The sequence below is a fragment of the Lytechinus variegatus genome, chromosome 4 (assembly GCF_018143015.1).
Source record: "Lytechinus variegatus isolate NC3 chromosome 4, Lvar_3.0, whole genome shotgun sequence".
NCBI classification, from domain to species: Eukaryota; Metazoa; Echinodermata; class Echinoidea; order Temnopleuroida; family Toxopneustidae; genus Lytechinus; species Lytechinus variegatus.
Genome location: NC_054743.1, coordinates 60,806,729 through 60,950,907, shown reverse-complemented (window position 1 = coordinate 60,950,907; position 144,179 = coordinate 60,806,729). Strand labels below are relative to the sequence as shown.

At 36.6% G+C, this 144,179-nt stretch overlaps 2 protein-coding genes across 2 annotated transcripts; one reads left to right on the top strand and one right to left on the bottom strand.

Moving 5' to 3' along the window:
• Positions 1-39,125: 39,125 nt before the first annotated feature.
• LOC121414437 lies at positions 39,126-42,778 on the bottom strand. Its single transcript, XM_041607613.1, has 2 exons — positions 42,240-42,778; positions 39,126-41,479 (listed from the first exon to the last, which is right to left on the bottom strand). The coding sequence occupies exons 1-2, from the start codon at positions 42,556-42,558 to the stop codon at positions 40,914-40,916; spliced, it is 885 nt and encodes a 294-aa protein (XP_041463547.1). The 5' UTR covers positions 42,559-42,778; the 3' UTR covers positions 39,126-40,913.
• LOC121413135 (putative glutamate synthase [NADPH]) lies at positions 42,676-113,030 on the top strand. Its single transcript, XM_041605899.1, has 39 exons — positions 42,676-42,757; positions 51,923-52,068; positions 53,547-53,677; positions 56,228-56,354; positions 56,909-57,038; positions 60,143-60,237; positions 68,772-68,908; positions 71,751-71,837; positions 71,988-72,111; positions 72,737-72,848; positions 73,495-73,772; positions 75,079-75,239; positions 77,061-77,211; positions 77,525-77,659; positions 78,311-78,471; positions 79,102-79,408; positions 79,886-79,996; positions 92,591-92,788; positions 93,146-93,318; positions 93,925-94,141; positions 94,707-94,907; positions 95,594-95,774; positions 96,355-96,488; positions 97,062-97,178; positions 97,995-98,162; positions 98,998-99,122; positions 99,775-99,913; positions 100,542-100,727; positions 101,224-101,339; positions 101,864-102,041; positions 102,869-103,140; positions 103,634-103,756; positions 104,669-104,846; positions 105,384-105,659; positions 106,106-106,265; positions 106,895-107,058; positions 107,975-108,142; positions 109,211-109,481; positions 111,596-113,030. Exons 1-39 carry the CDS (start codon positions 42,676-42,678, stop codon positions 111,784-111,786), a joined length of 6,411 nt encoding a protein of 2,136 aa, XP_041461833.1. The 3' UTR covers positions 111,787-113,030.
• The last annotated feature ends 31,149 nt before the right edge of the window (positions 113,031-144,179 follow it).

Below are 144,179 nucleotides of genomic sequence, written 5' to 3'. Positions count from 1 at the left end.
ATATTTATTTGTTATTCAGACGAATAGGCGATTAGACTATTTGGCTAGTCGACCATTCGGCAATTATACCAACCAATTAGTTCGACCAAGTCATATACATAAGACCAAGCGGAAGTTAGACCAAACCGTTACTAGTGCAAAGTGGTTAGCTCATATGGTATCAGACGCCTTAACCCCGGTCTATCGTGCAGCTCGTGAATATTAATAATTTGCCACCCAGTGCGTGATTAACGCGCATTGCTGTGATCGGCTGATCCCGGGCGGCTGATGCTTCGCCCCACATTTCCTTTAAGGTGGTGTCACACCTTGGCGTTTTAGACAGCGTATGCCCGACGTATCAAAATTTTTCTAATACGTCGGCATACGCTGAACTTTGATTTTTTTCAACTCTGGGCGTATACTTAGCGTATTCATAACGAGTTGGACGTATACATAACGTATTCGTAACTTTTATCGAAGGCTTCGTTAACTTATAAGTAACGTATTCCAACGAATGCTTAGCGTATTGCTGGCGTACACAACTTATGCCCTACGATAGCCTAACTTACGCATAGCGCGCGGCAGCGTATTGCTGACGAACACGTGTCGTAGCCTATAAAAAGGCTGCCGCTCGACTATTCAAATCATAACCGCACGATACATCACCTATCAACACCACCGCCATGCCGAAGAAAACTCCTGTGAACCCCACCTTTATATACCAATTCCTATAAACATGATAAACGTTGTCAATACGCCATTATACGGTAGCTGTAAGTTATAAACACGTTCAGTAAGTTTTGTGGTCGTCCGGAGCACGTCTTCATACGTCAAAATACGTTGGAGTTAAGTTACACATACGTTCAAAGCACGTTACTCATAGGTTAGAAGTAAGTTTTAGGGTACGCTGGACATTATCTCGACGTACATCGACTTATGAGTAACTTACGAGTAACGTGTGTCAACGTGTATCAACGATCGCGTAACTTGCCTACAACTTATGGCCCGCGTATGCGGGACGTATGAGCCATACGCTGGCATACGGCGAAAAATTTTGTGCTTGCACAAAATTTTTCGACGGCCTCGCCGTATGACGACGTATACCAGCGTGTTTTAGCCCCCGGGGGGGGGGCACTTCCATTCACGAGTGGATACCATGCGCGACCAAGGGGTCTCGAAAAGTACCCTAAACACGTAATTTCCATATTCTGAAAATGAACCCCTTAACAAGTATTGGCGTGTGAAAACCCTACCCTTAACAAGTATTAGAAACAAAAACGATACTCTTGGCAAATATTCCCTGAAATGAACCCCTAAACAAGTACAGGAATGTTTTATTGTTACGGTTCCTTCGGTCGTCGGCTTTACCTTATTTAGTTTAGTACGACCCCACTTCTACACCTAGCGCAAATCGGACTCTAAACACGAAGTGTTGGGGAAAAATGACATCCTTTATAAAACATTTTAATTTTGTTTTATCATCCCCGCAAATTAGACCCTAAACACGTAATTTTCCTAGCGAAAAAGATACCCTTTTTTCATTATTTTTGTGTTTTTGGCACCCTTATCACGTTACGTACGTAACGTGCCCTATCGTGAAAAAGACATCCTTTTTACGTGTTTTTTTTGGTCGCGCATGGTATCCACTCGTCAATGTAAGTGGCCCCTCCGGGGTTTTAGCGTACTCTTAACGTATGCAGAACTTACCCGTTACGTATTCGACGTACGCCAGCGTATTCGCCAAATTCCTCATACGTCGGGCATACGCTGTCTAAAACGCCAAGGTGTGACAGCGCCTTTACTAGCCAACTTTGGTTTCACACTACCGCAGTAAGCCTGCTTACCCTGCTTTTTAGCAGGGACAGGCTTACCCTGCTTTTTAGCAGGGACAGATCGATAGTACCTTGCTATATATTTACCGTGCTAGCCCACTTTGATCAAACGTACTGTGAAACCGAAGTGGGCTAAGCTTAACCCCGGGAAATAGGTGGGCCGGGCTAAGGCCCCACCTAGCCCCATTTCCAGGGATTAAGGAAAATTAAATGGGTATCGGTACCAATGCCGTGGATCGAGCCCCGGAATTTTAAATATCTAGTATAGCCCCTCAGAGTACTCGGCCATGCAACTCCACTACGCACTCATATACATTTTCGTTGCTATATTTTCTCTCTTCCCGCATTACTCCCTTATCTTTCTGATAACATATATTTAAATCACCCTTGCCCATAATCAAATACAGTCATCACACCGACACTAGCAAACACACAAGCGAGCGCGCACCCACATTCACACCGCACCCTACCCACAAATAACACACACCCACAACGATTCCCTTAATGAATACCTTCGGATATAATTTTTTTTTTTTCAAATGAGAAATAACAACTGGTTTTATGTAAGTGCTTTATTTTATTCGGGTGTTAAAAATGGGTAATATTTATATGACTAGGTACATGTAGATCTTTGATTTGACTAATTCACCAAACACTTAAACCCACTTAAAGCTAGAGTAATGATGTTTAACTTACATTTACATTTTTATCACATCTCCTTACCTTTTCAACCAAAAATCATAAATGCATGGTTATTTTCACTTTTGCTGGTTTTAAATATTTCCTGAGGAACTTAACTACAAGTGTATAACAAACGATGTGAAAAAAGTTGCAATTAATTAAATATATTATGTCTATGAGTCCGTGATAGTTCTTTTTGAGGACATCAAGAACAAGGGAATGATATTTGTGTATAAAAAGTAACGATTCGGTCAGTTTTAATTCATTGGGGGCACTCTTGGATGACATGGAATATTTATCACACAAAAGATGGCCTCATTTCATGCACGTAGCAACCATTTATCAAATATATCAAATCATGTATGCCAAATTGGCCAATTGACTGTTTTAAGTCGTCACATTGTTGTAATCATTAATATCAAGCATATCTCTCTACATACATTTTCAACCCTGCTGTTGTGCGGGCTCATCCGATCCTGAGCCTCAAGCGCGGTTCTAATAATAATAATACATAAGATTTATATAGCGCACTTTCCATCTTAATTAGATGCTCAAGGCGCTTCAGAGCAGAATAACAAAAACTATTTACATATACATGTAATACATGTCTGAACAATAAGTCAATGTCTATCAAAAAACACTTTATACAGGTAAGTTTTCAGGTTGCCCTTGAAGGTGGTCGCTGAAGTCTGGGTTTTCAAACTGTGTGGGAGAGAATTCCACAGACTAGGTTCTTGAGGTTTGGTAATGATGCATCAAAGACCTATTGTAACTGGGGAAAGTTCCATTGACTGTATGAAAAATCAAAAGAAGGATTTTAAAGAGTATGCGTTCCTTCGATCAGGGGCAACCAGTGAAGAGTTTTCAATATTGGGGTGATGTGCCTGCGCTTGCTAGATAGAGTTACAATACGCGCAGCTGCATTTTGCAACCTTTGCAATTTTCCAAGTTGAGAATCTGGTAAGTTGTAAAGGAGGCTATTACCAAAATCGAATCGAGTGAATGTACCAGTTTCTCTGTTGCTGAGCGAGTGAGATATTTTCTTAAAGTAGAAATATATTGAAAATCGTAAAACTGGAGAATCATATATCACAATAAAGGAGAAAATAAGGAGAACACGATGGTGTACATCATTTATCATGGAGACGGATGAAACTCAGTTAATTGATAGTTTAAAGTTCTCTCTCTGAATGCTTCAAACACGCAGAATTACGTCCGCGAAATTGGGGATTTTTTATGACGTCACTGTCTGTACGAGAGGCGTGATTGGCTCTCCCACGTGAAGCTCCACTTGCATGCAAAACCTGTTGCAAGGCCAAGGGTACATTTTCTCCACATTGTCACTGAATACTTCGATCCCGAAATGATCGAAAGAAAACCCAGAATTTTATCTAGATTTGGATTTTCAAATTGATGATTTTGAGATGAAGAGAATGATGATGAAGTGAAACAACACAGTGACGTAGTAGGAGGTAAATTGGGGGAATTACGCCGATGATGATGATGAAAATTCAACTTGCAACACAATCACAAGTAAAGTCATGTACATACCGATTCGCTACCAATTCATGCTGCTGGAAGTGCTAGCTACACCGCGCGGGCCAAATTGAATTCACGCTGAACATGAATAACCACATCCAGACAGTCTATATCATAAGAAGGATAATGATATAACTGTACTTACAAACAAGTGAATAATCCGAACCTGAAGGCAAATCAACTCAACGAATAGTACCAGACGATATGGCATATGCACTGACGATAAACTTCATCCGGCTGGATAGATTGTCACTCGTTCTGTTAGATGTAACTTTTATCTCATTAATTTGACAAACTTACGAAACTCGGGGAATTATTATTCTATATAAAAATATAGTAACATCTCTTATCATTTTTTGAATTACGATAAAACCTGTTTTGAAGGAAAACGTTGAGGTAAATTAAAATTAGATGTAAAAGATCATCCCATCATGCGTAGCATTATGTGATCGTAAACAAACCATCACAACAACACATGCCGTATTGTTTGCTCGCCTTGGCTGAGACTGAGAGAATACAGTCCGACCTCTCTTATCCGGCCTCCCCTTATCCGGATCTCTATTATCCGGACGCACACTTGCCGAGATTTTTTTTTTTTTTATTTAGTACCGTACGTGAGGAAATAAGATTTCAATCTAAACTCAATCCTATACGTAAACTCACTTTGATTACATCTATTTCCCAACATAGTCACCCTACACCAAACATATATTTCATGAAAATATCTCACCCAAATCACCAAAAGAACTTTAGGAATGATAATTTCCAGTAAATCAGGGCGCAGCGCAAACATTTCATCACGTTTCTCTTTTTGCTTCGCGGGAAAAACAACACAAATGTCTTGCTAGCTAACTTTAGGCCTCAATACGGACAGCGCCATCTATCATGTTTGAGCCTACAGTCAGTGTAACAATGGCTGACATTGCGAAGCTGCGATACCCGCTGCGATGATCTAATTTTAAAACTTGGTTTCATTGAGTCATTCTCTTTCTTTCGAGGTATGCTCGATGTATACCTCAGTCATTTTAGCAGGTAAATTATCCAAGAGTTTTGGCCATCGATCGATTTCATTTCCACAAAAACACTGCCTATAATTTGCACTGACTCTGCAGTGAATATTGTCTTTACCGTACACCCACTACAATAGTGTAGCTACCGCCGTTGGCCTGGGGAGGCAGCCGGCAGCGCAGCTGCGTGTATTTAATATTGGGACTCCCAGATCCGGATAAATCCCTTATCCGGATTGGTGCTGGTCCCAACGTGTCCGGATAAGAGAGGTCGGACTGTAGATCTATGCACGTGTTGCACAGCTCTCAATCAGCAAGGAAGGAATACGTGCATGTTTGCGATGGTTTGTTTGCAATGACATACAAGCTACGCATGTTGGGGGGATTTAAAAGTAATTTTAGTTTATCTCAACGTTTTCCTTCAAAAGAGGTTTTATCGTAATACAAAAAATAATAAGAGATGTTACTATATTTTTATATATATAAATAATTCCCCGAGTTTCGTAATTTTGTCAAATTAATGAGTAATTACAAATTACATCTAACAGAACGAGTGACAATCTATCCCAGCCACATGAAGTTTATCGTCGGTGCATATCTGCTGCTATTCGTTGATTTGCTTTCAGTTTAATTCGGATTATTCACTTGTTTGTAAGTACAGTTATATCATTATTTTCCTTCTTATGATAGACTCTCTCTGGATGTGGTTATTCATTTTCATGGATTTAATTTGGCCCGCGCGGTGTACGTATAGCTACCACCAGGCTACCACTTGTAGCAGCAGCTGCATGAGTTGGTAGCGAATCGGCATGTACATGACTTTACTTGTGATCGTCAGGCAAGTTGAATTTTCATCATAATCATCGGCATTGTTCCCCCATTATTTACCTCCAACTACCTCACTGTGTTGTTCACTTCATCATCATTCTCATCTTTAAAATCATCAATTTGAAAATCCAAATCTAGATAAAATTCTGGGTTTTCTTTCATTTCGTGATAGAAGTATTCAGTGACAGTGTGGAGAAAACGTACCAACGCAACAGGTTTTGCATGCAAGTGGAGCTTCACGTGGGAGAGCCAATCACGCCTCTCGTACAGACAGTGACGTCATCAAATTCCAGTCAATTCAGAGACCGATGCGAGGCATATTTCGGAGGAGCATTTTAGCGTTTTTTAATCGGCGATTTTCACCTTTTTGTATTATTTTCGGTATTTTTGAATGACCCACTGATGATCCCCACATCATTACCTTTCCATTGATACATAATAAGACCACATTCATAATCAATATATTTCTCCTTTAAGAAGCCAATATTGCGCAATTGATAACGAACTGATCTGCAAATGTTTGTAATTTGGTTGGACATGGACATGTGACCATCAAAAATAACTCCAAGATTGCGACATGATTTTGACAAGGGGATGTCATTGCCAGAGATAGAAATGGAATCAATGTTGAATTTGTTAAATTTGTTAGACTAAGTTTTTTTTTGGTTGGGGGCGGGGGGTTCTGGGGGCTTGAGAATTTTTCGATGTTAGTTTATTCAATACAATGAAAATTGCCTCTTTGAGGAAGACTTGTACTGACTTGTATTTATCACGGGGCGGCGGTAGGGGGATCGCCATGAAAATATTGTCGATGCGGTAAACATCGATTTGCACTGCCCAATATTTTTTACAAAGTAAAAAAAAAATCATGAATCCATTTAAAAAATGTGTTTGAAGAACATCTAATACCGCTATAAAACAATCAAACTTGACATAAAAATACTATTAAACATATGAAATTATTTTTTTCGGTGTTCTTCATGTGCCAATTCTGCTTTATAATTTGGCCCGCAGAGCGCGCCTAAATTTGTGGACATTGCCTTTACCCCTTTTTGTCATCCGATACACGATTCGAATACTCGTTTAATGATTTTAGCCTCAATTCGAGAGTATACAGACAGAGTCATTAAAATATATATCCTAAAGAATGATAATCATTCGGAGCGCTTTTGACCAAGCACAGATATGTTTAGAGTAAAATTTCAATTTGATGGCATTAGTATTTTTATATTTGTGGTAGGTAAAGTATGTAGAAAGGCTAATTTAAGGGGGGATGTTGCAGGGCAGTCTAATGTATTGCAGGAGATCGTTGACTTCCTATACTCGCACTTAAAGAAAAAAATTTCTGCATTTAAAAGTTACTTTGCACGGGAGCGTTTAGCGATGGACCTTGAAAATTTTAGATTGTTAAAAAACGTAGAGCACTCGACGATATGAATGGAATACTGCATTAATCAATATATATAGGGGCCATATATATCTTTGTTTTTCTTTGTGGTCGAAAACTTTTTTTGGGGGGGTGGTTGAGCTAAAACCACTCCTGCTGAGCTCAAGGTCAACGGGCCCAAGCTAGCTAGAACAAGGTTATGCAAGGTCTATACAACAGATTCCAAGCACAAGGCCAATGGCACATTTGTTTCCATTTTCCTGACATTATTAATAGGAACTTTGGATCTCCGAGAGTATATTTAGAGAAGAAAACACAGAAAGCACAATCAAATATTACATTACCATACCGGACATGCCGGACTTACTGAATAGCAGTCTTTTTACTGGATGTGAGTTTTACCTTCTAAATTTTTACAATACAATACGTTGCTGCATTCGGCCACTCTCCGTCTTGCTGGTTTTCATGAAAATTGCGGTAAAATTGCCTGAGCTCTATGAACGAGATAGGGGCAGCTTTCCCATCCTCTCCATGAGCATGTAATGTTTCATTGGTGAACCAGCTTGGCTGAGGAGAGAATGATCCATTTTCACCAACCTATACTGCCATGAAAAGTCACGTGGTAGATCGCAAGCTCCTTATTGGTTATACGATGATGGGAAAGGAGGAATGGGAACCTTCATGCATTCCTTGACCCTAGCCTGTACTTTGGTGCTGGCGGCGGGCAACCCTTTACCACACGACTTTGTAGTGATGATAACAGATTCATTACCATAGACAACAGCTTTGATGGAATCAGCATACTCATGAACAAGGGATACCGCTCTAACGCTATCCCTTAAAGAACTGCTGGAGCTACAAAAAGATATCTCTGATGAGGTCCTACTTGACGAATTGTTTCCTGGTAAGGTCGCTGTTTCATAGGTATGGTCCTGGTTAGGGAGGGGAACGTCCGTGTTCAAAAACGCGGGAGGCGTATTTGGGATTTCATACGTTGGTTCATAGTCGGAATAGGCGCCGTAGTAGCCTGGGTGTTCTTCACTCTTCTCATTTGGCCCATCTGCAGCTTTGCTCGGCTCGTTGTTGGAAAGATTTCGGTTTGTCTTTTTGCGGAAGTATCTGAAAATGAACGAAATTGTTAGAGCTACAGTGAGCAAAGTTATCAGAAATCCCACTATCACGCCAAATACTATCATCAAGAGTTTCTTCGTGGACAGGGAAAGGCCAAACGACTTTGATGTGAAGTCATTATTCATGTTGGTTGTAGATGTCACTTCGTCTGCGTCGCTCTTTGAAGGAATGGCTAAGGTCTTGTTTAGAACATTGTTTGGTAGGCTATTTGCTCCTTTCCGTTCACATCTTTTTGCTTCATCGGTGATTTTGGAAACAGAAATTGGGATATTTGACAAAGTCTTAGTTTCTTCAATCATAAACCCGCTGAAATTGACCCGGCATGTCAATTGTGAATCTTCATTCAGTCCTTCCCAGTCAAATACTTCTATAGATGATTCGCCACGAGGCCCTTGTTTAACAAGAGAACTTCTATTGATTGCCACACTGTCTATTGACCACTGAAAATTAACATTGTCGTCTGTTTTATTCGGATGAAGCAAACAGGTCATCATCAAGCAATTTGCCTCAATATCTACTTTCATATACATCTCAACAGAATATTTCGTTTTCGCATTATCCGTAGTACCTTCGAATTTCTCGACTAACACAATGGCATCGCTTGTGTTGGTTCCTTCTTGGTTTGTTGCAGTGCATGTAACGGTGACATTTATGGGAGATGCAATCGTGTTTGCCAAAAGACTTAACGTTTCCAATGAGCCGTTACATCCCCGGAGAATGCCTTCCGGTGAACAAGACCAGGAGAAAAGAGTCACTACGGGAAAACTGTGTGTTAGACATCTAAGTTCAAAAGGCAAGAACTCGTTGACAACGGTGCGCTGCGGATGAACACTAACGATCGGAGGCTGGAAGACTCTCAATGGACCAATCTGGCATTCCAACTTCCTAGAAGGAAAGGAAACCTTGCTGGTCACGACGCAGAGGATAGTGCTCAGGTGATACTCTTTCTGGACAACCAGGTCATAGCTCAAAGTTCTTGTAAGACCAACGTCCCTCAACCTAGGTCTCGGTAGACGTCCCTTGCTGGTGTCATTGAATTTCCAGACGATGCTTACTGCTGGCTCACACCTTGAAACCCGACACTGAACAGGTACAACATCTCCTGCATGAAGCTCCAGCGGATGGGTTGGACTGCAGACTAGATCACCAGCATCAGGGAAATACTCGACAGTCAATGTGGCACTGGTAGAAATACGACATTGTCCTGAAGACTGATCTACTCCACTTTCGCCTGACCGTGAAAGATAGTCAACACGACATGAAAAGTAGAAGTTTGTTTGAGGTACGGCAAACGCTGTGATAGTTGATGAAAATTCATTGATACTAGAAGCATATATTTCGACTTCCTTTTTGTTAGATATGTAGGGTCCAACTAGCCAATGTAATACATCGGTGTCCCTATTGAAATTGGACACCACGCAAATAAAAGAAGCATTTTGTCCCGAATGCACCGAAGTATCCTCCAGTTGATATTTGAATGAAGGTGAATGTTGAACACCACAGACGGTTATGGCTACGTCTATAGATGTTGCAAGCAACATACAAATTAGAGTTAAATCAATCAAATAATGACCATTCATGTTTAACACTGTTCGAATACTTCATAAGCATTTGATTTCCAATGCAGCATGACAAATTAGCGAAATGATAATTCTCAACTATGCAGCCTTTCCTTTTCGTAAATTGTAGGCAGTTTTGAAAGCAACAAGACTATGACATATCAAATTATAAATGGTTCACTAAGGATAACTTTACAAAAAGTGTTTCTGTATTACAACGTACGCCAGGTTTCACTATAGATATGCATTGGATTGTTTTGATTTGATACGGCAATAACCACTTGTGATTACTGACAGGACTCAGTAGTCACTTTCTCTTGAAGTGAAAGCAAAATAATACATATTTGCCTTGATTGAATGAATGAATCAACAGTAAACCTAATTGGGTACCACAGTTATTGAAAGTGATACCTAATGTCCCCTTTACACCAGATACAATTTTCCCGCTACGTTGTTGAAATTCAGAAGAAAACATAGGACGCTGGTCCTTGAAAAAAATTGAAGACAAGTAGATTTCTTTTATATCCAATTTTATGTTCACATGATAGAGTAGTACATCATATGAAGATTTAATTTCTCGTGAGAGTATTGCAGTAAGTGAAAATAAAAAAGCAAGGTTTTTCTCGGAATGGTAAAAAGTGGACCTTACCCCTTTTGCAGCTAAACTCTTCATATATGAAAGGGGTGCGATTTTGAGTTTCTCGTGAGAGTATTGCAGTAAGTGAGAATAAAAAAGCATGGTTTTTCTCGGAATGGTAAAAAGTGGACCTTACCCCTTTTGCAGCTAAACTCTTCATATATGAAAGTGGTGCGATTTTGAGTTTCTCGTGAGAGTATTGCAGTGAGAATAAAAAAGCAAGGTTTTTCTCGGAATGGTAAAAAGTGGACCTTACCCCTTTTGCAGCTAAACTCTTCATATATGAAAGGGGTGCGATTTTGAAGGCTTACCCCGGGCGGCGTTTGTCCTCGATACGGCACTGAATATGTAATGGGGCTGACGACGAATGTATGACTTCTTGTACTTCAGCTTACATTGGGTCGAATCCTCTGGCTGTGTTTAGACTGCCTCCACTGTAAAAAAAAATTAAATGCTAATTAAGCACGTACGGTGCTTGAATAGTGACTGCACTACGAGTGCTAATTTAAACCAGACAATCAGCACTCATGGTGCAGTCACTATACAAGCACTGTAAGTGCTAAATTAGCACGTCATTTTTTACAGTGTTGGAGCTGGATATCTTGGGGTAGCTGATGACAGCATCGGTGAGCTGCGAGGCTCCGCTGGTGTTGCAACCCTTGAAATAGTTTCGTGTATAGATTTTAGTGAAATGTGAAAATGAGTTACCAGTCTGAACTTTCATTAAGCTGTCCCGGGTATCGGCATCAAAATTATGGTACGTATGCTACTGATTCGTTCCAACATTCAAGGAATTAGGGCTGGTTATTGATACAATGAAAGAAAGCTGGGGAGAAATATAAAACCTGAAGTAATGAAAGCCGAAGAAAATTTACTTTTGATTTGAAATTGATTTAACATTTAATAAATATCACATCTATAATTAGAAACCTCACAACACTGTCCACGCAAAATATACTTGAAGGTCAAGTCCACCCCTGAAAAGGGTTGACTTGAATAAATAGAGAAAATAAAACTAGCATAACCTTGGAAATTTTATCAAAATGTGATATGAAATAAGAAAGTTATGGCAGTTTAAAGTTTGCTAATTTCACAAAACCTTTATATGCACAACTCAGTGTCATGCAAATAAGTCAGTCGATGATGTCCATCACTCACTATTTCTTTTGTTTTTTATTGTTTGAATTATACAATATTTAATTTTTTACAGATTTGGCAATAAGGATCAACTTGACTCAACCATATACATGTAATATTAAAACAGCGCTAATTCCACATGTTCAGGGATGAATTAATCTTTGTTTCACTTGACAATGAGGAGAAAATTAAAATATTTCATATTTCATGTAATGAAATGCGAAAGAAATAATGAGCACATGACGTAATCAGTCTCCCCATTTGCATACCGACCAGCATGTGCATATAGCTGTTTTGTGAAATTAATCGAAACTTTAATATGTCATATTAAACTTTCTTATTTTACTTCCGACTTTGATGAAATTTTCAGTGTTATGCTAGTTGGATTTTTTCCTTTTTTATTCAAATCAATTTTTCGTTGGGGTGGACTTGTCTTTTGACGGCTTCAATTCAAAATGGAGGTATATAATCTCTTTCTCGTCTTAGGCGAATTATGAAACAAAGTTGGACATCACAATCAGAATTGGAAAATCTCAAAGAAAAATAGACAAATATGCAGGTTAAGGAAATATTTTCAAGGAAATTCGGTCTGACGTAAGCGCAGATGACTTGATCAAAAAATAAATATTCCGGTGGTGAAGGGGGGGGGGTAAGTAGGGATGTAATTAAGATATATCGTGACAACAGAAGTACGAAATATTGTTATGAGATAAATGCGTATGTAAAATAAACAAAAAAGTAATAAAATACGAAATCATTATGATAAATGACAGCTACACTATCATAGTAATAATCATTGAGATAATGAAAAAGACGAAAATGATAATAATACATTGATTCGTTAACACTTTTTTTTTGTTTTGAATAATGTTTTTATTCTGATTTCATGAACATAACATTTCAATTTAACATTTCAAATCATATATAATACTTTACACTTCATATTTTCACTCTTTTCCACTAACTTAACAAAATCAGGAGTCATATATATCTTTAAAAAAATCAACAATGAAATCAGTTATTATAAACACTTTTTTTTTAATAATATTTTTATTTTCTTCCTCTTTCAAAACAATAAGTTGACAATCACAATTCATATAAATAAAGATTCTTTGCAAGTATACAATCAATTAACAATCAAACAAATAAATATATCAATATCAATTAGATTACAAATATTTTTAAAATGATTACAAATGAAATCAAACCGCCAAATTTCTCTTCTATAACAATATGAAACTTTTAAGAGAAAAAAAATTACCTCAATATCATGTTAATATCAAAATTATGTCAAATCAAATAAGAAACTCTACAAGCCTTCAAGAGGAAGATTACATATATATGTTTCACTCACCCACGCACCCCACACTCCCTACCACACAATATACCACCCTCCCCCCCCAAAAAAAAAAAACACACACACACACGCACACCCACACACACACACACACACATATATATATATATATATATATATAAACCCCTCAAAAAAAGTTTGGAAATCTGTGTTTGGCCATTAATTTCTCCCAACTCCCAATTTTACACAATGCATATTTTACATTACTCAAGAGATAAATTCAATTCTCTTTAAAACGATACCATTCGTGTTATGATCATGCCATCATGAAAAGAGCATGAGTCAAAAGTTTTGGATAAGGTCCGAATTGAAAAGCTGCAAAGCGAGCCAAAAAAAGTTTGGAAATCTGAGTTTTGCCTTTAATTGTGCATGAAAAAAAATAAAATAAACTGCTGAGATACTCACTCATCACCACTGAAAAAAAGAACAGTGACATTCAATATTGTGTCATTTTGCAACCTTTAAATTTTGACCTTGCCCCACATTTCAAGGCACCGCACATCCATGTGAACCATAATCATATCATGTAGGGTGTCATTTTTAAGAAAATTAAAGGTCAAGTCCACCTCAGAAAAATGTTGATTTTAATCAATAAAGAAAAATCAGACCAGCACAATGCTGAAAATTTCATCAAAATCGGATGTAAAATAAGAAAGTTATGACATTTCAAAGTTTCGCTAATTTTTTAACAAAATAGTTATATGAACGAGCCAGTTTCATCCAAATGAGAGAGTTGATGACGTCACTCACTCACTATTTCTTTTGTTTTTTATTGTTTGAATTATACAATATTTCAATTTTTACGAATTTGACGATTAGGACCTCCTTGCCTGAAGCACAAAATGTTAAAATAATGGTATTCCGCTTGTTCAGGGAGGAATGAAACTTCATTTCACATGACAATGACGAGAAAATCAAAATATTTCATATTTAATTTAATAAAATACAAAATAAATAGTGAGTGAGTGATGTCATCAGTCCCTCATTTGCATACCGAAGGAGATGTGCATATATATCTGTTTTGTGAAATGAAGCGAAACTTTAAAATGCCTTAACTTTATTATTTTACATCCGATTTTGATGAAATTTTCAGTGTTATGCTCGTTGGATTTTTCTCTTTTTATTCAAATAAAGTTTTTGTTGGGGTGAACTTGTCCTTTAAGTAATCTATTCACTGATATTAATAACACATTGATATTCACCAAAACCGATGAGGGATTATCGATCAAAACCCACCGAAAAACTTACTCATCATCACGGAAAAAGGACAGTGACTTTCAGTTTTGTGTCATTTTGCAATTTTTTTATTTTGACCTTGCCCCACATTTCAAGGCACTGTACCTCCATGTGAACCATAATCGTATCATGTAGGGTATAATTGTAAAGAAAATTAAATGATCTATTCTGTTCAATTAATTACACATTCATATTTACTAAACCCGCGGAGGGATCATCGATCAAAGTCACATTTTCAAACTTTTTTGAGGAGTATATATATATATATATATATAATATATATATATATATATATATATATATATATATATATATATGTATATATATACATATATATATATATATATGTATATATATACATATATATATATATATATATATATATATATATATAATAGAAAGATAACGTTAGAAAGTTATCTAGATAGTTCTAGAAGCATTTGGTCTAAAAGTTGGAAGCCTGTCTATTCCATACAATCCGGATGAATCTGGTTCCCAAGACAATTTCTCATGTTTGGACCACCTAATTTGCATAACCAAATTGATTGCCAAATTGACCATTCAAAATCTCATTTTTACCATATTATTTTAAAATATTCGCTTCCACAGACATGCTATACCTCGAAATCACGCATACATAGCGTGCACCATTCGAGAAAAAAAAATTGTTTGCGGCTAATTAATTATGCAAATTTATGCATATTATGCAAATTTCTCCCCAAACATTTATCATTTTTATCATTATGAACAATTTTACGGCCCTTAAATATAATATCACAGTCAATGTTCACGTATTTAATTGTTCTTTGAATTGTTTATGTACTTCTTTGTATTTTCTGCTATTTGTTTTATACATGTTTTGCAATATCGTTCAAAAACTACTTATCCATTTATCTATTTATCTATTTATGCGATCCTTCACTTAGAATGCCGAGTCTGAGGAACCCTGTTCATTTGGCGTAATGCGTGTCTATATGTGTATGTATTCATTGTGTATACATGCGTGTGTTTGTGTGTGTATACCTGTATATATATTTCTTTATAGTTATTCCATAGAGCTATTACATGGTTATTCAATCTCTGCATTCGATTTTTATATAGTTGACCTAATGTTGTTTCATATTCAATGCATGTCTCACCGGTCTGTTTCGTCTTTTTCTTTGGCCTCTAAACTCTATACAGTTTCATTTTTTTATATACACATAGTTTACTGTCACACAGTCAACCTACTTTCATTCATGCTTTTCGGCACGCTTTAAGGGTACCGAAATTTTATAACCTGCATTTCTGCGAGCTTGTTCTGCCTTCAAATTTTTTTGTACTTTACTATGCTATAAATATGATCTAGAGGCCAAAGAAAAAGACAAAGAGAATGATAAGAAAATGAAGTTGTAATGATAGTTACTTAAAGCTACCACCACAGCTTTTTTATGTTTCATTTATAATTAGTCTCATTGAGTGTATTGCAATCACTATTTTAGGGCATCTCGCAAGGAACTTGTAAAGATGCTCCCCTTTTCTTTTGTTCGTTTGTTCGTTCGTTCGCTAAGCCTACGAAGACTTTAGATGAATGTTGTTGTTACCTGTGCGTTCATGTGATTTTTCGTTTCGTCTTGTGTCACTGTCATTTTTCTTTTGCATGTCAATGTTTTGTTCCTCCCTTTCATTTATTCATGTATATGTTTCTCTGTAAACCCATTATATATGTTTTAAGCAGGACTCGACATTTTCTTTTTTTTAGCACTAAGACGAAATTCAATTATGAGATTTTGCTCAATCTTTCACGTCTGATTTAGCAGATAAGCCATTCTTTTCTTTGAATGATGATGACCTTTTTGATTTACTCCAATCTTCGCCAACTAGTCATACAAATTCTAACACTGATGCTGCATATAACCATTTTGTTGCAAGCACCTTAAATTTAGAAACCGAAACTTTTGATTTGCACCCTGATGAAGACGAAATTCTAAGTCCTTCATCTGAATATATAACCCAGTCTCAATTTAAAGAAATTACTAAACAATTCTCCATAGATACGTTTTCTCTTTTACACCTTAACATTAGAAGCATAAGTAAGCATTTTGAGGAATTTCAATTGTTAATAGATAATCCTTCCAAATTTCCTTTTTCTATAATTGGACTTTCGGAAACTTGGTTATCCAGCGAGTCTAACCTTCCATTTGCCCTGGATGGCTATGACTTCATCGTTAATAACAGGCAAAATAGGTCTGGTGGAGGGGTTGCCCTCTACGTTTCTAAAAATTACGATTACATAACTCATAAAGAATTTATTAAATCAAACGAAATTGTAGAGTCTCTTTTTATAGAAATAAATATTCCCACTTCTAAAAATATAATCATAGGCATTATGTATAGACCTCCAAATTCTAATTCAAATGATTTTCTCCTCTACCTTTCAGATTTGTTAAAAGATCCACTCTTTGTAAACAAAGACGTCTTTATAATGGGAGACTTTAATATTGATATTTTGAAACATGAAAACAATAGCATATCCCATGAATTCCTCGATATTTTCTTGACTGCCTCATTCTTGCCTTTGATATCGAAACCCACTCGTATGGCGACTCATTCCGCCACACTCATAGATAACATTTTTTGTAATACCCTGCCTTCGCCGGATTCTTCTGTAGTCATATCCGACATAACTGATCATTTTCCAATCATGTCACATTTCACCCTTAGGCGCCCACTGAACAATCTACACCGGCCATCAAGGCGAAGACCAACTCATGAAAACATAGCCCGACTTGACGCTTCTTTAGAATCTTCAGACTGGTCGCGTGTCTACAACTCAGATGATGTTAATGCATCATTTGAAAACTTCCTTGATATTTTTTGTAATAAATTAGATACTTACATTCCAAAAGTAAAAGACAAAGAAACGGCGTACAAAAAAACACCAAGACTTCCATGGATCTCAAAATCAATTTTACGTTCTATTAACAGAAAAAACAATTTGTACTATAAATTTAAGACAAAAGGTACCGAGCAAGCTAAAATTAAGTATTCCAGATATAAAAATATTTTAACTAAAACAATACGACTAGCAAAGAAAAAATACTTCGCGAAACAATTACATTTATACAAAAACGACATGCAAGGTACATGGAAGATTTTAAAACAAGCCATGAATTTATCAAAGAACAAAACAAGCATAACTAAAATAAGGGATAATGATCAAATTGTTGAAGACTCAGAAATTATTGCCAATATTTTTAACAACTATTTTTCCTCTATAGGGGTAAACTTAGCTCATGAAGTCCCTCCTTCGAGCAAGCATTTTTCTGATTATCTCGGCATACCTAATACAAATTTTATATTCTTTACCACTGTTGTTGAACAAGAAATTATCAACATTGTGTCTAGTTTGAACAACAAAAAAGTCCTGGCTATGATGATATCAACAATTTTATTTTGAAGGGTGTAATTTCCTCTATTGTAAATCTTTGGTGTATATTTTAAACCTTTCATTACAAAATGGTCAAGTCCCCGACAACATGAAAATTGGTAAAGTAATACCTCTTTTCAAAAAAGGTGATAAGCTTAATCTCAATAATTACAGACCTATTTCCTTGTTGACCTCCATATCAAAAATTTTAGAAAAGGTTGTTTACAGTAGAACTATTAACTTTTTGAAAGCACACAATATTTTCTCCGATTACCAGTTTGGCTTTAGAAAAAAACATAATACTGAACATGCCTTATTAAATTTCATTGACAAAGTGGCACATGCTCTCGACAACTCTTCACACATGGTTGGTATCTTCCTGGACTTCTCCAAGGCCTTCGACACAATCAATCACAATATATTATTACATAAACTCGCTCACTACGGGGTGCGTGGGAAGGCCTTGGAGTGGTTCAGGAGCTACTTATCCAATAGACGTCAGTACGTAACATTAAACGACTATACATCCAATATGCGAAATATAAATTGCGGAGTCCCACAGGGTAGTCTGTTAGGTCCTTTATTATTTATACTTTACATTAATGATTTTTGTAAATCATCCGATATTCTTTCGTTCATATTTTTTGCCGACGATTCTAATCTTTTTTATTCTCATAAAAATCCAAACACACTACTAAATATAGTAAATTCTGAGCTAGAAAAGGTTACTCAGTGGATAAGAGCTAACAAACTATCCCTTAATCTAAAAAAAACCAAATACATGTTATTTAGTAACTCCATAGACACACTGCCCGCAAACATTGTGTTTGATGATACCCCTTTAGAAGTTGTTTCATTTATAAAGTTCCTAGGCATAACTGTCGATAACAAACTTTCGTGGAAATATCACATTGAAAATATTTGTAAAGCGATTTCATGCAACATCGGCATAATAAATAAACTGAAATTTCATTTTCCTCCACAAACTCTATTAATGCTTTATTGAACTAAGGCATTCTCGTTTGGGGCAATACCCACCAAGTTTTATTAAACAGACTTCTCTTATTACAAAAGAAGTCTCTCCGTATAATTAACCATTCTTCATTTCTTTCACACACAGACCCATTGTTTGCTAAAAACAAGCTGCTGAAAATAAATGATCTATATCTTTTTCACTTAGGCCAATTTATGTATAAATATAATAACAATTCACTTGACCTCTTACTTTGTTCTGTTGAAAATGAAATAAATAAAAACTGAATTGAATTGAAAATATCCATGGCAGAAAAATATTAAGCTTTGTTAGATTGATAAACTTTGTTTACAACTGTTAATCGTACTCTGGAACAAACACACACGCACCCACATCCACGTCTGTATAGAAAATAATACATGTATGCTTGCAAGGTATATTAGGCATGCCCGATGCTAATTGATGCTGATCCTATAATCACGAAAATGATCAGAATTCAGTGAACCGGTTTTATATAAATCCTTTATGATAAAACAGATAGTACCAATTATCATTTAAACGTATGTTTTGTTAACATCCTTAAATCAAAAAATAGAATATATTTGGTTCAACTCCATCAGAACTGCAATCATCGCAGATAACCAAAGATTAATTTGTGATAAGGGCGTGGGGCTTGTATTAGCGGATCACTAACTATTTTTTTTGGGGGGGGGGTCATTACAATTTTGTATTTATTCATTTGGCGACAATATATATTTCCCAGAGTCAACCATCAAAGTGATAGCTGAAGACTACGGTTTCTATCCATTCGTTGGAAGATACTTTGCCAAACGATAATATATTCAGAATACTAAATGATAAAAATATGGAGCTATAACATGTATCAGAACAGATTAGCTATATGATAAAAGCATAGGCAAGAACGAGTAAATTTCCAGCTGAGTCAATGCAGAGCGATCTTCACACTGCTTCCTATATGACCGAAGCGTGATAGGGATGCCAGATTCCTACAACATTCCTACAACAATGGACTTCATCATTTGCGAATGTGAGCAAAGCGTTTGATGGCATTAACATTCAGTCAATCACTGTTGAAGGTGCTTACTTCCCGCTGTTTCCCTGTCCCCCGTAAACTAGGTATCACAGGCCTAATTCTTTCCCCATAGACTGGTGTGTTAAATTGGCACTTTAAGAAATTCATAAAAAAATAAGGATGAAATTCGGGGGTCGAATGTTTACTACCAGTGGATAGGATATATATCTGGCAATCCATATCTGACCAGAAAAGGGTCCCTCGACCGGCTCATTTTAAAAATAAATTGGCGTGTTTGAAGACACCGTCGGGGGGAGCAGATTCATCACCTCAAACAGCAAAATAGCCCTAATCCTTCCGCCAGTCGAAATATAGTCCAAAATTGGTGATATTTCTTCCCAATTTGGGAAAAGGAAGTTCAGTAATTACCAGAATTAGAATCAGTGTGAGACGGATAATCATTGTCAATCAGTCATATCAAAATAAAAAAAATAGCAATGGGTTGGCTCGAATGAATATCTCTTGCTCTCCCGACGTTAATAGGCCCGTGAGACCTGTAATGACTCGCGTGTATTTTTTTTTCATTATTTCAGCCTCCTTGCTATTCCTTTACACCTCCATACTCACATTATAACAAAAAATTGCTCCAACAATTCCAATGTATTTGGTAATGACTCATTTAATGCAACCACTAAATGTGGTTTGTCTTTTCTTTTGCAGTTAATGAGCATTATATTAATATGGAGAGAGAATGAGGAAGAAATGTGTGAGAGAGAGAGAATATTAAATATTAATAAACATATTGAAGAGAAAGAGGGGATGGGGTAAGACAGAGGGGGGGGGGGGTGAAACTGGATGGATAAATGGATCAGTTACTTACCTGCTTACCGCCTGCTGAGCCCAATTCTCCCTCTTTGCTGCATCTCCTGATGATTAAAATGTGGATATTAGTGAAAATTAAGTATTTTTGGCAAGTTTTAGTACGTATTTCATCGATCTACTGAAAACTGAAATTTTCCCCTATTTTTGATTATAGGTATCACAGGCCTAATTCATTTCCCCATAGACTCGTGTGTTAAATTGGCACTTTAAGAAATTCATAAAAAATAAGGATGAAATTCGGGGGTCGAATGTTTACTACCAGTGGATAGGATATATATCTGGCAATCCATATCTGACCAGAAAAGGGTCCCTCGACCGGCTCATTTTAAAAATAAATTGGCGTGTTTGAAGACACCGTCGGGGGGAGCAGATTCATCACCTCACACAGCAAAATAGCCCTAAACCTTCCGCCAGTCAAAATATAGTCCAAAATTGGTGATATTTCTTCCCAATTTGGGAAAAGGAAGTTCAGTAATTACCAAAATTAGAATCAGTGTGAGATGGACAATCATATGCATACACTTTGTCAATCAGCCATATCAAAATTAAAAAAATAGCAATGGGTTTGGCTCGAATGAATATCTCTTGCTTTCCCAATGTTACTAGACCCGTGCAGCCACTATGCTCCCAACGAGCTTTGACAGTTCCTGCTTCTGGTGGTTTGTTTTTAGACGTGAGATGGTTAGTGACTGGTTTGAGGTAACAGAAGTGCGTCAATGTTGCATACTTAAAGGACAAGTCCACCCCAACAAAAACTTGATTTGAATAAAAAGAGAAAAATTCAACAAGCATAACACTGAAAATTTCATCAAAATCGGATGTAAAATAAGAAAGTTATGGCATTTTAAAGTTTTGCTCATTTTCAACAAAATAGTTATATGAACGAGCCAGTTACATCCAAATGAGAGAGTTGATGACATCACTCACTCACTATTTCTTTTGTATTTTATTATATGAAATATGATTTTTTTTCTCGTCATTGTCATGTGAAATGAAGTTTTATTCCTCCCTGAACACGTGGAACTCCATTATTTTAACATTTTGTGCTTCAGGCAATGAGGTCCTAATCATCAAATTCGTAAAAATTGAAATATTGTATAATTCAAACAATAAAAAACAAAAGAAATAGTGAGTGAGTGACGTCATTGACTCTCTCATTTGGATGTAACTGGCTCGTTCATATAACTATTTTGTTGAAAATAAGCGAAACTTTGAAATGTCATAACTTTCTTATTTTACATCCGATTTTGATGAAATTTTCAGCATTGGGCTTGTCTGATTTTTTTTCTCTATTGATTTAAATCAACATTTTTTCTGAGGTGGACTTGACCTTTAATACGTAGTCATAATAATTACTCATATGAGGATATTCAAGATTCAAGTATGTTTTATTCAATTTAGCAGCCATGAAGACTGAATTGCCGTTGAACTTACAATAAAAACATTTGTAATGCACATAGACATGAATACAATCTCAATTACAATAATAATCTTAATTCAATTTATACCATATAATAATTCAAATATACAGTGATAATTCGAGTTTACAATAACAATGATTCTAATTTGCAATACTAATTTCGATTAACCGTAATAATTTTAATGAACAATAATGATTCCAAAATAAGAGAAATTATAAGTGTGTGCAAGGAAGCGGATATATTGATGCAACATATAATTACAAGTAGGCCTACTGGCAGGAGTTACAGAAAAATATATATTGATGGAGCATTTTCAAGTAGAACGTAAAGGAGAAAAAAAATGTCCTGCTGAACAAAAAATCGAAAAGGTTCCACATAATGAAGATAAAGATACATGGAACGGGAAGGGGGGTTAAAAACATCTTTCAGCAAGTTATTATTTAAGTTTCAAAATAAAGATGGAGAATTAGGCTATGTAGGATGATCTAATACCACTTGGTCTACTTATCAGTTCGTCCAACTTCATATAGACTAAACCCATTTCGTCTACAACCACTTCGACTAATTCCCACTTGGTCTAATATTCAATTTGTCTAATTCCCACTTAGTTCAATATCCAATTCGTCTAATCAGCAGTTGGGCTACAACCATTTAGTCTAATTTCAAGTTGGTCTAACGCCACTTGGTCTAATTTCCACTTCGGCTAATTTTCACTTGGTCATATATTAATTTCGTCTAATTGCCATATAGCCTAATGACCATTTGGTCCAATTTAACTCGGTCTAATTTTCATTTAGACTAATTTCCACTTGGTCTAATATCCAATTGGTCTAATGACCGCTTGGTCTATATAATGACCACTTGGTCTTATCGCCAAACGTCGAAAATGCCCAGTTGTGCTAATCGTCACTTGGTATAATTTTCATTTGGTCTAATTCACACTTGGTCTAATGTCCATTTATTCCAATATAACAGCATTCATTATTACTCATTTAATGGAGAATATTGTAATGGATAAATAAATACACCATGCATCAGTTAATACGTGTCGCCAATATCATCCGGGGGGTAGAGCCGGGTACGGCTGTTGGGCGCAAAACCTCCCTGTGAAGGACAATCGATGACGAGATAGTCGCTCATCGAATAAATTATTCTAATCAAATACAATTCTCATAAATTAGGCCTATATATCGATTATATAGATGATGATGAAGTTATAATTTAAAATCTCCCACACAAAGTAGCTCTCATTCTCATGAATTCTCTCTCACACACTTTGAATACCAATTCAAACCTTGCAAGATGGGGAAGGTGACATCAGCGAAATGTAATAAATGTGATAACCGGGAAACGGTTCACCACGTTCTTATCTCATGTCCCGTTGCCCTTGACGAAGGTCGTTATACATGGCGGCATGACAATATTCTTTTGTACATATTGGAAACATTGCGGAAAGGTGCACCAAACCAGGATGTAGATATTACATCCGACCTCAAGTCAGAATCCAAAAAACAGGGGATATCTACCGTCCCATTGCAATGTACGCAGACGAATCTGATTCCTTATATATGTGCATTGTGGAAAAATGAAAAGAAACTAGTGATACTGGAACTTTCTGTCCCTTTTGAAACCAACACAGAAAAAGACATGAATATGACTAAAGAAAATACGCCCCACTCATTTCTGACATTGAATCCAATAGTCGATTTGACATTTTCCGAACCTAGAAATGTTCTTTCCGATGAAGTTTTTTTCTTGATTCGTGTTCCTATGGGGTCCTAGAACAAATTCAGCTTGGTTGCCAAAAGTTGCCGTTTGGGCAATTTTGCTAATTTGCATAAATCCAAAATGGCCGCCGGATGCCATCTTGAAAACCTAACTTTTTAACCCCTGTCCACAAAATGATGAGTAATGACTCGTTTTAGGGGTTCAGAGATGTGTAGAACTGATTTCTGTAATCATTTTTGCAATATAAGGTCATCTTTAGGTCAAATCCAAGATGGCCGCCATATGCAATCTTGAAAAATTGACTTGTGTTCCCCTTGCCCCAGAATGACGAGTAATACCTCTATTTAGGGGTTTTGGGGTGTGCAGAATCCATTTCTGCTTTCTATTCTGCAATATAATGTCATCTTCAGGTCAAATCCAAGATGGCCGCCATATGACGCCATCTTGAAATATCAATTGTTGAACCCTTTGCCCCAGAATCATGAATAATAACTCTATCCATGAGTCATTAGGTATGTTGATTCAATTCATGTAGTTATTTTGCACAAAAAAATAATCTTCAGATCAAATCCAAGATGGCCGCCAACCGCCATCTTGAAAAATTACTGTCTGAGGCTTATACGTGTTAGAACTAATGTAAAGGGATTTCAGTAAGAATACTCATTTCTTTTATTAATTCTCAAGTTCATTTCAACATTAATTGCTCAACTTAGAATGAATCCTCTTTAGGTTTGGGCTATCCATTTCGAGTGTATTTTTTAAGGTCCATTCATACCTTTGTACTGAAGAGGCTTTTAGGGTCTTATTTCAATTTGAAAGTGTTTTATCAATATTATTTTTCTAAATCAATGTGTCCAATGATTGGTAGGCATCAGTTCGCCTTAAAAGACGATGGTGTAGCGCTAGGCCTTACATTTTCGAGAGTGACTATAGAGCTCCACTCTAGAGTGGCAGTCTCTAGAGCAAATTTTTACAGATGAAGGAGGATGGCGCTGAGACACGTTTATATAGAGATGCTGCCCTAGCCTTCCTCCTAGGCCTTTGGTCTGCCAATTAAGCATTATTTTCTGACTTCTTGACCCCTGTACTTAGTAGCTCTCCATAGAATGGATGGCGACTATCATCTACACCTTCATAAGTGTTAGTGTCTATGCCGGCAAGTTTTATGTCATATTTGCATGTGTCTTTAAAACGGAGGTGTGATCTATCGATGGGGTGAGACCAATCACACAGCTTACCTTACCTTGGCGAATCCCTTCTTGGATTCGCCAAGGTTTCATGGGGCAAACATGCCCCAACCACCTGAGGTGCCTTTGACTAAGGAGCGAGAATAAGCTTTTGATGCCAGCACGTACGCTGAAGGGCCTCTGTATTTTTCACTTTGTCCTGCCATTTAACGTGCATGATACGTCCGAGGCAGCTGACATGGAAGGTGTTTAGCCACTTTTCTTGGTCGGCGTACGTTTTCCAGGACTTACTTCCGTGCAGGAGCTTGGCCATGACTGTGACAGATTTTACAATCCTGATGCTTATATGCTTGTCCTGTGAAAGGGGACAAGAGACATATAGTCGGTCCAAGGTAGGTGAGGAGTCCACCATAACCAGACGAGTGTGTGCTGTTGATATACATATCTGGAGGACAGTCGGTGTCTTGAGTCTATCAGGATTTCTGACTGTCTCAAAGTCTGATGGATGGTCCAAACCCCTTACATGCACAAGACAGGCAGCTGTTATGTATGACTAGGTCTTGTACTCCCACTTCTTGAGAGGCAGGGGCGACATCGTTTCCGTAAAACATTTCACGAATGAGAACAATCCTGACCGTGGAACAGTCTTGGGGAGCCTATCTTCTGCAGGAGGCTAAAGAGTGCACTCCTGCTGACCAAGTCAATGGCTCTTGTCAGGAGGAAAAGTCCAATAATAATTATAAAGGAAGTTAATAATTAAATCAATTTTTTTGAAAAAAAATACGGAGAAATCACTTTTTAATTCAAATAATACTTTAAAGTCATTTCACTGGAAAAGTATGGTTGCACAGAAATAAAAAAGGGATCAAAACTCCCGAAATCATAGCCCAAACCTTAAATGGTTTAATTCTAAAGTAAGCGGTTAATGACGAAATCTATCAACCATCTGATCATCTTAGACATGACTTGACCTCGAACTAAAAATGGAGTGATTAAAAGAAATGAATCATTCTCACTGAAATCCCCTTACATGAGCTCCAATACATAACAACAACCTTATTAGGGACAGCACTTCTTCAAGGTTCAATAGTCTCGGAAGTAGTTTTTTTTTCTTGATATGGCGTTTAGTGGTCATGTTGGATTATTTTGACCTGGAGATGATCCTACATTGCAAAATTATGAACAGAAATTGAATAAACATACCAAATAACTCACGAAAAGAGGGATATTATTCATGATTCTGGGACAAAAACTTGAGAATTAATAAAAGAAATGAGTATCTTACTGAAATCCCTTTACATTAGTTCTAACACGTATAAGCCTCAGACAGTAATTTTTCAAGATGGCGGTTGGCGGCCATCTTAGATTTTATCTGAAGATTATCCTTTGTGCAAAATAACTACATGAATTGAATCAATATACCTAATGACTCATGAATAGAGTTATTATGCATGATTCTGGGGCAAAGGGTTCAAAAATTGATATTTCAAGATGGTGTCATATGGCGGCCATCTTGGATTTGACCTGAAGATGACATTATATTGCAAAATAGAAAGCAGAAATGGATTCTGCACACCCCAAAACCCCTAAGTAGAGGTATTACTCGTCATTCTGGGGCAAGGGGAACAAAAGTCAATTTTTCAAGATTGCATATGGCGGCCATCTTGGATTTGACCTGAAGATGACCTTATATTGCAAAAATGATTACAGAAATCAGTTCTACACATCTCTAAACCCCTAAAACGAGTCATTACTCATCATTTTGTGAACAGGGGTTCAAAAGTTAGGTTTTCAAGATGGCATCTGGCGGCCATTTTGGATTTATGCAAATTAGCAAAATTGCCCAAACGGCAACTTTTGGCAACCAAGCTGAATTTGTTCTAGGACCCCTTAGGAACACGAATCAAGAAAAGAACTTCATCGGAAAGAACATTTCTAGGTTGGTGTATTGAGCCTATGAGACTGTCAAATCGACTACAACAGCTACTCAGTAAAATACTTTCCAATTGAGGTGGGATCAAGAGGCTACATTACCCCGGATAACACAAAACGACTTAAAATGCTTTTAAATGAATTTGGCAAACCAACCCCTAACAAAATTTTCAGAGACAACCTTTCTACTAAAAAAATAACGTCCAATGGGAAAATCAGATTCCTCTGCGTACATAGTGTAAGTTGTGCACATCAATTCAGAGTGTAATCATGCTAGATCATGAGTCCACATACGTCATGGTCTTATTTTTTTTCTCAATGTTTGGTTTTTATCTAAAATGATTTTATCTACACGCCTATAATTACTTTGATTACAAATTAACTTGATGATTAACAGTTTATTATACTTTCACCGAATGTTCCATCTTATTTGGTATAACTGGAACATTATGTTAATCTGCCCTGCTTGCGTCAGTAATGTGACCATGTCCTGGGCTCTCTTTTATTCTCTAAATGTATATGTATTGTTGTCATTCTTACACTGTTCCTTTATTGCTTTTCGCACAATAAAGTGATGTAAAACAATCATTACATCACAGCATGCACATTTACAGATACTGTGGATTGGGTAAACAATTAAGTTGTGGACCTTGTAGCTTATGATGGTCAAATGCCGGGGTTTCATCAGAATAACATTATTATGAAGAAAGAAACGTAACTGATAGTGTGGATACATATCCGGTTAACATGTTTATGCCTCTTTTATAATCATTATTATGCACCATTACGGACGATACTGGAACTTGACGGAAAATAGGCAAATAGTTATAACTATTTGCCTATTTTCCGTCAAGTAGTTTGGGGATTCCAAAAATTACAAAGCCATTGGGTCATGTAATTTTGTTTTGAATATTTTGTTTATTTCAATAGTTAGTTTGAAGGCAAATAATAGACCAGTTAGACATGTTAGACATAGTTTGATAACACTATGACAGGTGTGTTGGGTTAGCTGCGACAACATCACTGCGACCATCTTGGTAGCAGCAATGACTCATTTTTCTTCGTAGAAGTGGTCACGTGTAATAACATAGTATAGTCTATGCTTGCAGACCTTCATCATTTATCACCACAGTAGTCATTCATCTTATCTTCTCATTCCGTTTTTGTCTCACCTGCATAGTAGACTATATAGGCGCCGCTATTCCATCCGCGGCGGCGTCAAAATCAAATCTTAAGCTAAGGATACATTTTTGAAGTGACATCATAACTTCTAAAGTATATCGACCTAGTTCTTGAAACTTGGACATAAGGGTATTCAAGTATTACCAAATATCCGCTTTATTTTCAGGTGACATGACCAAAGTCAAAGGTCATTTAGATTCAATGAACTTAGACCATATTTGGGGAATCAATATCGAAATCTTAAAATAGGTTAAGTTTTTGAAATGTCATCATAACTTTGAAATAATATAGACCTTGGTCATGAAACTTACACATAAATGTAATGAAGTATTACTAAAGATCTTGCCAGAGTTTCAGGTCACCTGACGAAGATAAAAGGTTATTTAGGGACAATGAACTTTTGGCATGTTGGGGGTATTTGTTGAATTACCATCGTAACTTTAAAAGTCTGTAAATCTGGTTCATAAAACTTATGCATAAGAGTAATCGAGTGTCAATAAACATCCTGTGCGAGTTTTAGGTCATATGACCAAGGTCAAAGGTCATTTAGGGTCAATAATGAAATCAGAGTTATAGATATTCCAGGAAATTGTTTATGCTTACCACACAGAGAAATAAAAATAACACAGTTAACAGACGATACGAAGATATTTCTTAATTTGATTAAATCGCTTCATAATGTTATGAAAGAGATAAATAATTTCGGTAATATTGGAGGTCCAAAAGTAAATTCGAATAAGACAAAGATGTTAAAAATAGGGATATTTAACTTAGAAAGAAGCGAGTTCGATTTTACAGATGACCATGTTAAGTATAGGAATATTGGTGGGAAAAAATGAAGATCATATACGAAAGCTAAATTGGGAAGGGGAAATTGAAAAGGTCAATAACATATCAAAAACATGGAAAATGAGACGGCTTTCATGTTATGGTAAAATAATGATTATTATAAAATGCTTAATTGTGTCTCAAATCATTTTTTGCTGGTTCGGTTATTCCAATGCCAGACTACATATACAAGGGTTTACATAAGATAGTATTATAGTCAGGTCCAGATTTGAGAAAAATAGACTGCCTTAGGCAAATCGTGTTAATGCTGAAGTGAGAACTGCTTTAACATAATTTGAGGGCGCTGAGTCCAAATTTGCTCCAACCTTGATTTTGATGTTAAAATCCTCAAATTGGCAAAAACAAAATGGCCGCCGTTCTACACCCATTTTTACTCTATTCTGACCCCCAAGACTTGTAACAAAAATGTTTGTCAACGGTTTTAGGTACTATTTGATCTCAAAAATAACATACTAAAAATCCACCAAAATCCGTATCCGGAAAATGGTTATTTTTAAGATGGCGTCTAAGATGGTCGCCATTAACTTAAAATTAAAATAACCGGCACTTTATCTACCCTAGAACCCTAGACACCTTTTCCGGTGCATACATGTATTCAATGGTGGAAGGCGAAAAATGAAACAGTGAACATAAGCACTCCAGGTACCTGAAAATCCAAGATTGCGTAAACATGGCTGCCATGGCCTAAAAATTCATAATTCATCTTTTACGTATTTTAGTGTCTTTTATTTGGGTTGTATTCATTGGTGATTTAAGGAGTCAAGAAGTAAACCGGGACAAGTTACAAGGACAGTCAACAGTCCACTATGTCCAAAAATCCAAGATGGCTTTCAAAATTGGAGTCTAACATAGATGTTGTTATCTAAAAAAAACCAAACCAGACATAGTTTGTTTAAAACCTGCCTTGGGCATCTGATGTTGTTGTCTAACCCATGGTTTAATGGGTCAAGAAATACGTTGGGAAAAGTAAAAAGACAGTCTATGGTCCTCCATGTCCAAAAATCCAGGTTGGTTTGCAAAAATGGAGTATAAATATCTGTCGTTTATTACAAACCGACAGTTTGTTTAATAACCGCCTGGAGAATATGATTTTTTAGTTTAACGCATGGTTTAAAAGGTCAAGTATTAGATTGGAACAAGTTACAAGGACAGTTAGTGGTTTCATTATCTCCAAAAATCCATAATGGCTTCCAAAAATGGAGTCTATATAGGCCGTTCTCACCGAAAAACTGACATAGTTTGTTTAGTATCAGCCCGGGTATATGATTTTGGTGTTTAACCCATGGTTTAAAGGGTCAAGTAATAAATAAGGACAAGTTACAAGGACAGTCAGAGGTCCAGCATGTCCAAGAATCCAAAAAGGCGGCTTCCAAAATTGGGGGTCTAAAATGGCTATTGTTACCTAAAAACTGTCATAGTTTGTTTAATATCCGCCTGGGTTGGTTTAGATGGTCAAGTAATACATTAGGATAAGTTACAAGGGCAATCAATGGTCCTGTATGTCTAAAAATCCAAGATGGCTTCCAATTAAGGAGTCTAAAATGGCTGCTGATACTCAAAAATTGACATAATCTATTTAAAATCCATTTGGGAAATATGATGTTGGTGTCTACACTATGGTTTCAAGGGTTGAATAATACTTTTGGATTAGTTACAATGGTATAAAGCGGTCCATTTTGCCCATTATTTAAAGTTGGCTTTCAAAGTGAGTCTTAAAAGACTTCCATCAGCTAAACATAGTCATAATTAGGTGAACAAAATCTACACTACATGTATTGTGGTTTAAAGGCTGAAATAATAAATCGGAACAAATAAAAAAAGATGGTCAGTTTCCTTTTCGTCGTAAAAAGTCCAAAGCGACTTCTAAAATTGCGTGAAAATGACTGCTGTCCCCTCATCATGAAACCATAGGATAGTCCTGAGCACAAAAATGACGTGTCTTGAAATACTTATCAGTGAATTATGGACATTTTTAGGTGAAAGTGTACCTTATTTTTTAAAGTTTGTTTTTGGATGTTTACTTATTGGTGCACCACCACCTAATTATGTCACTAATTCTTGTAAAGCATATTTTCATGAGTCTTAGAAACAGAGACACCAAAATAGTGGCACTAGATGGGATATGAAGTATTGTCATTTTTGTAACAATGGTGGCCAATTTGAATGTAATTTTTGGAGCGTTCTTCAATTTTTTGACAAAATGGACAACAGTGGTTCCCTGTAATCTGTCTTCACCTATATCATATGACCCTTGAAATCATGAGAAAGGCACAAAAATGTTTTTACGTTGTAGGTAGATAGTACATGAACTTTGCAGCCAGATTTTTAAGAAATAGCAACTATTTTTAAGCCATCATTATTATTTTTATTTTTTTGGGGGGGGCAAAACTGCACCACTGATAAACCTTGAAATTTTTCCAATGTAATTTTTCCCTTTGGAATCGTGATTTTTATATGTTTTATTTTATTCTCGGTAGACCCCAAAGTTATTTCTACCAGGTGGATATTATATGAATTTGGACCATTTCAAAGTTACAACGTCCATTATAGACGCCATTTTGGAAGGTAATCTTGGATTCTCTGACACACATTATTTACCTTGAAAGCTTTTTGATGATTTTGATTATGTACTTTAATTTTGGAGTTGATGGTACAACGACTGTCGTTGTGGACGCTATAACTGTCCAGGTAACCTTGACAACGTTTTGTAACTATAACCTGTGTCAATAGACTTTGTTTAATCCTAACATGCCTAAGTTTCATGAAATAGACATCTAAACCCTAAAAGTTATGAAATTTCAAAAACTTAACCTCGGTTAAGATTTGATGTTGACTTCGCCGCCGCCGTCGGAAAAGCGACGTCCATGTCTTGCTTCTGCTATGCAGGCGAGGAAAAAATGGCGGACACGTTAAAGATATCCAATGTGAATATGCCAGCATCGCCCCCAAATTATCAAACATTTTGCCATATTATTTATCAAATCAGCAGCTGTGAATCATGGCAGCCATCTTGGAATTTAAGATGGCTGACGAATCAATCGGACACATTATGTTTGCAACCCTGGGTATCAAAAATAACGCATAGATCCCAATTTTTTAAATATAATCACCCATAAAAATCGTTAAATATGGGAAACTGCATTAAAAATGCCGCCATTTTGTTTTTTGCCGATTTGAGGATGAAAACGTCGGAATCAAGTTTGGCAAACAGCATTTTTGGGTTCAGCACCCCTGAATTACCTTAAAACAATTGATAAATCAGCATTAACACAAAATGCCTAAAGCACTTTTTCTGAGCACATTTTTTTTAAATCTGGATGTGACTATTACGTGCATGCCAGTATTTTGTATTAATTTTGTCTCTCCTTGATTATGTATATTTGTAATTTGTATGTTTGCATGTAAACAAAATGAATTTCCATTAAGTTGGACAATAAAACATTATAAAACATATTGCTTTTTATGGAATTCAAAGCGTGAGAAAGTTAAAGGGGAATCCAGCCTTGGCCACAAAATGTTGTGTTAGGAAGAAGAAAAATGAATTAAAAAGAATGGTGAAAGTTTGAAAGAAATCGGACAAGCAATAAGAAAGTTATAGCTGCTTTAAGACTGAAATCACTAATACTATGAAGATTTCAAATTGGCAACTGGGTAAGTAAATCATGACAAGTGGCAAGGACAACTTTCCCATAGGCCATGTACTTTATTATCAGGGATTTGTGGTTTTCTCCTAAGTACCCATTCCCCTGGGGCAGAAATCTAAATATAGCCCAGGTAGTATATTGTTTTATGTCCTCATGAAAGAAAAATATGATTTTAAATAAAACTTTTGGGGAAAATGACATTTTAGCCTTAATATGTATTGGAGTATATGGAAGAGTATAGTCCTTGCCTCACATCACTATGACATCCCATATGCTGCCAATTTGAAGTCTCCATGGGTATAGTGATTACCAATATTTACAACTTTTAAAAATTCATAACTTTCTTGTTGTTTGTCCAATATTGGTCGAACTTTCACCTAACAACTTGTCTGATTTTCCTTTTCCTTATAAAAACAAGTTTTTATTTGGGTTGGATTCCCCTTTAAACGGAATATTTGTGTCAGACCGATAGTTGAAGGTGGTCTTGGTATGATCGATCTATAATCGAAATCAAAATGACTTATATTGTCTTGGATAAATTCTTGTTTTAATAATTATGATGCAGTCTGGAAAATACTTTTCTCGTTTTGGTTAAGTTACATAGGAGAAATCCTCTTTTGTTTTCAAATGAACTGTCATACAAAACACATGTTAAAACTTTGTAAAAAAAAAGGGTTTACCAATGTTTTCTATTGAATTTCTATATACATGGGCTCAATTACGTTATTTAGATGAGCAGAATGTTGAAAATATATATCATGAAATATTATTGAATAATAGTAACATCACAATAAATGGACAACCTTTAAATTTTCAAGAATGGAAAGAAGCTGGTATTTTATATGTTAGACAAGTTGTATATAAAGGTAAATGGAAAGATATATCATTTTTTAGAAACCTTTTTGATGTTGATAATTTAGTATTTAGTTTTAGATTGTTAAAAAAAAAGCATTTCCTGCTCATTGGTTTGAGAAAATAAGTACGATGAAAGAAAAACAAAATGGGTCTCCAGAACAAGAAGAAATCGATATATCTGTTGGTGAACGTATTAATATAACTTGCACCAGAGCAAAAAAATATTATTTGTTGTTTTTACAACAAAATAATGTTGATTTTTATATTTTGGACATCTGGGGAAAACTGAAATTGCCAGAAAATTTAGTTTGGAATAATATACTTTAAATTAAAAAAGATAACAGAATTAAGCAATTCAATTTCAAACTGTTAAATATTACCTTCTAGAACCAATTTGTTCAAGTGGAAAATTGTAAATACAAATCAATGCGAAATCTGTAATGAAATCGAGACCATTAGCCATTTTCTGTTTTTTGCAAAAAGATTAAAGTTTATTGGAAAATCATATCAAGGATGATTTATTTTATTTTCAAAGAAAAATGTTGATAACTATGAAAACATTACTTGGGTATAAAATAGACAACCCAAAATTTAATTTTATCAATTTGACGATCAATGTTGCCCAGTTTGTAGTTTATAATCATTATGTCAAAGGCAACCTTCGAAATCTAAGCCATAGCAATAAGAGATTGATCACGGAATTCGTTTCATATTTGAAGTTTCATTTAAATCATTACGAATCTAAACAATTTTCTGTACTAGAGGTCAAGAAAAATATTGATATATTGTAATTCCTGTTATAAATATGATATCATTTGATTCTTGAAAAAAGTTATTCCTATGTAAATATGTATATATGTAAATATTTTGAAACAATAAATCCTCAAGGAAGAGGCAAAGAGAAAAAAAAATTGGGGTCAATGAACTTTGGCCATGTTGGGGTATTTGTTGAATTACCATCGTAAATTTGAAAGTCTGTGGATCTGGTTCATAAAACTTATACATAATCAAGTATCACTGAACATCCTGTGCGAGTTTCAGGTCACGTGACCAAAGTCAAAGGTAATTTAGGGTCAATTAACTTTTGTCATGTCGGGGTATTTGTTAAATTGGCATAACTTAGAAATTTTATGGATCTAGTTCATTAAACATAGACATAAGGGTAATCAAGTATAAATTATTGTTTTGCACACATCTAGGATAACTTGATCATGGTAAAAGGTCATTTTGGGTCAATGGACATAATATTTTATTATGAATGTTTTCCTTTGATTCAATATCTGTTTTCAAAGTTTTCACTGCTGCTATATCGAATCGCGTAATGCAGGCGAGACTGCTAGAGGCGTTCCACTCGTTTGTTTTACTTCTTCGCTCCCTCCTTGAAATCTGATGATTAGACCAAATAGTCCGGGTTATAATTGAGCAAGGTGCCACACGAAAAGGGAGAAATTTTCATATAGTGCTTCTAGCCCAGTTTTTTACGCTGAATATGAATATATGAGGTAACCAGGCTGTGTCCTGAAAATTAACCCGTGAGGGCGCTTTTTTCAAAATGGCCGCCAAATTTTCAGAACATTTGAATTTTTTTACATAGATTTTGACATAAACATTCCATTGCCACAAAATTAGTGTCATATGAAAGACAAATAAATTTCCTACAATTTGGTACCATTTATAGGGAATAAGTATGTCATTTGGCTGATATTTTAGGTAGAAAAATGCATTTTTTGTCATTTTTTCCCAAAAAAAATCATTAATCAATTAATTAATTAATTAATTAATTAATAGATAAATAAATAAGTGAATTAATTAATTAATTAATTAATTAATTAATTAATAAATAAATAAATAAATTAAATGAATAACATTCGACTGGGATCTATTTGTTGGAGAGTGCACGCAATCACTCGTCAGCAAGCTCTTTGAGCTTTGTGATACCTTGGATGTTGTCTCGTAGAACCTTTCGATGACGCTTGGCACCACCCTTTCCGAGACCCTTTGCTCTCTGTATTTATTTGTTCCTTTCTGTTTTCTTTTTTTATTCATTCATTGTAGTTTAATGTATTTAATGATGCAGGGAGAGACAAAAAATTTAAACAATGGTCGAAATAAGTATGTTCACATATAATTAACTGGATTGACGAAATAAGATTTCATGGACAACTCCCCCCCCCCCCCCCCCCCCTCCCACCCTACATAAGATTCGAGTGTTTATCAAGGAGTTTCTGCACAGAGGACTTGACAAGACAGGGCTGCAGCCTGGTACGGGATGAGATACAGAGGAGGAGGATGAACAGCGCCATCTTAAGTTATCGTAGTCTACTTGGCCGACTAAAATACTCTGACATAATTTCTTTATTTTTCTTTACACTATAAAGATATTGCAAAAGAAAGTTTGGGACGAATCATCCCTTGCGTACAGAGAGAAGGGGCTATGGTTCCCCAAAAGCTTCATGTTGAAGAAAACAAGGAACAAAAAATAAAAGGAAAAGTAAAAAAAGAAAATGATACGATTTTCTGAGAAATAAAATCTATCACAGAATTCTGCACGCTTCGCTCGTCCGCAGTTTTGAAAGGTACTCGTCCATATGCCATGTCTGTCCCCTTAAAATATTTTGCTTATACACAGGAGAATAATTATCAAAGATTATAATTGGATACCACAAAACTAGTTGATTGAAAAAAATAATAATAAATGCTTTTATTAAACCAGAGGCGACACCGAAATAGAATTAGGCATGGGTCCAACACACCTATGTATTTTTAAGAAGAGCGCCATCATAAGTCATCCTAGACTTATGGTGCCCGACAAAAACCGGGAAATTATTTTACACCGATTTCTTTCCCTTTCTCTCATTCTCTATACACTCAAAAGACATTGTCTACTTAAAAATATTGGTAAAATAACCACTGGCGCACAGATGGGAGGGAGATGTATAGTCCAAACAAAAAGTTTCATGATCAAGAAAAAAAAAAGTAGGGAGAAAATATCAAATATATAATTTTCTGAGTAGTATAACCGGCTAAAATCTATCGCAAAATTTGATGTTTGTATTTTAAAGGGTAAAAAAAAAGTTATCTTCGCTCGCAGTTTTAAAAGTGGTTCACTCCGTACGCCATGTCTGGCCCCTTGGGATTTTTGGCTCATTACACCAGAGAATAATTACCAAATATAATTTTTTCTTTCTCTTGTATTTTATTATATGGAACATCATATATTTATAATGTTCTCCTCATTGTCAAGTGAAACAGTGATCAATTCCTCCCTTAATATGTGGAATTAGCATTGTTTAATACTTTTATGATTAAGTCAAGTGAAAAGTCAGATCCTATGGTAAAATCTGTAAAAAATGAAATATTGTATATTTCAAACAATAAAAAAAAGAAATAGTGAGTGATGGACATCATCGACTGAGATGTGCATATCACTGTTTAATAAGCGAAACTTTAAAATGCCATTACTTTCTTATTTCACAACCGATTTTGATGAAATGTTCAGTGTTATGCTAGTTTGATTTTTCACAAATCGATATTTTGTTGGGGTGGACTTGTCCTTCATAATATAAATATGTTTAGCCCGGACAGTCCCGGTTGATTTTATTTTCTTCCCTATTCTTTTCCCCACATTTTCTCCCCCCCCCCCCCTCCTCCTCTCCATTCCCGGGCTCCATTACTCCTTTCATAATTATTTCCCCTTATTTTCCTTTTCTTTCCCCCTTCCCTAGTCTTCCTTTCTTGTCTTCTTTTCCCTTCTTTCTCTCTCCCCCTGATCCTTTCCTCAATCCCTCTGCTTTGAGAGCTCCTCTATTTCACAGAATGACGTAAGAGAAATATTACGTAAGATCTCATTATCCATTCGGCATGCTCGACACTCGTGACGAATCCATCTCCATCCAATCACGGACAATACCTCCAGAAGGCTCCGTTATGCCCCCCCCGGGCCCCCCTTTTCTCTTCCATCTCTAAATATTTTTCTGTTCACCATTTTGGTTATCAAACAAAGAATAAAATGAAATTTGGTGGACAGTTTTAGAAAGGGTATAGATCTGTGTGCCAAATAAAGGACCTATAATCGTAAGTGTGAAAAGAAAGAGGGGCAAGAAGTAATAAAAAAATTTATATATCGTCGGCCTTATGCCAAAAGGGCCTTAACCCGATTTTAGGGGTTCTGAATATTTTATAATAAATTTAACACATTTCATGTAAAACTTAATAACTTAACACGTTTATCGAAATTGGCTTCAAAAGCAAAAAAACGACCACAAACTTTTGATTATTAGAGAGGCCAAAACCTTTATAAACGCCATTATCTCGGAATGGCCAAAAGCATGCAGTTAAGGCCCTTTTGGCATAAGGCCGACGATATACGAGACCAGCATCTAAGAGTCTGGGACTATCATTCAACATCGATTTTTCCTGTATTCAACACTCAATGGAAATTTTATGTTATACTAACTCCAAGCAAAACGATTTATTCCTTTCCTCCATGTTTAAATATAAAAGGGATGCTACAGGCAGGAGATATTCATAGCTCAAAAGAGTAAAATTCACACAGCGAAATGCAGAAAATTTGGTCAAAATCGGATAAAAAAACAAAGTTATTGATTTTTTTTAAAGATTTGCTTTATTCCGGTGAAACACTTCATAGGCATGACGATGTTCATATCCCCAATTGTTCTTTTGTATTTCATTATATGAAATTAGGTTAATTCATTCAAAAATTTTCTACCAAGAACTAACACAATTGGATTGACAACTGAATAAGTGCACAAGTTATTTATTGCTACAACTTATTTCATTATGATGGAGACAATTGTCATTAACATAATAATGTATGAAAAAGTGAAACAATTATGATTTCAAGTAATAACCTAAGAAAAAGGAAAGTGGGAATGTGACATCATCAGTCCACCCAGTGAATATTCATGACATGCGTATATTAAAGCGTTTTCACCAAATATTGCTTAAGTTTAAATTTCAAAAACTTCGTTATTTGTTATGCGATTTTGATGACCATGATTTTACGATTGATGGCAAAACAATTGATGCAATTACTCCTGTCAGTTATAGGGACGCACCAGGGGGGGGGGAATGGAAGTTGAAAAAAAAACAACACTTGACTTGCTATAATTATGAGGAAAAGAAAGAAAAAACTTGACTCACCGTCAGAGTAAAATCAAGTCATCTGAAAGGTGCAAAAGAACTTGCTAAAAGAAGAAAAAAATCATCAACCCAAACTTCCACCCCCCCCCCCGGGAATCTAATGGTGCGACCCTAACGAGACCCCTGGCCGGAAATCTACAAGAAGTACATGTATCTTGACCCTTCTTTTCACGATTAGGTAGACTGCATGTCCATATTTGAGCATAGAGCCACTAGTAGCTCCATGATTTGAGAAAATTTAATCATATTCAAGCCTTATAAAGCAAAGTACCCCCCCCCAAAAAAAAAAATCATCATCAAATCTGCATGGGAGATATGCACGTTTACTCTTTCTCCCCCCCCCCCTTCTAAATACCGACCCTTTCTCTCTGCTCCTGTCCCTCTCGTTCTCTTTCGCTCTCGAAATTAGTACCTAAATTTTATAGAAAATATTCATGTATCAATCCTACATCGAGAAAGAGATGATGCTGTAATATATTATTTAAAATCTTAACAATGAATTGAAGAAAAATGAGAAGTAAATGGCAAATACATCAAAATGAACGATATTACCATAGAGCTATTCATATTACATTGGATGCATTTTATTGTATGCAATACACACAAATACATATCCATACACTAAACATTTTTTTTAAACAGGATTAAACTCTGAAAATGTCTTTGTGCGGTCATCATGGAAGTCCAATACTGAAAAACATACACGTACATGTTAGGCATACTAAGATAAAGCACTTTTTTGTGAAATAATGATAAAATTCTATCATAACAGGCTTATCATCATAATGTCATCATCATAATGCATATTTGTGATTTATTGATGGAACTGCATTAAAATTAATACAATACCCAACAATGAATTTTGTTGATGCAAACATGCCTTAAATAAGTTATTTTAAAACTACTTAAATGAAATAATCGAATGGCAAGACAAAAAAAACCTTTACAAGTATAAAGAGTAAAACAAAACACCATAAAATATGAAATACTGGTTAGCAAAATATGACAGGAAGAGAATTATGAAAGAGAGCAAGAGATCTTAGATGCAGTAGTTTGAAAGAGAGAGAAAGATTAAGATTGGTTGAGAAGGAAATGCAATGGATTGTCCTAAAATAAAATAAAGATATTTATTGCATTAAATTGTGCATTTATCTTCAAGGTGTGAGGCGGGCGGGCGAAGGGTATTCCCATTCATATTTTAAGATGAATGTCACCCGATTCTTTATCATCAAAATGTTGAATAAAAGCATGGATTCCTCCTTTGATTACAGGTACAATTCAACAGTAGTATTCCTCTATCATTGATATTTAATTTCACATTAACAATAATTCAATTTTCAACAAAGTCCTATCATAAAGTCCATGCGGTTGTAATGTTAATTGAAACCACACGACCTTTGGATTCACTGTACTAAACATTTTTTGCTTTTTGCATAGCTGAAGTTTCGTTATATATAACACAAAATGTTTTATGTTGTCAACAAAGGAAAATGTGAATATTTTACAAAACCTCTTATTCCAGCAGACGTGACTAGAAATACTACTGTACATAATAAAGTTAGACTCAATGGAATATATACACTAAAACATACATGTTATAAACTTTGGTTCTTCAAACAAAGCACATTGCTTTGCACACAATCATAAATGTAGCTGAAGCATTTATTTTAGCTACAAGTAGCTCACATTCACACACATAAATATTTGTTCATAATGATATAACATTATTATTTAAAGTATTAGAAATACACCATCCCTAACGACCAACCCAATCTCCTCCTTTTTTTGTGGGGGGGGGGTACTGCACAAATATATAAACCTGCAAGAAAATCACTCCACATAGATTAACACTGTTGGAAAAAAATCCAAGAAGGGGAATCTTACCTTTTTTTTTGGGGGGGGGGGTGGAGGATAACTGGTGGGATAGCCAATTTGTCTTTCTACATATGTTTACACCATGGAAGTATATAGAGATTAAAAAGAAAATCCTCGAATTAGACTAAGGGGGTGTTGCAAGAAAGTATTTGCGATCAATTAAAATATTCTGTTGCAATTTTACAACTGATAGTTCCCCGTTAGCTGTAGCAAAGCAGATAAAATTTCGTGTTTCAAGAAGCAGATTAGCGATCAATCACTAATTTGCAACTAACTGCAAGACATTTAGGGACCAAAAATAGACTTGCAATTGATCGCAAGTTTCTTGCAACACCCCATTAATAAAATATTCAGTCTTTCATACTTTACTCTGTAAGAGCAGGAGCATTATCACCTAGGGCCTGATACATGTATTGTTAATATGAGTCACCATAAATATCGCCATTTAACTTTAGAAACAAGAGTTATGTTTATTCACTCTCGTCGAAGAGTAGACATTCACCGTGTCCAGGAATCTCGACCTCTTCCACGCATCTCGTAACCGCTCTCAAACTTTTGGCACTTTTCTTCACAACAGCGACTCCCATCACGTCCACGATCTCATCTGCTCTCAGCGACATCATCCCGTGAGGCTCGCATGTGTATTGCACCGAAATCTGCATCGCAACAATCACCCTCTTCACGACATCCTTGTCTTCGGTGATCGAGGAACTGATCTCGACTTGACGTTGGCTCGTTGCGATGACGGTTGCGCGACCGAATGGACGTCGGTTCTGATGGCACACCACGAATTCATCCCCCGGTTCGACGGCGCTGATGATGAAGGCATAGCCGTTGGGTAGGGTGTCTGACCAGAAGAAGTTTGTGTTGATGTTGGCATACTGGTCCTCGAAGGTTAGGCGCTTCCCGTAGCCTTGTCCGATGCGAAGGAGATGGAGTGCCCTGCCTCCAAACTGGTAGCGGTCCCCTCTCGTCTTCGATGGGATGCGCACGCGGTATCTGAACCCGGGAAGTACTCTTTCATCTACATGCGTTCCTGCAGAATTGGAAACATAAAAATATCCTTATTAAAAATCGATCCCATGTAGATCGGAGCAATTCAAACAAAATAGATTCTACTAGAGTCTAGAAGAGAAAAAAAAGGAATAAAAATGAAACTCATGACGCGCGATGACTTCTAACAATGAAGTAAATACACCCCCCCCCCACCTCCCCCTCATTTAGATAAAGATTCTTGGGCTGAAGGCTGGTAAATTTCTAGTTATTAAAAGATAAATAAAATATTCTTTTAGAACTGATGTGGTGCCAGTGGTGGTGCCAATGGTGGTGCCATGGTGGGGCATGATGATGATGATGATCAAATGATGATGACAAATGATGGTGATGATGATAATGATGATAAATGATGATGATGATGACGACGATCAATTACTTTCTAATGTGATCTTCGTAATTGATAGTGAAGGCGATGATTATTTAGATCTGCATGTTTCATGATGATGATGATGATAAATGATGATGAAATGATTATGGTAGTTGACGACATGATGATATTATATTAACAACAAATTTTGTTTAGGCCTAGAGTAAATTAGTTTAGAGCATACAATATCGAGTGTACAGAAACCTAATTTAAAGAAGATCCCATAATACTGTAAATTTGGTTTAACGGTAAGAAGACCTACCAACCAAAAAAAGAAAAAAGGAGACACGTTGAATTACAATTTCAAGCCTATGAAACGATTAGAAGTGGTAGATCTGTATCATGATTTGGGCTATGATACTCGAACACTTACCACAAACGGCCATCTCGTGTTGTCCAAGTTGTTCCCCTCCTTCTTCGCAATTGATTCCAACGCCATATTTTCTCCACAAACATTGAGATGAGGGTGGGTACGATTTCCCTGATGTGAAAGAGTTCGAAAGGCGAGAAAATCCAGTGTCGAAGGAGTCCAAATTTTCGTTGATGTCTCGGGCGACACTGAATCCGGAAAGACTGTCCAACTCAACACCCGGTGACTTGAAGAGGGAAGGCACTTCTTCTAGAACCTCGCTATCGGGTGTTTGGCGGTGGATGGCGATTGGACAAGATTGAAGCATGGTAGAATTTGCCATCAGAAACAATGTTCGCTTTGTCCAGAAGAACCGAGAGAAGAACAACTGATTGAAAACCAAGCTGTGAACTGTCGACGATGGGCAAAGAAATAGCAGTAAAAGACTGTAACAGACACAATGATTGCCAGAGAAAATAAGAGAACGCTAGAAGAGGACGTTTCTGTGGTGTATCGCCTTGGAGAAAGCGGCAACGAATACTGTTCGTTCGATTCCAATTCCCGCCGCGCGCCTCCGATCCGCGATGTACTTGTATCCAAAGCTTACACAAAGATGCGGCATCCGTCTCGCGTGGAGTACAAAGTGACCTTCACGAATCGTAGTAAAAAACGCACGTGGAGATGTTTACATAGGCTTAGTCACAAACCCAGAAATTTTATAAAGTTAAATTTCCGGGAATTTTAAAAGCATGAGTAGTATGAATCCATCTCATTATGAATGAATATAGAATTATTAATACATTTTGGGGATTTAAGTAATAGGTATTACTTTTTAGATATTTAAATAAACTTTGTAAAATAACGTTCATAATAACAATGTCTCACTAACTTAGACTAGCGGTGATTGGCGAGTTTCGTAATGACGCCTCGCGAGTCTGGTAAATTCAGACTCGGTACTCGTTGGAAAATTTTATTGGATCTGCTTGAAACGGAAAAGAAGGAAAAAAATATGAAGAGATGAGTCAAGGTCTACACATTTCTATGGGATTATGGTGTCACATCTGTCTGTCTCTTTTCACCACTCCTCTCATAAAGATAATCAAACATCATATGCATATATTTAAAGATGAAATCGATGATTTAAAATACAAAATGGACAAAATTAACTGTCGACCTATTTCATTTTGGATACAATATTCGTCAAAGCACGGGCGTATACGCAAAGTAGGGTGTTCACTAGGTGTATGCAATATCAAACTCGGAGAGGACATGATAGGCCTACAGGCCTACATGATGATCGATAGTGGGTATACAATGTATCTCCCTCTATGGGGTGAAATTATCACGTGGGGTACGCCCCCTTCCAAACCCTTCGATCTGCCCCCGACATGCCCCGACCAGCCTCCATAATTTTTCTGTTATGACGAGCGATCCAAAATGTTCTGAGTAGAGATTGGAGAGCGACCATGCAGTCGGTGGCCTATCCATGGTGGAGGGATGGGGGAGGGAGATGGCCCGGGGCCACTTCCATTCACGAGTGGATACCATGCGCGACCATGATGGGGTCTCGAAAAGCACCCTAAACACGTAATTTTCATGTTCTGAAAATGCACCCCTTAACAAGTATTGGCGTGTGAAACCCTACCCTTAACAGGTATTGGAAATTATACTCTTGGCAAATATTCCCTGAAATGAACCCCTAAACAAGTACAGGATGTTTTATTGTTACGGGTCCTTCGGATCGCCGGCTTTACCTTATTTGGTTTAGTACGACCCCAGCTTCTACACCTCGCGCAAATCGGACTCTAAACACGAAGTGTTGGGGCAAAAAAGACATCCTTCATAAAATTTTTATTATTTTTTTATTCATCCCCGCCAATTCGACCCTAAACACGTAATTTCCTAGCGAAATAGATGCCCTTTTTTAATTATTTTGTGTTTTTGACACCCTTATCACGTTACGTACGTAACGTGCCCCATCGTGAAAAAGACATCCCTTTTACGTGTTTTTTTGGTCGCGCATGGTATCCACTCGTCAATTTAAGTGCCTCCTCCCCGGGGGGAGGGAGATGGGGAAGGTGAGGGCGGGGCTGCAATCATAAAGAGAGGTACAGAGTAGTCTGGTGTACAAACCCTAATCCACTCTAGTCAAGGGTCTGAATGTGCAGCCTACAATGAGTTAACTACTGAAGGCCCTCTATAAATTGAAGTAGCAAGTTTAGTAGTTTATGTGCTAGTCTTTGCATGCAGACCCACTTGTTAATCAAAGCTTCAATCCGTGTGCCTGAAGATTATAGTGTAAGAGCATAGAGCTATTGGTAAGAGTTTATAGGGATGTTATTCTTATTTCTTTTTAATGATCAAAGAAATGAGCCCAATGAGTCAGTTGTAAAATAAATAAAAGCTTGTCAACTCACTAGGGCCTATTTTCATTCCGTGATCAAATCATAATACCTCACGGCATTCTATTTTAACAGTGCATGGTGAGATTTTGATTTTTTTTGAAGGACAAGTCCACCCCAACAATAAGTTGATTTAGTGAAGAGAAAAATCCAACAAGCATAACACTGAAAATTTCATCAAAATCGGATGTAAAATAAGAACGTTGTGACGTTTTAAAGTTTCGCTTATTTCACAAAACAGGATGCACATCCTGGCTGGTATGCAAATGAGGAGACTATGAAGTCATCCACTCACTATTTCTTTTTTTTATTTCATGACATAAGATATTCTAATTTTCTCATCATTGTCAATTGAAACGATGATTGATTCCTCCCTGCACAAGTGGAATTAGCATCGTCTAATAATGGTTCAGTCAAGTTGGTCCTTATTGTCAAATCTTTAAAAAATGAAATATTGACTAATTCAAATAATAAAAAAACAAAAGAAACAGCGAGTGATGGACATCATCGACTGACACACCTAGTTGTGCACTGATATATCACTGTTTTGTGAAAAATAAGCGAAATTTTAAAATGTCAAAACTTTCTTATTTTACATCAGATTTTGATGAAATTTTCAGCACTATATGCTAGTTTGATTTTTTTTCTATGTATTGGTCAGCATTTTCCTGGGGTGGACTTGACCTTTAATAGACCTACCTATATCTTCCCATTTCTAGGCATATGTACTCTTTTATATACTGATAATAGATCAAATGCATCTAAAATATGCTTGCTCAGCAACAGCAATATTGTCCTATTAAGGAATACAGAATGATGATGTAAAGTATGCATGTATTTTTTAAACATATACATATTAGTATTATGTAATTTACTAATTGCAGGTGGTCGCCGGCCATCTGTGATATATCCATATGCCCGGTATGGCCATATTGAAATTTCAAATTTTATTTTAACCTTGAGTGGTAGGTCCATGGTGTAAGTAAGGGTCATTTATTATCTGAATTCCAGATTCCAGGCTGGTTGGTGCACGTGTCAGGACATTTGTGGTCGAGTACCCCCCCCCCCCCCATTTCTTAAATGTAAACAAATACACGTGCTTTAAATTTCAAAACAACACACGAATGACGGTCAACAAACTCTTCATGTCGATGGCTCATGTCATTTCTTGAAATGGAAATGCCGCTTCATGTACGACCTTTCTACGCGTTTTTCAATATTACTTACAAATCACGCTTGGATTGTGGCTTCGGCTGCATGCTCATTTGGAGGAGTCTGGAAAATCGAGTTTTCTGATTGGCTAGAATATCACGGCGCTCGGGCTCAATATGGAAGTATTGTTTCCAAATAAGGAAATCAATTATAATATCGTGCGTTGATTGGCTGACCAAGCTGAGCATCGTGTGAGAGCGTGATTGTGGTACCTGAATGAACTGCAATGTTTTGATTATTTAATTATTTCCCACGTTTTAGTCGTTGTGCAAGGTAATCATGAATAATTTGTAATTATTTGTTATGCAAGATAGAAATTGCCAGAATCGTGGAGCGAGCTCGAAACGATCCTATATTTATTACATGTAGATGATATGTCCATAATTATTTGACGACCTTTACTTAGGACAAATTATGATGATTATTATAATGAAATGCCAAGACGAATATAGCACCGGGTATATTCAGAGCAGATCTTTTTTAACCCGTATTTTGCTCGGGCTCAAATACTTGTTAATTTAATGAAAAGAAGAAGAAACAAAATACCAAAGCAAAACAATCAATGTCAGCACTCCTTTTATACATGCCTATAAATAAGTAATTATTCACATTTTTCATCAATTTGTTTCTTTTAAAAAATATTTCGTCTCGGTCAGTCATAGCAGCTATCTCAGCTCATTTTTGTTTAGATCACAGACTAGCCGGTCGCCTGCACGTGTGTGATCCCCAGGCTAGCGGGGCCATTCTGCATCAACCAAGCTCATGCACATATAAGCCATACAGTATACAGCGCGCTAAACTTTGTATCGTAGAGAAGACTGAAGACAGCAAACATTTGAAGACGATTGGAATTGATGGTCCATTAAAAAAAATTGCTTGTCCTCAAGCAGTTGGAGGATAATCAAGACTGTTCAAATCAGGTGAAAGTCACATTATTGATGGTCGACTCCTGAGAATTTGCAACATCAGGCATCAAGTTCCAATTCCACATCCCAGCTGCTTCGATCTTCTTTGGAAACGACGTGACTGTGAGTGTGCGCTGTACCGGTGCTGCTGCATCAGCAACTCACACATCGTAATCTCGGTCTACGTCGTCGGTCAGGTCAGTCTAACTTCTCTTCCACCATGTCCACCTCCATGTTTCTATTTGGTATTTTTGTAGTAGAAATAAAGTTTACTATGTTCATAGAACCGTCTTCAGATATACTGTATTCCAGGAGGCAAACATTAACTAACATCATCATATAGATCTACCAGTACCACTACGTATCATTCATCAATTACCATCACCAGCATCATCAAGACAATAGCATCATCTGATCATAATTATTATTATCATATCACCAATCATCATCGACATCATCATTATCCGTCTCATTCACATCATTATGTTATTGTTGTACCGAGTTTTTTTTTACCTGACTGCTAAGAAAGTACTAATGCCTGTGAGCATGGTGAGTGTGAGCAAGCAACCAGGGACTAATGGCTTGAGGTCCTCTCCGAGGGACTTGGTATTATTGGTAATGAGGATAAATGCCTTACTAAATGGCACTAGCGCACCATTTGGGAATCAAACCCGGGTCACCGGAATCCGAAACCCCCGCTCTACCGACTGATCGAGCTATCGAGCCTCCGTGAATCATCATCATCATCATGCTCCATCACATCAGCACAACCACCACCAACCAACACCACCATACCAAAGCATCATTTATCATCATCATCATCATCATCAATAAGTTCCGGTAGTACATCTAAAAGTCAACAATATGTATTTAAAGGGGGTGGGGGGTGTAATCTGGACACTTTAACATTTTGAAGCCTCCTTTTTGGCTTTGAATTACAAACAAAGCAAAATTAATTGAATAGTTGTAATCTTCAGTTTTGTTGTAATGTTACGTTACTAGAAATTTATGTGACTTTGCTTGTTTATTTTTCCAAATGGCTGGACACACAACTTGTCTGGACACACAACAACTGGGCATACTTGTTGTCTCATTCACATCTTTATTATCTCAGGCCACTGAGATTAATTGAATTGTAAAGAAAAAAAAAACAAATATATCACAAATGATGCTTGGTACACTGAGAATTCAGAGTATATACAGAAAACCTGTTAAAATGTTAGCCCCCCCTTGTTAGAATGATTTTCTTTCATATAATATCACATAGATCATCGATCAACGACCTTATAGTATTAAATGTTTGTATTGTTCGTTTTTTCATAGAAAAAAAAGGAACGAATATACCAAAAATGATTGAAAAAAGGGAAGAAAAAAAATAGAAATAAGAAATGAAAATGATATTATTCAATAAAATTGTTACCCAGTTATACAGTGAGTGGCAAAAATAGTCAATTATGACTTATTGTCAAATAAAAACAAGGAATGGAATAAAAATGGATTTATGATGTTATCTTTTCATTGATCTTTTTTTCTTGTTTATGATCTATTTCTCTTTTGTTAATTTAATTTTACCTTTACATTTATAGTCATTGTATTCTCCAGCTGAGAAATATTTCTGTCATTACTTACTTTACTGTCACTGGCATGGCATTTTGTTGTTGTGGCAGATTGGGTAAGTCTCTGGACTTTGAACTACTAGGTCCAAGGTTCAATTCCCACCACAACACTCGCGTCATTTGGCAAAGTGTTTATCTGCATTTGTCACTCTCCACCCAGGTGTAATCAATTCATGTTTTTGTGCAATTTTGGGTCTGCATGCATTTACAAAATGATGAGTAATTTCTTAGCTGCGTACCCGGGGGTCGCAAATTTGGTCTCAGAAGTTGCGCGAGACTTGAATGTAAAAAGTCAGTGAGCGACGCGGCCAAAAAATTTGAGCGGTGGATTCATAACGAAAAATGTCGGGGGGGGGGGCTGAATCAGCCCCCAGTCTTTTTAGGGTTAAGCGCTATATAAATGTTGCATATTATTATTCTTCATTATTAGGTCTACATCACGATCTTATCTCCAAGATTTCTGAATGAAACCTTTCAAAATTTTTCCTTCATTGAACTGAGAAGAGAAGGTCTCTATCTACAGTATTTTCTCATCATTAGATTTAATTTTGTGCAAACTAGACTTTGCTCTATTTTCTGGTCTATAATATATGAAATAACAAAATTAATTGGATTATTTAAAGAATAATCAAGACTGTACTATACCACAGAATAATTTATTCCTCAAGTAAGCAGTATTGATTAGAAATGATTTCACAAAGTTCTGCTCAGTCTGATAATAAAACATGCTTCCAGTATGCACAGCAAATTGTTGTGATACAAGGAATATTTTTCTCTGTGAACTGCTGTACACGTTTGGTAAACGTTTCTTTGTACTGCATTCAAAATAATACAAAATCTAATGTGTGTATGTAATATACAAAATAGTCCATAATGGTAAACAAAAGGCCTATTGGCCTAACATAATGAATACAAAATTATATTATAAATCACCTCTTTATTGATAAATCATATAACAAAGGTAATAAACATCATTAACCCAAAATAATGATCTGAGCATAAACTTCATTTTTTTATAATGTTATAAAAATATCAATTAATGAATGCAGGAGACCGTCATGAATTTACCTGATTTTGTATCTGATATACATGTAGCTGTTGTCTGAAATGTTATTTTTTCTTTGTTCTTTAAATTGAATGTATGAGCCTGGCCCCGACATTTTTTGCTTTGTTCGATAAGTTTAAGTGAAGTTTGATATTGATCCACCCTTCAAATTCTCAAATCAAATGCAATGTCAACAGAATAAATGTGTTTTTACATTTAGGGGCATGGAAGGGCATGGCATGGGATTGTTTTGTGATTTTAATGCCTTTGTTGTTTTATGTGGCACCAATGACTTTGATCATGTGATCAAATTGTGACCTGGATGATGGACGGAGTCCAAACCCAGGGTCTTGCGCAATTTCCACTCCTGTTTTCAAATCATAGTGTAAGAACAAATCCCCTTCTGTCATACATGTAGCTTTGGAAGTTTATCGTCTTGTTGGAATGCTCCCCAGGGAGTGGAGATAGTAGTATAGTACATTTATGTATGCACATTGTGTGCTGGCCTGCATACAAGGATCCAATAACTGGGGTAATAATTAAAATGTAAAGTGCTAAAAGAACGCAACGTTATCATTATTTAAAGAGAAATTCCAGTAGTTGTAGTAAACACTGATTTCATGAGAAAGTCTGTAAAACAAGGCTTAATTGTCAGTATATCATCGAGGATCTAGATCTGGTACAGCAACATTAACTGAACTTTGTGAATCTTGAAATCTACATGTATGCTGAAAAATGTTCACACGGAAGATCCCCAACACAGATAAGCGCACGTGGGACAATGTATAATTATTGCTTAGAGCGTCGGGTTTGACGCTCTACCCGAATCCTGTGCTTATTTGCTGATTTCTCAGTAATTACACAATTTCTTCCAGAATCCTTTGGCACATGCATTTTATTTTATACAAACAGACACTTTGGTGGTCATTTCATTGGATTCTGTACGAACTCATTTTGATATCGTTACCAAACTAGCATTTACATGTACATGTACCTTTAATATCCGTTGAGTGCATGTAGGCCCAGATGCAGGCTTGCATATTGTTTTTGTATTGTCGTACAGTAATATTCAAGAAACACTAAAAAAATGCATATTCCAGTCTTGGTTAATGCTTTATTGAATTGATTGTTTGCATTCTTGGGTTACCTTCCGTACACATAAATTTAATTTGTAAAGTACCGGAAACCTAAGGCGGTGCTGCACCATCCCGAGTTTGCTCAATCTCGAGATTTTAGCCCGATTGGCCCTCTTCACGATTAATCTCGAGATTCAAGAAACCCCGTCTCCACCATCGCAAGAAGAGCGATTCCTGCTCGAGCGAGGCATCGATGCATTATGGTCTGACGCCGTGAATAAATAAACCCGAACTGCGTCTGGACCGACGAATTAGCGCGATAATTCGTAAAATAGCGCGCTATTGCAACCTCGAGATTAGTCCTACGAACTAGCGCGATAATTGCGTCTCCACTGCAGATAATCTCGAGATTGTTCAGATCTGGATAATTTGTCGGATCAGAAATAGCGTGCTAATTTGAAAACTCGGGATGATGCAGACGGCCCTCTACAGATTTTTTTTTTATTTGGGGAGGGAGATAGAGGATAATATATGGTTATATTTGTTTCTGGCAAAATAATGATTTTTTTTAATTATTATTTATTTATTTTTTGGGGGGTGGATTGACAGTTTGAAAGTAAGCCTAGAATAGATCTACATGTTGACTATCTTTATGACATGCCTGTATCCTGTGACCTCATTCATCTCAAATTCTTGTCTGATAATGACCGTCCTTGAATGCTTGTCCTGAAAATGACCTTCGATTGCAGTGGAAATATATAGGGGTCAGGTCTGTTGGCTGACTCATTGAACACTGTCAGGGTTTTTAATTTTTTGCTATTATTTTTTTGGTCGCTCCCCTATGCAATGTAGATGTAGATAATAATTAGACAGTGCATTATTAACAAGTCTGTGTACGCTTAATAGGCCTGTTAAATGTCTTAGGCCTACTTTCTCAAGTTCATGCAGAAGACCTCTGTGGTGTTTCACAAAGATTTAAGTATTTTTATGACTTTACAGACGCATATATATATACGAGACATTACACCAAAACATGTAATAATGATCAATACACAGTGTTCATCCTCTAGTCTTTAATAGCATAATATGACCAAAGCAGTCATGCCTTTTATACCGCACACAGCAAGGCACATATGTGTGACTCTAGTCATACAGTAGGCCTACTTATGATTGTGACCCCCCCCCCCGGTCATGTAATATATAAGGTAATACTAATAACCTTTTTAATGGCGAAATGGCAATTTTATTTCTGTTCATCTTAGCATAGAATCCAAACACTTCAACTATTAATACAGTACATCTACATCCAAAGATCTGATTATTCATGATCAAAACAAAAAAGTATTAAAATGATATCAATTGTTGTGGGTTTCATTTTGCAGGAAAATGTCTGTCATATATATTTGGATGAATGATGTGTACATGTATTGCATTTTTTTCTTGTTTTACAGGTCAGTCTTGCTTGACCATGGCATTACCCCATCTGGACACCAATACAGGCCTACCCCCAGCCCAGGGTCTGTACAACCCAGAATATGAGAAAGATGCGTGTGGGGTTGGATTTATTGTGAATATCAAGGGAGAACAATCAAATAAGGTGGGTGAGAATATGGTGTTGTCAGTTGATATCAACTGGTATAACAAATGTTTTGAAAATGTTATCTCATTTCTTTTCAACAATTTGAGTCTCTTTTTCAATTTGCCTTTAAAGGCAGGGGACGAGGGGGGGGGGCTGCTGGGGGCTTCAGGCCCCCCACTTCTTTCCAAATCTATAAAATGACCATCTAATTATAATTTCCTGCATGGTCAGCAGCCCCCTCCCCTACTTTCAAAACTGTTCTGCAGCCCCTGGAAAGCCCCCATGATCTCCTAGTAACGCAGGAGTTGCAATCCATTTACAGTGTAGACTCAAATCTCAAGTTAAATCCAACTTTAATGATCGAAAGTTATGAAGACTTTACACAATAAGAATTTTAGAGTAATTGCAATTGATTTTGCATTTTGAAAGCGGGGCTTAGGCTCATAATCCCTTGCCTAATGCCACATTTTTTCAAAGTGGTGTCTCTAATAGCCTAAATTCTACGAAAGTGACTTTGAAAACTTCCAACATGCAATACAGTATTAAAGATTTGATCATACAGTAGGTTTAAACATCAATTGAATTTATACAATGCACATGTATCAGATTCATAGAAATACATACCGGTAATGATGATTTTTGGCACATTCATTGCAGGATTATCCCTCGATTGCTCAGTTAAAGGTTTTTGTATACAATACGCTCATGAATGTTGGTCATAAATCAGCATAAAAATTGTAGACCACTTCAGGTGGACATTAATTTTGATGAGCATTGACCTGCACTCGTTTTTCTTTTTAGATTTTGGAATGTCTTTAAACTATTGTTCCATTTAGAAGTAAGGCAGTGCACATGTGCTTTATATTGTCTGTTGGTAATATCAAAGGCCTACATGTTTTCTCCCGAGGTTAACAGAAGGTCAATCCAGCCTAACAGTAATTGTATATGTACAGCTATATCAGATAACGGCATATTAATTGCTTAGTCAACGGTCAAGTCCAATGTGGAAGTCCAGCCAAAACCCTTTTTCTTTTTACATGTACTTGTCTACTGGTTTAATGGAGGCAAATGTCCTCATTTTCTGACAAAATTTCAAACATTTTTAAGGAGGGTGGGGGAGGGGTAGACTGCAAAGACAGGCTCAAATTTGGCAGTAAAAAAACCCCAAAATTATATCTATTCTATTCTACTGTTATTTTGTTCTGTAGAGTTGTTCATTGATGTACATGGCAGACTGAAATTTGACCGTCAAACAAACAATACCATTCTACATGTGCACTTTTTTTCATTCTGTAGATTTTTTTCATTAATGTACACAATTCTCCATTTGGTTTTTAAGATGGAGGGTTTTTTTTTTTAAATGTTCAGAGCAAAAATGCCATTTGCTTCAGTTCTGTAACAAGCTGTATTAGGTTCATTTGAAACATAATCATCTATGAGTACTTGCATCTTGTAATACTTGCATGGAATCTTTCTGTTTTCATTTTTCCTTGTAGATCATAAAAGATGCCCAGACTATCCTATGCCGTATGAAGCATCGTGGGGCTACAGGGGGCGACAATGACACTGGAGATGGCGCTGGTGTTATGACAGGCATACCTCACAAACTATATGCACGTATACTCAGGTAGGTCAAAGAGCACAGAAATGTTTAAAGTGTTACTGTTGGTGTTGGGTGTTTGGTGATATCATTCTCAGCACCAGTCTTATGTCAGGTGTTGGTGTTGATGTGTGGTGCTTGTGTCAAGAGTGTGCTATCACATTAGGTTGGTTAACTCAGCTTCAACTCTGGACAAGAGATTTGCTATCAAAAATTATACCAATGAGTTGATAGCTCAGCACCAAGTGATATCAATCTCAGTAACAGTCTTATTTCAACTTCAAGTGTTGGTGTTTGGTTTTTGTGTTGCGAGTGAGAATGAGAGACTTTCACTTTGCTGAATTGAGCTTCAACTCAGAATGTAGGTTTGCTATTTAAAATTAAAACAAGATGTTGATAGCCTAACACCAAGTGATCTCAATCACAGCACTGGTCTTCTGTCAAGTGCTTATAATGATGGTGTATGTGTTAAGAGAGATACAAACACTAAATGTAGGTTTGCTACCAAAAATTGTACTCGAGGTTTTGATAGCTCAACACAACGTGATATCAATCTTAGCACCAGTCTTCTTTCAAGTGTTGGCTAGTGTTGAGTTGTGAATACCAAATTACACCAGCTTTCAACACCAAAGTTTAAATCAACCCAGTGGAGAAAGAAGAGAATAAAGTGGAAAATGACCATGGCATTAAATAGCAAGTTTTGAACCTGAAGATTTCCAGGAAGAAAATGTGTTGATAAGGAGGGGGGGTGAGATGAGAGAGAGAGAGAGAGAGAGAGAGAGAAAATGGGGGGGGGGAGGGGATTGAAAGGGCTTGGACAGGGGAACTACATTTTGAAATACATACATGCAGATAATATCGAGCTTGGGTCCTGGAGAAGGACACAAACACACCAATTTTTTTTTATTCAACTATTGGTTGGGTAATACTCTGCTACTAATTACCAAAATCAATATGACTTTAATGTTGGTCATTTATGGAGTGGGTTGGTGTTTGACTTTAATCTCACATATTAATTTGAAAACCATACTGTGATAAATGCAAAACAGAGTAGCGAGTGCCAATGGGGAAGTCCTGGGACCCTGGCTAGCTCCCAGCACTCTCCCATGAGGGATGAAATTCTTCCTGAGCTGCTCAAGGCCTGACCTAGTTTTACCACCAGACACCTTTGCCACGTCACAGACTATAAACCTGTGCACCAATACCTTTATCATCTACATATATATCTATATATGTAGCATCATGTAGGCATATGCCGGTCTCCCCATCTCCTCCCCCTTTCTCTAGAAAGCAAGTCTTTGAGACACCCCCCTCCTCAAGAGCCCCCCCCAAAAAAAAAAAGTAGGCCATTATGGATTTTGAATGTCTGCCATTCATTAGCCAGTTTACTCTGTAAAAACAGTTGTTAGACTTTTAGTGATGATAAAATGACTGATATTATGCAATCAATAATGAATTAGCAGTAAGATGCAGTTTCCCTGACCCCCCCCCCCTTCATTTGACCCTTAGTGGAAATAAAGTCAGTGGACTATGCCCCCGTCATACCCTGTAGGGTCCATGACCATACCCATTCCTTGTCTCATGTTCAATCTTTTTCCCCCATTTGCTTTGTATCCCTGTCTCCTTTTCCTCTTTCTGACTTCTCCCTCCACCTGTCATCCCTCTCTTAGCACCCCCCCCCCATCTTATGTTTAGATCCCCTCTTTATTTAAGCTATTCTCTTCCATATCACTCCTCTTTTTCACTGTACTCTCTATAAAACTCTATCTACTGTCTTTCTCTATTATACCTCTTTCTTTGTCTCTATCCCCCTCTCCCCCTCTGTCTTTCTGTCTCTCCCCCTCTTTTCCTCTTTATTTTTTTTCTTCTCTCCCCTTTCTTCCTTTGCTCTTCTTCTCTCTCTCCCCCCCTCTCCCTTCATCTTTTCATGTCTCACCATGCTATCACCCAGACCGGTCCTTCATTAGAGTCTTGAATGATACATGAAGGTGAAATGCAAATAAATTTCCATTCAAGCTCTGTGCTATGTACATACATTTACAGAGTATGAATGGAGGTCATTTTTTTGTGCTGAGGGAAAATGAGATTTTGAAGGTTCAAGTAGCTGAGTTCTAGTAGGAGTAGCCATGTACTAAAAATGAATTGGCCCTCATTTGCTATTAAGGAAATTTGTTTTTGTCATGTTATAAAATCGTTGTGCCATATCATGTACGCGGTCCCCCCCCCCCCCTCTAAATGCTAGGGTGTTCATAGGGTAATTTTTGCAAAATTTCCACAAAAAGCCCCCCGTAGATCTTACATAAGTTGCTAAAGGGGGGTATCTCCTCCCCCTTCTCCCCTCTCCATCTTCTCCTCCAATGTGTTCGTTAATGAGCCCCCCCCCCATATGCCGTTATTCAAACTCCATTTTCGGTGCCATGTTTACCATCCCCCCCCCCCCTACAAATAGAAGCCAAGAAACAATATTTATTGCCCTGATCCCCCCCCCCCTCACCCCCATCCCCAACCAAATGGTGAAAATTCATGTTTCAAAAGGGGAAACATAAAATGTTTCTTCATTTATTTTTATTCATGCAGAGATGAGCAGCAGGTAGAGCTCCCAGAGCCTGGTCACTATGCAACGGGAATATTCTTCTTAGATCAAGACACAGCCAGCCACTGTGAGAAAAAGTTTGAAGAACTTGCCATTGAGTGTAAATTAAAGGTAAAGGGAATTTCAGTATTAAGTATTAACCCCCCCCCCCCACAAAAAAAGCTAGATTGATCTTTTAAAGAATGATTTGCAACACTATAAGGGTGGACGATAACTAGTTTCTCCATCTCTTTTGGACAGTAATTTGCTGCTTTCTTCCTCCATTTTTTGTAAAGAATTATAACTACATATATTTGTCTGGATGTGAAGTACATGTATATTATGCTTTATTGTGTATGGTGATACCAGTCGATCTGGCAAAAAGGTTTCAAGGGTTACTTTCCACCTACTGTCAAAGTCTGCAACATTGGCTTTACAATGTAAACTTTAATTTGCAGTGAATGGTTATTTTCAAGAGCTCTTTTTCATTTTCCTAAGGCTCTATAATATATATATTCCAAGGCTCGTCTGAGCATTTCGTGAGTGAAATCGACCTGAGCCCTCCTGCATTTCCTCCCCAGCATCATATATGATATTTTTCTTCTACTCAAGCGGTGCCCTGAATATAATCAGATTTCTTCCCTTTTAAACTGAAACAATGGACTATTTTTCTTTGCTTTATGTAGGTACTAGCATGGCATAATGTTCCACATGATACAAATGTTCTTGGCCACTCTGCGAGAGCAAGGGAACCGTTGCTACGTCAGGTCTTTGTGACTGGCGAGCAGGAGAAGGAACTATTTGAACAGCGTGTAAGTATGAAAGTCATCAAGTTGGTTTGTTTGAGTGATAGGCATAAAGAGAGGGAAAGGGGGGGACCATATACCACTATAAGTATCTCGCTGATCCGGACCAGTCTCGGGGTACATGTAAGTGGTAAGACTCTGAGTTTATGAGTGGCGCCATCTATTTTGACGCAGCTGTTATCAGCACCAGACCAGCACCAGGCCCATGGGCCCGAGTTTTTTAATGGGTGATCTTAAAAGTAGTGCTCTGCTATAGTTGCTGAACGCAATGGTGCAGACTATTTTCAGCACGGGCCTGGTGCGGAGCAAAAAATCATAAGTTACCAAAAACAGTATTGTAAATGGTACATTTATTCAACCTCCAATCCAACAATTTCTTATAAACAGTTAATTCCTTTAGTAGGGACAGTGAATATCCTAGGTCAACCTGACAATTCAAATTGGGTTCTTTATTTTTCATATGAAAAATCATTTGCCTGTACTTGCCCTTTACAAGGCGATTGTTCTGTTACTCATAACCGATGAAAAGCGAAACATTTCAAGATCAAAGCCAAATACCAAACAATGTAAAACAAAGGAAAGAAAGGAAGTTAAACATAACAAAAACAAACAAACACATAATGAAAACTTACCTCTCCTTGATGGAATTTACATCTGTAGGAATGAGGCATAGGTCACAGTCTTGTATGAAAAAAAAATTGTAATTGATGGTACAACTGATTTCAAAATAGATTGCACATTATGTACAATAATGCACATTATTTACAATGCAGTAAATGTCAAATTCAGTCGTATAATCAATTGCTGAGATTGGTGTAACAGGTCCCAGGTATTGTATGTCAGTGTAATACTGAACTTGAACGTACAGGAAGTAGTAACTTGTTTACTGGATTCTTAGGAAAAGTCCCAAGGTTTATGTGTTTTGAATGGTGCTGTTGACCTTATTTCTTATTTGGGTCAGAGAAAACGGGATGGGAAGGCCTGATGGGCTCTGTAGCACGGAGGTTTGCGATCAATCGCAAAATGACATTGTCTAATCAAGATCACTGTTGCATGTGCATTATGTTCAAAAGTCTGACTGTTGACCAATCAAAATTGTTTTTTTTTAAATTTCAAATAGAGTGCAAACCTTTCTGTTATTGGGTATATAAACATCTGTAAGGTTTGCAAACAATCTCATATTCCTATTATATTAACTGTTAATTTTTTCTTTCTATCATTGTTCAACATACGCTCCATTTCACACTTTGTTGAAATTTTTTGTTTCTTGGCTGATTTTCCAATGGGAATTCTATTCTACAACACTCTTCAAATTATGATTGTTTTAAATAATAGTTTTAATATGAGTTAAACATACATGTATGTATAACTATAAGGCAGACTTCTCAAACAGAGTAAATCAATATCAGGTTAAACAAATATTTGATATTTAGCAGTGATCAGGAGCATCACAATCTAAAGATGTTTGCGTAGTACACATACAAGTTATATGTACATACATGTACAGTAAAGGATATCTTCAATATTAAACACTCATGCTTTGCTCCCCTCCCCCCTTCCTTTGTCCATTTCTTCCCAATACTGTGTTCCAACTGTGAACTACATGTACATGTATTTCTCCCCCTTTCTTTAATAAAGTTCTACTCATTTTCCCTCTTTGTGCCCTTTACCCCCCCCCCCCACCGCCACCATTTGCCACTGTTCACTGTGATGCAATACTGAACATACCAAATAACTTATCGTTTATTTTCCTTTTTACCCCTTCAATGTCCCCTCCCCCCCCCCATATGACTGTTTCTTTGGTCTTTAATACTCTGAACTTATCTATTTCACACTGAACCATATTCCTTTATAACAGTAACATTACTCATTGTTAAAGTTTGAACCTGTATTTGCTCAGAAGCACCTCAAGCATACATGAAGATCTAATAGAAAGTGCTACTCCTTACCCTTAATTTATCTTCCTCACAATACATGTACTTGTTCCATCCCCCCCCCCCCCCTCCTCACCGCTAGCCTAAGTATTCGGGCTGGAGATGGAATCACAACCAATTAATACTTGAATAATTGAATAATTAATTAATTGATATAATTGCAATTGTAATAATTCTATTATATTTTAAAGAATATATATGGCATTTTGTATGTGTATGTAATCCCACGGTATTGAATTCTGTCTTTGTGCATATATACATGTATATGTATTTGTAATTTTGTAAACCCGATGTGAAAGGAATTTCCTACACAGGACAATAAATACAATCAATTCAATTCAATATCGTTATTACTGTAATTAAGACAGGATCTAAAGTCAATATTTTGCTCATCATTCATGAAGTATCTGTTGTAATATGACTATTAGCCAGGGGTATCATGATAGAAGCACGTGCTAGAATTCTTTGTTCATTGAATTCTGAGGACTTTGATACATATGCAGTAATAAAGGTCAAATCATAAAGGATGATAAACATCAACGTAAATATGTCAAAGACAGAGTCCAAGGTGTCCTACATGAGAGCCATGTTATTGAAAACAAGTGATAAAACAATTCAATATTTTTTTGAATGTAGGTGACATAAGCATAAAGTAACAATAAAGAATCAGCTTACTTCATCAATTCGAGAAAATACAGTTATTTGAGTACACGTAGATGTACGTGTGATTATTTACAAATGAATACAGCATAGAATTATGAGCACATGCTAATAAAATGCCTGTGTCATTCTATGTACTGGGGAATAGGGCAATGCTTGGAATGTAATGTAGGTTATAAATGAACACAAAAATATAAAAACAAAGTATGATGTATGTTACAAAAAGTATGATCAGATATTCATATTCTTTTTAATGCATGGGCCAACTGTCGCCAACATGTATAAAATACTGTTTTATATACATGTACACCTGTATACTTATTTTGTTCCATGATTTTTAAAATGGAAACATTTTATTATCAATTTTCTTCAACTGTTAATACCTGGTCCAAAAAGGCCACGTAATGCAATCACATATGCAGCGAATGTTTTGATCATGTTCTTTCTATACAGATTACTTTGTATTACATTACATTTTCTTCATTCAAACGAAAGAAACTTTGTCCTTATTTTCCCACAGGTTTTTGCCTTGAGAAAAGAGCTACCCATACCATTCCTCGAAAGGATCTGCGTTTCTACATCTGTTCTCTCTCCTCCAAGTCCATCGTTTACAAGGTATGTGGTATATTCATTAAAAGTAGCAGAAAGAATAATAAAAATATTGCCAAAGGTTTGAGAAAAATTTATCAAATAATTAAAAAGTTATTAGAATTTCAATTATTTGATTTGTGACGTCATACGCGAGCAGCATTCCTACATAGTGAATCGTAAAAAAAATCAATAAAAATTGAAAATGGTTTTCACTGTACCTTTTGTATATCAGAGTTGCTAATTTTCCGGATTTTTCCGGAATTCCGGATTTTTTCCTTTGCTGAAAAATATTCCGGAAAAAAAAATTGATTGTCAAAGTGAAATCCGTAAAAATTTCCCCTCCAAATCTTGTCACGGAGTTCGCTACGGAGAGCGCAATTTCAATTTTGGATGGCCAATTTGCGCAGACGGAAAATTATTAGCGTTGTGCGCAGCATGAAGTTTAGCTGGTACTGTACTTGCACGGTACGCGCGAGCAATACATTGTAGCAGTTGCAAACGCCGCCCTATACCCTGCAGGGATACGGTGTAAGCGCTATCCCAATCGGGCGATCGCCCGGTAGAACCGCTCGAAGCACGGCCCGGTGTGGCTGCAATTGCCTGCTGCTGCGTGAGTGATTGGTTGTCTGCCGCGGGATTTCAGCTAATCGGCGTGGACTGCATTTCGACCCTGATTTCCCATGTGTTCTCTGGTGCGTATTCATCAATTCATATGTGTGAACTATCCATCATTTTGATAGAAATTGTGATTTATGGATTTTCAATAGTATAGGATTGTCTTGTTGATGAGTACAGTGAGTGAAAAAGGGCACCCCAGCTGCTACATACACCCGTCCCGAGTCGCACCCATTGGCCGCAGCATATTAACCCGCAGCAGGTTAACCCGTACCGTAATGAGTACGGGTTACATGATTTTTTTTTTTTGAGCACCTTTCTTGCCTATGATATGAAGTTTATTATGTCATTAATTATTTGTTATGTACTACTGTAGATTAATGATTTCAGCCCTCTAAAGAATAAGAAAACGTTCCAGCTTCAGGGGGCTTCGCCCTTGACCCCGCCAGGGGCCTGGGCGGGCCCCTGGACCCCCGGCCTGGGTTTTCAGGATTTTTTTGAGCTATCAGTTAGCATCTCTGGTATATGAAAAGACAAATCATTTCACACCCGATCATCATGAATAGAAAACAAAATTAAGTCATCAGGAACCATACAAAATTTAGAAATTCGTGCATTTTATATAACATGACAAATGGGGCAGCTGCTCGTTAATGACGTCACAAATCCAAAACTCTTTAACAGATTTTCCTCAATCCTTCACCAATATTTTCTCTGCTATTTTTACAACAAAGTTTTCTTCAGTGTGAACTTCCCCTTCAAAGTGCACCCCACCCCTCCAATAATATTTTTTTGTACCAAGTCATTTTGGGTACATCACCTCCCTCACTCTAATATAGCCATGCCTGTATGCCACTGTACAGTACAGTAATGTACATGCCATGATCCCCAATATCTTGATAAGAAACCCCCAAACTGTGTGTGATGAGGGGACTGTGGATGCATGCATGCATGCTGTGTCAATATTAAGGAATGGAAATCAATATTCAAGAGTGCGTATAAGTATCCCTTAACCCTGATTGCTCTGACGACAAGATGAGTGGATGAAGAGCATGATCCGTTCTCATTACGCTCTCTAAAACTAGTTTACTGGAAACCGATTCAGGAAACCATTTGGAAGATCGCTTTGCTAGCGTTCCACTTGATCGTACGAAAGTTCTTTTCAAAATCACTTCATGCAAAGCGCTCTTGTTGCTATGGAAATGCTCTCAGTGGGATGACACGTAAACCGCAGCATAGGCATTCTACACCTGTCATGTGGAGTAGCACACTCAAAATGTGCGAAGATCGCTTCCCGAAGAACGGTCGTGTCCTCACGCTAAAACCAGTTTAACGAGGCCAAAGCGATCTTGAAACTACATCGCGAGGTGGTTTTCCAAACTGGTTTGGAAGATCGCTTCCAAGACCGCTTTGACCGTTCTCACTACTCGTTAAACTAGTTTCCACTAAACTAGTTTTAGGAACATAGTGAGAACAGCCTCCATAAGCTTGGGATGGACAATCTGTTCAAGAATATCTTTGGAATGATATTTTTAACCTTCATTTTCAAACCCCCCCCCCCACACACACAAACAGTTATTTACAACGTGTACAAAAACATAAAAAGTACCACCTTGGCAGCCACCCCCCCCCCCCCCCCCCACACACATAAATGCACTTTAAAAAAAAATCCAGCTGACCCTGGACTTTGTAAAAAAGATCATTTTCTTTTGATATTAGATATATATAGTGCTTATCAAATTTGAGTTATTTGTGAGATGGATGTTTTCATAGTGTCAGTTATAATACATGTACATACTTGTTATAGTCCAAGTCAAATGCAATATTTGATACTAGAATATGCATTGCATACATCTTAAATAATACAAATTCCCCCTTGATCAGATTTCTGAGACCCACAGATTCAACAAATAGAATTAAAGCAGGTCTTCTTGCCTATAGCATATTCATTGCATCAGCATTAAAAGAGGTTATTGAACTTCAATAGAGACTGTGTAATAGTTCTAAACCCTTTATAAGAGGTGGTCAAGTCCAGTTAGAACTGGATATCTGTCTTCAGCTGATTGGAGCATCTACTTGTAATGAATTACAAAGATGCTGGCAGTTCAACACCTAGCCTTTTTAATATACAAAAGTGATAAACTTTAATATCCAAACAAAAGCTTTGGCTGGGTTTTATTGTGTGTTGAGATTCTCTTGTGCTCAGGTCGTAAAATGCAATTAAGAAATCTGTGGTTTGGCCATACCATCAGGGTGATCATTAAAATCATGTTGTGGTATTAATTCAAGCCATTTTCTCATTCACTGGATATCATGCTGGTATGTTAGCAGTCTACCTTGAAACAGATGTTCAGTGTATATAGCTGGGCTGTATTATGCAATGCTTTTCTCTTATAAAAGGGTGATTCTACCATGTCATATGGGACATTTAATCAACATTTTGCAGTTTCTTTTCTTTTTAGCTAATTGCTTTAATAGCAATATTTTTTTTCTTTTTGGCAATGATAAAGTTCTAATGGTTTAGTTATGTGAAAAAATGACAACCAACACAAAAAATGTTTATGGGTGAGTTTAAGGTGAAAATATTGGGTGTCGTACGGGACGCAGAGGTGTCCTGTACATCACTCAACATTTTTCCCTTATGGACAACAGAGTTTTATTGGTCATTTTTTCACAAGACTTCCCAGTAGTACCCTAAAAGTGAATTTCTTTTTGTTTGAAGAGTAAGTTGAAGATGTATTCTACATGCTAATAAAAAAGGCTACCGGTATACTAAATAGATGATAACATAAATGGTATTTATTGATTAGCATAGATTCAGAGTGATTCTACCCTAATAAATGGCTGATTTATTAGCACTCAGACATGTAGAATCACCCAGAGCAAAGTATTAACTCTTAACATGCCACACACACTACTAAACCAATGCCACAGTGCTAATCCGATGCTAATCCCCTGTGCCAGCCACAAAACCCCCTGTGCCACATTGATTTTGGGATCGCGAGTCGTATTCACTCCTTCCAATAGTCATGATTACAATTGCTTGTAACTCTCTAACGATTAGTTTATCCACAATATATTGTGTAGTAAAGTTGTAGGAAATTTCATACCCCTTATAATGATGTCCTCATTATGTGGATTGGTTATTATCTTTACCGCTAAATATGAGTTGTATCAAGTAGTTCCATTTTGTGGAGTGTTTTGTATGGATCAAAAAACTAGGTCTCTTCTCTCTCAGAGGCAGAGCCATATCTTGTAAAAAATGTAGAAATACTCGAAAAAGTCGAATGTAAACCGCGTGAGTAAGTTTATCTGTCAGAAAGCAGAGTTCACACTGCACACAATAGTGCTAATTACGGCGTGCATGCGATGCGCAATACAATGCAAAACGGCGGCGTAACAATGATTGTTATTCCGAATGTGCGCAGTCATGCACAAGAAGGCAGGGCGAGGGTAGGAAACAATGCAAGCACAAAGCAGTCAATAGTAGGCGTGCGAGCACGAGTGTGGCATGTTATAGTAGGATACGTAGCGTGCACGAAGCACTCAATGAGTTAAACAGCAGTTTTTTTATATATCACACCTTAATTCCTCAACTACTCTAATCTGGCCTGGTTCCTTACCCATAATGTAACATTCTGACCAGCGTAGTCTTATACTATATGCACAGTTGAATAATTAAGGGGGAGTAGAGATGCATGTACTTTTACTTTGAACAGTTTAAAAGGGGAGTATTGTAGTTAAGTTTTCATTAACACATTCACAAAAACTGACCTTTGACAGAAATTGGTTATTTCTTGATGTTATGAGTACATACATGTAGATTTCGCCCAGATTCATGCGTTGTAGAGCCCTTATATTTTCATTTTTCAGGGTGGACTGTCCATTCTTTGATTCATGGGTGGATCCGGGATTTTCCTGGCACATTTTTCCGATGAAAAATTTGACAGGCAAAAAAGAAAGGTCTTCACTTTCAAAAGAGGGAGCACACTTAATTTAACGGCATTTTTACATTATAAATTTTAAATTTGCTTCTCAAAAGGATCCTGAATCCACCAGTGCCTTGATTTGCCCATATATCTTATCCACTTTATATTGGCCATGGTCATTGGCGGCGGAAGTCAAAAAATTTATGGGGGGGTCCACCTGAAACTTTGGGATGGAGACAGGTAAAAAATTTGACTAGCAAAAAAAAAAAAATAGGGGGGGGACCTGTCCGCCCGCTTCCGTAGCCTATGGCCATGGGCAGTTCTGAATGTACACCTGTGTGTGCTTATGAAATACATGGTTTTCAGGTGGCATTCATGGAGATGTAAATGTACCCTTATAAAATATTAAATGTTTAAAATAGCTGTCCTTCCATAATCTTTTGGCATGTGCGTGACAACTACATTTACATCTCATAGAAGAAAGTTAAGTACAGTACTGGCAGCCATCTTTTTTGTTGATACTTGAAATCAAATTACACACCCTTGGGGGTCACTACCAGACTGATGGTGGAAACCCAATCGCGTGCCATTAGATTGGATGGTGTAAAAGGAGATACATGCACAAGTATCATGTCGGACGGTGAAGGCCGTTGACTTGTTTTCTGAAGTGCCCTTCTGATTATCAAGCAACACCTGGATATTGTATGCTTCTTGTGTCAACATATCACATGGGCTGTGCATGACTGTAGGACTTGTACCATTTAAAATTTTATATATATTTCAATGATATTCATACATGTTTGTGTCAAATGTTATTAGAATATACATGTATATCATCAATTTTATCTTCAGGAAAGAAATGAAAAATAATTACATAAATAATAATTCATAAGTACAGTATTCCACTGTATGCATTCGTGACAGTACAAAAACAGAAATATATTCACTGGAGGTACATACTTCCCGTAAATTACCAATTCTCTACAAAGGCAAATTTGGAATTCAGAGTATAAAATACGCTTGTCCCAGTTGCTCTGGATTTTTGTGAGGGGGGGCAACATGATTCAAAGGTAATATTAAAGTTATATTTTTTTTATTTATTTATATATTCATTTATTGATTAATTGATTGATTTATTATTTTATTTACATGTATTTGTTTGTTTTTTTGTGGGGGGGGGGGGGGCTGGATTGTTGTACCAAGGCATATTTTCAAGAGCAAGCTCTGTTAACAACCACCTGTTTCCACCCCCCCCCCCCCCTTCCCCATTTACAAATTTATGCATCACCTATCCTTAGCATGATTTCCTACTCCACATCATGCAAAATATTTGATATCACCTGCCCTGAGAAAGACTACCAGTATATATACATATATATATATATATATATATATATATATATATATATGTACGTAATGTACATGTAAATTGCAATGTACATGTACATTACATGTACATGTCATCTTCATTAGATGTGAAACCATTCTCACTTTGAATAAAAAACCATAGAAGTAAACAAGTTATTTGTGTGTGTGTGTGTGTGCCTCTGGTCATTCTGTAATCTACATGTTCATGTAACTATTTGAAGCATCTTGTTGAGTACCCTGGTGGGCTATTCATTTTATATTCATTTCAACCAAATAGCTATACAACTGCTATTCTAATTACATGAGTACAATGTACATGTAATGTTGCTTCTTTCTTATCATCATCATATTGTTATTGTCATTATAAACAATGTTTTCATTGTTATTGTTGTTAAGTTTAAACACTGATTGTTATTATTATCAGCATCATCATCATGACCACCACCATCATCCTCCTCATCCTTCTCTTCATCATCATCATAATTTATATCACTGTTATTTTATTTTTCTTATTTTCATTATATGTACATGTATTGTCATCATCATCATAGTTGTAACTTTGTTGTTACACTGTATCTCATTCAAAAGAACTTCATATTCGCAGGAAATTAAATCATTTCAAGCACACCATTCAACAAAGTGTGATGCAATTTCCTTCCTAATTAAAACCGTTCGAATAACCCTGAGATGGGGATTGCTCGGAGAGAAGCCATTTGATTATCAATGAAGGTAGTCCTCAAGGGATGTTGACTATAGTGCGTTGGCTGGCCAAACAGACGCAAATATGCAGAAGATGGCATCAATTACGTGTTTGATCGTGCATTAGATGAAGAGAGAAAGACTGAGAGGAAAGGGGGTGGGTTGGGTGGATTAAATGTACATGTAGTATGTGGGACATTGTTTTGATGCTGAAGAAAATGAAGAAAGCTGAACAGGGGTGGGACAGAGAAGGGGGTGGGTGGGGATTAGGAGGGGTGGGGGGGGATGAGGGGCAGTAAGAGAGAGGAAGAGAGCAATAGAGGAGAATGGGAGATTAATCGAGAGAGAAAAAGAGCAATGGGACCAAAACTAAGATGCTATTATATTTAGACAGAGGTCGTCCAAAGGGCTATGGATGGATTATGTAGATGCAGTATTCATGAATAACGTAGGTAGGCAGCATGTCTGCCAGGCGGATGTCTGCCAGGCGGATGTTTTGATTTTAATAAGAGCTCTCAACTCATAATTTGGGGCAATACACTGACTGAATCGGTGTGTTACAAAGCAAAAAGTCTTGGGTCACTTGGGTGAGATACGACTTGAATGTTGGCTATGGAGGCCTACATGTACATATAATCCATTTTTCTCAGTCCAATTTTAATTTTCTTTTATTTCTAGCTTATGGTAAAATTCAGTCAATATACCGGTAATTCTGTATGTTATGTACACATGTATGTGACATACATAATTGAATTTGCAAATAGACTCCTTCAGCCTTTGCTTCTGAAAAACAGGCCTTTATAATTATATAGGCCTATATTTCCTACTGGCAGGATCATGCATAAAGTATGCTCTCATTTTACAAGTCTCATGCAACTTTTACATGTATATGATTAAGTTTCTTTGTTTCATGTTCATGTACAACTGTTCATAGATTGTCATGTGTGCACATTGTTCATGTACATGTAAATATTGATTGTACTGTACACTACAAACTGTGTATTTGAAACCCCTATAATCCCCTGATAATCCCCTATCCTTCCATTGTAATCTATCTGATAATACCACCAATAATCTGTCTGGTCAGCCTCAGTTTAACAAAGGAATCAATTGTTGGTCAAGGTTATTTAATTCCCTTAATCCTCAATCAAGTATAATTAGAAGTCCTATCATTCAGAAAATTGAATTTGAAGTTCAGTAGCAGTTAGAAATGATGAAGGGACACTGTAGCCTTCTTTATTGTAGTACTTCAGACACTTCAAAATTTATTCAAAAAATGCACATGCTACTACACATCGCAATGTGTTTGCAGTTCTTTGAATTTGGTGTGCTTAATCCTTGTAGTACAGGCCAAAATATTGTACTTCAAAAGAAAGGAAGATCACTAGACTAATCTCCCCAATTACCTCTTAATCGAATAGAACAATGTCAGTTTATTTGTTATTTATTATTCATTTATTTTTTGTTGGGGGAGGGGGGTTAAAGTGGGAGGCTCAACTTCTTTCAGCTTACTATTTAAAACATAGACATCCATTGCAAGCTGGGTATGGACATGTACATAATGAACTTAAAGTACATATGTACATTTTTCCTATTGGTTCGAAGAGATTGGATTACAAACAATTAAAGACAGACAAATTAAAAACAAAATTTGAATGTCAGATTTCTAGGAAACAAACAAAATTTACACCATGTATAATTTTTATTATACAGCCATGAAACGATTTTCAGTTTCTTTGGTCATAATTAGAATGAATAAAAATTGTTTATTGCAAGTAGGAACAGCCTCAACAAAATAGTGTCTATAAAATGAGATTCAATCCTGATTTTAAGATCTTTACAGTTGATTGCAACATGTTACAATTAGCTAAAAAAAATCAAAAATTCTTTTGCATTATCTTATAAATACTTTTACTTTATTTTTTGTCTTTCTATCTTTTTACGTAGGGTTTGCTGACACCTCTTCAGCTATGGGAGTATTTTGCGGACTTTGTAGACCCGGATTACGAGACTCACTTTGCGGTGGTTCACAGCAGGTTCTCGACCAACACCTTCCCAAGTTGGGAGAGGGCACACCCCCACAGGTAATCAATCAAAATCACAATATGGAGGGTTTTTTTCATTCACTAACTGTAATGGGAGGGATTTGAAAGCACAGTAAAGCCATTGAAAATGAACATCAAATGTCAAAGTACAGCTGGGAGGCCTTTGTCGAAAATTAGTGAACCGGATCAGCAGTACTGTCCCAAGTTTCAAACCTGAAGAAAATTTCCAAATATGTTGGTTGTCCAGAGTCCAAGATGAAATGTGCTGTTTTGATGTACCAATTAATATTCAACAAAGACTTCTTGGGTTTACTTTGTCATAACGGGCATTTGGCAACATTTTCTATGTTCTTGAATTCATCGTGCATCATGGAGTGAATAGCAGACTTCTCAACCATTCTGAAATCAAAGGCAAGAATCTGAATTTTTTCTCTCATGACCTCTAATGATGTTGTATCATTTTCCTAATTGCCTTGTTAACCTCTATGCGCAATCTAATGCAAAATACATTTTTGTGTTTTTAAAACATAATCAAGGTCCCAATACATAAAGAATTGTTCGTATTACAAAATGCACAATTTCTATAATGCATTTAAACTCTCAGTCAATTGAATTGACTGATTTCAGTAGCTTGAAACTGTCATGGCAAATTTGTTTAATTAAGAAGTTTTATGAAATGGGTCCTAGCCCTATACATGCACAGTATTCCTGTAACATGGGTGGGGAGGGCTACATGAGGAAACATAAATTGTTCTTGGTCTGGTAAAAAATAAAATTCTTATCTGATTTTTTTATAAATTCACTTTTCGTGTGAAAAAGAAAAAATATGATGTGCTAAGTAACCCTGATGTTTTTTTTCGACATTTTTTCTTTATATATTTAGAATAATATTAGTTTTTGCTAATAGTGCAGAAAAACATTGTCCAAATCATGAAGCATGCAACATCTTTGCCTGAGCAACCCTCAGTCCTCACAGGTCTTGGAGCACTTTTATGTGATACCTAGCAATAAATGAATGAAAGATAAATACTGACCGGTTCTATTTTTTCTCTCCATTATGGTCAAGTGTATTGATACAGGTAGTGTAAATGTGATGTGCCCTTTCAATTCTCTCTGAAACAAAGCTGTTCAAACAGTTCAAGTGGGTATAGAAAGATTGACACCGTTCTCATTACAGTCCTAAAACTAGTAATAGAAACTAGTTTAAAGTGTAATGGGAACAATCAAACCAGTCATGGAAGTGACCTTCCAAACACCAGCTTGCAAAACCACCCCCGAATGTGGTTTAATATCAATACAGCTTTGCCTCATTGAACTAGTGTTAGCGAAGGTAAGGACACATTTGTTCTTTTGGTCTTCGCGTACATGTGCATGCATATGGGGCGAGCTATTCCACGCAACCTATGTAGAATGTCTACGCTGCAGTTTCAAATTTCGTGCGAAACTTGTCATCCCACTGATGGCGATCCCATAATCAAGAACTCTTCATGTTATTAGTTTTGAAAATACTTTCGGGTGATCAGATTGGGAATGCTAGCAAAGCGATCTTCCAAGTGGTTATCCAAGTTGGTTTCCTGAACCGGTTCAACTCAAAATAGTTTTAGGATTTGTAATGTGAATGGGGTTAGAAATGCACTTTCTTGTACAGCTGTCCTTAAGAAACCCAGCACTTGTTTTAAAATTTTTTAAAATAGAATACCCACTCGCTAATTATTTGTAGAGGGAGCTATATTGCACTGAAGAGTGATGACAATGAAAACCTTTTTTGAGGTCAAGTGCATTGATCTAATAAACTGTACCCTCTTAGGCTCTCTAAGACAAGCTGTTTAAACATTGCAAGTAGATGTAGATGTGCAAACACATTTCATATCTTGTGAACAAAAAGTGATCAAGGAAAAGCCTTTAAGCCTTCACAACATGTACTGTAATTGCTCTGAAATGTTTGTGGAACCAAGGAGCTAAAGCTCCTTTGTGGAACTAAAAGTAACTCGAGAATATAGTAAGCATAGAATTATCTGTGTCAGCTTACTATCAATTATCAATTGTTTATTTTGCTTTTTGCAACAAACAGGGAAACATACGCACACACGACATGTATTAGAGTAAATGGCAGTCTCCCTTCCCCATCTTGGGTCTTTGGGTATATTTTTATTGTATCTGTATATAAAAGAAGTATTGTTAGACCACAGTGCCAGCTATTTTTGGAATCATTGATACATCCTTTGTAAACATAATCAAGTTATTCAGTGATATTCATTAATATATAACCAATACCTATTACAAATATGCTGAATGAAATGTGCAGGTAGTTATACAGAAGTATGATAATAAACATCTACCATTAGATTTTAAATCAAGGTAATTAACCCTCATATCATATTCTCCTTATGGCTTATCATCCATTAATGATTGTATTCATCAAAATCTCATATGAGTAGATTTACAAATTACATTCTTACAAAGTAAAGGATAAATGATAAAATAATAGGCCTACACATTAAATGAAATTCTCAAAGGTTGCAATAATACACAATAGAATAGCCTGTTAGAAATTGAAAATACATATTATTTTACTATTAAAGGGATGCTCCAGGATGAAAATAATATGATTTTAAACAGATAGAGAAAAATCAGACAAATGAAACAATACTCTAGCTCCTGTATCCTTTAGTGACCTGAATATTGATAATTAACAATCCAATCAAATTCAGTCCAATAATTTTTTGTCCTTTTTACAATATCTTGCCCACAACGGAGAGATCAACATCTTCTACATGTATGCCCAGGAAGGGGCTTTAATTTTCACAAAGTACTGTCTTTACTTGATGATTAACGATTTTTTTTCAATCTAATTTTATCCATATTTTTTGTTCTTTTAAAGATACCTTGCCCACAATGGAGAGATCAACACCATCCGCGGCAACGAGAACCTGATGAGGGCTTGGGAAGGGGTCATGAGCAGTTCAATGTACAGTGTTTTACTTGATGACTAACAATTCAGTCTTATTTTAGCCATATCTTTTGTTCATTTAAAGATACCTTGCCCACAATGGGGAGATCAACACCATCCGCGGCAACGAGAACTTGATGAGGGCTCGGGCTCAGGGGTCATGAGCAGCTCCAAGTACGGTGATGAGCTCAAGCTTCTTTACCCAGTGGTGGAGGAAGGTCTTCCAGATTCCGGCAGGGTGGATAATGTCCTGGAGTTCCTCATCATGGCAGGTGGACGATCGTTGCCAGAGGTAAGCCTGACATAGTATTGCCTGTTGAAGATCAGTCTGTTGTATTTGATGCTTATACCGTATTCTCAACTTGGGTTTATTCTAATCCAGGGTCCATTTCATAAAGCTGTTTGTAAGTAAAGAGTGACTTAAAGAATGACTGGTTATCCTTTCTTATGCACTAAACCATTGCCAATGAATATAATTACTACTATACTACTATAAGAAAGGATCGCGAGTCGTTCTTAAAGTCACTTTAACTTACAAATAGCCTTTGATAGGAAACACCCACCTGGGCCCTGTTCATAAGGAGTTGCGACTGTTGTAACTTTGCCATTATGGCAACTACCATGGCAACAGGGCTCAACACCCAATCAATGGTATTTGCCCAAATGGCAAAGTTACAACATTTGCAACTCTTTATGGAACGGGCCCCTTGTCTGGAGTTGTGGTTTTACTCTGGATAGCCAATTGTGGCACAAAAGCATTAACTGAAAGTATATTTTAGGATGAGCTTATATATATTTATACCACTGTCAATGGGGGACAAGACACAGTGTTGCATGTTCTGTTCGCTGCTCCCTCAAGTACTTAAGTTTCTACTGTTTCCATTTCTCAATTAAGTCTTTCTTGCTCTGATATCTAGGCTGTAATGACCATGGTACCAGAAGCCTGGCACAAGGACACGATGATGAGTGAGGAGAAAAGGAACTTCTACCGCTGGGCTTCGTTTGCGATGGAAGCATGGGATGGACCAGGTAGAGAAAAAAAAAGAGAAGCAACTTTTCCATGTTGATTTTAATATTTTAATTTACAATCCTCATCAAACATTTTTAATTTGTTTTGAGTGAGAGATATGAGATGACTTGATGATAACATTCTGTTTTTATATAGCACTTAGCAAGGTCTTTATTTGGTAATCAGATTCCATCTTGCCATTTTACATTTATGCCCTTTCTCCACTCCTTGAGGGGCATTCCAGCAAGAGTTTCTAACTCATATCCTACCAGGTCCCTATGCACCGTGGGGAGAAAATAAACATCACTATGCTATAAATATGGCCTGGTACGTTACCCTAAAAAGTGATTTCAGAAGAATTGTGGGGAAAAGCCCAAATAAAGACACTGTGATGATGATGATACATGTACGTGTAACTAATGATCAATCAGAGTGAGCCACATCGTTCAGGTTGTTTTGTCAGAAGATTCATCAAGATATTTATATGGTACACATAATTAATGGAAATCGGGGGGGGGGGGGTATAGGACATGCCTTCCCCCCATTCAAAATTTGTACAGTGGCATAAGGGTGAGGTCATCTACTCCCCTCTCCCCCCTTATTCACAAATCACAAGATATCGGCCCTTCAGTATTCGTTTTTGTCCATTCAATATCCTCTCATCAGCCCTGTTCACATTCGCTGATGGCCGCTACGTCGGTGCCATCCTGGACCGAAACGGACTCCGACCCTCCCGCTACTACATCACCAAGTCCGGCTTCATGGTGATGGCCAGTGAGGTTGGTGTGTGGAATCTTGCCCCGGAGGACACCCAATCCAAGAGCCGTCTCAAGCCAGGCAGGATGCTCCTAGTCGATACGGAGCTTGGAGAGGTCATCAACGATGTCGATATCAAGCATCATATCGCCACCCTGAGACCTGTGAAACAGTGGATGGATGAACAGGTTTGTCTTTTTTTTGTGTTCTCTTTAACCCTTTGTGTACTGAACTTTGTTATTCCCATAGGCTTTGTACAGGGATCATCCAGTTCTGCAGGCAACAAGTTAACAAACATCTAGTACCTTGATAGAGCAGGGGATGATTCATGAAGGCATTTGCGAAGTTGTACACAAATTTTTGTATGAATGGTGATCCTTTCTTGTGTAGACTTCTCACTGTTTTTGACATTATGAGAGTGTTGAAGTGAACAACAAAGTGACGTAGTTGGAGATAAATTGGGGGATTTACGCCGATGATGATGAGTCGGACAATTCAACTTGAAACACGATCACACGCCCAACTCATGCAGCTGCTATATACAAGTGCTAGCTACACCGCGCGGGCCAAATTGAATTCATGAAAATGAATTACCACACTGTCCAGATATAACTGTACTTACAAACAAGTGAATATAATCCGAACCTGAAGGCAAATCAACTATCCCAGCCACATGAAGTTTATCATCGGTGCATATCGTCTGCTGCTATTCATTGAGTTGATTTGCCTTCAGGCTCGGATTATATTCACTTGTTTGTAAGTACAGTTATATCATTATTTTCCTTCTTCATAGTCACGGAGGTATTAAAGAGACTCTGTCTGGACAGTGTGGTAATTCATTTTCATGAATTCAATTTGGCCCGCGCAGTGTAGCTAGCATATAGCAGCTGCATGAGTTGGTAGTGAATCGGCATGTGATTGTGTTGCAAGTTGAATTGTCAGACTCATCATTAACGTAATTCCCCCAATTTACCTCCAACTACGTCACTTTGTTGTTCATTTCATCATCATTCTCTTCATCTTCAAAATCATCAATTTGAAATTCCAAATCTAGATAAAATTCTGGGTTTTCTTTCATTTCGGGATCAAAGTATTCAGTGACAATGTGGAGAAAACATACCCTCGGAACAGGTTTTGCATGGAGCTTCACGTGTGAGAGCCAATCACGCCTCTCATACAGACAGTGACATCATAAAAAATCCCCAATTTCGCGGACGTAATTCTGCGTGTTTGAAGCATTCAGAGAGAGAACTTTAAACTATAATTAACTGAGTTTGATCGGTCTCAATGATAAATGATGTACACCATCGTGTTCTCTTTTAATTTGATATATGATTCTCCATTTTTATGATTTTCAATCTATTTCTACTTTAACCAGCACTAAATTTTGAATGAACTTTTCAAGTTATTTTTCCAAAGCGATGAAATCTTTTATGTCCTTGACCTGTGTATTAATCACAAGATCTTCACCTTGCCTTCCCCTTTTACCCACAGTCCGTCACCCTGGACGACTTCTACAAGGCCCACATGGAGACCAGGGGCGAAGAGCCCGAGATCGGTCCACTGGTCCCGGTCCAGTCCGACCATCGTCTGGCCATGTTTGGCTATAGCGTGGAGCACATCAACCTGCTTCTCGTTCCGATGGTGAAGAACAAGTAAGCGAGCTTCGAGATCTACTGTACCCCCTACTACCCTCTTCCCTGGCCATTGCTGTTCACGTTTCGTCACAGGTTTAGATCCACGAACTTGAAGTCTGGGCTTGTCCAGGATAAACTTCCTGAAATACAGAAGATTATTCTTTTTCTCTCCTCGCCCCTTTCTTACCCTTTGTTTGTCTTGTTGGTGTGAGTGTGTGTTTGTATTCATTGCATCTTTTGTGACATTTAAGGTCTGGGGCCGTTTCATAAAGCTGTTCGTAAGATAATAGTGACTTTCAGAACGACTGGTGAACCTTTCTTACGCTCTAAACCATCACCAATGAACGGTTTGGTTTCTATACCAATTACCACAAGGATTACCAGTCATTCTTAAAGTCGCTCTTAACCTAAGAACAACTTTGTGAAACACCTACCAGGATTCACATATTTTTCTACTTATGGTTTGAAATTACAGTTTATGCAGCTTCAAAATAATGATATAAGTTGTCTGATTTAGTGAATAATGTGCGAAAGACCTATGGTTAGACCTACTGCTCCAATAGGGATCATTGTAGGTTTTATTTTGGAAGAATTTGAATGGTTCGCATCAATATGCATTCACTACTCTCCGCCCATGTGCAAATGGGAACATGGGGCCTGTAACATAAAGCTTAGCATTCGTTGTAGAACCCCTTATATGATTGATTGCATTGACTACAGTGTACAATTAATCATTAAATCAAGTGTATGATTAATTGCTAACCTTTGTGTTACATACCCTGGTAGACACTACCAAAAACCTGAAGGATTTGAATGCTTTGAACAACACGTTGGTTATCTAGCATAGCCGTGATATGATAAGTTCTGGACCCTCCTTTAGGGGGATATAAAATGCCATTTGGTTTGAGCACAAGTTTTTATTAAGGGATTTTTCTGTAACAGGTTAACTTTTCAAGAATAGTATTATTTTGACATTTTAGGGGAGCATGTTATGAAAGGACTTGTCAGAGGTTTTATTTGACAACTTCTGATTTATTTGACAGTTGCAGTGGTGACAGAGATACTCGGCCAATAAATATCAAGGAAAGTTGTCAGATCTGACAGGTTGATGGACAGAAATGTTGATGAAATGCTCCCCTGATCCCACTGAAATCAATTCAGATGCATGTGTCATACATCCTGAAATTTCTGAAATGAAAAAGTGACAAAATAAGCTAAAGAAACAGGAGAATGGATAAGAGAAGAGCAAGTGTTTTGAGCAACATACTTTGTATATAATTTTGACCCTCTTGTTTTTTGCAGGTAAAAATATCAAAATTTTATTACACTTTGAATGCTTTCTTATTAAAGTTGTCAAGTTTTGCATTTTGCTGCACAACAGCTATTTAAGAATACAATGTAACATTATCGCAGGGAACTAGTGAAGAGTGAGCTCCTAGGTTAAAGGAATGACCTTGACAATGGTAAGTAGAGTGCTCTGGGTTTCTGAGTATCTTCGCCCTTGATGGGCTTTTTACAGAGACAATATGGTTCCAGAAGTCGAAAAGATAAACTTGTTGACTCCTAAGTTCTGTAACTCTGTGCAGAGAAGATCTGGTTCAAGGAGGCAACAGATTGATTCATCAATTCCCATTGGCTTTGTACAGAGACCATTTTGTTCCAGATTGAAACAGACTGACTTGTTGACTCCTAAATTCTCTATAAACTCCTATTGGCTTTGTGCAGAGGCGATCTGGTCCTAGAAGCCAAAGGGTCTCTTGCCACAGGGAATCATTGTACTGTATACCCCTGTTTATCATGAAATTCATTTTCTATTCCTCACATCTCTTCCAAAACCAGGAAAGAGCCCCTAGGTTCGATGGGCAACGATGCTCCCCTTGCCTGCCTGTCTCAGCGTAATCCACTGGTCTTTGAGTACTTCAAGCAACTCTTTGCCCAGGTCACCAACCCACCTATTGACCCCATCAGGGAAAGCATTGTCATGTCACTGGTAAGAGACATATCTTCCTCATTATCATTTCATGAAACAAATAGTGATTTGTCTGGTTTCTGACTGTTCATATGATAACTCTAGTAAATCGGTGTTTTTAATCTTCAGTCTGCCACCTTTTTTTTTCTTTCTGTGATTATGTACCCAATTGTGCAATAACTACTTGTAAATATTGTGATTTCTCATGATTTTTTCAATAATAACAATTATTTTTTAGAGTTACATGTAATCATACCGACAAGCTTTATGAAATTATTTCCTTTTTTCCCTTATTGATTTTGTAATCTTTTTTGAAATCTCTTTTTGTCACTAGGCATGTCCCATCGGCCCTGAAGACAACATCCTAGAGCCAAGTGAGAAGCAGTGCAACCGTCTGTTCTTGGATGCTCCGATCTTGACCCTGCATGATCTTGAGATCATCAAAGATACATCTCTTCGTACATGGAAGGTAAATGTTTCGGTTTTGTGGTTGTGGACTTCCATTTGAATAGGTGTTCAAGAGCTTGGATCCCTTGGATATCATGCCATTTTGTTTAGACCATAGAAACATACTGAAAAGAAATTTATTATTTTACCTGTATATGTACGGGTATTCATACTATAAATGGATTTTTATAAACTTTTCAGATCTGGTTATTTCTTGGAAGCAAGAAGCTTTGCAACGTATCTAAGAACTCACTCTTGCTACCTGGAATAATGTTAAATGATTCAACCAAGCTATTTTATTGTTGACTTGCATATGCTGCCGGATCCAGTATGGGGGGGGGGCACATCCTGTCCTTGTCATTGCCCCTCCTTCCTATAGAGAGGCATAACAAAAATACACGTATGCCATTTTTACCCAAGTGTGCCCCCCCCCCCCTTGAAAGTGAGGATGGGGGGGGGTTGTCAAATTTCCTGCCGACGAAATGTTTCAGTTTTCAGTTTTAGGTAAAAAGTTTTCTTTTTTGTCCAGGTTGTCAAATTTTCATCGGGATAATGTGCCCCCCTTTGGAAAATACTGGAAGATCCGCCCCTTGTTTGCATAGATATTACTATTGTCATTGTTGCTGTTTATTGGTACAGTTTATCATACTTGTACTGTCATTAATTTTTATAGACCAAGACCATTGATACCACATTCCCAGTAGAAGCCGGATTTGCAGGACTTGTTCCAGCCATAGACCGGATCTGTGCCGAGTGTTCTGAAGCAGCAGACCAGGGCTACACTCTGTTGGTCTTGTCTGACAGAGCTGCCGGTCCAGAAAGAGTGCCAGTCAGGTACATTCAGATGTTTCACGAAAGTTGTCATTATTGACTATTTACTAAATTGTCATCTCTGAATGGCAGTGAAATAAATGGTTTTGACTGCTAAAAAGCACAAGTCTTTGACTGTTTATTACTGTAATGGTAGCTTGATATTTTAGAATGGCAATTTGTTGGTGCTGAAAAGCTTTAGGCAATAGCTTCAAGAATGAGCAATTATTAGACTTGCTATCATTTACAAGCCATTACTACATGTAGGTACATGTATTAAACATTAGTCTTGCAATAAATTGCAAATTTTGCGATTAATTGTTATTTTGCAACTTAGCTGGGAAAGTTTCTTGCAAGTGTATAAAGTTGAAATTGATTTTCTGTGGTTAATTGATCTATCATTTGTAAATTCCAATGAAATTATTGTATTTTCAACATCTTTTTTGTGCTGTGAACTTCTGAGAAATGTTACCAACACCCCTGTATTCAGACAGTGATAGATCCCTAAATATGCAAATTACCGACCAATAACCACTCACATGCTAATGATTTTTGGTACAATTACTGAATTGATCACAAGAATATCAACATCTTTTCCATGTATCATATTTTCCAAATATAATTGGAATAATAACCAATCTGCTCATTTCCCAGCTCTCTGCTTGCCTTGGGAGCAACCCACCACCACCTGATCAAGACCCGACAGCGTCTTCACGTCGGTCTCATCGTCGAGACTGGAGAGGCCCGTGAGATGCACCACCTGTGTCTCCTGCTGGGTTATGGTGCCGATGCCATTTGTCCGTACCTCCTCTACGAGTGCCTGATAAGTCTCCACGAGCAGAGTCTCCTAGGAGTGGACTTCGGGATCAAGGAGATCCAGAAGCGGGTCATTGCAGCAACGGAGAAGGGCATCTCGAAGGTGATGGCCAAGATGGGTATCTCCCTTCTACAGAGCTACAAGGTGAGATTGCAGCTAGGAGTAGCAAGAGGTCATTAGTATGAATGAAAAGTTCTTTAGGGTAAAGAAACTAGTCTGAATATTGGATTTGTCAATGAGTCATTGCAGTAATGGTGAAGGGCATCTCTAAGATTATGGCCAATACAGGCATCTTCCTTCTACAGTTACAAGGCGAGACTGTTACTAGGATTACCCAGAGGTTTTTTATGTGAATGACACAGGTTCTTTGTGAATACATGTAGGTGAAGGTTAGTCTAAAGATCAGATTCCTGATCAGATCATTGAAGGAACAGAGAAAGGCATCTCTAAGATTTTGGTCAAGAAAGGTATCTCCCTTCTGCAGAGCTACTAGGTGAGAATTCTTCTAGGATAAGCAAGAGAGGTTATTTATATGGTTCTTTGATTGACATCACTATGTACAATCATGGAGATTGATGTCATACATGTAAGTCCCATTCTTTTGGTGTTGTCTCTTTATAGGGAGCTCAAATCTTTGAAGCAGTAGGTCTCTCCCAGGAGGTGATTGACAAGTGTTTTGTTGGGACAGCATCTAGGCTTGGAGGGGCTACCTTTGAGATCCTAGCAGAAGAGGTGAGGAAATACATGTATACAAAAATACAAATTATCATATTAATAGCATGTGGTAAGCATGCTCTTCCACATGGGTGTTAAATGTTCAACAGTTTAGCGGATTTCACCTTTCTTTTTTTGGGGGGGGAGGGGGTGATTTTCACATTGATTCATCTGATTGTAGCTTTCCTCTGTACAATATTGTGTGAGCTCTTTTCATTCAACTTTTTTCCGATACTCTTCAGGTTTTTCAGCTCTTTTTATTTGGGACCACTCACACCTCTGTCTTCACCAAGGGCCCATTTTATAAGAAGTTGCTATGATAGCTACTCTTGCTGGAATGTCAACTTTCATTGAAAGGGCCAATCAGGAAGCACTGTTTTCACTGTTATGGTAGATGACATTTTAGCAAGACTTGCTATCATAGCAACTTTTTATGTATTTCGCTGGGCTGGCTGGATTTCTTGGTAAACAAAGCCTTCAATGTCTTACTTATTTGCCACAACTTTGCTTTGCCAAGCTCCCAACTCATGAAGTTTTTTTTTCTTTTAAAATAATTTTATTGCTAAAAAAAATCACATGAAATAGTTACATAAAATGTAAACAATGTCAAACAAAGCATGAAATATTTTCTTCAACAATACTGTTTTCAAAACTACACAAATTCTTACTTTTACAATGCTTCTCTATTTCTAAACGATTACAAATCAACCTTTTGAATAAACAAAGTATTCCAAAATCATGAATTCTACAACTCCGACTTTCTGTTCGAATAAAAATGGAATAAATAGTAACCTTGCATACATGATTAGAATATTCAAAACTCTATGCTTTTTGTTTCTTAACTCATGTCCTTTGATCAGAGTAGCAACATTAAAATCAAAAGTAATGCCTACAACTTTATACACAATGCTACTAAATTGTTTCCAGAATAATTGTTTTTTTTTTACAAGTCACAATTAAATGAACGCTGTCTTGAATTTCATTGTCATGTGAACATAAAGGATTATCTATTAACTTCCGTTTATACAAATTACATGTATATCTATGAGGTAAAATAAAAAATTAAACTCTGTTATTCTATTTTCTTTGATAGTTTGTAAATTAAATAACCATACAGATTTCCAATCAATCTCTCCTTGTAAAATATTTTCCCATCGTTCTTCAGCTTTAGGCTTAATGCTTATCTTATTCAAAATCATGGTGTAAAATAACTTTGAACCTCTTTTCCTATTTACATTCATCAAAACATTCTGTGTATTATCTTCACTTTTAGGTTGCAGAATCTCAAAAAGTAACTCAAACTTACATTCCTTTTCCAAACATTTGGTATGGCATTCATTACAATGTTATACTCCTGAAAAAGACATCAGCATACCTTTTTCAAATAAAACTTCTATTTCCTTTAATGATTTGAATTTGGAATCTAAAATAATGTCTTTTACCTTAAGAATTCCAATATCGAACCATCTTTTAAAAAACAATACATTTCCATTGCGATCTTTTATTTTCGAATTGAACCACAAATTTTCCTTCTCGATCTAGATATTCTGAAAACCTGATTTATCTTGAACAGTTTGCTTAAAATCAAACCAAGCGTAAATGATCGCTTTATAATAATATGGCATTTTTATTTTTTCTATATGTAATATATGTTCTTTTTTCTGTACAATTACCATGTAATACAAAATCAAATCCTCCATATTGAGAAATATAACTGTCAATAATTGTACTAAATTTCGATTCTTTGTTATTATAGTAATACAAAATCCATTTCAATAATAAAAAAAACCTCATGAAGTTGAGATAAGTAAAAATAGTTGCAGTAAACACTGATTTCACAAGAAAGTCTGTAAAGTTAAGATTAAATGTAACAAGAGCACCATGGATCAAGATCTGGTATGAAAGAAACTTAAACTAAACTTTGTTATTGAATGATGAAATCTGAGCTTAAAAAGAATCACACTGTAGATTGCCAACACAGATAAGCATATGTGGGACAGTGCATTATTATTGCTTGAAAGAATGCCTGATAATTTGACTTGAATGCTTATTTTGCTAATTTCTACCATTTGCATAGATTCTTCTAGAATCCTTTGGCATATATTTTTTATTCAGACAAACAGACACTTGGATGGTCATTCTATTGGATTCTAGTGAACGCATTTTGCAATTGTCACCACGACTGGAATTTATCATTAAAACATTATACAAAAAATGTATGAATCTACTTTGTGATTGATTTGGATAGAAATAGACAAGAACTTTGGAGACAATGAATGCCAATAAAATATGTTAAAAGCTTGAGCTAGTTTTATTTGGTGGAGCTATTTTGCATTCAATTTAAAACCAATTTAGTTTAATTGGATTTCATTTTGCATCAATTTAAATGTCATCGAATTATATTTGACAGATCAAATTTAACCACCACTACTCACTATGGACATTACATATTTAATACAACATATTAAATTACAACATGTACCTGTATGTGGCATTTTAAAAGATATTACATGTATGTGGGGAGTAACAATGGCCATTGACCTAAAAAGGTCAATCCTCCAATTGAGCACGAGTCAAAAGAAAATAAATAACATAAATAACATATAAACCGTAAAGATAGAACTAACAACACAAAGATATGAGACACATACTACACTAATCAATTTACATAAAATACATTTCATTCCTATTGGATGGCATTATTTACATGTATGTTAAAGTGATTGTTTAACATTGGTTTGACTTTTAAAAAATCTGAGCTAGAAGGTCACGCTTGTCACCTGTGTCTGTGATATGTTACAAAAATGAAGCCCAGAAAAAATTGGGTTCGAAAATAATGATTTAGTGCTTCAAAAATTGAAATATAAAGTGACCGGAAACACCATCTTAATTTCATCCCATACACTTATGTGTACTATCTAGGTGTCTATAAGACGCCTATTTACAAAATCGGGGTTTGCCTTGTAGTTTTAGCTTTTCATTATCAATAATGGTCGTTTTCAGAGTTTATTAGTTCTAATACATGCACTTGTACACATTTTTCATCTTGGTTTAAGAATTTTTGAAATCGGCTGCTTACAAAGTTAAACAATACCTTTAAGCATTCATTTTTTTTTACTACAAGTTTAGGAAGGGGTTTTAGTGATAATTCGTACATCCTTACAATAAGGCGGTGTACTTGCTGACAAGTACACCGCCAAAATGATATTTAAAAAACAAACTTTATATATGTCTTTTGGCCATGTGAAGAAGACCTCAAATTTATCTGAAAAACCATGTCCCCTTTACATTCATGCGTTCATATTGTGCAAGAAATGAATATTTCACATTTTTATCAATATTTTTATGTTAATACGTACAAGCATGAACCACAGTGTACAAACTGAATGGTATGCATGTAGTGTATATCTGAAAAAACAATCCTTTACATTCATGTACATCTAGTGAATGCATTCATTATTACATACAATTATCAAAACCGGACAACTTGATAAGTAGGGGAAGGCGGGGTAAGTTGTGACACTTTTGCATTTTGCATGTTAGAATTGATATGACTAATAATATTGTAGTATTAAAAAATAGTACCTTGCCTTTAACGATTCTTGGGAAATATTTTTAATATAACTTTCTACCCCCACACTGAAAGTCATTGTGACCTTTGAAAAAAACTATATCAAATGACTCAACTTGCCCCTTCTGTGGGGTAAATTGTGCAACCTTCTGGCATAAGTTGAGCCACAAAAACTATGTATGCGGGAAGAACAGGCAGGTCAATTTTTTATTTAAATTTTTTTCACTTGCTAATTCTCTATAAATACTAACATCCTCTAAAAGTAAAAGAACTGTCATGTGAATTTGCTTCGTTCTGCCTGCATATCAATGGATTTTAAGGTTTGTTTGTTATACATTACCATAAAAATTACCATGGCTCAACTTGCCCCATGTTGGCTGGCACTAATTACCCCAGTCCAAACTTAATGCGATATTTTTACATCTACACATTTCTTATGCATCCATCATGAAAAAGACTATGACAAGAATGAGAATCCATACCTGGACTAACTCAAGCAGAAGCTCATTGCATTCAAGGAATTCATCCTAAGTGGTACCCATTTACTTCTCCTGGGTCGAGTGCCGCACAATGTGTATATATTTCTTGTGAAACAAAAAGTAAAGACAAGGTTGGCATTGAACCCACAACCCTCTTTTTCAAAGTCTGGAGACTTTTAATCCACTTGGCCACAATCTGCAAACCTTTTTGTTATTTCTTCATATTACACACAAATTTCCCAAAATCATATAAAATTGCTCTAATAATGTAGAAAATGTAATTTATACCTCGGTCAAATTTGCTCTACGGTGGTCGTACGGCGAGTCGAAAAAACAGCCGTTTTATTCTTCATCCAACCTATGGTAGAAAAATGTTAAAACGGCTGACTTGCCGTACAGCTGCTGTAGAGCAAATGTGACCGAGGTATTAGCACCATGTACAGATAAAGACAAAGAAAGGCCAATGGCTTTGCAAGACGACTATACCTCCTTTAGTAAAATGTATAATTCATTTCAATTAATGTTCTCTGCATAAAAAAGGTATACACATATATATATATATACACATAGTACCAAAGAAAACATGACACATATCAAACAGAGTCATAGATGGAGTATCAGAATGAAAGGGTAGCAGCAGACCCAAATTATATAGACATTATAATACTTAACAAAAATTTCAGCAGAAAAAAAATGGAAAGAATTACCTACATGTAACAACCCATACGTACAAACAAATACGATTATAATGAAGTCTAAAATGAATAAGTAGGCCTACTGATGATTTCATATTTACTATTCTTCCGAAAAAAAACGTTTACAGAGAGCAACTATGATTTATTTGCTTTGATAAAGCATTCCAATATTAATGATCCATTATAAAAGATTGAATCTTGAAATAATTTCAGAGCTACCAAGTCTCACGCATTATGCGTGAGACTCAAGCATTTTGGACTCTTGTTCATCCCCTCAAATCTCTGTCTCACGCAACTATCACAGCCTATCCCCATATACATTGTACACAATGTCTGTGATCTCACTCAGATTCACAGAAAATCTCACGCATAGCTGGTCTTTGAACTTGGCGTCTCTGTAATTTGGTTCTTACTTTAGATATGTACATTTATGAAATTGGCTGTCACCTTTGGTTGTATAATTATGTACATTGTGGTTTAAAGCAAAATAATTACAAATTGACTAGGTAATAGATATTCATATTCATATTGAATGAGTGTGCCTGAATCGCTTTTGTAAAGGTTCAGAAAATTCATGCGTACATTTATGATCTGTTTTCACGTATGGGTCTCGCCATCTGAAAAAGTCTTTGTCTTCCTTTTTGATGTGATAATACTGTACATGTACATATGTATGGATCAAAATACTAATTATCTGAAGAATTAAAATGAGACAAATGATTATTATAATAACATGCATGTATGTCAAGTGGCCTGAACTAGTATATCTAGTGTTGTTTTTGTTTAAGTTTGCTAATGTTGATGGTATGAGTTCAAGGGAAGTGAAGTCAGAGGCTGTTGTCTGAATTTCATGCTGATCTGATTTCACTGGTTCACAAGGATCTACCATTGAGCTCAAATTCTTATCATTGGCTAAATCCCATATAAAATCATTACATTCACACATATCTCTGACATTTCTTTGCAAAGATGCACAACAAAAAACTGGATAAGTTTTCTTTGCAATTATGGTTTGCTTTAAATCTTGGACAGTTTCAATTGGTGATGTTAATGGGGGCATTCTCTCTCCATTTTGATAGCAGTCAATTTGACCTGATATACTCCCAACTGGAGCCAAACAGTCTAATGCTACCCAATTCCCAGTTGTCCTTTCTTTATTTTGTGTACAGAAAGCCTTTCCAGGAAGTAAATCAACATCCAAAGCAATTCTTTTAAATGAATCACCATGTACATTACCCTCCCGATAGGCAAAGAAAATGTATAATCCTTCATCACTTCTAATTGCGGAGTTAATTCTAACAAGTAGAGAGCAATGACCATGTTCTTTTCTCGTTTTGAAAGTGAATCTGTCCACTTCTACTGGTCCAATATCAGCATCTGTATCTCTCAAAGTGTATAAAGGGTCTCTTAATCCATACTGTAGTGTGATTTTTGTACTGTTACATGGATATGGGAAGTGAAAAAGTACACTATCTCCTTCTAAAACAGTCTTTCTTTCGTCTTTGGATTTGCACATACATGTATCACAAGTGACAAGGATAATTAGTATGAAAATGATTAGAAAATTCATTTTGACTTTGTACTGTACTTGTATAGAAATCATACAACTACTTCTACTGATAATGATAAGTAATATTTCCTTAACTTACAATGTATATAAAGTGCAAAAATCCACTCTACAGAGTGTTCAAGGTGCATTGAGAGTTTAGAAGAAAATCAAAAGGTTTTGAGCAAACTCTTAAACAAGTTTTGATGTGAATAGAGAGTTTTGCGGTTACACCATGTTTGTAGTTTAGGTCTAGTCCTGAAAAGGACTGTTTGTTTATCTTTCTGGTGATAGTTCTAAGAAGAACTGTTTTCTCGACGTTTCGAGCAGATATGCTTTTTTATGTCTTCAGGAAGGCTTATTCCACAACATGTGGCATGCGTGAACAAAGGATATTACCCAAATTTTTTTTAGATAAATTCATTCAAACTTTGTACAGATTATCGATTTAAAAGAAAACTTCAGTTCTGTTAGTTGATCCAGGCTTGATTCTCATTATAAAGAACTTATTAATTTTACATGAAACAAATTCCTTTTAGATACATGGTACAAAGATGCTCGGAATCCGTCAGGTCCAGTAGATTATTTTTCTCCCAGATATGACTTCCTTGTACAGTCCATGTACTTGCAAGTTTTGTTCCGTCTTGTTGGCTTAATTGGCTTCAGGTTGATGTTCAAGAAATGAATCCACTTCTGTGTTGAATGTCTGTAGTTTTTGTTATTGTTTTTGATGAACAATTTTGTAGTACTCTGCAGGTGACTCTCTTTCTGTATCGATATTTGGGATGGTGTAAACTTGATGATTGTATTTCCTGATATTTTGTGACTGTGCTGTAACTGTGTACAGCTTTGATATGAAGGGATGCAATGTGCTGTGTGGTGTCTGTAGGAATAATATGAATTACAACAATTACATCTTCATCTTTGCTGTATTTCAATGTGATACATCATGGGTATTAAATAGGCAAGTATTAATCTGACTTTGAAAATCAGGAATGTGTGAAAGTCTTCCCGGTTATTCATTTGCATTTGTATCATTCATTCAGAAGAGATAATTGGATTGATTTTAACCATCGTACTAAAAATATTTCATTTGAATATGGATTTAGAAAATTGTCTACCACAATTTTAATTTTACTCTGTTTTCATGCTTGCATTTACATGTATTATGTAGGAACATACGTGTACATTGTAATCATTCCAAAGTAATAAACCAAACCATTAATAAGAATAATTGCAAATTAGAGCATCATGTCACATCAAATTCCTGCTTATTACCCATGCATATATAGTAAGGATAGCAGATAACAAGAAAACTTCTTTAAAATGCAGTGTCACTGCCGCATGAGAAATTTGTAGATTTTGATGGGCTGACGACAGAGCTTAATATTTCCATATGGTACAGAAGTTGTGTCAATTTGTAATAAAAGTACTGTATGTCTCCCCCAATAAAAAAAGGTATATACTCACAGCTTTTTCTTTAAAATTCCTGTTTGCTTGCTGTTCTCCAAATGATATCATGAATTTGCATATTCAAACAAGAAATTTTTGCAGCCTGTTCAATATCCGGGTAAAAGTTCTCGACGTTTCATGTTACACGTAGGTTTTTCTTAGAATTTGTATGTGGCATCAACTGATTGGTCAAGCCTTGGTGTTTTTCCTTTCCGGGTCTCCTAATGCCATGGTCACATTTGTTCTACGGCGGCCGTACGGCGAGTCGAAAACAGCCGTTTCAACGTTTTTTGTCCAACTACGTATAGGTGGTTTGAATCAAAATTGATAAAACGGCTGTTCTCGACTCGCCGTACGGCCGCCGTAGAACAAATGTGACCATGGTATAACTCAAGGTTAATGATTGATCGCTACTATAATGAAAGTACAATTCTGATTGGGTCCTAGTCTACTGAGCATGCAATCATGATCTTGAGACGCCATTTCTTTTTCGATGAATCGTTAACCTTTTTTGTTATGGGGCCCAGTACTTGTACACTTATCTTGTTTGTACAGCTGCTACAGCCATGAAACAGTTTTTGCTTTCAAAATGGAGTGCTTATGGTATCAATTTATACCCCTTTCATAAACACAATTACTATGAATTAGGCGGCTAATAGCAGCATAATTTGGTTGTAAAATTGGAGGAGGACAAGAGTTATCCGCATTACTCTGATGCTGCTATTATCCGCATAATAGCGGCATCGGGATAAGATTTTGAGTTTATGAACGCATTTCCAAATAATGCGGATAATTGCCATGGTGCGGTCACAAGGTCACCCTTTTCCAACACAACGGCATCGGAGGGGGCGTGTCCAGTTGTCATGGCGATTATCCGCCTTTTTCAGGACGGGCGCTCGTAAAAATAATGCGGCTTATTTTCGGAGTTTATGAACGCAATTTTTATTGAATTATCCGCATTACTCTTAGGCGGCTAATTGGAGGATAGGTTTATGAAAAGGGTATCAGTTGCAAGTCCCCTTCCCCCATAAAGTGCCCTTTTGCTGAACCCAGTGCTATAATCGATGCATTCAGACACTTCCAAACTTATGTTGACCTTTTGTACATTTCATTACTGATTCAAGGAAAAAAAGGCCATGATCGGGAATTAGCAAATTAATTATTAATTGAATTAAGAATGGGGAGAGTCGTCACTAATGTAAAAGGGTCATTCCATGCCAATTCACCCAATGAATGTGCAATTTTGCACCCGACCCTCTCGGAATTTGTTGTAAATTGGTACACATAAAATTCACCATGGCCCACGCACGAAACAAAAAAAAAGGTCCAATTGGTCCATCGGTTCTCACGCTACGGCCTGCCCGTTTCTCTTTGTTTAAAAAAAATGGGCATGACCTTCAACTTTCAATGGCTACTGCGTCGTAATGTGTTGACCAATTTTCATGAAACTGGTACTTTTTATAAGGAAATTTTGAGAGGAATCCAAAAAATGCATCAAATAATGTATTGGAGAGATTTATAAGGTCGTGACCATTGACCTTGAGTTTGACCCCCGGACAAATGATTTTTTTAACTTGATTTTTGTGTATGTTAATTATTAGTATGATATTGACAAAATATGTTAAAATCAATGATATTTTATTTCTTCACCTTTTAAAACTCTTCCAAAGATACCATGAAATTTCACTCTAGTCCTACATGTTAGTAAAGTGTTCACCAGTTACATGATTTCTTCCAATCTTAATAAGTTACAGTATGTAGCACATGAAAGGAAATTAAGCTCATCAGTTTTTATATTGTTGTTAGTAAAGTGTTTACTTTTATGGGAGCTTAAATAGGCATATACTCAACAACTCAACTTCATCTATATACATTATACCAAGATGGTTGGACATCTGTCAGCTTCAGTAGATTACAGTATTTCCTCCAGAATGCAAGATGTGGTTTCCTTGTTCAGTATAGAGATTATTTTCTTTCTTGGTGTCTTCACCGTCTTGGCTCAAGTTGATGTTTCTTCCAAGCAACAAATCCACTTTGGGTTCTTTAACATAATATTGTTGATGGGCTGACAGTGTACATGTAGTAGTTGACTCTGTCACTGACTCCTTTCTTTCTATGTTGTTATTTGGGATGGTCCAACTTGCTGACTATATTTCTTGATATCTTGCCTGACTGCTGTACAGGTTTGCTTTGAATGGGTGGACTAGTGTGTTTTATGATCATGTCTTCATACCTTCTTCACTCTGACTTTCAAGCTCAAGTTCTGTGAGAATAAAAGTGAAAGCATTATGATTAGTTAGCTAAATGTTTTCAATTTGTGAAACATTATGGGTATTGTGAAAATGCATGTACATTATTATGCATACCAATAAAGTTTGTATACATGTCATGTAGTTCATGCTTGTAACTTAGAAATATTGATGTGTGATAAAAACTGATATTGATTTCTTTAACAATATCTACTGAATGTTAAGGGGTCAAAGATTTTCAGAAATATTTGATTTTTGCAAGGCCGTGCCCCCCCCCTAAAAAAAAAATAAATGTACATGTACTTTAATGTCATAATGTCAAATGGATGATTATTCCAGTGTGTATTTGTGTTTCACCTGCAATAGCAGAGACTAGCATTTTTGGCGGCGCTATTCCAGCAGTGGCAGCATTGTCAATAGTGAAATTTTAATTGAGGTTATGTTTTTGGAATATCATCACAACTTGAAAAGTCTGTATGGAACATATTTCATGGAACTTAGACTTTAAGTGTAATCAAGTATCACTGATCATCAGAAGGTATTAGTTGCAGGTGGCATGATCAATGTCAAAGGTCATCTATGATGACCTATGTGAAATACCCCCAAATAGTAAAAATTCATTGACCCTATAGGGTCAATGAATTTTTACTATTTGGGGGCATTTCACATAGGTCATCGTAACTTTGAAAATTTGAATTTTCTATTGTCATCTTGTTTGAAAGCTCCTCACGCCATATCAAATTTCCAGGTACATTGTAAAAAAAAATATTGTAGATAGATTCTTGAGCAAAAAAAGAAAGAAAAATATTCATCAATGCAAGAGCTACCATCAAATCACATTTCAAGTCCTGCTTTTTTTCTGTCCACTAAAGATTATAAAACATGTCTCACTCAAAGTATGTGCATAAAATAGGGAATGAATACACCAGATATTCGCTTATTTGTAAATTATAGATTTGAATCAGATGATGATGAACCCTGTCTTTATTTCCACACATACAGAATGTTAAACACTTTTATGAAATTGTGATAAAAGTATACTCCCCAAATCTATAATCTGTATACAATACTCACAGCTGTACTTTACATATCAACAATTCCTGCTGTTCTCCAAACTATAGATGTATCCTTAATTTCCCTGCTCAGACTAGAGATTTTTTATCCTGTTTCATTTGCTGTTAAAATTGCAGATGTTAGACTACACGTAGTAGCTCATATGTTTTAATGACATATGTTTCACTAATCCTGATTTACTGGTATGCATATTTTCCTGCATATTCAATCATATACGCAAATTTTCCTGATTGGCGTAGCCCCTTATAACACAAAGGTTAATACTTTTTATCTCTTTGAAAGAGCTATTTTTTTCCTATATTTGGTCTACTGAGCAACATGTGCATGTAACAGTGATCTTGATAGGCCATTTCATTTAGCGATTAATTACTAAGCTTTGTGTTACAGGGCTTATGTCTTATTTAATCTTTGATATTCACTCTAACATCTGTACGTAATGCACTACAGGTGAGCAAGTTCTCACAGATAAGATAACACTCGCATAAAAATTTTATTTATCAAAAGAATCACTTTATTGAAGAATTTACATTCGCTCTTTGAATTGTCCATTTTTTTACACCACGAATATGCTGAGTTCACCTTTTTGATCAATTGGTTTTAATGAAAAACATTAATGCAGAGAAAATATTGCTGATGGTTCGACAGAAATCTATCATTGGATGAGAGCGTATTAATATGGTCACTCTATGACTGTTTTAATATGGTGGGGGGGGGGCGCTTTTCCCTATTAGTTTTGTACTGTAGAAAATGTGTACTTTGGAAAAGTGGCATTGCCCCTCTTGCCCTTAAAATGTTGGGGTATGAAGGGACCCATTTCCCATTCCAGTTTTTAGCTGTAAACCAAGCAGCCCCTTTACATTATTTACTCTTCCCATTTTGCCTGTGAAGCACTTGGCAATAAGATAAGTCTTTTAAAAGATAAGACTCACTCAACTTCAAGAGCCCTGAAAATAAACAAAAAATAATGATAGTATATGTACGTGACAAATTGGAGGACTTTATTTGATATCAAATTGCCAAGTTTAGATTTGTAATGCATGGATTGAGTGATTAATGTTTCAAACTTAATACCATCGCTGGTTTGTTAAAACTTTGTATATCTAAAAGAAATTTTGAGGGCAAACCTTATATCTACAAGAAATTTTGAGGGCAGTTCAGAAAAAGATTCTAGAGTTATAACTTAAGTACATGTAGCAACCTTATTTTCCCTAAACAGATTTTTCCTCAGGAAGTAAGAGACTGTTTTGACAAAATGAGATTGCGATCATTACCATATTAATAAAATACAGCTTTTTTCTGGCTGCCCTCAGTTCATCTTGTAAACCCCCTTTTTTTTTGGGGGGGGGTGTTGATTTTGTTGCTTTCACACAAAGAATTTTATCACCAAATATCAAATGCCCATTTAAATACTTGTCCTCTTAGTTGATAATAATGTATGAATGGAGATGCAAGTCAGTCTCAGACTCCAATATTACACAATTTAATCCCACTTGAAGGAGTGTTAAGAAACTCAATATTATTTTTATTCCTTCCTTTTATTTTACAGGCCTTTGAAAGGCACAGAGTGGCATATGCTGAACTACAAGGAGATATATCTACGAATCTCGAGGGTGGATCGTACCACTGGCGTGATGGGGGTGAGAAGCACGTCAATGATCCAGTCAGCATTGCCAATTTGCAGGATGCAGCACGGAACAAGAATCAGAATGCCTACACCAAGTTTGTTGAGTCACAGAAAGAATCGGTAAGTGTTAAATTTTTCAAGATAATTATTAATTACACATTTGAACTTGGGGGGGGGGAATTGAAAAAAAATTGAAAAAAAATCACATTTTAAAAATATTACCAATATTCTGTTCTTGTTTTTGGTTTTTGGTGAGTGTTTCATTAAGCTGCTCGTAATGTTACGCATGACTCTGTGCACAACTGGAACATTTTTTAACAGATTTTAAAGATTTTTTTCTGGAAAAATTCTATGCTGTACGTAAAAAGACACTGGTATCACTTCAGTGCTCAATAGCATTTCATTGTAAGGATGAGCCTTTAGTCAGTTGGGATGGAGACATTGTAGTTCTTGACAATCTATTTCTCTTTTTCCTAGGTTCGTATGTGTACCTTGAGAGGTCAATTGGAGATGGTGCCGAGCGATGAGCCTCTGGACCTATCACTGGTTGAGGAAGCTGCTTCTATCGTCAAGAGGTTCAACACCGGGGCCATGAGCTTTGGCAGTCTTTCCATAGAGGCACATAGCACACTGGCTAAGGCAATGAACAGGTTAGTGGGTCTTCTTTGCATCATTTGCTTGACCATGAGACCAAAGGCTCAATGTTCGGATATCTGCTTCTATTTTCAAGAGGCACATACTCTGGTATGAGCTTTGGTAGTCTCTCCATAGAGGCACACAGCACACTGGCAAAGGCCATGAAAAGGTTAGTAGCTTTTCTTTGCTTCCCTTGCTTGACGTTGAGACCAAATGCTCATGGTTCTAAAATCTGTTTCTATTGCCAAGAGGCACAACACTCATGCCATGAGATTTTGAAGTCTTTCCTAGAGAGGCACACAGCACAATGACTAAGGAAATGAACAGCCATGAGATCAGTAGCTCTTCTTTGCTTCACCTGCTTGACCTTCTGACCAAAGGCTGAAGGTTCTAGTAACTAATTCTATCAAGAGATTCAACACTGGGGCTATGAACTTGGGTAGTCTTTCCTAGATACACACAGCACACTGACTAAGGAAATTAACAGGTAAATGGCTCTTCTTTGCTTCATTAACTTGACCAACAAACCAAAGGATTTTACTAAATTTTTCGCTGATTTTTGCAATTGATTAAGTAGGTTTCATGTTCAGGAAATCCCTTCTTCCCCCCCCCCCCTTCAGAATTGGTGCTAAGAGTAACACAGGAGAGGGTGGAGAGACAGAAGACCGTTACCTGCACACCGATGACCCTATGGACAATACCCGGTCGGCCATCAAGCAGGTTGCCTCTGGAAGGTTTGGTGTAACCAGCTCCTACCTGGCCCATTCTGATGACTTACAGATTAAGATGGCCCAAGGAGCCAAACCCGGGGAAGGAGGGGAACTTCCAGGATATAAGGTAAGGCTGGAATGTTCAGTTAAAGAGAACTGAAGAAGAAAGATTAAAATACAATGTTCCTGGGCAGTTCCTTGATTTGTAGGCATCTAAATCTTCTGTATGTGGGACCTTGGAAGTGACTTGTCTCCATTTTTTTTTTTTTTTCAGTTGATAGAATAAACTTTTAATGGTCTTAATTATCAAGGCTTGAACAGTGAGTGAAAGAATGGAGAAGAATAAGAAATGAGAGTTGGATGTACAAAAATGTTGAATGCCCACCTTTGATATTTCATTGACTTTGTTAAAAGCAAACACTGATTTTCTTGGTGTCGGAATTTGACACAGAGCAACTGGCTTAGTAGCAATCTTCATGCATTTTGTTACCTTTACTAGTGTACCTGGAATGCTGTGTCAGGGGCCCTGGGGAAGTGGGGAAGGAGTGAGCAGGTGGCCCTTTCATATCGCTTTCTCTCTCCAACTTTTTTTGGGGGAGAGTGTCATTTGAAGTTCATCCCTTTACTTGTGGATATACAAGTGACTACCGTACCTTACATTACATACCGGTATTCATTCTTCTCCATCTCAGGTCACTGAGGACATTGCCTCTACCCGTTACTCCATCCCTGGGGTGGGGCTGGTGTCCCCTCCCCCTCACCACGACATCTACTCCATTGAAGACCTTGCTGAGCTCATCTACAACCTCAAGTGCTCCAACCCAGAGGCTAGGATCAGTGTCAAGTTGGTGTCGGAGGTCGGCGTAGGGGTCGTAGCTGCTGGGGTAGCCAAGGTAAGTCTTGCTTTGCGGAACTGATCTCCCACTTCTTTTTAACTCGAAACCATAAAGGTAATGAGTTGATCTTGTAATTTAATATGTGGCCCAATGTTTGAAGATAACCTTAAGACAAACAAACAGACGCATCTTACCTTGGTAGTAAAATTTTGACATAGACGTAGGGGTGTCGCCGAGTCCCTGCCAAGGTAGGTAACCTTGCTTTGGGGAACTAGCCTCGCACCTTTGATGATTACCAGAGAAAAGCAATTGGACTCATTATTTCCTCAAGATAATGAAGTTTTGACAGTTAAGTTAAACCTAAAGTTGTTAGGGATGAAAACTTTAGTAAACAGAGTTTGAGTAAAATTTGCAACCTGATTAAACACATGTTGGCATTACCATCTGTTGTACCTTATAAAAGGGTGGTGAGTTCCCATCTAATACAGGGGCCTGTTGCATAATACTTTTTACCTGAGAAAACTCTGGTAAAAACTGAAAACTAAGGTTAGTCTAATTTCTGCCATTGACTTTAACACAGAGCAAAAACTCTGGTAAAAACAACCTAAGTTTTCTCAGGTAAAAAGTTTTATGCAATGGGCCCCAGATGTAGGACATCTTAGCAAGATTAATCTTTGTATTGACTGATGACAACACTCTGTGTACTACACGCTAAGCTTTCTTAAATATTACATTGTTTATAGGGTAAGGCTGAACACATCACCATCTCTGGTCACGACGGAGGAACGGGAGCTAGCACATGGACAGGAATCAAACATGCTGGGTTACCATGGGAACTCGGTATAGCAGAGACTCATCAGACGTTGGTTCTAAACAATCTGAGGTCAAGGGTTGTCTTGCAGACCGACGGCCAGCTGAGGACAGGTGAATGGTTGCATTAAAAAAAACCCTGTATATTAGGATCAAGCATTTATATTAATTTATATGAATATGTATTTTTGCTCAGTTTGATTATTGATGAATTCAGACAGCATATTGTTACCTTCATATTTACTTCATGTTGGCAAATCAAATTGTTACTGATTAACAAATGATAATTGTAATAACATTGAATATTTAGAGGCCCTATGAACAAGAAGCACCCTAGTATTTACAAAGTATGACAGGTGATAAGTACATTTGCGATAACATAAACACAATCCGTTTGTTAAGAAGTTATGTGGATTAAATCACAGTCATAGCTAAATTTCCTCATTTGTAATCATTAACAAAAATTTGCAAAACCCCAGGGGGTCTCTGTAAATGAATTTTAACAATAAGCACTACTTACAGCATCTGTGACAAAAAGGAGTTTGAAACGAGTATATTGACATTGTATGACTTCTCCCAAAGCTAATCCTGGCTAGTGCATTGCATCACCTGCTACTTATACATATCTCTTTTCATCAGAAAACTACTAAATTGTATCAAAACTCACGAAGAATTCTTACTTCCTAATATCCAGGTCATGACGTGGTGATAGCAGCTCTCCTTGGGGCGGATGAATTTGCTTTCTCCACCACACCTCTTATTGTCATGGGATGCACCATGATGAGGAAATGCCATCTGAACACCTGTCCTGTGGGTGTGGCTACTCAGGTGAGATGGTGATGGTGGTAGTAGTCAGTGGTGGTGATGGTGGTGGGGGTGATGGTGGTGGTGTTGATGATGATGATGATGACGATGGTGATAATGATGATGATGGAGATGATAGTGGTGATGGCGGCGGTAGTAATAAGGATAAAAGATAGTGGTATTGATGGATGGTGCTGATTGTGATGGTGATCGTGATAACTGATAATGGTTGAAGTTGTCATGGCAGCTGTCATGGTGATGGTGATGATGACGATTATGGTAATAATGATGACGATGTTAGTGGTGATGTGATGATGATAATGGCATTGGCGATAATTTTTGACAAATATAATGACAAGAATTACAAGACAGTGGTGATGATGTTAGTGATGTTAATGATGTTAAAGAAAATATTGATGAGAACTTACCAAACAATGGTTTATATCATTTTATTCACCCTGTGTGTGTGTGTAAATGTCCTGAATTCATTGTGTAATGAATGCTTTTGTGGAAGTAAATTGGTCAGATCATGTGATTACTAGTACTTTTCTTTAATCATTCTTTTTTCTTAATCCTTATTCTTTATGTGTTTTGTAGGATCCTGAGTTGAGGAAGAAGTTTGATGGTCACCCAGAGCATGTAGTAAACTATTTCTTCATGCTTGCTGAGGAGATCCGTTCACACATGGCAAAGATGGGATTCAGAACCTTCCAGGTTTGTTCACATTTGACACTTAATCCTTCAGTTGTTCCCTTTGTATTTCTCTGTGGTCTCTGGCAGAGAATTAATTTGTCATCAGCCTTTTAATGGAAATATCAAAATGGGATATCAAGTTTCCTACCAAATATATGTTCATCAGGAGGTGGCATTTTGCTATTCTTTCTGGGTTGGTAGAGGCTCATCTGGAATGTACTTACATGTAGGAAAATAGTTTTAAGAGTTTTCTGAAACTCTTACTTTTTTCGTGCCCCAAAACTGGCAGAGTTTGAATTCTATTATTACAATTATTTTTATTGATAGAGTATGATCAGAACTGTGCATGAAATCGGGGATCATTTCACAAAAGTTGTTTGTACCGACAAAATCATTTTCTGACAGTTGCTATAGTAACAGTCAAAGGCCAGTTCTTCTCAGCCACTCCTGAATCTGAATCTCAGCCATCTTGAATCCTAAATGATCCTGAATCTAGTCAGCACTGACAGTTGTTGTGAATGTTGATGAAATACCCACCCCCCTCCTTTGAGCCATATACACTGTAGCATTAAAATCTATTTTAGTTTACATAAACTTGTAGTGGAGTGCTCTACCATCTTTTTCTTCTTCTTCCCTGGCTTTATGTCTGCACATTATACAGGATGTGCTGCCCTCCCCCCCCCCCCCCCTTATAACCTCATATTTCCCTAAGAGAGAATTGATTATTTTTTTGCTTTAAAGGTACACGTAATTCTTATCTAAACTGCCTTTTTTGAGGCAGCAGATTATATCAAGTAAATTATTTCATTTTTTGTTGTTTTGTGTATCATTTTGCAGGAGATGATTGGCCGATGTGACATGCTTCGACCCGTCCAGGAGAAGACCAATGGGAAGAGCAAACTGCTCAACTTTGACCAAGTCTTGACCAAGGCCTCTGACCTTCGACCCGATGCTAACCCCATCGGAGGTACCACCAAGCAAGAATTTGCCCTGGATAAGAGATTGGTGAGAAATTAGATTTACAAATTGTATCATTATGGAGTGATTAGAGTTGTAAACATTGACTCATTTTTTTTGTTGGTATTAAAGCAGTTTAATAATATTTAGAATACTTGATGGTATCCAATTATGTTTTGGGGGAGAGTAAAGTGATGCAGAATGCCATTATATTTTTTTTCAGTTAGAACCTTTAAAGATAAAGCAATCATAGTAAGTTTCTATCAAATTAATGGATATTTAGATTTGTAAAGAAGTCAGATTTACATATATATTGTTAAGGGGTGATTAAAATTATTAACATTGACTCATTTGGTTTTCATTTGTATTTAAACATATTAATATTAAAAATTTTAGGGTTGGCCTATTTATTGATGTTAAGGGGGTGAGTAAAGTGATGCAAAATGCATAATGTGTATATATTTCAGTTATGACTATATGAAATAAGATGAAGATATAGTAATTTTCATTAGAATTGATGGGTCCTCAAAGGTTATTGTCTGTTGGTCATGGCATATTATATCATACTCAAAATTTTCCAGATAGGCAAATAATTCCAATAGGTTCCTCTGATACTACATGGATTATAGAACATATTTATGCAAAAGATATTGCTATTATTCAACATTAATCCTCATCTCCACCCGGTAGGGCACAGTGCTGCCTGTGTTGCTCTGTTCAGTGTAGATCCAGTGGGACTAACTACACAAAGCCAGTAATGTGAAATGACGTCAAGTCCAGTTTGATACGTTGTGTATACATGTATCTAGTCGTCCATCACCATAAGTTATTTACAAAAATTCCCAAACTTGCAATGAATGATTTTTTTTTCTTTATTGTATAGGACAATCTTCTGATAGAAAGGGCAGGAGATGTTCTTAATGGAACCAGCAAGCATGTTGAGATTAATATGGACATTACCAATGAGTGCAGGGCCTTTGGAACAACCCTTAGCTTTCACATCTCAAGGTAATGATCTTCATTATCACCATCATATGATTATCATCAACAGTATCGTTGCCATCATCGTCGTAACAACACCACCACCTCCACCATCATCACTATCAGCAACAGCATCGTCATCATCAATATTATCATCATCCTATTCTTATATTATCATCATCCTCATCAGTACCTCCATCACCACTACCATCATCAACATCATCATAATTACCAATACCGCTACCACTATCCTCCTCCCTCCCCCCCCCCCCTCCTCATCATCATTACCACCACCACCATCATCATCATCATGCTCATTATAATTGCTATCAATAGCATGGTCAACACCATAATCATTAATCAGCTTTTTCATCATCATTCCTGACATCATTATCGATCATCATCACTGACATCATCATTGTCATCCATATCATTATCGTCAATGTCATTTTTATCCTCACTACCAGCATCTTCGTCATTACCACCACCATCATCAAAATCTGCACTACCATCATGATCATGAAGAGGAGGAAGAGGAAGATGATAATGATGATGACGCATTCGATTAATTTGTTCTACAGTAAATTCATACTTCACCTTGCACAAAATTCCAATTCAAATTTCTTTACATCATACAATATACAAAATAAAACTTTATCTTTGTCTTCTCAATTTTCAGGAAGTATCGCGAGAGTGGCCTTCCTAACAAGTCTATTGAGATCAAGTTGAAAGGATCAGCTGGTCAGAGCTTCTGTGCTTTCCTGGCCAAGGGTGTCCATGTGGAACTAGAAGGTGACAGTAATGACTATGTAGGAAAGGTAAGGATGTAGATAACCCACTTATCAGGTAGCATATCGTGTGCATGGCTGTGGTAAGGCATTTAAGCATAAAACAGCTGGGGAGTGAGCCTTGTTCTACAGATGAGTAGTTAATCATGTTTAAAACAAAATAGTCTTCAATTTAGCTTAGCTAGCATATTGAGAGTAACAAAGTCATGGCAGAATACTCAATAGGTCCAACCTAGGTTTGAGAACCACTTATGCCATTTTTTTTTATAGTTGGAGACATTGGCATTTTATGCCAATGAAACTTCTATCTCTGGTATAAATGGAACTTATGTAGTCAATGAATTAAATAAATGGAAGCATACATGTACCTCAAGCAAGCTAACAAATATTACCTTATCATCACTTTGGCGGAAGTTCAGGGGTTGTTTCACAATGATATAGTTTGACTTTAATTGTATTTTAAAACTATCCCTCCATGTTAGTGAGGGTTGGGCTGGGTTGAGGATGGAGGATGCACTGAATCGGGTAAGGTGGATGGGAGCTGGTAAGAGTGGTTCCTGTGAGTTTGAGGTGAAAATTATATACCCCGGTTCACAGAGACAAAACTGGATTTAAAACTATGGATTGATGAATATGATGATTTTATCCATCCTCCTAGGGTCTTTCTGGTGGGACCGTGATTGTCTACCCACCCCGTGATGTCCCAGAAGGCTTTGTGTCCGAACTGAACATCATCGTAGGCAATGTGTGCCTGTATGGTGCTACAAGTGGCAAGGCATTCTTCAGGGGATGGACTGCTGAACGCTTCTGTGTCAGGAACTCGGGAGCTCTCGCCATCTGTGAGGTAAGACTTCTCACAAATCCCTGAGAGCTGTAAATCTAGGATTTTTACAATTAACAAATTTTCATAAGAACAAATTTATCACAAAATGAGGGGTTTGGACGTACATGTACATTTTGTACAGAATTGCCTATAATGAGTAACATTTATACAACGCTTAGTATTTTATGAGTCTAAGTGCTTTATTATTATTATGATCCTGGTCATCAGATCTTTGCATGCTCGCAAACAATGCATGCACTGTCTCCACTCCCTGGGGGAAAATTCCAACAAGAGTTTCAAGACTCGAGCAAGGCATACTTCATAGGCTTTCGCATCCTACCAGGTCCCCATTTAACACATGGGTGGGGAGTGGCAAAGTGTGGATTAATGCCTTTGCCAAAGGAGACAGTGGTGGGATTCGAACACATGTCCCTCTGATTACAAGGCAAGACTTCATACTGCTACCCCAGGACACTTCCATGACTCTTTTCTCTGTCTGATATGGTTCATTCTATAGGGTGTAGGAGACCATGGCTGTGAATATATGACTGGAGGTAGGGCCATCATTCTAGGAGCTACTGGAAGGAACTTTGCTGCTGGAATGTCTGGTGGTATTGCCTATGTATACAACGTGTAAGTACATGTATCAGATTAGTGATAGGGACATCTCTGAATAGCGTAATCTGTTTATAAAAACTAGTCACAGCTTGTTGATTGGTAAGTAGTGTTAAAGAGGTACACTTCCCTTTGAGTTTCACTCAAAGAATGAGAGTGTATTGAAACAAGCAAAATTCAAAACTATAACCCCCATAAAAAGAGGAGAGAAATGAGCATATTATGATCAAGTATGTGGACAGATGAAATAAAGATTGAATTGTTAAATGAAAACGATTTACTGAAATGGAATAATAAAAGAAAAATAAATGATGAAACAAGTACATATTATAATGAATAGATAAAGATTTTAATATCTGACAAAAACTAACAAGTGCTACATGTACATCATTTCATGAAATAATAGTATACTTGTATGCTTACAACGTACATGTATCTTATGAGGGCATTAAACCACTTAATGTTTATAGATAAAGTAGTGAATACATTCTTTACTATTTTAGGATTTTAATGCTTTTGTTCAATTCCTCCTCCCTTTTTAGTTGGAATGATTTCTATCCAAAGTGCAATACAGAGTCGGTTGTTCTTGAGCCTCTCGTCAAAGACATTGACATTACCTTCCTCAAAGAGAGTCTCGCTGAGTTCATCTCGTACACAGGGTCAAAGGTCGCAACCATGATACTGGACAATTGGGAAACGGAAAGCAAACGATTTGTAAAGGTGAGATTTCATCAAGTGCACTGTATTTGAGGCTAAGTTAAGGTTGATTTGAGGCCTGGCTTAAAGTCCTTAGCTTCAAAAAGAGAGAAATGCACTTAAATATGTGTATTTCAAACCGACAATCAAAGCAACACAGTTTTCATTCATTTTTTTAAGGAAAATAAAAAGAGACATGTGTTTTTTAAATGATATATTAAAATTGAATATTTGCTTCATTTCAAAATTGATAAAGGAATACATGTAGTTTATAAAAAAGAAATATTAGTAGTCAGTTTGCATTGTTTAGAGCCCTGGAAAATACCCATTCACTAGAATGTTAACGCTTATTCAGTGTTTCAGGTTTAGGCAGTAGGTCATGAAAAGTAGCCACTGGAAGAAAGGAATGAATTTTTTGCCTGCTTGGATAGTAGTGAAGTAAAATCGATTGGGAAAAAGTTACTAGATGTTACTCGGTGTTTCAGATTAGGCAGTACATGTAGTTCGTGAAAAGTAGCCACTGAAAGGAAGAAATGAATATTTTGCCTGCTAGAAGAGTAGTGAAGTAAAATCGATTGGGAAAAAGTTACAAGATCTTCCCTTAAGAATACTTTATAGAGAGTTCTCTGAAAGATATGAAAGGTAGGAAAAAGGCAGAGTTTCTTCAGAATGGCCTCGTCAATATAATTGATAATAATGAGAATAATGTCATATTTACCAAGGGTAGTCACTTCAGTTCCAAAGACTCTTCTTCCAGCAGGTCCTGCTTAACATGCTAATGCCAGTGTCTTTACCAATGGCCACACCCCCAGTATATGAAAGTAAACAAAGATTACATCCCCACTGCTTAGGTCTTCCCCAATGAATACCGTAGAGCTCTCCGAGAGAAGAAAGCCAAGGCACTTGCAGAGGAGAAAGCCAGGAAGGAGGCGGAGCTTCTGCAGAATGGCCTAGCCAATGGCACCAATGGCCACTCCTCCAATGGTGAACTGACCAATGGTGTGAATGGATCGGGAGATGGAAGGCATGTAAAGGAGGAGCCCAAGGTGATAGATATCGAGTCTACGATTCCAGACGTTGACCAGGAGAAGAAGACCATTCAGAGGGTCTTAGACAAGACCAGGTCAGTTCATTGATTTATATTCACAGTTGGTTTACAATCAGTTTGGTCTTATTTCTGTTCAGTCTACACTACACTTGGTCTGAGTCTACGATCCCAGACGTTGACCAGGAGAAGAAGACCATTCAGAGGGTCTTAGACAAGACCAGGTCAGTTCATGGATTTATATTCACAGTTGGTTTACAATCAGTTTGGTCTTATTTCTGTTCAGTCTACACTACACTTGGTCCAAGTCTACGATCCCAGACGTTGACCAAGAGAAGAAGACCATTCAGAGGGTCTTAGACAAGACCAGGTTAGCAAATAAACTAAGCATATAACAGAAATAAAGATATCAAAGATTATAAAAGACAACCACAAATTGCTGTTTACCTTCTGTGCACAGGTCACTGCCAGGGATTTTTAGCTGTGTATTCAGACTCTTTGTTTTCCTTGAGTGAAGGGTTTGCACAGCAAACTATTAAACATATGCCCATTCTTGGATTTTCATTTTCAGAGGCTTTGTCAAGTATGGAAGAAACAACGACCAGTACCGTAGTGTGGAGGTTCGTATGAAGGACTGGGGTGAGATCTACAACCACCGAGGAGTCAAGAAACAACTCAAAGTACAGGCAGCAAGGTGGGGCAAACTAGATTTTTTTTTATATTAATATTCAGCTTTTTATGTAGCACTCTATACATCAGTCCATTCTCTCTAAGCACTTTACATACATGTACATGTATATACATTATTATTATAATCACTACCTTGGTCATTGGATCTTGCTTGCCTGCACAAAATGTCTGCCCTTTCTCCCGTCACTGCCGATCATTCCAATAAGAGTTTGCTGCTACATGTAGGCATACTCTTGGTCGTCCACATCCCACATGTACCTGGTACCCATTTAACACCTGGTTGGAGAGTGGTCAAGTGTTGATTGATGGCTTGCCAAAAGATGCTCATACTGTGGTTTAATCATCAATGTTACAAGAGCTCATCCCTTGAACTGTGATAAAATTATCCACACAACACCTAAGCAGTAACATTTGACTTCATGTAGTGAGAGTGAGTCTCATTTGACAATTAACCCATGGAACCTCAGGAGTGATAAGTCTAGGACACAATGGGGAAACTAACTTACAAGTTCACTAAAGATTTTTTTTTCATGTTACTGATAACCCTTTACAAGGATTATATTGCAATTTAAATTGCGATTTGTGTTTAAATAATGCATTATGTGTGGGGCCTGGCTTGACTAGCACTTGACTGTGCTATTATCTTGTCATATTGACCACTGTATGTTTCATATATTTACAGTGTATGTATGTGTAAAGTTTGTTTCATAACCTGTAAACATGTGAATATTGTTGGTACATAAATGAATCAAATAACAAAATCAAGTATAGTGTCAGCACAACTCAAACGATGGGTTTGCTGATGAATTTATTGAATCAACGTGAACTGAACTATTTTTCCTCATGTTTTCCACACCTCAAACTACATTTATATTCCTTATGTTTTCCACCTCTCTTCTGCTTCCATTGATCGTAGGTGCATGGACTGTGGGACGCCGTTCTGTCAGGCACACACTGGATGTCCGCTAGGTAACATCATCCCCTCCTGGAACGATCTCGTCTTTAAGGATCAATGGAAGGACGCCCTCGAGAGGCTCCTAGTGACCAACAACTTCCCAGAGTTCACGGGTAGATGCTGTCCTGCTCCCTGCGAGGTGAGTGATCACTCAAAAATTTTTGTGTCAATTTACAATGATGAAGCAATTTTCAATCAAGGTGGTTGTTATTTATTTGTTTATTTTTTTAAATTCATTATTGTTATTATTATTTTTTTTTTGGGGGGGGGGTGGGGAGGGAGTTGCAGCTACTTCACATCTGGTATATATGTACTGGTATATAATCGTGCTATCAGGAGTATCAGCAAAGCATTTTCAATGGCTAAATCATGCATTTGTATTTGCTGCTTGTTATTTTTCAAACTTTTTAAAATAGGTGTGTCTTTAACACAATTTCAAAAGATATGACCTAGTAGATTTTCTTAGTTCGGGAAGCTCAATCAGGAATATTGTTTTCTCACTGTAAATATTCGATCGTTAGATATGCTCATTGATGATTTAGCTATTGAATAGCATACATGAAGAAAAGAAATATTATTATTATCATTGTTATATAACTTCAAAATAATAATGCAATTGGTGACAAAGAATACTAGTCCATGTAGAGTAAACTCCAAACTTCATTTCTTCCTGTAGGGAGCCTGTGTACTAGGCATCAACGCCCCTCCAGTCACTATCAAGAACATAGAGTGCGCCATTATTGACCATGCCTTTGAGCAGGGATGGATCCGCCCAGAGCCCCCTCTCCATCGAACGGGCAAGAAAGTAGCAGTCATTGGTAGTGGACCGTCCGGTCTGGCCGGAGCCGCGCAGCTTAACAAGGCCGGTCATCAAGTGACCGTCTATGAGAGGAATGACCGATGCGGTGGCCTACTGATGTATGGAATTCCAACGATGAAGATGGACAAGAGTGTAAGAGAGAGAAATTCAATTTTTCATTCTTAGAAATATTTCAATTTTCATTTTTTATTCATTACATTTATTTTAATCATTTTTTACAATCCAACCTTACATGTTACATATCTGTTGGGTGTTGGTACTTTTGTATAAAAGTTATTATACATGTAAAATGGTGATTTGGATCCTAATCAAGTGATTGGCTGAAATTGATTACTTGAATGGTCATTTATTTTTAGCTATACAGGAAAATCAAATAAGACTGGTACTATTGATTACCAGTTATATTGATCGATCATGGTTTGGAAATGAAGATAGTTTATCAAATGACAAGGTTCCTCATAGCTCTCATGTAAAACATGCAATACACATCTTCTTGCTTAGGCATTATAAAAATCATGTGCCTTGTGTCTTTCGGTCAGACATTTAAGAAACTTATTCATTCTACTTTACGTTTGCAGGCTGTTGAACGAAGAATAAAGCTCATGGAAGATGAAGGAGTGACGTTTGTGACCAATGCCGAGATAGGAAAGAATGTCAACGGCTGGGATCTGATGAAGGAGAATGATGCCGTCTTACTGTGCATGGGATCAACCAGGCCTAGAGATCTGCCAATACCAGGTGGGTTGTTGATGGTGGAGTTGATGGTGATGATCTTGGTTGTGGTGGATGTGATGATGATGGTGATGATGAAGATGATTATGATAATGATGATGTTGGTTGTGGAGTTGATAATGATGATGATGATGATGCTGCTGATGATGATGCTGCTGCTGCTGCTGCTGATGATGATGATGATGGTGATGTTGATGATGATGATGATAATGGTGAATGATGATGGTAATGATGATGATGATGAATGATGGTGAATGATGATGATGATGATGATGACGATGATAATGGTGAATGATGATGGGGATGATGAATGATGATGATGATGATAATGATGGTGGTGGTTATTATGATGAATAATAATGATGATCATGATCATGATGATAGTGATGATGATGGTGATGATGATGATGATGATATTAGTGATAATGATGATGATTATAATTGGTGATAAGGATGATGAAATTGATGATGATTATGGCGTTGGTTGTGGAGTTGATGATGATGATGGTGGTGGTGGTGCTAGTGATGATGGAGTTGATGATGACCCTGGTTGTGGTGGATTTGATGATGATGATGACAATGGTGGTAATTCTAATATGGAGAAGATCTTAAACTAACTTATTCCCATCATCCAGGTCGTGACCTCAGTGGAATCAAGTACGCTATGCAGTTCCTTGAACCCTGGCAGAAAAGACAGATGGGTAACCAGTCTGATTACATTGACGCAAAGGGCAAGGATATTGTTATCATTGGAGGAGGTGATACTGGTGTGGATTGTATCGGTACTTCACTAAGGATGGTAAGTGATGGTGAGGATGATGATGATGGCATGGTGATGCTGGCAGTGGTGGTGATGGTGGTGGTGATTATGATAGTGATGATGGAGGTGATAGTGGTGGTGGTGGTGATGATGATGATGTTGATGATACTATTGACAATGATGATACTGACGATGGTGGTAGTGATGATGATGGTGATGATGACGACGATAATGATGATGGCAATGGTGATGGTGGTGATAAAAACAGATTTTGATGACAATGAGAATGATGGGTCCAACATTGTGATGGAATGATGCTGCTGATGATGATGGTGGTGGTGATGATTATTGTAATGGCAATCGTGACAGCCATGATGATCTTGGAGGATGTAGGATGCAATTACTCCTTTCATATATTGTGATGGCAACTTATTACTATTGGCAATGATTTATGGCATCAGTAGTTATGATATGTTGAAGATGCTTACTATAACATGGGTGTGGATAGATGAATATTCCTTTACATTTACTCAACTCTGTAAAATGCATGAATAGTACATTTATATAAACAAAAATGCAATATTACCAACCATTTTCAAAATAATACTTTGTTATACATTTTCCTAAATGTCATTCTTGACTGATAATGAACTCATGTTACAATGTGTTGAATATTAACCCTTTGTGCACATTTCTACAATTAAATTCAACAATTGTGATGTTTAGTTTTTTCCCCTACCTTCAAATTAGATAGGCTAATGAAAACGCAATAGTTCTCGGATCAATGGTGCAATATGGAAATCTTGAATTAAAAGAAAATAATATGGAAACAATTGTCATTATTATGCCCGAAAAAAATTAATTCAGCGTGCAAAGAGTTAATGTATTTTGATTTGATAGGAATAAACAAAAAATTATCACTGACTTCTGTCTTTTTTTATCCATTTCTTGCCAGGATGCCAAGTCAATCACCACCTTTGAGATCTTGACGGAGCCCCCACCTAGCCGAGCTTCTAACAACCCCTGGCCAACGTGGCCCCGTATCCTCAGAGTAGATTACGGTCACTCAGAGGTCAAACTAAAACACGGACAGGACCCAAGACATTTTGAGATACTCAGTGAGGTAAGTCAAAGTCAAGGTTATTTGTGGTAACCTCACTGATTATTGTAAACATGACAACTTACAACTTATTGCTTATTCAAATTTTACCCCCCCCACAAAAAAAAAATGATAATGATAAACCAATCAATCAATAAATAAATAAGATTAAAAAATAAAGTTAAAAGATTATAAGATACTTGAATTGAAATAAAAAAAGATATACCGGTAGTCAAATGAATGAAATGAAATTAATTAATTTTGAAGATGAATCTGCAACCTACAGGTAACCCTAATTTTCATAATTCTACATATTTAAAGTGCTGAATATTGATAATAAATGAATGGCGAGGAATAACTTCATCCAGAAAACAGGCCGGTTTCAATTCCTTTCAATCTCTTGCCCCCCGTCTTTGGAACAAACTCCCTCCATCTCTTCGAAACCTCTCTTCTCTTAACCTCTTCAAAAAACATCTCAAAACACACTTATATAACCTAAACCTTAACTTGTCTTATGCTATCAACAGCGCTGTGTATCCTCTGGAAAAAGCGCTATATAAATCCAATTATTATTATTATTATCTGTATCATTGGCTGATATCATGACGTACCTTCATCTTCCATTTTAGAGGTTTGTGCATGCCCATTGCTCAGAGTTAGTTTGGATATATTATGAAGTCTCAGCCATAAGAATATAAGAAATGAATAAATTTATCTGTTATGGCAATTGACAGATAAACCTTTTCTTGGGGGGGCTAAGCCTTTACAGACAACCTGTACTTTTTGTAAATTTGAATTATGTAGTCTGAAGTGATTGTGAATGGATGTTTGTACAATAAAAAAAAAAACCAAGAGGGTGTTTCATGAAAGTTGTCATCTGTGACCAACCAATCACCTACATGTATAAATGACAATGTCAGCCAAATCATTGGTTTTGATTGACTGAGAAACACTGGCCTCCAACTGTTAGTATGTAAAACTGTCATAGCTAACAATTTAGTCAGAGCTGACAACTTTCATGAAACACCCACCTGGAGTATGCTATCAAGCAAGGAAGGGATTTCAAGAATTAATTTGATATCAATCCTGCAGGAGTTCCTTGATGACGGCCAAGGTAACGTGTCAGGAATCCGGACCATCCAGATCAAATGGACCAAGGACGCAACTGGACGCTTTAGTATGGAGAAGATCCCTGGAACCGAGAAGATCTTCAAGGCAGACCTGGTCCTGCTTGCCATGGGCTTCCTTGGACCGGAACAGAGCCTGATTGAGGAGCTAGGAGTGGACCAGGATCCGAGATCCAACATCCAGACCCCGAACGGGAAGTACCACACCAGTCTCGACAAGGTCTACGCTGCTGGAGGTAAGTCTAAATGGTTGAATTTTCTTTTCACTTTCATGAAAATACCAGACCTTGAACTAATTCAAGGCCTTAAAAGGCCATAGCTGTAGATCAGGGGTTCTCAAACTACGGCCCGCGAGACTCTGCTGGTTTTTTTTTTAATAACTAAAGTTACAATATGAAACATAGTTCAATATGATTACATTGTGTATCCATGTAGACTTAACCGTGATTAAAGGAAATGGCAGTCAAATTAATTTGACTTTTAAACAAAGTTTAGTGGAGACTTTTCTGTCTGTTCGATCTACTTTCTTATCATATGACAAACGCTGTTCTCACCATGTTTGGATCTACATACAGGTGTGAAAGTGCATTTTCCACAATGAACATTTTAAAGAACTAACTCATACCAAATTACCTTGACAGGGGCCGCGGACCGGTTTTCAAAAATGGGGGGGGGACTGAAATCCCTGCATGACCAGGGAACATTTGCACCAGTGCCTTCGTCTGGCAATTATGCCTTTTGTACCAAGGAACTTGTTGCTGACAGACTGTCACTTTTCCCATATTGAAAGTGACAATGAGACCGGCATCCCTGTTAGAGTCTACTACAGACATGCTCTATTATTCATTCTACTTTTACTGCAAAAAATATTGATACTTCAAGACATTATCTGTCTCCTCAATACCAGTTTTGTATAATCTAGATTCCTTTTAACAAAGTACTACAAGTTTGTTATCATTAATATTGACTCTCGCTGTATTTTGAAATCTTTCTAATTTTGCCTGCGTTCCATAAACTGTTATAAATGTGTTGGAATAAAGCTTCCAAAATAAGGGCCAGATTGCACAAGAGAGCATCTAGGACCCTGACCGCAAGGGTCTTTGCGCTTCGCGCACATTTTTGTCTAAGTATCCACTTCACCCTGGTGCTTTCAGGTTTACTTGGAGTCTCATCTGGCCCTTAAAGGAAAAGTTTGAGAACCTCTGTTGTAGATGAATGGCTGTTATCTCCCTCTCATTGTCCTTGGAGATGTGTTGAACCCTCTTCCCATTTTTCCTATTATTATGTTAGGATGGGATCGGTGATTAATGGAAGGGAAGCGTAATAAAGAAACTTGAAGAAAAATTTACAGTTCAAAATCACAAAGTACATGTATGGAGTTATCAATATTCAGCTACAGTTCGAAGCACATGAAGATTCAGAGTATATCAGGAGACGATTAATATAATAGTTTCGAAGTATATGATTAAGATTCAGAGTAAAGTTAAAATAATATTCGATGGACGTGTAAGTCATGAAGTCAGTCAGTCTACCTGGATGAGTGTGGGTCTCGTATTCTATCGTTGGTGTTCTCTTCCCTTCCTCTAATAATCAAAAAGTCTTAGTTATATCATTAGTTTTGGGGGTGTACCAATTAAGGTGGGAGTAATCTAAACTTGATCTGATTGGTCTACAATTAACTGTCTATCAAACTTTCTCTGGTATAAGGGGTGTAGTGATGCTCTGTGCAAGTGACTGGGGCTGTAAGTGTGAGTCATACTTCTTCCATGAAGTTAGCTGACGTCACTGAGGTTTGGTCTTTTGTATGGTCAAGTATTAGGAGTTAAATGGTAGTGGGGGTTTGGGAATTCTTAGATGACATTGGGGGAGTTTGTAAACAAGTGAAGGTGAATGACTGAAAGGATAACAGGAAGTTAAATACATACTACATAACACTATCAACAAAATTTTATCTGATGTAATATATATAAATGTTCTGTATCATTATGCAAAAGTGGCCTCCTCGTTTGGTATCTTGTCAAAGGTCTGTGTCACGTCTTATGGCAAGAATCTCGCTATTAAGGCACAATGCGTCTTTTCCTGCATTTCCCATTGTTTTGTTTAGGATAAATTGTGAGAATTGGTATAAATGAAAGGCAACTTGCAAGATTCCTACGGGAAAAACATAGCTCTGAATTTTTTACAAGATTCCTAAAATAATAACAAATTTAAGGTCTGAAATACACAATCATTGCATAGTAAAATGAGGATGATGTACAGGGTGTATCTAAAAAACTGAAACAACCACAACAGCATGTCTTCTAGTCATGTCATTTCACAACGATCAATTTACTTCCTTTTCATTACTCAGATTGTCGCCGGGGCCAGTCCCTGGTCGTGCATGCCATCAACGAAGGTCGCCAGGCAGCTAGGCAGATAGACCTGGACCTGATGGGATCTACCAGCCTAGCTGGACCTGGAGGGGTGGTCTACACACCTGGAACCAAGCTGTCCAACTGCAAGGATAAGCTGTACCAGCCAATCATCGAGGCCATGGCGTAATCAACCACCAGATGATTCCATATACAGAGAGGTTTTATGCGTCTCTGTCCAGTCGAACGCACAAGAGAAACCTTTTGTGGAAACCGAACAACCCAGTTTTGGACTCCAAGTGCTCCTATCATCACTAGGGCCCAGTAAATAATCACCAATTTAAAACAGCAATTCTGATTGGTTCCTAGTCGGTCTACCGAGCAAAATGTGCATGCAACGGTATTCTTGATAGGCCATTGATTACTCGCTGACCTTCGTGTCATGGGGCCGTGGGGAGCGTTTCAGGAAAGGACTGGATGTTTATCCAACAAAAGGTGTTTCGTCCGAGGGTTAACTTTGAAATTGTCCTTCCCACTCAATCAAAATCAAGGAAACTTATCAGTTCTGACAACTTGTGTTGATGAACTGCTCTCCGTGATTCTGTTAAGTGCTTGGATATTTCATCCTCTCCTCTCAAGATCTGTTCATTGGCTGGGGGAGAGAAGGGAGGAAAGGAGGGAGATATTATGTGAAGCCATTCAAGCCTTTATTCTATACACTTTTTGAGGTGAAACGGTGACTCGTCGGTTTAGTCTTGTCATTTGAAGCTGCCAGTCGCTGTTCAGATTTTCCACATAGACACTGAAGTATTGATTTATGGGTCCCACTTACCAATTGGACTAGGGGAGTGTACATGTATTTCAGACTGACTAAGGTTGAGTCCAAAAACCTGACTGAGCAGTTAGCTGTCATTGCTTCATGATTTTGCTCATCTAAGAAACCTTACAAACCTGTTCATATTAGAAGGAAGAGGCTGATGACCTCCAAATGTTTTAAGCCATTCCTAGTCAAATTATGTACATGCATCTGTACTACAGTGTGTGCTCATGAGAAGCAATGACGGAATATCTCTGTCTTGGAATGTAAGGTACAACTTACAAGTGGGGTTAACTCAGGGGGCTTTTCCTACTCTTAGACTTACATTAGGTAATGTACATAGGCTTTCCAGCTCATGTGCTAGAAACACAAGATGTATTTCATGGAATAAAAAATACTCATAAAATACATCAATTTTAGTCTATATGATTGACAAGAGGAGTTTGAATTGTTTGTGCTGATATTTGGGCAAGCGAATCCCTTGAAATATGTGTACTTACTCGGCGTGTCAGAAGTTTAAAAAAAAATTCTGTAATGAATGAGGGATCAAGTGTCTTTTTTATCTCTTCTTTATCTTTAAGTTACCATGTGCAGGCAACTGTGTGCAAAATCATGTTAATTTTTCTTGAAATCATTGATCCATATTACCACCTTATCATTAATCTGTATTATCACCTTACACAAGCAGCATTGTCTGCCCATGAATGTGTTAACATTGGGTGCTGAAGTATTATGCCAGTGCAATCTCTGATGTTTAATTTTGATACCTTTTGTCATTATGCTTTCCAATTTTGTAATGAATCTTGACTATTTTATTTTTTATTATCCCACCAGTAGTCATATTTCTCCTTTTTATCCTGTGATTTGATAGAGTTCTGGGGTCTGTTGCAGAAAGAGTTGCGTTTAAACGCAAGTCAAGAAATCAATCGCAAGTCCCAAATGCGCTCTGTTGATTGGTTGAAAATCAAGTTGCCCATGATTTTTTAGAGATGCGGCTGATTGCAACTCTTTCTGCAACGGGCCCCTGTGCTTTTTTTTAATATACGTGTGATGTGCTATTGAAATCCAAAATGAATTTTTAAACACCAATGTTGGAAAGGTTATTTGCAGAAGCATGTTTTTAAGACACTTGACTCTGGCTTACTTATTCTGGTACTAACTAATTGCTACATGTACTTGGAATTTTTTAATCAAAATCATGTTTTATTCATTGAAGAATTTGCACATGGATGCACATGAAGTGAATGTTTGATGGACATTTAAGTATAAAAGTGTACTTTGTGCTTTGATTTTACCTCAAGTGTTCCTACAAATACTAGTTGAGAAGAGTTTTTGTCACCTCTTTTCTAATTTTTCAATGTTTTATCACCTACATGTATTAACATATCCATATTTTTATTTTTATTCCATCCATTCCTCTTCATTTTGATATAGTATTTGCGTTATTCTATAAATGGGAATCATAATACTACATCAGGTTTTAAAATTTGAAACAACTTTTTATGAAAAGTAAAATTGTAGATGTGTAGCAGTGATATATCTTAAGAATTTTACAAATTACATTGGGCTCATCCTTTTAAGTGCTTCATACTTCAAAAAGTTTAATGATGTTTAACAGTCTATGATATCTGTGTTATGGAGAAATAATCCTAGGGTATTAAACCTAAGATTTTGTGGATTTGAGTATAACTTTGAATATATTTTTTCATATGTTGAAAATTAATGTTTCTGTATCTTGTTGGTTTGTTTTGATGCTGTATACATGTACATGTATTTCTTTATGTAAATTCATATTATAACATTTGAAAAGAGAGTATTGTAATATACTCAATGTGTGTGTACTATACATTTACAACTTCTTTTCAACCATGACGAGCTACTGCACTAAAAAAATTGAGCTTTTCAGAATAGAGAATGGAAGTTATATATGTTTTTATTTTAATCACCTTAATTATGCCTCAAAATTGTATCTGTATACTCCAATTTTGCCTGTAAATTTATTGAGTACATGTGGAAGTGATAAATTCTTTTGGTGTGATTTAAATTGAAATCAAATGCTGCCATACATGTATTTTCTGGAGGTTATTGATGCACTGTATGTTACTTGTAAAATTATGTAATATCCTGAAAAATTATTCATCAAGCCTGCTTTTTATTTTACATCATGAACTTAGACAAATGCTGATTATGTATAACACATGATTTTTTTTTTAGAATGTGTTTCTTCGTAGTTTTATGAACAGTCACAGGTTAGGGACTTAAGCAATAGATGACAAAAGAATATCAAATCACATTCAGGGAATTCAAAATAATTGATTTATATTTTATAGACATGGTGAAGACTAGTGCTGTCAATCACTAAATACTCTTTACAGAGCTGCCTTGTAGTACGGATTTCCCATATTTAGTACTGAAAAATGAGAAGAATACCAATGGTTTCATGCAAAATACTGATTTCTAAAGTTCAGTTTTATGTGTTGTCCTATGGAATTTCTTTGAAAATACTGATTTCCTTACCAAAGTTTTCAGCTGATTTTCAGCTTGTAAAATACTGAAATGTTCTTGTTCAGGTTGGCAGCTTTGCAACTTGCATTATTTATCAGCTCCTGAAAACAACATGTATGTAAACTTTATTATACAATATTATAGAAAAATCAATGAAATGTGTACCCTCCTGTTAGGTGTATTTAATCAAATCAAAATTTTGATACTTGTAATTAGTTTAAAAGTAAAATAAATTAAAGGAAAATAATTTTTGATAAGATTTTTTTCCAGCGAATCTTCATTCATTATATCACTTTTGGTGTCCAAAACAGGTTAAGGTCAATATTCTTGTTACATCTCTAGGACAATTTTTTTAACATGTTTTTTAACTGAAAAATGTGCTTTTTAATCCCTTGTTGATATGTAATACTAGATGATTGTCTTCATAATTTTTTAAATGTGTGAGGATGTGCCGATTTCATTGCATTTTTTTATAGTTCCAAATACATTGACGTAAGTTTGTGAAGCGTTTCGGTGTTTGTGTTGATGTATCCCTACCAATAAATATGTTTGTGGATACATGTATTTGATCTTTGATAATTAATGATCTTTATGATATCGGTGTTGCTTTTTTCATGTGGAAATGAAAAGAAAATGTTTTTATTCACAAAACACCTGAAATAATATAAACCTTCATAATATTGTCATAAGATGTTTATGTCCTTGTGAATATTTTTCTCAAAACTTACAATATTTACAGTCAAGTTCGTGTAACCATGCAGTAAACACAAAATTATTGGCCTTTATCATTTATTGATGAGAAATAAGATGAAGTGTTTAGATTAGTGGCTGAGTCATGATGCAAAATGTTGAAATAAATTTGTAGGCTTTATGAAGTAAAGAGGTTGAAGCAACGTAAACCAATTTTATTTTTTGGTTTTCTTTTTTTTTGTTTGGACCTCATGATAGTGGAAAATGACTTCTCATTTATATGCTTAGCCATTTCTTCTCTTTTTTGAAAATGATAAAAAAGCTGTATCATTTGGGAGTTTGCAGTGATTTGAAAATTTTGCATGATTGTTATTTTCATTTTAAGAATAATCTTATATTGTTTTTCTTGTCGAAGGGTTATATGACAGTAAAATGTTTTGTTTGTATATTTAACCAAGCTTGGTGTGAAAGCGTAATAATTGGACAGAATGTTATCATCATTTTTATGTCTGCATTGTGCTATTAATACTAAAAGCAGTGATCTTTAATAATAAAAATGATTGTATTTTATAGGATGATATTCCCCTCAGAGTTACCTGGAATATGTTTCATATACTTTATCAAGAAAGATATGATTTACCAAAGTATTTGTAAACATTCCTAAGCTATTTAACCAGACTTGATTTACAGAATTACCTGTTATACTTTGCTTTAAAAATTATTATAGTTGTATTTGACAGATATCCCCAAATATTGAACATGTCATAGGAAACTAAGTATTTTGAAAAATAGCCCAAATAAATTGATTAATGTACATCCAAGTAGTTAGCTTCTTCTTTGACGTTCAATAAATTATTTATTGCACTTGTTTGTAGGTTTGTATACCACAGTTAATGGTAGCAACAGAAAGACAATATACTTTTGTTTTGTATTATAACAATGTCATGTTGTTCGGTTTGTGGTCACCTCATAAAATATATCTCATTATCCTTGCCATTGGCATAAATTAAAAGATCACATTATGGCCACAGCCTAATTAAGTATCACATGAATCTTGAAGTAAATCAGTATTAAAGTTATAATGCTTTGAATATCTTTTGAAATTTTGCACGACAGTATATTAGATGAGCCTTTATGCAATGTGTATGCAGTGAAAATCAATGAGGATATACGCACTGTTTACCAGATGAATACGCAGTTTTATCAGATGAACGTTCATGAAGGTGTTGGAATATGCATAGAGGAATTACACAGAAATATGAGTTTATTTGGTGAATATGCATTATGCTATGTAATGATTATGCTACGTGATTATTCAACAGTGTGTTAGATGAATATCCATGAAGGTTTAGACAAGAAGTGCATGAATATGCATAAAGATTAACATAAAAAGAAAGTATAGAAATGTATAATATGATAAAATTTTATTAGGTGGTCTGTCTACGACAGATCACCTATTGTTTTCGTCAGAATTTTCTTTATTTATTCTTGGCACCTATGTTTGTCGCCAACTTTTCTCGGAATTGGCTGAATCAATTTGGCTGATTTTTTCGTCATATATAGAATCTATCATAGAGACGGCAAAATAAGCTTTTCAAGGTCATATGGTCATGATGACGTCATCTACGCGCCATTTTGTAAAATTCTTCATTTGATCATATCTTGAATATCAATTATCAAAAATTGACAATATTTACATGACATTAACTTCATGTCAAGGGTCAACTGTCAATGTCATCAAAGGTCATGTAGAGGTCATGACGCGCGCGTACGCGCGCGTCAAAGGTAAAAAAATCGTCCAAATGACCTATAAAATTTTTTGGGTACGTTTCAGGTCATTTTAAGCATTTCAAAAATTTGCGCGCGCGCACATATGCGCGCGCGTTTTCGCGCGTTACACCTTAACGCAACGCAGAAAAACCGTTTCTTTTAATATCATTGCATTGCTAATAAAATTCTGAGCAATTTGATACCTTGATCAACCTTCTACAACCATTAATAACGAAATTAACACCCATTAAAGTTTGCAGCACGTGTGCGCGCGAGCTCTCACTATAGGCCATATATGGGCAAAAACATGCCTATTGTAAATTCACTGTAGCTCTTTAAAAAGTCCGTTGACCCCCAACTTTTTTTTCATATATCGATAGAGTATGAGTTCTAGATTTGATTTCATGTCACCATTGTCCCTAAATTATATCGTGACGTCATGAAAATGGCGCCCAAACTAAAAATTTCATTTTTTCAAAAATGACGTCATCAAATTTATGCAAATTTGGCTGTAACTTCTCGAATATAGATCATTTTTCGCCCAAATTTCAATATGTTGTAGTTTATAATGTACTCTTTCTCCTCAGTTTGATGAATATTCGTTTTGAGAAACGCATCATTGCGTAAAACAGCGATGAAAAGAGGCATGTCATTTGTCCTCATTTTGCGTGTAATCTCTATGGGACATGACTTTTTCCCAAAACTAGATTCGACATTCCTCTATTTCGTGAGCCATATCTCCATTTTTTCTTGTCATCTTTCCTTGAGCTTTTAACATGTTGTAGCTGAGATTCTGGGCTATCGGAAGTGTGCCCTTCATTTTTTGATCAGATGCCGGGATCATGCCCGTATTTCACTTGCAAAATTGGAATTGTAATTTTCAAAATTGCTTACGTGTAATCTGTATGGGGAATATCGTGGCTCAATGGATAACGCATTTGACTTGCTTTCTCGAGGGCGGAGGTTCGATTCCTGGGGTAGAAAAGATGATTTTTTTTTTTCATTTTTTTTTCTTTTTGCCACCTCTTACATGATCCTTTATGATAATTAAAAGGTATGAAAGTTAAAATTTAGCAAGATAAAACAGATTATAATTGTTTTTTTCATATCACATGTATTTTGTGTGTAATCTCTATGGGACATGACTTTTTCTCAAAACTAGATTCGACATTCCTCTGTTTCGTGAGCCATATCTCCATTTCTTCTTGTCAGTTTTGCCGGAGCTTTTAATATGTTATAGCTGAGATTCTGGGCTTTCGGTAATTTGCCCTCCACTTTTTGATCAGATGCCGGGATCATGCCCGTTTTTCACTTGCAATATTGGAATTGTAATTCTCAAAATTGCTTACGTGTAAAGTCTATGGGAAACATTAATAATCACATTGAGCAATGGTCAAAATTTATTCTTAGGATGTCTAGAATCAAGATTATCAATCATATCTAAATTATTCATTTTATACATTAGCCGACTCTGAATGAAAAATCATGACAGACCACCTAATTCGTCCGCATGACGAATTAAATTCTAGTTTTGAATGATATTGTACCTGTAGGGTTTTCACATTGTAATGTTGATTTGTTTCTTCCTTTCCAAAAGCTGTATCCAACAGAGTTTTGTTGTTAAAAAGTTGACTCTCAACACTGTTCTTGTTTACTTGTTTCTTTCATGGGAACTCAATATTGGGATAAACATGTGAAGTAAAAGACATCAATGTTGTTTCTTTACTCTACAAATTGCTATGGCAAGCCTTCATGTCAAAATAAACCCTCCTGTCAAGATAGTGTATGAATTTAAATAATTTGCCCATTGTTGCTCATTGTAACAAAAAAAAGAATTAATTACAAAATTAACTTGGTTCAAATTTTAATCCAAAGTCTGAATTTTAAACACCTGTTTATATGCCTGTGAATTGTCTCATGAACATTGTATTTTTTGATGGACTTATTTTGAATATTGAACTGTATACTAAGAATAATGTTGCTGTTGAAATTGTATTGTGTATAGCAATAAATATGGTATTATTCAAAACCATGATTGTGATACTAGCTGTGTATGTATGATGTAAATGTGTGTGAATATATCCTTTTAGACAGTGTGTCCACTTAGTTTCCACCCTTTCATTTGATATAGTTATGACATTTGCTGGTCAATATTTTGTCATAGTCTCATATCCATTCATTTCCTTTAATAGTGGGGCGTTGTGGTCTAGCGGTTATAACTGCCTTCTTTAAGTATGAAGGACATGGGTTCAATTCTCAGCCGTGGTATGTTTTCCTTCAGCAAAAAATTACCCATATTTGTGCTGCACTCAACCCAGGAAAGGAGAATGGGTACCCGGTAGGAAGAAATTACTCAAATATAATGCTTGAGCGCCTGTATAGGCAGCCAGCTACAGCCAAGGTAATAATAGTATGTAAATCCAGCTATTACTATTATCATTATTATGCCTCAAAGATAAAAATTAAATGAAAGTAAGTTTGAAAGTCAAGCTGAATGGAATAAGGACAACAAACATAGGATTTTCTTATCAAATGATCTTATTTCCCTATATCATATTTTATAAATATTAATAATTTTAGTTATTTTCCAAATCACTGCTGCTATTTTGAATTGTGTAATGCAGGTGAGACTGACATATACAGTCATGATCATCATCCAGAAAAGTACAGTCCACAGCATTGCTGTATCATTGTACTTGTAGAATTGTGCAGGAGTATGTACAGTGCTGTTAAAAAGAATCAGCTCATTCTTAGCGCAGTTGGATTTTGTGAACCTCGGCATTGAAGCTCGGGATGCTCCAGGCTGAATACATGTATATTTATAAATAGAGTCAAATATATTGCTGTACACATGTATGACCAAATTATTTTCAAACACCCCCTAAAAGAGGTTTTTCTCTGTGTGCAAAATGACCCCCAAACAAGTTTTTTGCGGGCTAGTTCGTTTACACATTTTAGCCCCTATAAACAACTGGTGTCGCCAGACCCCAAAACAAGTTTGCCCTTTCCGTTTCCAGGGTCGTTGCTTAAAATCGGGAACTGTAAACACTTCAGAAACAAGGAAAAATCTTGGGGGAAAAGCATACCCTATAAACACGTTTGGCTAGTCTTTTTTACGAAAAAAATGCTTTGAAAAAAAAATACACTTAATACGTTTGACCCCGCTATTGACAATTGACCAGTCTTTCAAAACCACTTTTTTTTTAATCAGTGTTTTTTTATTAGAAAGTCTACATCAACAAAAAAAAGAGAAAAATCCAACAAGGACAACACTGAAAAATCCATCAACTGAAAATCGGGTGTAAAATAAGAAAGAAAGTTGTACAGTGCGTATCAAAAAAAAGTTTACACTTTGAAAAAATCCTGGAAAATTATACATTTGTAATATCCTGAAGATTGTTCCACATTTTACATTGGTACAGGTCCATTAGAGCAAATGACGATATAACTGTCGAAATATATTTCCGCTTGAGCGAGCACCACTTACCTTTGAAAAGTTAGTGAAAAATGATTTGCGCAGAAATTTGAAATAGTTATGCGAATAAAAGTAGACCTTAATCATGAAGAACACATGGAATTTAGGTAGTAAAGTTGATTTGAAGATATCTCCTACATCGTTTGACTTGTTTCCTTGCCAAAAACACTTCGAAGAGTGCATTTCGCCCCACTCCCCGACACCGAGGCCATCATGATGATATTTGCTTACATTGAGCTGTGATTTGATTGGAATGGCTTAAGCTTGATTTTCATTTTGTTAATCATTGCTAAGTTTGGAAAAAGTGTGGAGAAACAAGTATTAAATGAAGAATGAAATGTAAACCAACTTTCAATGATAAAAACTGAGTAAAAAATGCTGGAGATGTCTGATATAAACTTTTGTTCAGAATCAGTTATGTCCTCAGATCCAGCTGGCACAAATAGGGAAAAGGTTATGCTTATTAAGTGTTGAAATTTCAATTTGGGTGGCAAAATTGTCACAAAGTGCTTGAATTTATCCGTTTTATTCCAATTGACTAAAAGTGAAATGTATGATAAATCTTTCGTAGTGTAAGTTTGATTTCGTCCTTTCCCCTTGACACAGCATGGAAACAATTTCTGCGCAAACAGATTTCTGCGAGCTTTACAGAAATGGACAGTGCTCACTGAAGTGTAACATTCTGACAAAACTTTTACTTTCATTGGGATAGATGAGACCCAAACCCAAGATTATATGTGAAAAAATTACCCGCATGTTGTATATTTTTTAGTTCCCAGGGCTTTTTCAAAGTGTAAACTTTTTTTTGATACGCACTGTATGATATTTAAAAGTTTCGCTTAATTCCACAAAATCCTGGTTGGTGCGTAAATGAAGAGACTGATGACGTCATCCACTCACTATTTCTTGTATTTTATTATATAAAATATTATGATTTTCTCCACATTGTGAAACAACGATTGATTCCTCCCTGAACATGTGGAATTAGTATTAATTGTTTGATGCTATATATGATGATTCAGACAAGTTGGTCCTTATTGTCAGATCTGTAAAAAAATATGAAATATTGTATGATTCAAATGATAAAAAAGAAAATAGTGAGAGACATCATCAACTGTCTAATTTGCATGTCACTGAATTGTGCATATCACTGTTTTGTGAAAAATAACCGAAAATTTAAAATGTCATGACTTTCTTATCTTACATGTACATCAGATTTTGATGAAATGTTCAGTGTTCTGTTTGATTTTTCTCCATTCAAAATCTTCATTTTTCTGGGGTGGACGTACTTGACCGTTAACACGTGCATGCATGGCCTGCATCCAAAACTGAAAAAAAACCTTTAAGCATGTTTTTTTGTCACGCATGTGTACAGCGGTATATTTGACGCACCCAACCCCCCCCCCCCCCCGTGGCGTATGGTGGTTGGCCTACAGATCACATGGGGGATTGCTTATCAGGTGGGGTGTCAGTGCTATGTGTTTAACAGTATCCTGTTAAAGGGGAAGTTCACCCTGAAGAAAACTTTGTTGTAAAAATAGAAGAAAAAAAAATAGTAAAAAATATTGGTGGAGGTTTGAGGAAAATCTGTTTAAGAGTAATAAAGTTATTAGAGTTCAAAGTTTTGGATATGTGATGTCTTCTTCTTCTTCTTCTGGAAACAGTACAGTTTACCGTCTGGTGTATTGTCGTACTGGACATAAACGACCAGCTGCCCCATTTGTTATGCAATATAAAATGCATGAATTTCAAATTCTGTATGGTTCCTCATGACATAATTTTGTTTTGTATTTATGATCGGGTGTGAAATGATTTGTCTATTGATATACAAAAGATACAGTGAAAACCATTTCCAATTTTCTGAGAAAATGACATTTCATTGATATGTTTCACCATTCACTATGTAGGAATGCTGCTCGCATATGACGTCACAAATCAAATTATTGAAATTCTAATAACTTTTTAATTATTTGATATTTTTTTCTCTACCCTTGGGCAATATTTTTCATTATTTTTTCTGCTATTTTTACAATAAACTTTTTGTCAGGGTGAACTTTCCCTTTGGCTATAAGTTGTTCAACTGATAAACTATAATGTTCATTCAGTTAGAGGGCGCACTCATACTTTCTTAAAATAGTCCTACAATCTTGCACTGCGCGAAATCTTGAAAACTAAATACTCAACAACAACTTGAAGCATGTTGTAGGCAGTGGTCTGATTCTGAATGGCTTCTACTCCTGCGGAAAGAATTGTTAACTGCTACATTGCTTTGAAATTGAATTGGTGCATCTATCTCCAGAGGATCAGAGACATCAGACAAGATTGAATTTCAGCCGACTCAGAGTCAGCCCCACACATGTAAGTCTGTGTTATAAAACCTGTTAATTTTCAACAATTAAAACATGCATTGACTTTTTAAGTACTAGCTTGTGAGTAAGTTGTGTATCTATCACTTCCGATTCCCATATAAAACACAGTTCCCAACTATCTCCCCCCCCCCCTCTCTCTCAGAATCCTACCTCCATTAAAATAAGGGGAAGAAGGGCAAGAAGAAGTGGGTTTGTGAGTTGTGATGTGTGGAAAAAGAAAAATCAAGACGAAAGAGTTACTAATAATTTAAGATCTGATAAAATTTGAGAGAAATCGGGCAAATGAGAGGAAGGGAGGATATGAGGGAGCCAAAGTGGCAAAGATGAAAATTAAGAGCAAAGCTTGTCGGCTTATGCAGTGAGACACAACGAACAATTGTGTACAACGGATAGCGGAGCGTGAACGTAGCGGTCGTGTACATTTTTGCTTATTACATGACGTCATCCAGCCCTTGCCGAGAACCAATTTATGAATGAAAATATAGTAAGCATGCGCAGTGCAAGCCTTTTATTTCCCCACACAGAATTCCACCAAAACAAGTGTGCAATTCTCTATCACCTCGTACCAAAATCGACCTAGAATTTCACTTTCCCGTATTTTATATGAATTATGAAAGGTATTCTCGGAGGATCTATTTTCTCACCGATACTGCACAGGTAAGCAAATTTCGATTACTTCTTGCTTTTCCGTCAAAATCTTACGAATTAGCGTCTATATGTCATCGTGTTCGTTGGAATTTGTAGAGTCTATCGCAACGTGCACAAAGTCAATTGGCTTCCGGGTTTCGGAGCGTCGCGTGAATATGCATGAAATTGCAGAGTTTCGATCATTTTCGATCGATACCGGAGCGATCCGATCACGAACCAAAACCATTTACGGCGTACACAACGTGACCGGATATCGTTATTGCTATCGATACTTCCGCACGCAGTCCGAAGGAATTATTTTTGGGACCACGTGGTCATGACGTGATCTGCGCGATTGACCAATCAGCGGTCTTCGAATCACTGTGCGGAGACGATCTATCCGTTGTACACAGTCTATGGACAATTGTTCGTTGTGTGAGACTGAGAGTCCCAACAATATGACAAGAAATAGGGAAGTAAATAAGAAGTAGGCCTAGATCCTATTAAAAAAATGAACAAAAAGGTAGAGGGGGCATCATCATCATCTGGTACAGGCAGTAGAGGCGCACGGCCAATATGGGAGACTCTCTCAGTCTCTCCAATAGGGGAGATAATCTCCCACATTGGAGACTTGCTTTGTAAAAGGAAAAAGAAACAACACAAACAAAAGCATGATTTTTTCCACCCAAAAGTTTGTCTCACTGAGGTCGGAAGCCCATTTGTTTTGTGTGTGATTGACAACAAAAACCTTATCAAAACAAAAGTAGACGGTGAATTTTTAAAGTAGACGGTGAAAAGGAGTAATTTTTTGTGAGGAATCTGCTTATCACATTTTTATTTGCCGCCAAGGTAATCCTTTTGCAGCAAATGTAAACAAAGGAAATTGGTCTCCAAAATTGGAGACTGTCTCTGAAATTGGATACCCAAATTCTTTACCAAAGTTTCTGATATTGGAGATAATCTCCCACATTGGAGACAGTCTCCAATATTGGCCGTGCGCCTCTACTAACAGGATGAAGGCGCAGGCCTGTAACTCCCGGTCACTTCTTGTAGGATTGGTCACTGAAAACTACTACTTCATGAGCTTGCGTGAGGAGACATGGACATTTTGCCAAAATATATCCTATTTCTTTTAAATTTAAATTTGTCTGTTGTTGGCCTTTGTATTAGGTTTTCAGGAAGACTTCCAGTCATTGATTACTCTTCTACTGAGAGATTTATTTCTCACATCCAGTTTGCTATGGAATTTCAATAATTTCATGGAGTGACCTCTTGTAGAGTTACATGTACTACCAGACTTTGAGAAGAAATGGTCTGGAGAAATGTTGACCAATCCATGCATAATCTGGTGGACCATTATCATATATCCTCTCCTTCTATAATAAAGTGAGGTTACATGTTAAAGGTCAAGTCCACCTCAGAAAAATGTTGATTTGTTGACTTTAATGTTGGTCACTTATGGAGTGGGTTGGTGTTTAACTTTAATCTCACTAAAGGTCAAGTCCACCTCAGAAAAATGTTGATTTGAATCAATAGAGAAAAATCAGACAAGCACAATGCTGAAGATTTCATCAAAATCGGATGTAAAATAAGAAAGTTATGACATTTCAAAGTTTCGCTTATTTTTAACAAAATAGTTATATGAACGAGCCAGTTACATCCAAATGAGAGAGTCGATGATGTCACTCACTCACTATTTCTTTTGTTTTTTATTGTTTGAATTATACAATATTTCAATTTTTACGAATTTGATGATTAGGACCTCCTTGCCTGAAGCACAAAATAATGGAATTCCACGTGTTCAGGGAGGAATGAAACTTCATTTCACATGACAATGACGAGAAAATCAAAATATTTCATATAATAAAATACAAAAGAAATAGTGAGTGAGTGATGTCATCAACTCTCTCATTTGGATGTAACTGGCTCGTTCATATAACTATTTTGTTGAAAATAAGCGAAACTTTAAAATACCATAACTTTCTTATTTTACATCCGATTTTGATGAAATTTTCAGTGTTGTGCTTGTTGAATTTTTCTCTTTTTATTCAAATCAAGTTTTTGTTGGGGTGGACTTGTCCTTTAAGTTCCCTGAGTCTCCTTTATATGGTAAGTTTCTCAAATCCTCCACTAGTTTTGTTACTCGCCTCTGTACTCTGTCAACCTTCTTGGCATGTTTTGTAAATCTACCGTTCCAGATGACGTTCCCATATGGTCTAATTAATGTCTTGAAGAGAATTGGCAAAGTAGATTTGTTTAGCTGAGTGAAAGTTCTCTTTATAACTCCAAGCAGTTGATATGCCTTATTAACAGCTAGAGACATACTATGCTGATGAAATTTAAATTGATAGTCGACTGTTACCCCAAGATCCTTTTCAGCAGCTACTGACGTCACTTCTTATTGCAGCATATAAAATTTTGCTTTTGGATTATTCCTTCTGATGTGTAGAACTTTACATTTACTGCTATTGAACGGTAACCATGGTAACTTCCATTTCTCTGACCGTAATTGTAGTCTATCCAGGTCCTCTTGCAGATCTTTGAAGTCACTCACTATATTGTAAAGTTTGGTGTCGTCAGCAATAAAGCAACATTACTCTTGTTGACAGCAGATGATAGGTCATTGATAAAGACTAGGAAGAGAACAGGTCCGAGAACACTCCCTTACGGTATTCCGCTTGATAACTGGAGACCATGGAGATAGTTCCCCATTTACTCATTTACCATGGAGATACAGTGTAGTTCCCCATTTACATATTGTGGAGCGTTGTGGCCCAGTTGATTAGTTTTTGTCTCACCTGCGAAGCAAAGTGAGACTATAGGCGCCGCTTTTCCGACGGCGGCGGCGGCGTCAACATCAAATCTTAACCTGAGGTTAAGTTTTTGAAATGATGTCATAAATTAGAAAGTATATGGACCTAGTTAATAAAACTTGGCCATAAGGTTGATCAAGTATTACTGAACATCCTATTAGAGTTTCATGTCACATGACCAAGGTCATAGGTCATTTAGGGTCAATGAACTTAGACCATGTTGGAGGAACCAACATCGAAATCTTAACCTGAGGTTAAGTTTTTGAAATGTCATCATAACTTAGAAAATATATGGACCTAGTTCATGAAACTTAGACATAAGGTTAATCAATTATCACTGAACATCCTACATGAGTTTCACGTCACATGACCAAGGTCAAAGGTCATTTAGGGTCAATGAACTTTGGCCGAATTGGGGATATCTGTTGAATTCCCATCATAACTTTGAAAGTTTATGGATCTGATTCATGAAACTTGGACATAATAGTAATCAAGCATCACTGAACATTTTGTGCAAGTTTCAGGTCTCATGATTAAGGTCAAAGGTCATTTAGGGTCAATGAACTTTGGCCGAAATGGGGGTATCTGTTGAATTACCATCATAACTTTGAAAGTTTATGGATCTGATTCATGAAACTTGTACATAATAGTAATCAAGCATCACTGAACATCCTGTGCGCATTCAGGTCACATGATCAAGGTCAAAGGTCATGTAAGGTCAATGAACTTTGGCCATGTTGGGGTTTTTTGTTGAATAACCATCATATCACTGTAAGTTTATTGGTCTAGTTCATAAAAAGTGGACATAAGAGTAACCATGTATCACTGAACATCTTGTGCGAGTTAGAGTAGTATTCAAAGTCAGCACTGCTGCTATATTGAACCGCGTGATTTGATTTGATTTGATTTGATTTTATTTATTTCTGCATTCACATCAATATCAGAATTACAAAATACATATATACAATATTTACAAAGGTAATACATGACAAAATAATAGAGTTACAAAATACATATATACAATATTTACAAAGGTAATACATAACAAAATAATAGTCGCATAGTATAAATATTGTAAATAAATATTAACAAAAAAAAAAGATGTGTTATATATTTTTTCAAAACAAGGTTATAAATGAATGCAGGAGACCGCCATCGTGAGCGATTAGGCTTGATGATGATGGAGGCCTCATAAAAGGTACGTAATATTTCTTCATTGATCAAGTGGGTGCTGTGCAGGTGTAGGTGCAGGTGCGGCAGAGAGCAGTTGAGATATTAAGTTTAAGAGGGGGCTGCGTAAGATGTAATAATGTTACGTTTAATATTAGCTTTCAAGGAGTAGATTGTTAAACATGATTTGATATTGTCTGGAAGATTGTTCCAAATATCGGGACCGTAATGTCGAATGGATTTGTGGGTTATTAATAATTTGGGGTTAGTGAGGTGGAGGTTTCCAGATATGCGGGTTGGGTAGGAATGGACAGACCTGTTGAATCTAAACATATTATTAAAAGACTGAGGAAGTTGATTATTAAAATACTTAAACATAAATATAGCAATTTGAATCTTATTAATATCAAAGATTTTTAATGTTTTGAGTTTGTGAAACAATGGGTCAGTATGAGCCAAGTAATGTGAGCCTGTACACATACGGATAGCTCTTTTTTGTAGTTTAAATATAGAGTTTAGTTTAGAAGAGCCACAGTTTGCCCAAACGATATTACAGTATGATATATATGGAAGAACTAATGAATTGTATAATAAGAATAAAGTTTTATGAGGAAGAAGGAATTTTAACTTTGAAATGATTCCAATATTTTTTGAAACGCACATTGTAACATGGTGTATGTGTTGGTTCCAAGACAGAAATTCATCCATAATTACACCCAAAAATTTTGAATTGGTTTTCTGTTCTAAAGGTGTACCGTCAATGTTAATGTAAATTGGTGTGTTGATATTATGAGATTGATGTCTGAAATACATAAAATGAGTCTTTTTTGTATTTAAAGAAAGTTTGTTGGCCTTAAACCAGTTGGACACCTTGTAAATTTCACGATTTACTACATAGTTTAATGAATTAAGGTCTTGATGGGAATAAAATATATTTGTATCGTCAGCAAATAAGACAAATGACAAAATAGAGGAGGTTTTTATAATATCATTAATATAGAGTAAAAATAAAAGAGGACCTAAAATCGAACCCTGTGGAACACCACATTGAACTAAAAGAGAATCAGAGTCATTATTATTAAAAGTGACATATTGCCTTCGATTATTCAAGTAATCTTTGAACCATAAGAGAGATTGGCCTCGTATTCCATAATGATTGAGTTTAGACAGTAAAATATCGTGGTTAAGAGTATCAAATGCTTTACTTAAATCACAAAAAATACCAATTACGTGTTCTTTATTTGCTATGGCATTACTTATTTTGTCATAAATTTGAAGTAAAGCCGAGTCTGTTGAATAATATTTCCTAAAACCATATTGATTCGAATTTAGAATATTGTGTTTATTGATAAATTTGTAAAGTCTTGTGTATACTATTTTTTCTAGAATTTTTGATATTGTTGGAAGTAAAGAGATGGGACGGTAATTACTTATTTCGTGAGGATTGTCTTTCTTAAAAATTGGATTGACTTTAGCTATCTTAAATAAATCTGGGAAAACGCCTTGAGATAAGGAGTTATTAAATATGTGAGCCAAGGGGCTAGCAAGAGGGTGAATTATTTGCTTAAGTAAAAACATACTGATGCCATCAGACCCAGAAGATCTAGAACTGTGAAGGGTACGGGCAATGTTGACAATTTCAGAAGGGTTCGTTGGGGTTAGAAAAAGAGACTCCTGATTTGGATCTGACAGATAATCTGCAAAATGTGCATTGGGAGTATTTATTTTATTTGCTAATTCGGGTCCGATATTCGTAAAAAAAGAATTGAATGAGTTTGCATAAAGACTGGGGTGAAGTATTTTAGATCCATTGAGAGTAATGTTATCATTAGGTGGAGGGTGGGTTTTTGTACCCAAGACTTCTTTAATAATTTTCCAAGTTATATTTGTATTACCACTGGCATTATTTATTTTGTTAGTATAGTACAATTTTCGGGATATTCGAATCAATTTAGTTAGTTTATTACGATATATTTTATATGTTTTTAAGGAATTATCAGTTGGATTGCGCAAATGGGACTTATAGAGTCGATTGCGTGTCTGTATTGACTTCAGTAGACCTTTTGTTATCCAAGGATTTTGGGGTTTATTACGTTTGGTTTTAGCTTTACCTAAAGGGATATTTTTTTCGTAATAATGTTTTAATTTATTATTAAAGTGATTGTAGGCAATGTTGGGATTTACTTCATCGTAAACGTCTTCCCAATCTTCTAAAAATAAATCTTGCTTTAATAGTTCAATATTTTGTTTAGATTCTTTACGATAGAAATATTCTTTTTTGGATTTTGGGTAAGATAGTTTACATTTACAAGTTAAAAATATAGGTAGGTGGTCCGAAACTTCAGAACAGAGGATCCCTCCGATAGCTTTGCTATTATGGATGTTCGAAAAATGGTATCAATTTGAGTTGATGAATTTAAATTAATTCTGGTGGGTTTATTAATGATAGAAAGGAAGCCAAATGAGTACATCAATTTCATGAAATTAGTTGCATTATTATTATCGATCGATGGCAAGAAGTTAATATTAAAATCACCGAGTAGAAAAATATGTTTGTTTTCATCCCCTATTTTATAAAGAAATTGTTCTAATTCATCATGAAAGAGGTCTGTATTTGAATTAGGGGGTCTATAAACCAATCCTATGATAATGTTTTTGGAACTAGTATTTTCGATCTCTATGAACAAAGACTCTGCATGAGATAATTTTGCATCAGAACGAACTGTGAATTTAAGATTATGTGAAATATACAAGGCAACGCCACCACCTCTTCTTTCTTTACGGTCAGTCCTTATTAAATTATAATTAGGTAGATTAAAAATATCAGGGGAATTTTCATGTAACCATGTTTCGGTTAAGCCAATTACGGAAAAGGGAAAGTTGTTTAATGAGTGTAAGAGGTTAACTAAATATTCAAAATTTTTATTTATACTTCGTATGTTTGCATGAAAAAGTGAAATATTGTCTGAAGTATTATTAAATTTGTTATTAAATTCTTGGGGAGTGTAATATTTGCTATCTTGCGAATTCTCAATAATGATGTCCGGGGTAAAGGTATGTGACTCAGACAGGGGGGCGTGAAAATGTAAAGTACCGGAGGTTTGGCATGTTTGGAGAGAGGTCAACTGCAAGTGTGCAAGTGGTGCAGGTGATTGTGTGTGTGCGTGAAGGTGTGTTCATGTTTGAAAGTGGTGCTCGTGTATCAGCAATTGGAACATAATATACAAGTACAAAATGAATAAGACCCATCTTGGTCAATGATGAATAGGCAGAAGAGCAAAGCCCGACTACCAAAAAAAAACAATAAAACAATTTCAGCAGCAATACTTAGAATTAACAAAGGGGAATCGAGACAAGACATAATTAACAAACAGAGCTTAAATTCAGCTATATCGAACATTTCATTATTTACAGTGCTTTCTATCGGTAAAAAAAAACTGTTTTGAAAGGACATGAGTTGATATGCTTGAGAGATGTATATTAAGAAAAATGAAAAGGGAAAAAAGCAAACATGATGTCAGATCCATTAGCCAGAAACGATTAGGTATCTCACATCTTAGAAAAACAAAATACTGCTAAGACAGTCATAAACGAACATAAAAGTTTGTTTAAGTTTTCGATCATTTAGAGTAGCTGAAGTAAATGTTGAAGTACAAAAACAAACAAACAATTGATTTAAAGAATGATAAGCACTGTCAAAAAGACTGGTGGGGACGACAAGGTCAGTGACTACACGAACCCGCCAACTATTGTTTAATCGAAAGTTTCATTGAGGAGTGGGAAGTGATCAGTGGTGCATAACCATGCCATCATGGCCATAGTGATTGAAACCTGGGGATGAGATAATGCAAATTGATTACATTGAGTTTACATGAAATGAAGGTACAGTACAAACTTTTGGCATATCTTCACCAGCAGACCGTTTACAAGTCAAATAATGAATTTGGTTATCCGCTTTGAGACAATGCTTAATTGGATAGAGACATTGAGCGTTTGGTACACAAAAAGGTTCTTGTAAATATAGTGATGAATTCGAGGAGTGGCGGGAAAAATACTATATGGAAAAATGTTAAGTACGTGACTAAAGATAATGGTACAACCATGTAGTAGGAAGGACATATAATGCACAGTTTATACACTTGTATCAGCGTAATCAACATGCATAAGAGGGTAGATTTTTCCCCTTCTGTCTCCCTTTCTTTTAATCAAAGGATAAAAGCAATTGAATTAACAAATTTTCGTCTAATAACAATATAAACAATAAAAGTTTGTTTTATGAATACCGTTGAAGAATGTAATTACAGTGCAAGTACAAAAAAGTTCACTTGCGGTATTCTGGTTTTGCTAGCTGTACATAAACTTCATTACGTAATGATTTGTAATTGTAAAGGGACAGAGAACAGAACAAAAAATGATTAGGCAAATGTCAATGAGGTTTGCCCATGGTCAGTCTTGATGGTCAATCATAATCACGCCTACATGAAACCTGTGGATGCGATAATTCAAGGTGATTGCATGCATTGAGATTAAATAATAGAGAACAACCTTTTATGAAATAAAAATATGCTAATCGTATCTTTCCTGACAGTTTAAAAGTCCAAGAATGAATTTCGTCATCCAATTTGGGACAAAGCTTAATTGGATAGAGAAAGATAAAGGGATTGATACACAAAAGGTGGGCCGTATGTAGGGATGAACTCGAGAAGTGGCGGGAAAAATACTATATGAAGGAATGTTAAGTACGAGACTAAAAGTAATTGTTCCAACCAGGTAGTTGAAATGACATATTGTACAGTTTGCATAAGTATAATCAACACACTGGCAATGATACATGGAAGGGTAAAATGTTTCTCTTCTCTTTCCTTTTTTTCAAAGTGTTTTTCTTATAATAGGAAAAAAAAACACAAAGTTTGTTTTATGAATAAAACATACAACGTTGAAGAATGTAATTACAGTGCAAGTACAAAAGAAGTTGTTTCTGTTATACAGATTGTCACTAGACTTTGCAGTATGCATTACGTAATGAATTTTGCCATTGTAAACGGAAAGAGAAGAGAAATAAATAAAAAGATCAGGCAAGGACTATTCAGTTAGCCCAGGGTCAACAGTCATATTCTTATACATGCTCGCATGTCAACCAAATCTTTATATAAAAGAAAAAGCCGTTTAAAATATTTTGACATGTCAATCGTAAACTAATTTGGAACAATGCTTAATTGGATTGAGAGATTAATGGTTGACATACAAGTTGTGGGCGTATATAGGGATGAAATTTGAGAAATGGCGGGAAAAAAATACTAAAAGAATGTTAAGTACGATAATGGTTCAACCATTGCAGTTCAATAGACATACAGTTGTATAAGCATAGTCAACATACTGGTGATGATACGTGAAAGGGTTTTTTCCCCTTCTCTCTCCCTTTCTTTCTTTTTATCGAACAAAGATCTTTTTTTCCTTTTCTTTTATTAATAGCAAAACAAACAATGGTTGTTTTATGAATAAAACCAATAGCGTTTGTAATTACAGAGCAAGTACAAAAACTTGACTTTCAGTATAGGTTGTCGTTCGATTGTGCAGTATGTGTTACGTAATGATTTGCCATTGTGAAGGGAGAGAGAAGAGAAATAAAAAGATTAGGCAAAGGTCAATGCAGTTTACCCATGATCATTAGTCATGTTCTAATACATGCTCACTTAACGACCAAATCTTTCATGACAAACCGTTCAAAAGATATTTGACAAGTCAATCGTAATCCTATTTGAGACAATGCTTAATTGGACGGGTCAAGCCAAAAAGAGTTGTCCTTTATGGGATGAATTGAAAAAGTGGCGGGAAAAATACTGTATGCATGATCGCAAAATTCAAGACTCATAATTTCAACAGGTTACACACATAAGAAATCATAAATCTAGGAATATTTATCTGTGCAAAATGGCCATTTGGTAAATAAAAACAAAGGTTTATAATAATAGTCGAGTGACAAAATCCATATCAATTACAATATTCTCGATGTGTGCTGGAGGACACCTCTTAACTGGTCATAAAACATATTTCAGAATGATAAAGCAATGCGTATCGTATTCATGGTAGTGATGTAATCAGTAATAAAATAAAAAGTGCGAAATTTGCCGGAGGGGCTGGTTTCTTTGTTTTGTTTTGTCTTTTTTTTTTTTTTACCAAAGTTAATTATTATCTTCTTTGGGGTGACTCGATCGAAAACCATATCCATGGCAAACAAGCAGCATTATCAATACTGAATATCGAATATCAATTCGACTAAACTATGTTTTTACTACAGTTACGGGTACAATTTGGCTTGACTGAAATTGGAATAGGATTTCCAATTGGAATAGGATTTCCAATTAAAGAATAATGAAATGAATAATTAGAGAAAAAAAAAATGTCCTTATGACTATGAATAAAATATCCGTTTAATTTTACAAAACAGCATAAGTGATAATTCTGAGCAACATAGATAACATTGTCTGTTGTTTCCTTTGTAAATCAAATCATTTCATTTTATTCGAAGGGGGTTGGGGGGCAAACTAAAACAAGAACGAATAGCATCATGTTCAGGTAACTTCAAATTATAAATAAATAAAAAATGTCCTATGGTTAGGTGGACAAAAGTTTTGATGACTTCAATGTTTTCTAAAGTAAATCTTGGGTTCCAAGCTATATTGAATTCTCTTTCTTATGAAAAATGATACAGACATCTGGATTATGAAATAGAAACAGAGTTTTTCTTGTTTTTTTTTGGGGGGGTTTACATTAAACTGCAGATGAACGAGAATTGACCCTTGAAACATATTTTATGAGTACATTACTATTCAATATTATTACATTATAAGTATTATTCATGAGAAGATGTAGATATCACCTGATGGAATGTTGATGTCACTTTTTTCATTTCCTCCTCTAGACGATTTGACAATTTTGAAAACAGTTGACATGTTCACTCCGTTCTGACTGGTTGGTATCATGGGGTATCACGATTATTTCCTATTTATACATACATTTTGAATTCCTCAAGAAAGGTTGACGATAATGATCTAGATGTGAAGATAATGCAGCTTAACTACTCATCGTATGCTTTCCACGTCGTTGTGCCCTTCTCTTTCCACTGGAGGATTATTTTAACTCCTTGTAGTTTAATTCTGGTTGACAGGTTTTTCTCCTTCCGTAGCTTGTAGGCGACCTCGGCGAGGTAACCGCGGCGAGCCTTCAATGTGGGTGGTAGGTCCGTCCTCACCGTTATGCGAGGGGGGCGTGGCAGCATGGCTGAGGCCGATCCTTGCGGCTGCGGGGCGGGCTGCGGAGTAGGTCGCTTCAGGTTCTCGAAGGTGGAGAGGATCAGGTCCCGGTCGGGCATCCGAACAAACTTTGCGATGATCGGGGCGGGGGCTGCTCGGCCTGATGAACGGGTATCTTGGGTTCCAATCGGGTTGCGTCGGGGCAGCCTGTGGGCGTTCACGAGTTGTATGTCCTTGGCCTTTTCCTCATCGATGCCGAGAATAGTGAAAACTTTTAGCAGAGTGTTGTAGATGTTTCCCTGATCTTCTTCCTCAACACCATAAAATAATAAATTAGATTTCCGGTTATATATCTCGGCCAGCAACAGCTTTTCCTTCAAATTTGAAATTTCCTCTTGCAGGGGCGCGATTTTGATAGGGATTGCATTTTCGACATCGGTGATTTTGGCAGAGTTAATTTCCACAGTAGCTTCTACATCATTCAAACGATGATTAATTGATTGAATCTCTGCAGTAATGCTGTCGAGTTTTGCCAGAGTTTTGTTCGAAAAATTCGAAATATCCCGTTGCAAATCGGCATTCGATGGCATGGCTGTTGTAGGTGAGGTAGGTCTATCTTTATCCGATGAGCCGCCAGCCGTGTGCTTGGCCGAGGCTTGGCGGGTGTTGGGGGTTGAGGATGAGGTAACATTGCAAGTTCGAGCTGAAATCAATTTAAATATGTAAGGCAATGGGTGGTCAGAGCTCCGCTCCAAAGCGTCCTTCCACTACGAAAGCATAGTACCGAATGCAGGTGAGACGGCCAGAGGCATTCCACTTGTTGGACTTTGAAACAGAGGGTCGTGGGTTCGAATCCCAGCCATGGCATAATTTCCTTCAGCAAGAAACTGATCCACAGTGTGCTGCTCTCATCCCAGGTGAGGTAAATGGGTACCGGTAGGAAACAATTCCTCAAAAAGCTGAGTGCGCTATGAACGCATAGCTTAGCCGGGTAGTATAGGAGCGCCTTGAGCACCTAACAAGGTGGATATGTGCGCAATACCCTATATTATTATTATTACTCGTACACGCTGAACTCTTCCTCTCAGAAATTCTCGCATCCAGATAAGAAGTTGGCCCATAATTCTGTGTCCCTCTAATTTACGTAGAAGCTTTTCGTGGGGAACTCTGTCAAATGCTTTGCAAAAATCCAAGTTTAATACAAAACATTGATTGGCTTCCCTTCATCAAGCATTTGTGTCCGTTCTTCAAGCACATACAAAAGTTGTGTGGAACATGACCATCCTTGGATGAATCCATGTTGGTTATAATACAACAATTGATTATTTTGCAAATGATCTGCTACAGCATTCCTCACAATCTTTTCCATTAGTTTTAATGCTATCGATGTAAGACTTGCTGGTCTATAGTTAGAAATCTGTGTTCTATTTCCTTTCTTTGGAAGAGGAATTACATTTCCCTTTTTCCAGTCGGCTGGAATTTTACCTTCATGCATTGACTTGTTGAATATGATAGATAGTGGTGAATAAATGATAAGTCAAGTGTAAGAGTAACAATTTGAATTGGAACTGAAAGAGTGTGCAAAGCGAATAGAATAAAGCAATATTACTGACGTACACTCTTTAATCAGTCAAATAATGAAAAGTTATGAGCGTTTGAATCTTGTGATCACTAATGCTATGGAGCTCTCAACAGTGCGAAAAAGATGTTTGATGTCACAGGTGACCAACTTTCCGTTTGATGGACTATAAAATACCCCCAAAAAGAATACATGATCTACTGATTAGGGACAGTGATTTTCCGTTTCAAAAAATTGCCTTTTCCATTTCAGAAAATCTTAAATTCCGTTTCAGCATGTCAGAAAACGGAAATTCTGTTTCCCCATAGACTTTGTACACACAGAAAAGTGACAATTCCGTTTTTACCATCCAGTAGCAATAACACATGTTAACGCTCGAGCTGGTCAAAATTTTGATCTGTCACTGTAACAATGCAGTAGAATCTGCTCTAATCGGATCTACATGTATGCGGGCACAAAAATATTTTGACACATACATGTATATCTCACATGAATACATCCTCACCTTTTACATTTTTAGCATTATTTCACTGTTGAATGAACTTTTATAGATAATTTTGGGGGGTTTTGGACATCGTTTCGAGCAGTCAACGATTTCATTCTATCCGCCATTTTGGATTTCAAGATCGTGCTGTACATATTCAAACGTAGAGGGCAGCAAAACATGACCTGCATGTGAATGATTTCGATACGGCCGATCGACCATACCCTGCCAGAGCGGCCGGGAAGGACCTGGGGCGAGGGGTACGATCGGGTGTGAAGGAGTGAAGAGCAGTCACGATGTGTTGATTTTGTCGTGATTGTGGTGAAGTGAGATCGTGTTTTGTGAGGTTTTGTGGCCATTTAATATTCGTATTTTGTTGAGATTTTGGAGTAATTTATGTTGCTGTTCTGTGTATTTTGAGGAAAAATATGTTTTCCGTGATTTTCCGTTTGAAATGCCACTTTCCGTTTCAAAAGGCCATTTCCTTGAATTCCGTCCGTTTTCCGCGATCGCGGAAAATCACTGTCCCTAACTGATGGATGTGATAAAAGGGGCAGTTTAAGTGAAATATAAAGTAACTGGAAAGCTGTTCACATGTGGCATCACACATCTTTGTCGCATTGCCAATTGGAGGAGTAATTTTGAATGCTCAGAAATTTCTTATTATTTAATCAATTTTTCTCAAACTTTTGTTCTGTTTCTTTGATTTTTCTGTTATCTTGCTCCAAAGGGTTCATTTTGTATATGCTATAGTCTAATTGATGTATGTTAATGTACTCATTTACGTTGTATGTACATCTATTTTGATTATGATGTAATGTTTTTGGTTTTGAATAAATAAACTTGAACTTGAACTTGAATTTTCCTTTGAGGTCGGAGATCGCTGGTATCAGAAGAAATGACTGGAGACACTTTCTATGGGTCACAAAGTCATCAATTCTGTGTATTTTGATTTGTGTAAAGCAGGAGAGATCATTAGAGTCATTCCACTTCAGAACCAAGCAATAAGTTTTCTCTCTAAATTTATGTTTCTCCAGAGGGTATAGAGTGCTATTCATGAGAACAATGCCCTAGTAAAGAGGTTCCATCGGGCAGAAGTGGCCTAACAGGAAGCGCAGAATATGGAGTTAGATCGGGAAAAGGTTGTTGTCACGCAGGTGGATGAACTCATGAAATTCAGGTCATATGTCCAGAAGATGCCCAAGAACCATTGGTAAGTTGTGCAGTATTTATAATTTTCATCTATACAGAATGTTTAAAGGAGAATGAAACCATTGGAACAAGATAGCTTGTGTGAAAACAGAAAAATCAAAGAAACAGATCAACAAAAGTTTGAGAAAAATCGGACAAATAATGAGAAAGTTATGAGCATTTGAATATTGCGATCACTATTGCTATGGAGATAGCAAATTGGCAATGCGACAAAGATGTGTGATGTCACTGATGAACAACTCTCCCCATTACTATATATTTCACTTGAATTGCCTCTTTTATCACATCTATCCATAGATCATGTGTTCTTTCTACATGAGGGCATGTAATACATATTTTTTAAGAATACATAATGGATAAAGAGTTTGTATCATCGTAAGAAAAAGCAAAAAGAGACATTTTGAGGGTATTTTATAGTCCACCAAAGGGAAAGTTGTTCATCAGTGACATCACACATTCTTGTCGCATTGCCAATGGGAGGATCTCCATAGCATTAGTGATTGCAATATTCAAATGCTCATAACTTTCTCATTATTTGTCCGATTTTTCTCAAACTTTCTTTATTCTTATTCTTTGATTTTTCTGTTTCTACACAAGCCAACGAATATCCCATTGGCTCCTATACAAAATTTGTCATTGAATATTCAACAGTATAGTGCGTATGCGCGAATGTGTGAAAGATACAACATGTACAACAAAAGAATGCGATGTGCAGCATAAGAGCAGGACATGCAATGACATCATAATGAACTAAAGTCAAGTTCGGGGATGCCAGTTTTCAGGCAAAGCCTGAATTCATGCTCTGGCAATTTATTTTTCAGGCCATAGTTGTAGCATTTTTGTGTACAAAATATTGTATTCTAGGTGATTTCCAGGCCCTCTGATCAATTCCAACTGGCATCCCTACAAGTCGTCAATGTGATCTTATGAAGTGATGATGCCATATTTATGTGATATTATGACTTGTTCAATCAAATTTCTCCATTTTGGGGGGGGGGGTTTGGGTGGGATAGATGTTAAGAATTATATTGGATGGCTTTATTATCATGGAATACAAGAAATATTCCACTTGTTAGGGCCTATAATATTACACTCATCTGTGATTCATGGAATCTTAGCCCAAATTCTTGGAATATTTCTGTTATTTCATTCTGTGCCTACCAATATAATATAATTATATACAGTGCATCCCAGAAACTTTACCCCTCCATGACCTTTGATTATTACATTGTATAATCAACAGGTCATGTAAACAAGAAAATGTTTCAATGTCACAAAGTAATCAATTCTTGTTTATTGATTTATGAAGAGCAGGTGACATTGTTAGAGTCATTCCACTTCAGAACCAAGATCCAAGTTTTCTCTAAAATTTATGTTCCTACAGATGGTATATAGACTACTACTCACGAGAACACAGCTCTGGAAAAGAGGTTCATCTGGCAGAAGTGGCCTAACAGGAAGCGCTGAATATGGAGTTAGATCAGGAAAAATTTGCTGTCACTCAGGAGGATGAACTCAAGAAATTCAGGTCAGATGTCCAGAAGATGCCCAGAAACCAGTGGTAAGTTGTGCAGTATTTATAATTATCATCTATACAAAGTGTTTTAGCAATGCTTTAAAATTGCGTATTTTTTGTGTGCATCAGTTGCCTGTGCAGTATCAGTATCAGTATTCATAATGAAGTACATTCAAGTCGTAAATTGATCTTATGAAATGATGATGCCTTATTTATGTGATTTGATTTGTTCAATCAAATTTTTTTTGGCCGGGGGGGAGATGATAATAACTATATTGGATGGCTTTATTATCATGGAATACCAGAAATATTCCACTCGTTCAGGCAAACATTTCTGGTATTCCATTCTTAGCCATCCATTATAATATGTGGAGCGTTGTGGCCCAGTGGATTAGTCTTTTGACTTTAAAACACCCTATCTAGGCCGGGGGGGGGGGGCCTCGGAGGCCCCCCTCAACGAGTCGCGCGATATTTTCACCATGCAAAATTTTTGGACCGCGCTGCTCGCTGACTTTTTACTTTCTAGTCTTGCGCAACTTTTGAGACCAATTTTGTGTCACCCGAGTACGCGGTTCCGAAGTTACACAACGTTATGTAAGCAGCGTTCTTGCCAGAAAAAAATTCCACCCATGTCAGGGACTTGTGCTGCCACTCCCAGGGGGTGGGTGCGGGAGGGGGGTTCACCCCTCCCTCGCGGAGCGTGGAAGCGACAGCCTTTTCATCAAATAGAGATGCTAAGGAAGCCCCATTGTGGCGTATTTTTAAGCCCACACAAATGCACATAAATGCTAGGCCTGGGAGTAAACATCGATTGATCGAATGGTTCGATTGGCATGCCGCCAATCACCAATCGATTAGCAAAATTTACACAAATCGAATGTTCGGCAGATCCCGATTATGACATTGGGAGAACTCGAATACCCAAGTAATAATAACAAAATGACAAGAAAACAATGATGACACTTCATACAGGTTTAAAAATTATGTTACCGAGATAATTTTTCAAAAATAATCAATGATTGTATTACATTCACAGTTACACACCAACATGAAAGCGCTCCGATTTTTTTTTAATCCCACCCAACCTTGCCCTCGATACACAAAATGAGTTCATTGTCTGCATGCACAAAACAATAAGAAAACACACAACCAAGCTCACTTGAGCTGATTGGACCTTCGGATAGCCAATGAAACTTTTGGGGAAACAAAGAAGAAGGCAGTGGTTCCCTTATCAGGAGAGGTCATGACTTCAGAAATAAATTGACCCCTCCCCCATCTGTGTGTGTGTGAGGGAGAGAGAAAGATAAGGGTGGGAGCCGGAGAATTCCTTTCATGTTTCAAAACAATAATGCAACCTTTTTTCTATGCCTCACACAATGAAAACTACATTCCAACATGCGCCCGTCTTCACCGGTACTTTCTCGACTAGTCTCCAAAAATAGACCCAGTTATACATGTAGGTTCAAATGATAAAAAATCGTAATTTTAAAAGGTATTTCAAATTAAATATTTTGCAAAATATTTTTTTGAAATACATGTGTAGAATCATGGGCAGTGCCACAAGTGGGGGCGGGGACATGGTGTGGGCAAGGGATGAAATTGTTCAAGAAATGATCCACCTGGGGTCAGTCTCAAAGAATAGTTCATGAATGAGTTGTTTACATCTTTGGGCTTTGGACTTTGGACTTCAATTACACAAAGTGAACAATCCTGTGGATATTGATTTATGTAAAGCAGGTGAGATCGTTAAAGTTATTCAACTTCATGTTTCTACAGAGGGTATTGAGAGCTATTTACGAGAACACAGCCCTAGACGAGCAGTTCCATCTGGGAGAAGTGGCCCAACAGGAAGCGCAGAATATGGAGTTAGATCAGGAAATTTGTTGCTGTCATGCTGGAGGATGAGCTCAAGAAATTCGGCTCAGATGTCCAGAAGATGCCCAGAAACCAGTGGTAAGTTTTGCAGTATTTATTATTATTTTTTAGAGGCGCAGATATTTTTTGATGCCATGCGAGGTTGTTTCAAAGGGACAAAATATTGAAACTGATTTTAATGTGTAACATGTATGCCTATGAAAATTATTTTTGAAGCAGTCCAATGAGAAACATTGTTTTATAGCACTCTCATCTCATTGAACCATTAAAGATCCATTCTGCCGGGAGGTGTAGCAAAGGAGCAAGATTGCAGCAATTTATTGAATTTAAATATGTTTGCATTATACACTAGCACGTCTCTACAGAGATTTCTTTCAGAAGAATGACAATACTCTCATCCTTTAGATGACAATATCGCATCATAAAAAGCATCATTTCAGAGACAATATTAGTCGAGAAAAATCTTATGGAATTATTCCTCATTATACAGGAATACTGTTAAGATATTACTCTCAATGATTATATAATTTTTCTTTATTTCTGTTCAAGCATTTAGAACTAATTCGCTTAGAAATAGTGCTAAATTGGATGTTGCAGAGATAAAAGAGCCCCCACTCTATTCTAAGTATCTTTTCTTCAAAGTAATAGGGGCACAAGCACATATGCGCATCAATGGCTAGATACACGATTGATGTATCTAAGGAGGCTTTGCTCTTTAGATATGAAAGATAAAAAGTTACGCTACATGTAGATAAAACTTTATCTGAGAGATAAATTGTCATCTCAGATCAATACCAATTTCATTTTAAGAGATAAAATAAAATATTTTAAAGATAAAATGACCTCAGAATACCGCCCCTGTTTTTTTAAACCTATTGTCCAGTTGATCCGTCATTGTACAGGAACTCTCTGGTTCCAGTAGTCAACAGATTAAAATAATGCTGAATTGATTTTAGCAGATGGTTCACATGGGGTGATTTCAAGTACTGTGTTGAAACCTGGTGTTGGTGTTGTGACAACACCAACACCAGCCACAACACCATACATGTACTTGAAATCACACTGGTGTTGGGGTTGACCTCGGCAGTTCATGTTGAGCGCTGGAGTAGAGTTGTACGATAAGATTTTACTGCAATTTCTGCCCGATTTCACTTCCGTCATTGAGAATTTCTCACGTAATGTTGAAATGATCAGCAGCGCAGAGGCATGACATCATAGGCTATTGATAACACAGTCTGTATCGCTCCTCTAAACCCAGCTCGGTGTTGGAGCTTAGTTAAGCTCTCAACGCCAACACCGTACTTGAAATCACCAATGGTAGTTGTCCCTCTTCGCAACACTCTGTTTTGTTGATGATCATGTTAATCATGCGATAGTTGTGGTCGGCAGTCCATTTGTTTAATGAATCATGGAAAGATGAGCAAAGTTTAAAGAAACCGGACTTGTTTTCCTTAACAATTTTCTAAATGGAACACAGAAAATGTTTGGTATTTCAATGTCACAGTCATTCGTCCTGGGCATTTTGATTTATATAATGGGGGTGGGACTATCAGAGCCATTTCACTTCACAACTGAGAATTGAATAATTTATTGTGTTTTTATATTTCTCTTTACAGAGGACATATAGTGCTATTCACAAGAACAGATCCGTGGAATCGAGGGTTCGTCTGGCAGAAGTAGCTTTAGAATGGGAAGCAGGGAATATGTAGCAAGACTAAGGGAAAATGTGTTGTCACGCTGGAGGATGAACTCAACAAACTTGGGTTAATGGACCAGAAAATGTGCTGCAATATGCCACTAGAACCAGTGGTAAGTTGTGCAGGATTTACAATTATTGTCTACAGAGTGCGTCCCAGAAAATAATGAACCCAGAATTATTGATGCTTTATCCTTCGTAATCAGTATAAATAACCAGGTTCCCAGCCCATCAGGGAAAATTATTTTACTTTTTTCCTGTCAGGGAAAAATCAGGGAATTTGATTTTTAGAAATACCTCAAATCAGGGAAAATGCCTCAAATGAGGGAAAAACGGAATTTTGATCTGCTCAAAAGTTGAAAGCATGGCAGTCAGTCAGACTATTGTTATATTTTGTTGCATATCGAAACAAAACCCATTGAATGACTGGTTATGGTAGTTTTTTTTTGTGTAATTCACTGCAACATCTTAGAAAAGATGCAAGACTGTTTCTTTCCCTGCACCACATATTTCCTTAACAATTCAACCAGGATTTAATAGTAATGGCATAAATTCCACAGAACAAATTTATGATTACCGTATTTTCCGTGTATAAACCGCGCCTTTTTTCCCGCTTTATAATCTTGTAATATTGGGTGCGGTTTATGCACAGAAACAACAAAATTTCGTCGGAAAATTGACTTGAAAATTGAAACTTGCAAAGGAACCAACAAGCATATATAATACAGAGAT

Coding starts and splice junctions, on each gene's coding strand:
- LOC121413135 (XM_041605899.1), top strand. CDS start 42,676: ATGATTGCCAGAGAAAATAAGAGAACGCTAGAAGAGGACGTTTCTGTG. Junction 102,042..102,868: donor AAAGCAAACGATTTGTAAAG/GTGAGATTTCAT, acceptor CCCACTGCTTAG/GTCTTCCCCAATGAATACCG. Junction 107,059..107,974: donor TCGGTACTTCACTAAGGATG/GTAAGTGATGGT, acceptor ATTTCTTGCCAG/GATGCCAAGTCAATCACCAC.
- LOC121414437 (XM_041607613.1), bottom strand. CDS start 42,558: ATGGCAAATTCTACCATGCTTCAATCTTGTCCAATCGCCATCCACCGC. Junction 41,480..42,239: donor ACACGAGATGGCCGTTTGTG/GTAAGTGTTCGA, acceptor CCAATTCTGCAG/GAACGCATGTAGATGAAAGA.